The sequence below is a fragment of the Desmodus rotundus genome, chromosome 12 (assembly GCF_022682495.2).
Source record: "Desmodus rotundus isolate HL8 chromosome 12, HLdesRot8A.1, whole genome shotgun sequence".
NCBI lineage: Eukaryota > Metazoa > Chordata > Mammalia > Chiroptera > Phyllostomidae > Desmodus > Desmodus rotundus.
Window position 1 is genome coordinate 75,313,025 of NC_071398.1, and position 137,583 is coordinate 75,450,607.

At 44.6% G+C, this 137,583-nt stretch overlaps 5 protein-coding genes and 1 pseudogene across 19 annotated transcripts; all 6 read left to right on the forward strand.

The window, feature by feature from the left end:
- The first annotated feature begins 6,126 nt into the window (after nt 1–6,126).
- Nucleotides 6,127–39,590, forward strand: KCNJ10 (potassium inwardly rectifying channel subfamily J member 10). The gene is made up of 2 exons (XM_024571311.3): nt 6,127–6,341; nt 35,350–39,590. The coding sequence occupies exon 2, from the start codon at nt 35,350–35,352 to the stop codon at nt 36,487–36,489; it is 1,140 nt and encodes a 379-aa protein (XP_024427079.1). The 5' UTR covers nt 6,127–6,341; the 3' UTR covers nt 36,490–39,590.
- A 6,618-nt stretch (nt 39,591–46,208) lies between these two features.
- Nucleotides 46,209–92,923, forward strand: PIGM (phosphatidylinositol glycan anchor biosynthesis class M). Of its 5 annotated transcripts, none has more exons than XM_071220006.1 (3): nt 46,209–49,589; nt 81,902–81,978; nt 92,804–92,923. In XM_071220006.1, the coding sequence occupies exon 1, from the start codon at nt 46,357–46,359 to the stop codon at nt 47,623–47,625; it is 1,269 nt and encodes a 422-aa protein (XP_071076107.1). In that variant the 5' UTR covers nt 46,209–46,356; the 3' UTR covers nt 47,626–49,589; nt 81,902–81,978; nt 92,804–92,923. The 5 variants fall into 5 exon arrangements, with proteins under 5 accessions (XP_071076107.1, XP_071076108.1, XP_071076109.1 ...); XM_071220007.1 differs by lacking the exon at nt 92,804–92,923 and adding an exon at nt 92,276–92,292; XM_071220008.1 differs by lacking the exons at nt 81,902–81,978; nt 92,804–92,923 and adding exons at nt 51,632–51,723; nt 55,997–58,372.
- Nucleotides 54,251–56,002, forward strand: LOC112317693 (nucleosome assembly protein 1-like 1; annotated as a pseudogene).
- Nucleotides 92,675–100,707, forward strand: SLAMF9 (SLAM family member 9). The gene is given in 6 exon segments (XM_024572528.3): nt 92,675–92,693; nt 92,804–93,145; nt 93,932–94,080; nt 94,113–94,233; nt 94,599–95,271; nt 100,497–100,707. Coding segments are annotated over 5 exon segments (837 nt in total). The 3' UTR covers nt 94,805–95,271; nt 100,497–100,707.
- Nucleotides 100,708–100,880: 173 nt separating this feature from the next.
- On the forward strand, nt 100,881–117,960 carry IGSF9 (immunoglobulin superfamily member 9). 9 transcript variants are annotated; one of them, XM_024571297.3, is made up of 21 exons: nt 100,881–101,218; nt 103,119–103,416; nt 103,619–103,807; nt 108,176–108,328; nt 108,598–108,752; nt 108,970–109,087; nt 110,452–110,593; nt 110,694–110,839; nt 110,927–111,069; nt 112,383–112,523; nt 113,004–113,120; nt 113,331–113,481; nt 113,688–113,811; nt 114,040–114,215; nt 114,475–114,725; nt 114,936–115,020; nt 115,117–115,296; nt 115,476–115,518; nt 115,822–116,682; nt 116,957–117,084; nt 117,297–117,960. In XM_024571297.3, the coding sequence occupies exons 2-21, from the start codon at nt 103,359–103,361 to the stop codon at nt 117,476–117,478; spliced, it is 3,543 nt and encodes a 1,180-aa protein (XP_024427065.2). In that variant the 5' UTR covers nt 100,881–101,218; nt 103,119–103,358; the 3' UTR covers nt 117,479–117,960. The 9 variants fall into 9 exon arrangements, with proteins under 9 accessions (XP_024427065.2, XP_045037900.2, XP_045037922.2 ...); XM_045181965.2 differs by having other exon boundaries at nt 103,167–103,416; XM_045181987.2 differs by having other exon boundaries at nt 103,167–103,416; nt 108,976–109,087.
- Nucleotides 117,961–119,403: 1,443 nt separating this feature from the next.
- TAGLN2 (transgelin 2) lies at nt 119,404–126,817 on the forward strand. 3 transcript variants are annotated; one of them, XM_024574763.3, is made up of 5 exons: nt 119,404–119,548; nt 124,513–124,710; nt 125,150–125,324; nt 125,631–125,733; nt 126,034–126,817. In XM_024574763.3, exons 2-5 carry the CDS (start codon nt 124,531–124,533, stop codon nt 126,173–126,175), a joined length of 600 nt encoding a protein of 199 aa, XP_024430531.1. In that variant the 5' UTR covers nt 119,404–119,548; nt 124,513–124,530; the 3' UTR covers nt 126,176–126,817. The 3 variants fall into 3 exon arrangements, with proteins under 3 accessions (XP_024430531.1, XP_053771812.1, XP_053771813.1); XM_053915837.1 differs by lacking the exon at nt 119,404–119,548 and adding an exon at nt 120,451–120,656; XM_053915838.2 differs by lacking the exon at nt 119,404–119,548 and adding an exon at nt 120,861–121,002.
- Nucleotides 126,818–137,583: the final 10,766 nt, after the last annotated feature.

Consider the following 137,583-nt stretch of genomic DNA (forward strand, 5'->3'; position numbering starts at 1 on the left):
TATCCACCCAGCTTGTGCTTCCTTCCCCTGTTCTGGTGCCACCCAGTGAGACCTGCAGGGGGCACTCCGGGTACATGACCTTCCTCTACCCAGCTTCCTGCTGGTGTTTCTTGTTTGAAGTGGAAATATCAAGTTTTCAGCTGAGATTGGCATCAGGAGGGCTGTTAAAGCCCCAGTCAACATCCCCATCCCCTGGGCCTGGCCCTGTCACCTGAGCTTTGGGACTGCTAGCCTGCCCCTCTCTGTCCTGCCAAATGACTGCTCACGTTGGTTCCACTGTGCCAGGAGCTCTGAGAGAAGAAACTAAACTCCTGGGCAAGAACGCATTTGCATAGAACTGGCCCCGTTTCCTGGAGGGGGACATCACAGGGCTGGCTGGCAGGGCCTTCAGGAAGGAGGATCAGCCAGCCCCCTGCCTCAGTCCCTGCTGCCGAGTCTAGCCTCACTACCATCCCTTCCTTTGATTTACTGATCCTGGACTTTACCTGATATCTAACCTCAATTGCTGTTTATCATTGAGCTTGAACAGAGTGAGGGGGAAATTTTTTTTCTTAGGTACCAGGACACAGACAAATGGGCAAGATCCCAGCTTTCAGATATTATGAGATTTTTTAAAAAGCAACTTTACAAGGAATCAATAAAATATGTCAGTACAGTTGTGATGATGGGAAATAGCTTTTGGAACTGGAGAATACTGAGGGCAGCAGGGGCACAGCTGGGGCCACATTGATGATCTAAAAAGAACTTTGGTACAAACCTCTCCTGGCAGATGAATTCCTTATGTATGGCATGCAGCTTGGAGAGCAGGTGGTACTAATAATGAGGGGATCCCTCCAGTAGACACAGCTCTGAGCTGTGGTGCAAGAATTGGTAAGCTAAATGCAGTTCAGTTCTCAACTTGTCCCCTTAGCAGTGCTTTTGTGCAGTCCACAAACTGTATAACTGTATGTGGCAGTCCTGATATCAATCAATCTGGGAAAGTTTCTTTGAGCAAGATCATGAGACTTCTTGGGTAAAAGCTCAGAGGTTGGGGAGAAAGCATGACAGGGAAAACAGGAGATGGTTGAGGATATGAGTTGAATGGAGCAGGGAGGCTGACATGGTAGATTATAAAAATTTCTTTAAGTTCACAGGAGATGAGACCCTAGAAAACTCTGAGCAGATGGAGGATATGGTTGAAACACTGAATGTGGCTGGGGTTAGAGTGATATGGGAGAAGCACAGGACAACCCCAGGATAGGTAGAGAGAGCCCCACTGGGCTCCTAAGGCTGAGGTGCTTGATAGCTTTTTGGCTGTTTTCAGCAGAACTAGAGGATGAGAAGACTTCTCATACATGAGACTATCTTGCTTTGTACGATTGGGTGGAGGTAGATCAGGATTTAAAAGTCATGGCATTGGAGGTGGTCTAAAATAAGTCCTTACTTTACAGGTAAAGGATGGGTTCTAAGAGAATAGACAGAGCTCAGACTCAGGCCTCTCAGGTCCTATTCCTTCATTTCTTTATTTCTTGTTGCCTTCTTCTTACCTTTGTGCATTGGGTGTTAATGGAATTTTATATATTGGACTTAATTGGAAAGTTACTAGAGGAACCACATAGTTGAAGAAATTCTGGAAAGAATCCTTTAGTAAAATGATTAAGTATGCTTTAATTTATGTCTTATAAATGTGAGTTTGTATAGATTGCATTTACTGAAAGAAGGTGGTATACTGAAATAATGATCTTTAGTGACTATGGGGATGTAGCTCACTCAGCCCCTCTTAGATTTCTCCTCAGTGGTATGAATCATCCAGCTATAAGGTGCCCCACTACCCATAGGAATTGTTCAGCTTTATGGGGCCTGAACACTAAAATGTCCCTTGGAATTCTGTAGTGAACATGGTCACTCTTTTCAGCCAACTCTTCTGACTGTGAACTATTGCCTATTCTGAGCCTCATCATACCTCCTGATCCAAAGCTTCCATCATCCCTTCTGTCCCTCCCTGCTTTTCCCAGCAGAAGTCCTTCATACTGCTGCCCACTCATAGATTCTCCTTTGAGAACAGATTACTGACCCCTGTCTCATCATGAATCAGGTGAAAGAATAGATAAGGCCAAAGTTGGAAGGAGTAAATCTAATAGGAGCAATCTTAAAAGTAAGAAAGACACAACTTGCTAAACTGAAAGAAGGAGGTCCTCAAAGAAAGGTGGTTCCCTGTCATTTTGTATGGTGAACGCTGGGCATCACAATCCTGGTAAATTTTTCATACCAACATGTACTCATGGTTACAATGAAGATTATATTTAAAACATGTAGATTCACTCTATATTACCAAGACAAACACATGTGGATTCAAGTTCCACATTTCACACTTTCTAGCTATGTTACCATAGACAAGCCAGTTATGCTCTGAACCTCAGTTTTCCCATCTCAAGTAATATATGTATCTTACATAATAAACACAAATACAAATTTTCTAAACCCTTTATCATTGATTTTTCTATTGGGATTCCAGTGACTATTCTAGGATTTCTTTTTTGTGGAAAGATTTAATAACTGGCATTGGATATGTACAAAGGAATATACATGATAGATATATGTACATATGTTAAAAATATAATTTAAGAACAAAACCTCTATTTTTAAAGATATTTTATTTATTAATTTTTAGAAAGTGGGGAAGGGAAGGAGAAGAAGAGGGAGAGAAACATCAATGTGTGTTTGCCTCTTGCATGCCTCCCACTAGAGACCTGGCCTGCAACCCAGGCATGTGCCCTAGAGAGGGAATCGAACTGGAGTCCCTTGGTTTGCAGACTGGCACTCAATCCACTGAGTCACACCAGCCCGGGGCAAAAACCCAATTTATATCACTCTTTTTAAATTAAAACCATGGTACCATTCAAACTTATCTGTGTACTTTTATGCAATCTTGTACCCCTTCTGTTGTAGAATATCTAAACTCTTTTTAAAAATATATTTTATTTATTTATATTTAGAGAGAGAGGGGAAGCGAGAGAAACATTGATTGGTTGCCTCTCATACGTGCCCTGCCTGGGACCAAACCTGTAATGCAGGCAACCCAGGCATTGACTGGGAACCAAACATGCAGTCTTTTGCTTTGAGGGAAAATGCTCAATTAACTGAGCCACACTGGTCACGACCATCTAAACTCTTTCTAATTGCCTGGTCTCATGCTAACCCTGAGTTTTAGCAAATTACATTTCTGCCCTACAGAAAAAGTAAAGGCTACTTGAAATTAATTTCTCCAGAGAATTCTCTTTCACCTCAAATTATCTCTTTCTGGAAGACAAACAACCCAATTAGAAAATGGGCAAAGGACCTGAAAAAACACTTCTCCAAGGAGGACATACAGAGGGCCCAGAGACATATGAAAAGATGCTCAGCATCACTAGCCATCAGAGAGATGCAAATTCAAACCACAGTGAGATACCACTTTACACTGATCAGAATGGCCATCATAACCAAATCAACAAACAACAAGTGCTGGAGAGGTTGTGGAGAAAAGGGAACCCTAGTGCACCACTGGTGGGAATGCAGACTGGTGCAACCACTGAGGAAAATAGTATGGAATTTCCTCAAAAAACAAAATGGAACTGCCTTTTGACCCAGCAATTCCACTGCTGGGATTAAACCCCAAGAATCCTGAAACACTAATTCAAAAGAATGTATGCACCCCAATGTTCATAGCAGCACAGTTTGCAATAGCCAAGTGCTGGAAGCAGCCTAGGTGCCCATGAGTAAATGAGTGGATCAAAAACTGTAGTGCATTTTCACAATGGAATACTACGCAGCAGAAAGAAGAAGCTCCTAACCCCTCGCAACAACATGGATGGAACTGGAGAGCATTATGTTAAGTGAAGCAAGCCAGGTGGTGAGGGACAAATACCATATGATCTGACCTATAAGTAGAACCTAATCAACAAAATAAAATCAAGTAAGCAAAATATAACCAGAGACATTGAAATTAAGAACAAATTGACAGTAGTCAGTGGGGGGGGGATAATGGGAGAAAGAAAGGAAAGGGTCATCAAAGAACATGTATAAAGGAGTCATGGACAAACCAAAGGGGGGTAGGATTGAAGGTGGGGGTGGGTGTGGTGGGGGAAAGTGGTGGTGGGAAAATGGAGACAACTGTATTCAAACACTAATTTAAAAATGATAAAGAATAATCTCTTTCTGCTCCTACCCTTTGATTCTTTCTTCCCTCCCTGCTCAGAGGAGTACCCTACATTGAGCTAAGGAGTTTGGACTGTGACCACAAAACAAGGGGCATTTGGGATTTCGATATAAAGGTACAGGGACCGATATGGTGAATACAAATTGCCTCTTCTTCTGAGACTTCCTTCGTGAAGGTGGGTCAGGGTCCTGGGCTACTAGTCATCTTCCAGATGCTGGTAGTAATCTTCGTGAGAGGTGATGGTGTCCTGGACCACAGCCATGATGATAGATAGAAGGGAGCAGGATTTAGGTGTTTTACAAAGTAGATGTGTTAATTACATAAGGTAAATAAGGTGAGGGAGAATGGAGGATCTAGGATTGCTGCCATGTTTCCCCTTGATTCAAACTATCTTGCTTGCCTCCTGGCTAATTTTTCTATAATTCATCTATGGCTTCCCCCACTCCACCACCCCCACCAAGACCCTGCGATTGCTCTCTGTTGCTTTCAGAAGCTCAGAGGTGACCATGAACTGGCACAACTCTGTATTTACTTCAGGTCTTTCCCCAACACACTCTGCCTATGTTGCCTGACCTGTATAGCCCAGGATCCCCTCCCCCAGCCTTAGGCTCTATTTGAAATGTACATTTATCCATCATATGGCTTTTTGAGGTTGCACTAAGCTAAAATTTGAAGTTTCTTTGTTTTTTTTTCAAGATTTATACCAACTCAGTGTGGTAATACTGATTACTGATTAGTAGTTAAATATTCATTATGAATAGAAATGGGGCAATAATTATTTTCTTTCTTAATAAACACCAAGGGCGGAGGTAGATTGGCAATAAAAACCTCTTAAAACATGAATTCGGGGAGGGGGGTTGGGTGAAAAGGTGGAAACAAATAATGAAACTGATAGACACGGACAACAGTATAGTGATTACCAGAAGGAAACGGGGATGAGGGCAGACACAAGAGGGTAGAGGGGATAAATGGTGATGGAAAGAGACTTGACTTTGGGTGGTGAACACACAATACAATTTATAGATGATGTACCATAGAATTGTACACTTAAAACCTATATAATTTGATTAACCAATGTCACCCCAGTAAATTAAATAAGAATTTTTTAAAAAACATGAATTCAGATAATGAGAGAAGTCGTTGGTGATGTAAAGGCTGAGAACCACCACCCTGTCCTCTCATCCAATGGACCAGTTGCTGCATTATCCCAAGCAGACTTGTATTTTCATGTCCCCTCTGGATTTGAATGAGGTTCCCTCTGCCTCAAGTACCCTCCCCATCATCTCCCAGTACCTGAGACTTCTGCATTCTTTAGATGTCACTTGGGTCCTCCCACATCTGCTAGGACCCCCCCTATAAGTAGAGCGATCTTTCACTTTCTGACGCCTCCAGCGCCCTCTCCTTCCAGACCTAGATGCTGCAGGTGGAGATGGTGTTTTGCGCATCTCGCATCCAGGACTTCACCCAGTGCTTAGGGAACAGTGAACACACGGAAACTGTGCTGAAAGATAGAATCCTGTAGCCCCAGTTGCGCAGCCCCTGTTCACCCAATTGGGATACCCTGAATTCATTTCCACCTCATTAACTCGGTCCAGGCCCGTCCCCGTCGGTCCCCGCTCGGTTCCCAACTCTGTCAAGACCGCCTCCTTCCTTCTCTCTTCCCTGTCATCTTGCCAGCGCAGCTGCTATCGCTTCGTGGATCGTCTCTTCTCTCTTTCCCCCGAGCCTGTCTAGTTCTCAGTCTTCGGGTGTTGAGCTCTGCCTTGCGTCTCCCTGGGTCTGGGCTCCACTCCTTCGCTCCTTTAACCCCGCCCTCTGCCCAAGGCCCTCCAATTCCCGCGGCGCGGGCCTGGCGCTCCACGCTCTTATTGGCTGGTCCCGAGCCTCCCGCCCCGCCCTCCCGGCCCCACTCCGAGCCCTCCATTCACACAAAGTTTGGCTCCGGAGCTGTGAAGGGAGGGGGCGGCCCGGCCCGGCCCGGCCCAGCTCTGCCCCCAGCCGGCCCGACCCCGGCCCTGGCCCTCGGACCAGCCCTTATCTGATCCCAGCTCCGGTTTAAGAGTCCCGGCCCTGCACATCGCACAGCTCCTTCCTCACTCCTGTCCTCCCCGTCCATCTGTCAGTCCTGCTGCCTATCTGAAGGGCCACTCCACAAGGACCCAAGGTAAGCCCTGGCCCTAATGAGGGAGGGAGTGCTGACGCCCGGCCGGGGTCCTGTCTTCCTTACACTTCAGGGAGATCGGGGCCCCAAGTCCCTCCGTCTCTACCCCGGCTGGTCTCAGCAGAATGGCTCTGTTCCACAGCCTCCCACGTTAGGCGGCCCCACACTGACCCTCCTGGGAAGGGCTCCCAGAAGGTAAGCCAAGTTGGTTACCTCAGCCCTTTAGGCTAAGGAAGGGCCTTTCCTGATGCTCCTTCCCACTGCGTGGCCCTGCAGTTGCATCACAGCTCCTCCAACAAATGCTGGGACCACCACCTGTAACCATGCATCCCCACACTGGCACTCCAGACAGCGCCCCCGCTTCCCAGGATCATCAGGTTACTCCCATTCCCATGCCCAGCACTTGCCCCCTCCTTATACAGTGACACTCACATAGCGACACCCACTTACCACTAGTTCACACATGGAAAGAAAAAAAACAACTTGGACTAGGGATCCTCAATAACCTGGTGTGCTTGGGACCCCTGCCCACCCAGTCTTTTCCCTCCATTCCTACTCCACTTCAAGACACTCCTCCTAATTTCTACTCCCCTCCCCCAGCTGTTTCACACTAAGATCCTTAGGAGGAAAGCAGCAGGGCCACTCCAGCTAGAGGAAGAGCAGATTGCACCCAAACATTCACCTTCAGATGGAGATGACCTTCCTTTCCCATCCCTTCTGCCCATCAGGAACTAACCAAGGGCACCTGTGTAAGGAAAGAAATGAGAGAACTTCCTGATTTGGGGGAGGGGGAGGAGAGCTGAACTCTGGGATGGATAGAAGGACAAAGATGGGCAAAAGTGGGATTAGGGCCTCTCTTATCTTGAGATTTCATTCTTGTTAATGAAGTACCCCAGGCAGACTGACGGAGATGGTGAACTGGGATTGCTGAAGAAGCCAGTATGAATTTGGACCCAAAGAAGGCCAAGGCTTAAAGCCTGATTATGTTGCTCATCAATACAAATTCTGGCTAAAGATTTTTGGATGGTCTGCTTTGGTTGTGGGGTTTGAATTCCCCCCCACTCCCTGGACTGTTTTTAGGCAGTTCTGGATGGGAGGGAGATGATGATGGGAGATTTGGTGCCTTTCTGTGAGGAATGCCCCTTGCTTAAGTGTGCTGAGGAGGGCCTGGAGTGGGTGTCAAGACCAGCCTGAGGAGGGACCAGCAGCCACCACTGAATTCCCTTTAGTTTCATCCCCAAACCCTTTTTCTGATCTCCAGAGATTTCTAAACATGTTCCTGGCATGATGGAGGCCACCATCCTGTGATGAGGAGTAGGACTTTTTAATTCCTAAGAGTATAGGCAGGGTATGAGGGACCAAGTGTAGAAGGAAGCAAGTGTCCTGGCTCATAGCTAGTTTTTCATGGAGGAGGAAATGAAGAAGGAGGGGGAGGGAAGGCGCTACCCCAGGGAGAAGGGCCAGGGCTGGTCTGTAGAGGCAACAGGCATGGCCCAGGCTGTGCCAACTCCTCCCTGCGCTCCACCCCCCGCCCCCAGTCCTTTGGTGGTGGTGGTGAGGGAGGGAGAGAGGGGATGTGGGGGGTGGTGATCTGGGCCAGTCCAGCCTCCCAAAGCTCTTGCCAACCTGGGTCCTGAAAGGAGCTGCTGTTTTCTGAGCCATCCCCCAGCCCCCACCCAGAGTCTGAGCAGCCAACTTGTCTCAGTGGATATCAAATGGCAATGACTACTGAGTGGAGGGGGGAGGCAGGGTTATGGTTCCATTCCTTCTGTGGTTCTAATGCACAATCCCACTGCTGCCCCTACCCTGAGGAAAAACTCCATCTCCTCAACTTCACCCCCACATCCAGTCTATTGACACATGTGATTTGTTGTCTGCCCTTTGGCATCCTCCATCTTGTCCCTGTGCCCCAGTGAATAGCACCTGCTACCTTCTGTACAGGAGTTCATTTATAGCTCCAGCCTGGTTGGATTGGGCTACAAGGAAAAAGCCTGGCAGAAGACCCAGAGGCCTCCTTCCCTTGCTGTCCCCAAGGACCAGAGTAGCTGGGACATGGATCTGAGTGGGCTCAGATGAAGTCCCCTGTGATCATCCTGGGAGTGGTGGGATAAGGGATTTAGGACTCTGGGGGGTGAGTCATGCCGGAACTCCCACTTCCTCAGAGGAAAAAGGCTTTCTGGGTCTCCTAGCAAAATGTGCACAAGATGGAAGATAGGCTGAGCCCCCTGGTGGGGAGGGAAAGAGACATTGGGCAATGGTACTCCTCAACTCTCCTGCCAAGGGTTATTTAGGACAGAAGAAAAAACCTCCACTCTCCCTCCCTTCCCTGGCCTAGATTCTTCTCTTGCCTGACTGGTCAGTGTTACTGTCCAGTCTGAGGCCAAGCTGTCCAGGACAGTGGTGAGGCCCTGGAAGGGGGTAGTGAGAAGGGATCATACAAGGCACACCACTGAGATGAAACAGCAGGAAGATTGGAATCCAAGTGTTTCAAAAACACCCAATGAAGGGTGGCTGGCTTGGGCAGCTGCTAAGAATCAGAGCTTTTTGAGTTTAACATATCACCCCACTCTACCACAGGCCAATATTTATTCATCTGAGTTTAATATATGTGTTGCCACCATTCTTCATGGAGACAGTGCATCTAAGTGTCCCCTCTTCATCCCCTCCCCCCATCAGAACCTTGAAAGGGCAAAGAGAAAGGGATTGTGGGAAAAACTCTCCCGTGGGTGTCTGCCAGCTTGGAGCTGGATTTGAGGTGGTGGGGAGGTGGGAGGGGCTGGCTCTGGAATGCAGGAGACAAGTAAGAACTGAACTGTGTGGTTTGCAGAAAGAGATTCAAGAAGATGGACCCTGAGAGACCTGAATTAACACTTCAGGCCTCTAAAAAGGTGAAACATAGAAAGGATGTATAATGGCCATCTGCTCCTCTTCCAATGGCAGAGGACCTGGTAAAGGAGTGAGGCTGCAGTTGGAGGAACTTAGGTTAGATTTCAGGAAGCACTTCTCATAAAAGGAGAGAAATCTAAAATAAGGATTGGGAAAGAAAGGGAGACCACCTTCTGGACAAAAATGAAAACTAAAATCCCAGAACAAAAAAGCCCACCATGTAGATTTCTGAGGGGAGCTGTGAAGCTCAGATAAGTGCAGGGATTATTGTGGCAGCTGTCAAGAGACCTCTCCGGAATGGCTGTCCCCATTCCACAATGTTCTCCCTGAGTCCTTTCTGCTCTAGCATTGCCTGAGAAGCAGTAGACATAGTGGTTAAGAGCATAGCTTTGGAGTCAGACTTCCTGGGTTTAAATTCTGGTTTCACCACTTAGCTACACAAGTCTCCTCATCCTTACAATGGAGCTAATAATAGTTGTGGACTGAAAGAGCCAATATTTGTAAAGGGCTTGGAATGGTGCTTAACCTGGAGAAAGTGCTCTGACTCTTTCTACTCTGTCATCTTTCCTGGCTCCTATGCCTTGCCCCAGCCCTTCACTGTGGTTTTTCTGAGGTCCTAGATCACCATCCCCACACCGTTATAGAGTTTGGGAAGATGGGAGAATTATCATGTAGTTTAAGATGAGTTTCCTCTCTTTATTCCAACAGGCTGACCAGCACCAGGGCCTGGGTCTCCACACTCATAGCCCCTTCCTCCCAAAGTTTTCACCAAGAAGATATGTTATCTCAACTTGAATTCAATAACTGAGCTGTTGAACTTCTTCCCTTAGATCACAGGTGGCAAACACAAGGGCCAAAGGTCAAATCTAGCGCTCCACCTTGTTTTATCCGGCCTGGTACCTTGTTTCTACCTGGTAGCAGCGCTGAGCTCCTTGCCCCTAGTGAAGGAGTAGTTACATTTATACAATCCTAAAATTGCATTTGGCCCTTTGAAGGCAACTGCAAGGCTGATGTGGCCCACCAGTGAAAATTAGTTTGACACCTCTGCAGCTTAGATAGTCTCTTTCCCCATTCTGCACAACTTCTCTCTTTCAGCTTCTCTCTATCCTACCTTTCACCCCTTTCCCCGAACGACCCTGCCTGTTCCTCTCCCTGCCTAGGTTCCCCCCACCCCTCACACTTTCTCTCAGGTGTATGTGCCCTCCCCAGATTCTTCTGTTAGTTTGTCCATCTCGTCAGCTGGGATGCCCAAATAACGACCTCCCTAACTTTAGCCTGTCCCTTTCCTTGATTCCCTTTCTACCACAAAATTCTCCCTGAATTGTCACCATGAAGAATCAGTTTTATCTTGCTCCTTTCCTACCTATTGTATCCCTGTTGGTTTTCAGATGAAAACTCCCAATCATAGTCTTCAAGATACTTTTCGTAAGCCTTCCCCCTGTCCCCTCCAGCACCCCCATTTTTGGGGACTGCCCTATTCAGATCTTGTTCCAGGGGAATATATTCAATGGCAATTCTGAGTCACACTCTTTCTCCCACTCTGGGCCTTCACACAGGCTATTCCAAGTCTTACCCCTCCTGCCAATCTCCATTCCTCTGTTTCCCTATCTGCTCTGTCATCTTGTATCCCCTTCTCCTCAGCATCCTTGTCCCTTGTGTCTGTAACTTTGCCCAGGATGCTCAATGGAGTGGTGATGTTGGAGGGGACATCTTGTCTGCCTCATTACATAGGGGCTCCTCCAGGGTTAGGCTTCTACCCGTATCAGATTGCAGACTCCCTGAAGCAAAGTCATCTTTTTCTGCATTAGACCTTTGGTTCCAGAGTTCCTGCTGACCAGTCTGGTTCTTCCTAGGAAATCTTTCTGATTGTTGATTCTGGGGGAGGTGGGCGGGGGGGACCTTGCTTTAGATGCTATGAGTGTCCTGGTACAGGGTATATGTAAGACCTCATTATCCAACTCTTAAGGGACTCAAGAGAAATCCCTCTCCTAGCAATCACCCCATCCTGTGGAGACAAAATCACCCGAAGATTAAAAGCTGCAGACCCTAGAACCCCTAATTTCTATCTCTACCCCTGATGCTATTCCGAACCACAAGACCACAGCACATACCTCCTTCCCATGTCTAAACCTCCCCATGTCTAAACCTCCCCATTTGACCCTGTGATAAAAAAAAGACATGGGCAACTGGCAAGAAGAGAAGGCAAGTATATTGGGCCTAGGGTGGTTGCTCTCAAACTTTTTGATCTTAGGACCCCTTTACATTTTTAAAAATTATTGAAGATACCAAAGAGCTTTTGCTTATATGGGTTATAACTATTGATATGTTAGAAATAAGGACTGAGGCCATGACCAGTGTGGCTTGGTTGGTTGGGCATTGTTCTGCAAATCAAAAGGGCCCCAGTTTAATTCCCAGTCAGGGCATGTGCCTGAGTTGTGGGTTCGGTTCCTGGTTGTGGTGCATACAAGAGGCAACCAGTTGATGTTTCTCTCTCACACTGATGTTTCTCTCCCTCTTTTTTAAAAGAAACCCAAATCTTTAAAAAAAGAAATAAGAACTAGGAGTCTTAACTAGTTATTAATTCATTTAAAAATAACAACAACCCTGGTCAGTGTAGCTCGGTTGGTTGGAATATTGTCCTGTGAACCAAAGGGTCATGGGTTTGATTTCTGGGTAGGGCACATGCCTGGGTTGCATGTTTGCTCCCTGGTCGGGGTGCATATGAGAGGGTGACAAGAGGTAACTGATCAATGTCTCTCTCTCACATCAATGTTTCTCTCCCTTTTCCTTCCTTCCCCTCTCTCTAAAATCAATGAGCAAGTCCTCAGGTAAGGATTAAAAAACAACAACAACAAAACCATTGCATGTCAATATAAGTTACACTTTAAATGAAAAATAGCTATATTTTAAAAACAAACAAAAACTTTAGTAAGAAGAGTGTCATTGTCTTGCATTTTCACAACTCTTTTAATGGCTGGCTTAATAGAAGACAGTTGATTTCTTGTGTCTGTGTCTGCATTCAACGATATTATAGCTTCTGGAAAACTCTGAATACTCATGAGAGAATAAGTTAAAAAAGCAAACAACATATTAGCATTATTATAAAGATGGGTTTGACCTGAAAGAGCCTCTGAAAGGGTCTCAGGAACCTCCAGGGGCCCCAGACCATACTTTGGGAATTACTAGTCTAGAGGAACCTCAGGAAACAGTTGGAAAAAGTCTTGGCCAATCCGGATATTCTGGCTGATCTTTCTCCATTGCCCATGGGTTTTTTAATGTTTTCACTAGGGATGAATTTTGGGGCCATGGTTAATCATGGGCTCTGGAGACAGACTACCTACTAAAATTGAGCTTGAATTTCAATTTTACCACTCACTAGCTGTGTGACCTTGGACAGATTATTAACATCTCTGTCTTTCAGTTTCCTCATTTATAAATAGGGCTTAAAATGTCTACTTTTTTAGAGTTGCTGAGAACTAAATAACATAATACTAGAAAAGGTCTTAGCATGGTGCTGAATAAAGTAAGCTCTTATTAAATTCCAGAGCCTTACTCTCTGAGTTCACTGCCCATTGGCCCAGAAAGCAGGGAGCTACAGAGGTAATCCTTCCCATTCCCATTCCCATCTGTAATGTAATACTTCACATTACAGATAGGGCTTCTTGACCCAGACAGGGAAAGTACTTGTACCAGCTCCCAGGAAAAGTTAACAGGGTTGTTGGACCCTAAACACAGGAGTTCATCTCCTAGCCCTGTGCTCTCCCCACCAGACCTTTCCAGTGGGGGAAATAAACCCAAGCAGATCTTACCTTTCCCCCAGCAATCCAGGTGAGCCATCCAGAGCTCCAAAGTTCATGGGAGTAAATCAGGAAGCCTTGAGGGCAGATAGCCTGGAGGACTTCCTGACATCCCAGGAAGAGGAGAAAGCCAGAAGACCTGCTTAAGCCCAGAGGATCTTTCTGTCTTGTCTTATGGGGAACAGTTCTGTAAAGTGGCCCCAGCACTTTCTCCTGAGGGTTCCTGGACCTAGGGCAGAGGAAGTCTGTGATAGGGCAACAGTGCTTCTCATGTGGTGCCTGTAGCCTCTTCCCAGAGCATTGTCTACTCTCAGTGGTCCCACCACTCCAGGGCGCACTCACTTTCCCAGGCTCTCCTGACCTGCCTTCTGTGCTGAGGGCAGGACACTGCATCTTGGGAAAGTCAGCTGGCAGTGTTGAGGGTGATAATGGAGGTTGGGGAAGGGCTGGGGGTCTCCTGGGCAGGAGAAGAGAAGCCTCTCCCCACAGCATGGGGAGACAGACAGACACACACTGAGGAAGAGGTAGTCCTGGCTCTTGGGCCCTTCAGCCAAATTTCCTTAACCTGGGCTGCAGGCACCACCTTCATTAGAAGCTCAGATCCTCCAGGCCTGAGTGCACACCCATTCTGCATTCTGGAGGTTCAGCTCCTACCCACAACCCCCATACTTGACAACTCTGAGATATGGTGGGCTTAGGTTTGAGATCTTGCTGTCTGTTGCTCTGTTTTTCTTCTCCTGCCCACATAATTCCCTTGAATAAAGGGTAAAACTGAGGCAAAAAAGTAGGTGGGCTCAGACTGCCCACTACTTCTTTCTAGAGCCTGCCTGGAAGCAAGGAGCCTGGCCTCCCACAGTCCCTCCTCTCCTATCGCTACCAGTCCCTGTGGCTTTTTCCACTTGCAAAGTCCTTTCTGGCAAGTTTGGGGGCTCTGCTCTAGTCTCCTTGCCCTGTCTCCTGGGTAGTACCCCCCAGGGAGCCCTTGTGGGCTAAGATCAATTCAGTCTCAGCCCTGCCCCACCCCCTGCCTCCACTGGCATTGCCAGCAGCCCCCTACCTCCTGCCCCTGGGCTGGAGGACCGGAGAGGGCTGAGGGGCTGGCTCTGCATACTAATGTCCTGCCCATTGTCAAAGACGCTTTGTGCCAGAGAGCTCCATTGAGGTGGCTCTGGGGCGGGCACAATGGGGGCTCTGTCCCCAAGTTCCCCCAAACAGTCACCTGCTTTCAGAGCCTGCCCCCACCACCAACCCCCACACGCCCCAGTGTTCAGAGGGCTCAGAGAGCATGGGGGAGTGGGCCCAGAGCTGGGGTGGGGAACGGGGAGGGCAGGAAGCATCCTCCCTTCTCTTAGGCAGGCTGGGGAAATGGGCACATGGAGGGTAGAGGCCCCAGCTGGCAGGGCAGGGGCAGCTTGTGAACAAAGTTGGAGAAGAGAAGGGACACAGCCTGCCCCCTCCTCTGCTCAACTTACCCAGCTGGGCCTGGCTGCCACCTCTCCTCCCCCAACAACTGCAGGACTCATATATGCAGAGGCACACAGGCACACACTCATCTATGCAGCCCCACACATGGCATGGGGAGCAGATATGCCCAGACACAGAGGCTGCCCCAGGTCCACAGACCTGCGTGTCTGCCACCATCCACTAGCAGATGTCCCTGCGTACCCACCCTCCACCCAACCCCCTTTTCCCCTCTTGTACCCCCTCTACCAGCCTCAGCCAGCTCAGCACCATTCCACCCCCCTCCCCATGCCCTCGCTGCCCCCTGCTGCTCCAACACAGGTTATAACAAGTTTGCACTTGTTGTGACCTCAAGAATGTGGCCCTGGGGCAGGGAATGTCCGGCTGCCCCAAACCCACCTGTTTATACGTTAACCACAGACATGGCCTCTGCTGAACTCTGAGCATGGTGCCCCCGACCTGACCGTGAAGGAGTTGGGTGGGCTAAAGTCCCTGTGCCCAGCTCCCTCCCATCCCCACCTGAGCAGAGCCAAACATGCTGGAGGAGCTCTGTGCGCATGACCAAACCCTGGCCTGCTACAGCACAGGCCCAGGGGAACCATCCTTGCATTTGCCCGGTGCATGTAGATAAGTCACAGCCCCTCATGGCCTTGTGAAGTAGATGGAACACTTATCATTTCCCTTGTGAGAGGTAAAATGATGTGTCCAGGTGACAAGGCTGGAATGAGAATGGAAGTTTCTTGCCTATAGGTGGGTTTTTTTTGTGATTTTTGAGGGTCATTATCTGCCTTGTGGCTTCATTCAGATGACCCTATATGGAATTTTCACAGAGTTCTTTTACCCACCTTCCTTGGGAAGGAGTGGGAGCATGGTGGGGTGGTAGGTAGGGCGAACAACACGTACAGGAAACTTAAATAGGATTCTGGGTCTAGAAAGAACTTCAAAAGGTCACCTTGACCCTTCCACTGCCTCTAGGCAGAGTGAGCCTAGATCTTTTCATTCCCTCCCATCCCCTTAGCCCTGTTCTCCTCCTGACTTTGGATGGCTAGAGAGAGAGAAGCCCTACTGCCTTCTTGCTAGGGTTTAGAATCTGAGACTCTATTGATTACAAGTCCTTCATGATGCATGGCTATGATCCTCCCTGCTAATAACCTATGTCTGTATAAGGATCTGTAGAGGGTGTCTATTCCTCTCCTACTATTCTGGTCTGAGGCATCTTCTGGAAGCCCATAGCAGGTGCCCTGAAAAGGGAGTTAGATGGAGGGCTCACCAGAGCCCCAAGAATTTGAGGTCTACCTTCACAATGCTTTGTTGGGACCTTGGGTGGTAGATGGGGTCACAGTGGCAGAAATTCCATCAGATGGAGAGCTAAGATAATATTGGTTTGATTACTTGCTAATGTTATCAAACACTGATGACATGATGTTTCCCTTACATCAGAATGGCTCACACACTTGCAGGACCCTTCTATTCCTTAACTCTACTCCTCACTTAGAATTCTCTCTGTGGCTACAGGATTTTGCTTACGCCATCTCATCCACAACACACCTTCCCTACCCTTATACCCTGGGATGGTTCTTCTGCCTCCAAATGCCCCTTCTAATGTCCGCTGTTGGAGAAAGAGGCCCGCCTTAAGTATAACTTCAACTCTTCCAGCTGCACTCAGGCGGTTAGCTACTGAAAGAGGGAGGACAGGGATATAGTAACCTCTGAATCTAGTTCTGCATCTAGTCAGTGTCCTCATGCTACCCCTACCCCATCCCTCTCTTAAAACAAGGAAAGTGAATAAAAAATAAGTAGAAAGTTGGAAAGGGGGTAGAGATATTCCTCCCCAGGTGGTCCCCTTAGAATTCTGTGAGTGAAGGTCAGGTTGCTCTCCGTACATGAACCAGGAGCCCTGCGAAGGAAAGAAAGTTGAAACAACCCCTCTCAGGGAAGGTGACTCCATTTCCTGGATATGCATCCTAAGTACAGTGTACCTATGTGTCTCTATCTTCACCGAGGGTAAAAATAGGGATAAACTGCTTATGCAACAGCTGGTAAATTTTGACATAATAGGAAAGCACGTCCTGGATATAAGGTATTTCTAGGCAAAGGGGAAGGATAGAAAGAGGTAGAAAACTCACACCCCCTGATGAAAAAGAGAGGTCTCCTATTGAACAAAGGCTGGTGGCACAGAGCCCCTGTGGGCCATGGGATTTCCAGCTATCTCAAAGAATGCTCTTACCCATTGTCATACCCTGAGCAGAAAACATCATTGAATCTGCCCCCTCCCTCTGGGCCAGCTATTTGCTGTTGTTTATGATCTTGATGGTGTATTTCTGGGCCAGCTGCTAAAGGGGTGAGGAGGATTTCTGATACCTGGTGATGGGCCGGGCACATTGAACACCTCCTGGGCTGTGGCTGTGGTTGGACAGGGGAAGAGTCAATGGACAATGTTCCAAGGTTGGCTCCCCACCACTTGGCCCTTCAGAACCCCAAGGTCAAAAAAGGATCTTGTAGGAAGAGAGGGGTTGGGATGAGAAAGAAGTTCAGGGTTATTGCTCTAGTTTTGATTAAAATCATGTGTGCTACTAGCCAGCTGTGTGGTCATGGGAAAGTTACTCAGCTTTTCTAGACCTGGGCTGCTTTTTCAGTAAAATGAGGGAATTGAATGGGATGACCATGAGTGCCTCCCAGCATGGATGTTCTATGACCGTATGGTGGTAGCAAGGTGAAAAGCAAGGACTTCTGTTTAAGCAGGCCTGGGTTCAGCTTCCTAGTGGGCCTCCTGGACAAGTCAGCCACTCTTTCAGAGTCTGGTTTCTGCATCATATGAGGTAATGGCACTACCCACCTCACAGGCAGGATAGGATGATGTGGTGCCCAGTCTCCACACACAAGGCTGATTCATCGAAGGAGCGGAAGTGGGAAAGTCCATGGTACTATGGGAGCACAGAGTATGGGTTGCAAATCCTACTGGGGGTGTGGGCATTCAGAAGGGCTTCCCAGAGAAAGTGACATCTAAGATGAGGCCAGATTGGGTGTAGAAATTAAGCAAAGTGAGAAGAAGAAGAGTGCTCCACAGTGAAGGCCCTGTTATTTGCCAAGAACTGTTGTTGGTAAGAGAAAGTAGAGCACAGTTCAGGTTATTATGGTCTCTGTCCCACTTATAATTCAAGGGGCTTAACAGCTGGTGCCCCTCTGCTTCCCCTCTATCTTCCTTTTCCTACTCTTTCTCCTTTACTCACAAGTCTCAGTTCTCTTGTCCTTGGTCACTGGGTACAAAGAACCACTGGGTTCCTCATAAGGGCCTTGTTGGTCCAGGGAGAAGCTCAAGTCCAAAGTTGTCCAACTCTGGAGCAGTTTTTGGTCTGGGTCTGAAGTTTTCTGCCTCTCTGCACTGTGGAAGAGGAATTTACCGCCCCAAAGAAGACTGGATTTCTGGCATTGAGGCCCTACTGTTGAGTATTTTGCACTCTATTTGGGCCTTCATTTCCCCCATGTGGCCCCCTTACTACAGAGAGTTGGGAGAGGGCAATGTGGAGTGAGGACTGAGGGAAACTAGGGAAAAGACAGCTTTTCAGCCTGTCATAAAGGATGTTGGGGAGACCAAATTAGTGCCCCTAAATGTCGGGAGGTTGAAATTTCAATAGGAAGCTTGGAGAGAGAACTTCCCAAGAAGGAAGCATGTTACACATCAAAAAGGGGCCTGAGGGAAGAAAAAGAAACGTAGAAGACCAATCTTACAGACTCTTTTAAGCAAAGCTCTATTAGGCACTGAGGAGGACACAAAGATAAACAAAACATAGGTTAAGAATTAGTTCAGAGAAGATTCTCCTGTTTGGGAAGATGGGCATGGTTCTTCCTGGAAGGAGTGGTAAGATGAAATTACTCCAATGGGAGCAGCTCCTGAGGGTGCTTCCATACTGGAGAGTGACTCTCCTGCCTCCTCCTACACTGCCTCTTGGAGCCCCCACCAACTAGGCCCACGTCCTCCCTCATCACTGGCCAATGCAACCTATAAGATCACAGAGAAGAAAGTGTATATAGAAGGGGCCTTTAGCTAGGATTTAGTTGACCTGCCTTTCTTCTCTCGGGTAGGGAACCTCTGGTTCTGGGACCCTAAGGAACAGGTCCCATCAACTTGGCCCTTCTTTGGTTTCTCAGACTCTAGTAGCATATCTGGTGACAGCTCAGTGGCTCACTGGCCTTCACCCCAAATACCTTATCTTCTGAGGCCTGGCCATACTGGGCTTTGAGAAGCCTGCCAGCTATCTGGAGCCACCAAGACTGGGGACAAGCAGGAGGGCAAGGGGCCAAAGGGCAGTAGCTGAGGAACTTAGCTCCATGCAGTATCCCTCATAGCACACCCCTTACCTCTCAGCAGGTGGGGAGGCTTTTGGAGGGACTCTCCTCTCAGGAATTAAGGGGAGGTGGGATAAAGCATAGTGTTTGGAAGGCTCCTCCAATTCTGGGGGTATGGTACATCCTACCCCACAAATCACTGCTCCCCTAGAGAAAGGAGAAATAAGGCAGGGGTTAACCTTGAGCATCATCAATCCCACTGGGGTGTGGAGAAACAATGTGACAAATTCCATAAGACTGGAGGCAGAGGTTTTGGCTCAGCTGTTAAATAACTGTCAGCAAGTTATTGTATTTTACCTGTCTGAGCCCTTGTTTTCCTAATTTAGTAGATACTTTTCTTCATCTGCAAAGTAGGCTAATAATATTTTATATTTGACTAAGACCCTTAAAGATTTCACATACTTTATCTCATGTAACCCTGACCACACAATGGAAGGTTTTATTGCCTCCTTAGGTGAGGAAACTGAGCCCTAGAGAGATTAAGAGATTGACTGAAGTTTCCATTAGCTAGTAAATGACACAGACCAGGATGGCAAACAGTGGGAAAGAAGAACAGATAGAGACCTTTGGCCGTGACCCAGACATGCCAGGATAACAAATAGGTTTCATTTGCTAGGCCACTCCATTTGATTGAAAATGGCTGTCTGTATCACCATGTTGAGAAAATTCTGAGGTTCAGTGAGAAATAAAGTACTGTGATAAATTAGTGATATCTGTTAAAGGTGAGGGGCAGTGTAAGTGGTGGCCTACATGCTTTATGGTTGACATTTCTAGCTCAGAATCAGAGCAGGGATTTCAAGTCCAAGTCATTTTTTATACTAATCAATTCAGCTAAATGAAAAGGTACCAGCTTCAAAAAGAAAACTAATAGTCTCTTTCAAAGAGCTCACAATTTTTTGAGAAGGACAAAGATGCACTATATCGATAAGGTGGCAAAATGTCCTAACAACATAGAGGGAGTGTAAGTCCTTGCAGAGGGCATTCTGGCAGAGGGAACTGCATAAGGAAAGGCATGGCACATGCAAATAGAGTGCAGCCATGTTTTGAAGAGTGAATGGAAATATCAAAGGAGACACTGAAAATTAGGGTGGAATCAGATGGTGAAGTGTTCTGAATGCTATGTCAGGAGTTTGGGTTTTATTACAATAGCTGTGGGGCTCATTAAATGATTTAAAGCAGGAGCAATGGAAAAGGTCCTATGGCAGGTGGGGTAGGTGGAAGTGAGGAAAGTGAGTCTGGGACAGGAAAAGCAGGGGATCCTCGCAACATTTTAGGTGAAAGAGAATATGAGGCTCTAAGGAGATGGAGAGGCGCCCACCCACAGAGGCAGAATTGATAAGACCTAGTTACCAATTGGATGAGGGGCAAGGAGAAACGCAGGGTACTGAATGGGTGGTAATGCTGTGAACAAGAGGGAAAACAGAAGAGAGTCCCTTTTGAGCATAGAGGACATGAGTCTGGACACATTAAAACTGGAATGCTTCACATAGGGGGAGCCTGTTGGTACTCAGACAGATAGGCAGAAGTGAAGTGGAATCCATGGGAAGGGTTGAAACAGCTGAGGGAGGGAGAGTGGAGTGGTTAGAGATGACAGCCAAGGGTGGATCCCTGAGACACACCAACAGGTAAGGGGCAGAGGAGAGACCACAGTCAGAAAGATGGATGAAAATTAAATGGAAAAGGAACCTTGGAGAACACTGTCAGAAAGTAACAATGAGACTCTCCTCACATTTAGTGCTTTTACAATGCTCTTACATATTCGCTCTCAATTCATTCTCCCAATACCATATATACCATAGAGGTATTATTATGTCCTTTTTACATATAAAGGAAATGGAAGCTCAGAGAGTTTAAGTGATTTACCCCAAATCACGAAGTCTAGAAGCTGCAGGGACACTTAATGGCTATTCAAGGTCTACAAAATCAGTAGATTCCAATCACAGGAAGAACCAAATGAAAAAGTGTGAAGAGCAGACCAGTTCATCATCAGTTTCAAATGTTGTAGAGATATTGCTGAGATCAAGGACTGAGAAAACATCCTTGGATTTAATGATTGGTCAGCTGTGATCTTAAAGAGAGCTCAGTTCTGCTCAGATGCCACCCAACCTGGCTGTGTGGGTCAAGTGGAATTATTTCTAATGTGTTTTGTAGACTGCAGAGCCTCATGATCTGCAGGTGGCTGATACTCTTATTTTATCATTATTAAATATTAGTAGATTAAACCATTTGATATTGCTGATGTGGGACCCAATTTTTCAAATTGGCAATTTGATATGGTTTGACCTGATAGTAAAAGGAGTGGGCTTGGGTGGGAAGAGGCTATGAGCAAAGGCAAACTACAGAGCCAAGGGACTTTCCATGGGGCTGGAAAGCCCTGTCCCCTGGTGGTAAGAAGGTAAATCTTCAGTGCTGGGCAGACAGAGAGGGGCAGATAACTGGAGAAGCTTAAAGTTTGGAGGAGTTCCCCCTCACCTTCTGGCTCCCCCTACCCCCATGTGTAATATTACCAGCCTCCTCTGCTGTAAGTGCAGCTGGGGGGGGGGGAGGTGAAATCTCCAGAGAGGACTCTGTCCAGAAGAATATTTCTAACCTCTGAACTGGTATGAGCCCCTGGACCAGTATATTTGGGGATCAGTTGGGTATAGATTCCCTCTGTGGGAGGTCTCAGGAACCAAGGCCAGATGGTGATTATCTCAGTGATGGTGATGGCTCTCTAAAAAGTGATTAGAGAGCCAGGGAAGGCCATCACATGAACAAAAGATTCTGAACAGACATTGTGATCATTGCCTTATTTCCACCTAACTCAGCCCAGACCCTTGGAGATCTCCCCCAGTGTTCTTGAAAACCTCTTCAGTGTCTCATGTCTTACAGATAACAATAGAATAACAATGAAAATAGAAGTTATTACTATTAATTGCTTCCAGTTATAGCTTAGCACTGATGCTGATTTTCTGGCTCTTTAGTGGAGGTGACAAAGGATGGGTTAACATCTTTGAGTAGATGTTCTTCTGAGGTCAGGGCCCAGATGGGGCCAGGACAGAAGGCTCTTGGGATTGCTGGAGCTGGGGATAGGGAGGCTGTGGTGAATCCTTTGTCCTCAACAGAACTCTGCTCAGTGCCAAGCTCCTCAACAGAACCAGGATGTGCAGCCTGCTGCTCTAGACAGTGGGTAGCAGGAGACACTGTGGCCCGGTGATGACTCGGGGTGAAGGTTGCTGTGAGAGGGGTGGAGGGGGTGGGCAGGTACATCAAAGAGCGAGTGCTCATTTGCTGTACATGCCAAGAAGTCATCCTCCCTTTCCAGCTGGGGACAGAGGGTGTCCCTGAGATGCCCCTCTCTGGGCAGTTCTCTGCAGCAACACTGTACTGTTCCTGCAGGGGCAAAAGGCACTGCCTGGGATTGGGGCAGAGGAAGGGGCAGTGGTCCTGATCAGCCCACATTGGCAGGTAGGCGTGGTTTCTGGACAGAGGAGAACATCTGACATGGCCTCATCTCTGTGTCCCTCCCTCGCTTGACCAGAAAATACACAGCGGGGTCAGAAGGGCCAGACAGAGGTCACAGCCTCCCAGGAAATGCTCTGAAAGCTTTTATCCTTTCTTTTGATCAGACTATGAGAACTTTCCAAATGTTGACATAAGGAAAGAAAAGCCTATTCTTCCCTGGGCCAGGGCCTTGGTGTCAGGCTGAGGCTAGAGGATAGGAAGGAAGGGGATGGAGGCCTGAGGGTGGGGGTCAGAGGCAACAGTGACTCAGCTGGCAAGGCAGGCCTTGGGCACACTCACTGCCCACTTTTTCCCCAACTCAAGATTTGTGTGCATCTGGCTTAATTTCTATTTGTTTATTTCTCTTTGGGGCAGGACAGGAGGGAGATTAATGAATAAAGACGTCAAGTTTAGAAAGAACCCCAAATCCAACTTCTTCCAACCTTGTGGGCTTACATAATCCTTCAGTGCTTTTCTTACTGGCCTTCCTCTTACACCCCCCAACATTTCTTCCACTTTCTCTCTCATTAAGAACATTTGAAAACCCAGAGATGCTTCTTTTCAGCTTCCAATGCAAGCTGATCTTCTGGAGTCTTCCAAGGAGCCCGCTCTTCAAATTGGGCTCCATATCTGAAAAAAGAGATACATGGTTGGTAAGAGGAGGCTGAGTAGTTGTTTCCTATCTCCACTGAAGCCAGTGGTAGGGATGGGACCAAACTGCAGTGGGAGGGACTCAGGCTAGACATAGAGTTTTAAGGCTGGAAGTGACCTTGATAATTCCCAAACACAGCTTCTCCCAAACTGACCTAGCACCTCTGAAAGGAAGAGGAAAGGGAATTATATCCCAAAGGATACAGAGGTGAGTCAAGCATTGGGCATCTTTGAAATCCATTTTGTCTTTTAAATTATGCATTTTTATTCTACCCCATCATACATCACTTGTTTAATATTAAAATAAGATTTTACTTCAAAATCTTTAAGTCAAATGGGTATCTCAGGGAAGTACATGAAATTTAATCCTGTGGCTTTGAGTACCTCCTGGCACACTGGTTTGAGACAAGTGAAACCATGCCCTTATTCCACAGGTAAAGAAATAAAGGCCTGAGAGGTTTAGAGATTTGCCCAAGGTCACAGCTAGTCATTGGCAGAGTTGAGACTGGCTCCTATGTCTCTTGCTTCCCATTCCAGCCCACCTTCCAGCAGGCAATTCTGCCTCCTAGTTCCTGGCAGGGGCTTCAATTACCCTTGTGCCTGATTCTTTCACTCCATCTCAGAATGCTATGTTGGACATGTACCTTACTTAGTTTTCTGAGATGAATGCAGGCTTAGAGACCAGCCTACCCTCAGCTTCTGAGACTGATAGTGCTTCATACTCCTTTGTTTGTGTATAGGGCTCTCTCAACACACAGCATTTGAGTTTGATTAGCAGATACTGGGACAGAGAGTGAGCTGGTACTACTGCTTCCTGTTTCTATCTACCTATTCATTTATCTGTACCCCACAGTGATTGGTTCAGGAATACCTTCAAACCTAAAACAATGGATTAGTTAGTAGTTAGAGTTAAAACTGCCTATCGGAGCCTATTTCCAAATTCCTAAATTGAGAGGCTGTTTCTAGAGGGAAGAAGTAGGGAGAACAGGAGACTGCAGGGCTTAGAATATCTCCATTCATAAGGACATGTGGATGGTGATATAGCATGGTACAAAATTTTAAGGCAGAGTTGTGATTAGATGAATAGCATACTATTCCTCCATATTACCATCTTCAAAAATCAGCTCTCCGGGATGTGATATAGGAGGCTGAAGAAACTATGAAGAGAAAGGACAGTCCAGACAGATATGTAGGGAATAAAAAGACAAAGAGGAAGGCGAAAAAGAGGACAAAGTGGGGAAACACTTTAGTAAGAGTCAGCAAGAAGTGTCAGAGGGGCATGCAGGGCAGCACAGATGACAGAAGATATGGGAAGAGAGCTGGGAGCAGAGCCCTAGGGAAGGAAATGAGGGAATAAAGACATGCCATGCAAACCCAGGAGAAGGAATTCTGGATCAAGTAGTGACAGAAAGAGCCTCACCACAAACCATCAGACACATCTTGGGCATCATTGCTGGTGAGTTTTTGCACCACAATGGTTTCTGCTCACTGCTAGCATGCTCCAGGTGTCATCTTCTGTGGTTATTGTGTTGAATTTGCTTAGTGAAGGCAAATTCACTATAGGATTCACCTGAAGTCATAGTGTAAAGGACTTTGAAATGTAGCCAGAACTATGTACTAGTCTGAGCCCTGCTACTTGTAAGTTGTGTCACCTGGTCTCCCTGGCCCTGAGTTTCATCAGTAATTAAATGAAGAGAAAAACTCTTTTACAGAGTTGTTGCAGAAATGAAATATGAAGTGCTGGTTGCATTTTTAGTAAATGGCAGTTTCCTCCTTCTCTCTCATTTTATTTCCCTGAACCAAAATTAGGAAGAGGAAGGACTCCACAGTAAAGAAAGAGAAGTCACCTGGTGGCTCCAAGAAAGGATGTCCAGCAGGCCAGAGCACCATGGGGAAGAAGCCACAGGTTTCTACTCCCAAGCAGTGTGGCTATTGCCCCTCATTTGAGCAAAATGACCTTCAAACACATGGGACAGGAGAGTGTTAGGGGTCAGAGTACATCACTGTTTTCCCAATTTGGCTTATTAAATCTCTCATGTGCTTCAAAAACTACAACCAAAACAAATGGCTTCTGCTGCCTGGCTGACCCTGGATTTCCTCAGTTATACCTTTTACTCACACTGTGCCCTTCCCTGGAAGGGCCTTTTCTTTGACCCCCAAACCCCAAACTCCAAGGTTCAAGTCTTGCCTATCCTTCAGGCCCAGCCCAATGTCACCTTTCTCTATAAAGTCTTCCCTGAGTGAGACAGTCAGACAGGTAGGAATAACTCAACTTCTGGTTGTTACTTAGTTATCACGTTTCCTGGTATAAGTGGTGCATTGTTTGGGGAATTATGTGAGTTAGCATAAAAAAATTACCAACAGCCTTGCCCAGTTCCTAGCACATAATAGGTGTTCAATGAATGCTTGTTAATTTCTTTCCCAGCCCTACTTCCTTAAGCTAGATGTTACCTTTCCCTTTGCAAACTCCCCTACCACTTCATAGATACCTCTTCTATAGCACTTATCACTTCATGCCTATTTTATGGTTGCCTCCCTTTTTAGATTATAGGGTCCTCAAGGTCAGGATATATATCTAATTAATCTCCATATTCTAATGTCTTATTTAGAATCTGGCACCCAGTTGATGCTAAAAAAAAATGTTTATGAATGCATGAAAACACAGCTGAAACTGCACAAGTCTTCCTGTGTGGTAGGCAACATCATTACAGATGAGAACATTTGGCTCACCTGCATATCTATTAGTGTTGATAATTAGTTATTGGGTTTCCATGTATACATCATAAGAAACATCAAGAGAAGACATAAACAAGAAGGGGGAATGAGAAGGCCCCAAAGTGAGAGAGGCCCTGGACCAGAGGGAAGTTCAGCCCATCCTACCCTGGACAAGAGCTTCCACACTTCCCTGCCCTACTATGAGGTTGGGGTCCATTATCAGTTCTCTTAGATTGATAGCTGGAATCTTTTGAAAGTCCTCTTCACTTTCCAGATTGATAGCCTCTTGAGAGTCCTGTTCATTCATTCACTCATAAAATACTTCTTGAGCATCTTCTTATGTGTCATACATTATGCTAATCATTCATCAGGCTAATCAAAACATACACATGAATCCTTATTTCAGTAAGCTTATTTGTAGTAGAAGACACATGATGTGCCAAATAGATGGGCCATAAATGATACAGCTGGATATACAGTTGAGCCTTGAACTATGTGGGGTTAGGGACAGCTTAAAAATCTGTGTATGACTTGATTCCCTAAAAACTACTAATAGCCTGCTATTGACTGGAAGCCTTACTGATAACATGAACAGTCAATTAACACATATTTTGTGTATGTATTATATATTGTATTCTTACAATAAAGTTAGAGCTAGAAAAAAGAAAATGTTATTAAACATCATAAGAGAAAATACATTTATAGTATTTGCTAAAAAATTTACATATAAGTGGACCCATGCAATTCAAACCCTCCTTGTTCAAGGGTCAACTGCATTTTGATCCACCGTTGGGAGTCTGTGTATGTGAAAGACTGACTTAAGTTTTTGACTGCACAGTGGTCAGCACCACTAACCTCTGTGCAGTTCAAGGCTTAACTGTTTGTGTGTGTGCATATAGACATATATCTGGGAGATAGTAAGCCTGTGGGGATGAAAGAAGGCTTTATGACAACTGGGCCATTTGAACTGGCCTTTGAAAAAGATCTTGGATGTGTAGAGATAAGGAGAAAGGGGAGGCTAGGAAGAGAGAAGAGCATGGGTATGTACAACAGGAAACAGGGAACCATAGTCGGTATACCTGAAGCTTGCCATAGGAGAGAAGAGGTAGAAAATAAGGCTGGAAAGAAGGTTTAGAAGCAGATCAAGGAAGGCCATATATGCCAGACTGAGTTTGGCCTCTCTTTGGCATCTTTGGTTCAACGCAGAGACATTAAACTCTTTTGGCCTGGGGAAGGAGCTGAGGCATTTATAGCATAATGAAAAGTGGATGGGTTTGGGAGACAGAGGACCTGAGCATGAGTCCAGTTCCACAATTTACGAAGTCATATTATCTCTCTGAGCCTTAGTTTCCTCATTCATAAAATAAGGATTATAATCTTAATACTTTATAGGAATGCCATGAGAATGAAATGTGGAAGTACTTTGCAAAGTATTGGATACATGCTCATTGATTTGTGATCAGGGTTATAACTGAGGAAGAGTAATCCAATAGAAGCATAGTGTGGATTTACAGAGAGAAAGAATGGGGACAGAAGAGGAGTAGGAGGCTGATGCAGTTATTTAACCAGAAGGCATTAAGACAACGAACTGAAGAGGAAGTGGCACAAGTTACAAATCTGCAGCATGTGGCATCAGATGAATGTTGAGTTGTGGAAAGAAAGTTCGAGATGATCCCGATTCTCAATGTGGTAACTCAGAGGATGATGGCACCATTAATTATTTAGAAAACTGAAAAGGAGAAGCAGGTAGGAGAGGAAAGAGAATTCACTCACATTTGAAAATGAATGCATTTAGTATTGGTACCTAAAGCTCCTTTTAGTGAAGTTGCTCTTGCCACAGAGGAAGCACAAAGTTCTTTGCTCAGGGTCATGTCCCTGCCCCTCCAACATGATGGGTTTCAGGAGAAGGTACACAACTCTTCCTGCTACCTCCACCATTGCCCATGGAAGGGGGCTGAAGCATCTTTTCTTGTCACTTAATTTGACAAAGCTCACTCTAATGCTCACAACTATTTATAAGGCTAATTCTCCCTGTCCATATGCCTGCAAAGGGAGCAGCTGACCCAGAGGACAGCTGGTCCTGATACCTTGGGGCTTGCTTTCTCTCACCTTCTGAAAAAAGGATTTGTAAACATCTGCACCATTAGTGGAGCCTGTATATACTTGGGCCCCTGCCACTCTGCCGTGTTTCACCTGAAGATCTCCATAAACTCGGCATCTCCCACAATATAGACCAAGGCTGCTCTCACTTGGGCCTGTCTCGATCAGGCTTTCATTCATTCTTTCATTCAGTTTTTCTTAACCAACTGTACTTGGTACTGGGGAAACAGTCTGTGGCTTTAAATTAAGAACTCACAGATGGCAAACAATGTCAACAAACCATTGCAAAACACTATGATGTTTATTTATTTTTATTTTTATTGAATTTATTGGGGTGACATTGGTTAATAAAATTATATAGGTTTCAGGTGTACAATTTTATAATATATCATCTGCATATTATATTGTGTGTTCATAAACCCAAGTGAAGTCTCCTTCCATCACCATTTATCCTCCCATACCCTCTTCCACCTACCCTACCCCCTTTCCCTCTTGTAACCACCATACTGTTGTCTGTGTCTATGAGGCTATGAGGTTTTTTCTTTTCTTCTCTTCTTCTCTTCTCTTCTCTTTTATTTCTTTTTTTTACTTAATCTAGTCATCATTTTTACCCAGCCCTGCAACCCACCACTCCTTTGACAGCTGTCTGTCTAGTCTGTATCTGTGACTCTGTTCTATTTTGTTTGTTTATTTTGTTCATTAGAGTCTACATATGAGTGAAATCATATGGTATTTGTCTTTCCCTGACTGGCTTATTTCACTTAGCATAATGTTCTCCAGGTCCATCCATGCTGTCTCAAAGGGTAAGAGTCCCTGCTTTTTCACAGCTGAATAATATTCCATTGTGTAAATGTACTTCCGTTTATTTATCCACTCATCCACTGATGGACACTTGGGTTGCTTCCAAATCTTGGATATTGTAAGTAATGCTGCAATGAACATAGGGTTTCAAATTACTGTTTCAGGTTTCTTTGGATATATTCCCAGAAGTGGAATAGCTAGGTCCATTACGATGTTTTAAAATAGGAATGTGTACAAGACCTGTTTAATAAACCCATGCTGGGGTGGAGGTGAGGAGATGGAGAAGAAAAACTATTTTTTTGTTGGTCAGGGAAAACTTCAAAGGGGTGGCTAAAACTTGAGTTTTGAAAGATGAGTAGGAGGTCATCAGATAGGCATGAAATTGGGCAATGTGAAAGAAGCTGCAAAGGCAGAAAGGATGAAAGTGATGCTCTTTACAGGGCTGGAGTCTGGGGTCCATGTAGAACAGTGGTAGAGATCAAATCAACAAGGTCTTGAATGCTGTGCTCAGGAGCTTGCAGCTTATCCAAAAACAATGGAGAGCCATGGATCACTTGTAGTCACAAGATACACCAGAGTAGTGTTCTTGCTCTACAGCAGTTCTGTACTCCAGAAAGGTTCTGACAAATCCATTCATTCTGGAGAATAAATGACCCATGAGCTCTCAGGTAAAGAAAGCAAGCTCTGGGTTGTTCTACAGGCACGAAGCACTAGATGGGAATGGTATTTGCTGCAGGAACATGCTGGATGTCACTGTAGGTATGTCTGGCCTTCGTTTCATGGAAAGAATCATTAATTTAATTTTTAGCAGGGAAAGAACTAATGTCTCTATTTTTGTCCCTTTCCACTACTTGGAGTCTGGTCTTCAGAATTCTTCAGATCCTGTCCCATCTGGCAGGGACTGTTTTGGGGGAAACAGCACCCTCTAGAGGAAAGAGTATGTATATTTCAGGTGGGACAGTAACCACCATTTCCAGAACATTGGTGGGCTCCCCTCCCAGGGGCTTAGCCAACTGGGAGTGAAGTGCAACTGATTGTTTATCTGCTTCTGACTCTTTTTTAAAAAAAATATTTTATTGATTATGCTATTACAGTTGTCCCATTTTCCTCTCTTTATGCCCCTCCACCCTGCACCCCCCTCCCACCCATATTCCCCCCTTAGTTCATGTCCATGGGTTGTACATATAAGTTCTTTGCCTTCTATATTTCCTATACTATTCTCAACCTCCCCCTATTTTGTAGCTACCATTTGTGCTTCTTATTCCCTGTACATTTTCATCCCCCTCTTTCCCCTTCTCCTTCCGCACTGATAACCTTCCATGTGATCTCCATTTCTGTGCTTGTGTTCCCCTTCTAGTTGTTTGCTTAGTTTGTTTTTGTTTTTTTTAGGTTCGGTGGTTCATAGTTGTGAGTTTGTTGTCATTGTACTGTTCATATTTTTGATCGTCTTCTTTTCTTAGATAAGTCCCTTTAACATTTCATATAATAAAGGCTTGGTGATGATGAACTCCTTTAACTTGACCTTATCTGGAAGCACTCTATCTGCCCTTCCACTCTAAACAATAGCTTTGCTGGATAGAGTACTCTTGGATGTGGGCCCTTGCCTTTCATGACTTCAAATAGTTCTTTCCAGCCCCTTCCTGCCAGTAAGGTTTATTTTGAGAAATCAGCTGATAGTCTTATGGGAACACCTTTGTAGGTAACTGTCTCCTTTCCTCTTGCTGTTTTAAGAATCTCTCCTTACCTTTAATCTTGGGTAATGTAATTATGCTGTGCCTTGGTGTGTGCTTCTTTGGGTCCAACTTCTTTGGGACTCTCTGAGCTTCCTGGACTTCCTGGAAGTCTATTTCCTTTGCCAGATTGGGGAAGTTCTCCTTCATTATTTGTTCAAATAACTTTTCAATTTCTTGCTCTTCCTCTTCTCCTTCTGGCACCCCTATGATTTGGATGTTGGAACATTTAAAGTTGTCCTGGAGGTTCCTAAGCCTCTCCTCATATTTTTGAATTCTTGTTTTTTCATTCTGTTCTGGTTGAATGTTTATTTCTTCCTTCTGCTCCAAACCATTGGTTTGAGTCCTGGTTTCCTTCCCATCACTGTTGGTTCCCTGTGCATTTTCCTTTATTTCACTTTTTATAGCCTTCACTTTTCCTCTATTTTGCGACCATACTCAACCAATTCTGTGATCATCCTGATTACCAGTGTTTTGAACTGTGCATCTGTTAGGTTGGCTATCTCCTCATCACTTCATTGTATTTTTCTGGAGGCTTTGATCTGTTCTTTCATTTGGGCCTTTTTTTTTTTTTGGTCTCAGCATACCTGTTATGTAGTAAGGTGTGGAGCCTTATGTATTTGCCAGGGTAGGGCAACCCACGTGGCTGCGTTGTGATGCTGTATGTAGGGGAGGGGTTCCAGAGGGAACAATGCCACTTGTTTGGCTCTTGGCCAGCTTTCAGTCACTTCTGCTACCCACAAGCAAATTGGACCCTTCCGGTGCTGATTCCCAGGTAGGTGGGTTTGTGTACATTCTAGGGGTCTGTTGGCCTCTCCAATGAACTCTCTTGTGATGCTAGGAGTTTCTCCTGCTGCCACAACACACACAGGTTTTTTCAGTCAGAGGCTTTGAGGCTTTATTTTCCCACACTGGAGCCCTAGGTTGTGCAATCTGTCTTGCTCCCCAGTTGTTCCTCCTGGTTTATCTGCACACGAATGTGTATCTGCTCCACCATCCGCTGCCCACCCTGGTCCTCCAGCTGCTACCTTGCTGCGAGTCCTCTCCACCCCAGCTGCCTGTCTCCACCCCTCCTACCAGTCTGGATGAATGTTTCTTCTTTAACTCCTTGGTTGTCAGGCTTCCATACAGTTCAATTATCTGTCAGTTCTGGTTATTTTTTTGTTTTTAAATTTGTTGTTGTCCTTCTTTTGGTTGTGTGAGGAAGTACAGTGTATCTACCTATGCCTCCGTCTTGGCTGGAAGTTCTCCTTCTGGCTCTTATCACCAGTGAGAACAACGCTACTTGGCTGTGGGTGGTGGCGTAACAGCTAGGAGCAGCAGATAACAGATGGAGGAGGCAGGTCTAAAGGCTGGCAACAGCAGGTACACAGCTGGAGGTGGCAATCACAACAGAGTTTTAACCAGTAGCCCAAATATCCAGTGCCCACAAGTCCATGGCCTTAACACTGGGCTCTAGAAGCTCCAGGTTCTGTCTTCTCTGTCTCAGCTGTGATTCTCCATACAGGGTTCCACAGAGGCACCTCCTGAAAACATGAGATCCATGAGAATGAACCTGGGAAACACAGAAGCAGTTGCTACAATCACAAAATTCTGGTCCAGAAGCCAGAACACCAACTCTACCATTAATCTTCTTGGAGCAAATCTCTCTGAGCCTTAGTTTCTAATGATGCCTTTCCTATTTACCTCATGGTGTGGGGTAAAATTACATATTTAAAAACTGTAAAGTGATCTATAATCAGAGACTATTATTTTGGGAATGATAAGCAAGATTTCCCTTAAGTCCTAGGAGCTTCCATTCCTCCAGATCTGCTCAGCACAAACAAAGCTGGACTTGGATGAATGATCCCTGAATGTCACCATAAGAAGTGCTGGGGGTAGAGATGGGGGGGAGGACAGAGACATCCTGATTCTCCATGAGTGGAAGCTTAAAGGCAGTCTTTCAATCTTCCATCAAAAGCTTTAATCTCCTCTAGAGAATCCTTGAACACTTCCAGGAATAGGGTACTCACTACCTTTTGAGAAGCTCTTTCCACATTTGGATATCAATCTAGAATCTTTCCCTCTGTGGCTTGAACTCACTGGTCCTGTTGCTTCTCTTGGAGCTCAAAGAAAAGTCCAAACCTGTTCACTTGACAGTTCTTAAAACAAAATATTTTCCCACAGCTATCATATCCCTCAGATAATTTCTTTTCCTGATTTGACTTCCATGTCCTCAACTCTTTCTTTCTTTCTTTCCCTTTTTTTATCCTCACCCAAGAATATGTTTTACTGATTTTAGAGAGAGAGGAAGGGAGAGTGAAGAGAAACATTGATGTGAAACATCAATTGGTTGCCTCTCATATGCACCCTGACCAGGGATTAAACCTATAACCTAGGTATGTGCCCTGACTGGGAATCAAATCTGCAGATTTTTGGTGTATGGGATGATACTCCAACCAACTGTGCCACCTGGCCAGGACTCTTCAACCACTTCTTATATTATATGGTTCTGAATCCTCTCATAACCTGATTTTTCCTGGATACACAGTACTGCAGATATGGGATAAACAAAGCAGAGCAGAATCATCTACTTCCTTATTCTAGATACTTTAATTCAAATAAAGTAGGCTGAGATTGCATTGCTTTTTTTGGCAAGCAAAGGTAATTCATACATGATTATTTTCTGCCCAAATTTATTTTCATGCCTTTGCTTTCCAATCCAGAACTTGCTCAGGTAATTTTTGGACACAAATATGTAATTCAACATTTATCCTTTTTGTTAGATTTGGCCAACTCGTCTGTCTCCTTTGGATCCTAATTCTGCCCCTGACTTTGCATTTGAGATCTGCCTCAGCTTTGTGTCATCCACATAATTCATGACCATGTGTTCTATATTTTGAATAAAATTAGTATTAAGAACATTGAGTGGGACAATCCCAAAGATAAAGCTTTCTGGTACATCACTAGAAAACTGATTCCAGGCTATCATGATCCACTCACCAATACCACTGATCTTTTATTTTTAACTCACTGAGTTACAGTATTCCATTCATTTTTCTCTATTGTATCCCCAAGGACATAATGAGAGATCTTGTTAAAAATCTTGCTTAGATATGCTTTATCCAATGCATTTCTCTGATTTGCCAATTTAGTAACCTTGTCATGGAAGGAAATTAGGTTAGTTTAATGTGAATTGTTCTTAGTTACCCATGGTGGGTCCAACCAATAACTGCCTTTCCTACATCCCACCCAAGTACTCACAATCTTAATGTTCCAGTCTAGAACCTTGTCTAGGATCAATATCTCATCTGTTCATAGTTTGTGAAATGTACCTCATTCTTCTTATTGAAAATTTAAATTATGTTTATTCATCCACAGCTTTCCAGTACTTTCTTTGTTCTATAAGAGGTCTTCAAAATCTCTTATAGAGGTTTCACATCTTTCCAAGAGTTTGAGGATCAAATGAGAAGGCATACAAATGTGTAAAGTTTAAAATAGTATATAGATGCAGGCAGTAGGGTGGTTGTTTCTTAATATTACTACTATTACTGAATACTGAATGAGGCCTTACTAGGGCTCTAAATAAGAATTCCTCAAACTTCAGAATTACAGAGCTTCCATTTTGCTCCAGTTAGCTAAGGATATTAAGAAGTGGATGGCATCCAGGTCTGGCTGAGTAGTCTCACTTGTGAAAAAGTTCCAAGTGGGCATGGGCTTATAAAATGGGCTACTGGTTGCCTCTGAACATTCTGGGATTTTCATCCACTGGTGATCTCCAATTTAGTGCCTACTTAGGTGGGTATATGAATAGACCCAAATAATTTAGAGTTCCTAAGGTATAAGGCCATGAAGAAAAGTAGGAGGCAGTGTGAAGGAGTAACAAAATGCAATGGCTCAGACTTCTCAGAAAGAAGAATGTGATGAGCCTTTCTGTTCTCCAAGAAGGGCCAAACTCCTCAGAGATTACCCTGCTCCTTACCAGAAGATCTGGCCATCAGATCCAGAGTCAAAGGGCTCAAGTGATTACAATTATTTTTCTGCTGGAAAAGTACAAGCTTCTCCTTGGGCAGGGGTGCCAGACACCTTGAATTAAGTAAGCTGTCTCCTGTTTCAGAGCCTTGTCCCACTTTCTACTATCAGAACAAATAGTAATCCTGAATTTAAGCTTGTGCAGATAGCCACGATCATATACTCTTAATCTTCCTACTTCCCTCAGTCAAGACAATTTTGCCAACTCCAATCTGGCATTTCTCCAAGTCCTTGAGAAAACTGATTGTTGCTCCTCTTCCACCATTGATTATTTCTTAAATAAACTTCTTTTTGTCCTGTCTGTGTTCTTCCTAATACTACCCCAAACCCTAACCTAGACCAAAGTTCCGCAAATGATAAAAATAGATGATGATCGTGGTGATCATACTAATACTAATACATAGTGAAATGGGCTGGGTGCTTAGAGAACATCTTGAAAGGTAGAAGAATGGGCTACTTTCCGAGCCAGATGAATATCTTAGTATCAAATTGAGTATTGACTTAGGGGTAGGGGAAAGAATAAGAAATTAAGGGTATGTGTGTTGTAAGGTGAATTGGCTTGCAAGGATCTCAACCAGATAGTTTTTATTGCTGATGTCATTCATGAGGGTGGTGAGGGGTTTCAGAATTAGAGATCTTCACAGAATTGGTTTTGTGATGAATGGAGACCAGTAGAGCCCCTCTTTACTCTGGCCCCACCTTCAAGGAACTGTGAACTTATTACTCTTTCCTCTATGCCTCTCCTAAGAATTACAAATATTAGATTTTATTGCAATTATTTGCTTACTGTACACATGTCTTTCTCACTAGGCTGTGAGTTCTTGGAGAGCAAGGATGATGTCATTTTCATCTTTGACTTACCAATATCTTGCACAGTACCTGCATATAGCAAGTGCTAAAAATATTTGCTAATAAAAGAAAAAATGAGTGGTATCAAAATGAATGTTATTTCTTTCTTTCCATGGGGTGGTGGCAAGGAATTGGCTGGATTTTGCAATAACCTCCATTATGCTGTCTTGCTCCCTCCAGATGACATCAGTTGCCAAGGTATATTACAGTCAGACCACTCAGACAGAAAGTCGGCCCCTAATGGGCCCAGGGATACGACGGCGGAGAGTTCTGACAAAAGATGGTCGCAGCAATGTGAGAATGGAGCACATTGCTGACAAGCGCTTCCTCTACCTCAAGGACCTGTGGACAACCTTCATCGACATGCAGTGGCGCTACAAGCTTCTGCTCTTCTCTGCGACTTTTGCAGGCACCTGGTTCCTCTTTGGCGTGGTGTGGTATCTGGTAGCTGTGGCCCATGGGGACTTGCTGGAGCTGGGCCCCCCAGCTAATCATACCCCCTGTGTGGTACAGGTCCACACACTCACTGGGGCCTTTCTCTTCTCCCTGGAATCCCAGACCACCATTGGCTATGGCTTCCGTTATATCAGTGAGGAGTGTCCACTGGCCATTGTACTTCTGATTGCCCAGTTGGTGCTCACCACCATCCTGGAAATTTTCATCACAGGTACCTTCCTGGCGAAGATTGCTCGGCCCAAGAAGCGGGCTGAGACTATCCGTTTCAGCCAGCATGCGGTCGTAGCTGCCCACAATGGGAAGCCCTGCCTTATGATTCGAGTTGCTAATATGCGTAAGAGCCTCCTCATTGGCTGCCAGGTGACAGGCAAATTGCTTCAGACCCACCAGACCAAAGAGGGTGAGAACATCCGGCTCAACCAGGTCAATGTGACTTTCCAAGTAGACACGGCCTCTGACAGCCCCTTCCTCATTCTACCCCTTACCTTCTACCATGTGGTAGATGAGACCAGTCCATTAAAAGACCTCCCCCTTCGCAGTGGTGAGGGTGACTTCGAGCTGGTGCTGATCCTAAGTGGGACAGTGGAATCCACCAGTGCCACCTGCCAAGTGCGCACATCCTACCTGCCAGAGGAGATCCTTTGGGGCTATGAGTTCACACCTGCCATCTCACTGTCAGCCAGTGGCAAATACATAGCTGACTTCAGCCTTTTTGACCAAGTTGTGAAAGTGGCCCCTCCTAGTGGTCTACATGACAGCACTGTACGCTATGGAGACCCCGAAAAGCTCAAGCTGGAGGAATCATTCAGGGAACAAGCTGAGAAGGAGGGCAGTGCCCTTAGTGTGCGCATCAGCAATGTCTGATCGCTTGGTTTCCCAATTCCCTATCCCTCTGGTCTTGCTTTCTTTATTGGCACTCTGGGATATTACCCAAGCTTACTGGAGAATTCCAGAAGCACCCATTCCTACTCCCTCTCCTTTAACCCAGTGGCCTGTGGGAAGTATAGACCAACTGGAGTCCAACTTTTTCTCCCATCCTCCCTTTTCACCTTACCCCACTTCCACCATATTATACAACACCCCCATCCTCAAGCCAGGATGGGGGAAAGAGAGGGAAGATTAGGCTGAAAGGCTTGGAGGCCTCAGCCATGGTTGGGGGCTCACACTAGGAGGACCATGCAGTTGGATGGATTGACTCCCCTCCCCACCTCCCACCACCACCAGAAAGTTTGGTGATTTGAGGCTGGAATCCCTTCCCTCTCTAACTTTCTGCCTAGGAAGTTACCCAAGGCAATACTCTGTGAGGATCCCCTTAGGGTGTGTCCTCAGAAATATAGGAATCTGGAATCAATTCATACTGAAGTCTCTACCAACCTGTTGAAAGAAGTCATGGTTTTTCATGGTGAATTTCTATTGGTAACTCCTGACTTAACTTAGGACCTTGGTCACCACTATTTTCCACTTTATAGTTTCTAAAGTGGACCATCAGGATACTCAGTTCTCTCATTGATGCCTCTGCTCCCAGAGAATTGGGATGACCCAGGAAACAGAAAACCTAGTCACAACCATCACACCTGTACCCACCCTGGATTCTGAACTCTTCATTGTGGAATGACCACTGCAGAGCTACTGTCCAAATCCTTGAACCTGTCCTCCAGGTTGATCTGGGAGGATTGTTTTCCCCGTGTCCTGTGAATGGAATGCCCCTCACCAATATGTTCCCCTGGAAAAAAAGTTCAGTGCTTAGACCCCATGGAAAGGTCTGGAAATGGTGTTCCAGATTACACTGCCCTTGGCTTCTCTTCTCTGCTGCCTAGCCCACTCTTCCCTTAACCCCAACACTTCAGAGGAAGTGGGGGTGGGGGGTGGGGTGGGAATGCAAGGGCCTCCCTCTCTTAATACTGATGTTTGACTAAAACTAGACTCACAGAGCACAGAGTTCCCAGGAAAGTTAAACCAACAAGACCAAGTGGGATGAGTAAATTCTCAGATTTCCAGACTGTTATATAGAGCCTCTGGGAATTGGGGATGCTTTGTTAAGGTTTGGGCAGAGGCACAACTCTGTGGCTGGCAGACACTATTCTCCCTGTTACCCCTCCCAGTGTCCTTCTGAAGAGTGCCAGCTCTTTCATTAGGCAATGCTGGGAGGGAAGGAAACTATACCTCCTGATCAAATAACCATGGTCTCCCTCAGCCATTCCTGACACTTGGTATAAAATGAGTATCAGTCTCATTTCTACTTTCCTTTGCCATGAGGCCAGTTTCAGGCAAGTTAAAAGGCATACTTTAAGAGATCAGACTCAGGCCATTCCTTGTTCCCTGGTGGGGACTGTGGTAGGGGTCAAGAAGGGCGTAGGGGCACCAGAACTTTTTTAAATACCTGAAATCCCAAGAGTACTTCCTGGTCTTATTTAGGTACCAAGGGACCCCCACCCCCACCCCCACCCCAAAGTGCTTTGGTATAGAGTCCCTATATGAATCAAGTGGCAGTTTGTTTAAGGTGGACTCAGCCAATTGTTACAAGCTACACACTTGTACAGAATATGTATATGTACCTGTGTGCAGAGCATTGCAGAGAAACTCACAGAATTTTGAGGCTGGTCTCATGGTCACCACTTACTACAATTGCACGAGATCCTCTTATATTGATCTCTCCTTGAACTCTAATTATATCTTGAAGACCTTTTGTTCTCTATTTATGGTAAACCCCACCATTACTCCTTTGCTCTTAAGAAAGTGAGAACCAGAAAACTTGAAAATCTGAAACAGAATAGAAGGCAAAGAGCCAGGTTCTGGGCTCTCAACTTTATTCAACGTTAGACCTACCTGATTTCTTTCAATGTGTAAAGGCAAAAAGTACTGCTGTGTGTGTGTGTGTGTGTGTGTTCTTATCTATTAGCAAGTTATCCTCCATCTAGTTTCTTCAGCACACAGCTGTTTCCCTTCTGAGAGAATTACTCTCTTTCCTACCCCCTGATGTCTATTCTAAGCCCCCATATTCTCACATTTTTGGATAACAAAATGAGAACATTTTCTGACTTTGATTCTCCAACATGATCCCAGACTTTGCTCTAAATTGCATTTTAAATCATACTAACTTTTTAATACAACCTGGCTTATTATCCCATAATTCCCCTTCTTCCACCCTACAGAACAACACCCCACAGTGTCAACCCTAAACAGCTCTTTAGACTATAGCCTCTGTTTCCTCTGTGCTGAAATCCTCTTTCAGGCTATCAGATAGGCTTTAGAAGCAGCCAGGTCTGATGAGAAATGAGGCCCCTGACCACACCAACCACAGACTTGGCAAGTCAGGAGAACACTAGGCACAGATGTTAAAGGGGGGGATTTCGGAGGATGGGCAAAACAACTGATGACGGCAATACAAAAGATGAGAAAGTGTGCTACTGAGGGACTTAGTGAAATCAATAAAACCCTTGAGTTTTACGTGAGCTAGCAAACAAAAGGTAAGTGGAGGCTTGGGAAATTAGGATATGTTATATATTAAAGATTTATGTAGAAAAACAGGAATTATATATATATATAGAGAGAGAGAGAGAGAGAGAGATGTATATAAAACCAGATATACTGAATGTACAGAAAGGAAGTGTTCAGAGATCTTAGCACAGGGGCAGATATCTTGCTCTGGTTTTGAGGTAGGACTCCCCAGATTTCCAAATTTAACAACCAGTAATCGTAGTTTCAATATGAAAGTGAGATACCTGATTATGGGAAAGTGAGTGGTGGAAGCTTCTGTTCAGAAATAAAAGATTCATCCATTGAGGTTTCTGATAAAGCCTTTGTTGCTGATAGGACCAGGGAGACAGGAGAAAAAAGGAGACACTCCATCCATAGAAATCTAGGAGGATTCCTACCTGTTGTTCTCCCATCCCCAGAAGTGTCCTGTCACTGTAGCACTGTTTAAAATTACTAAATAAAAGCATCCTCTGTTTCCCTCTCTCGAAGTACACTGAATTTCCTCTTCTTCCACAAGGGTGGGGGCAACTGCAGCACCAGTGCCTGGAGGCAATGGCCATTTAACTGAGAAGATGGACACTTGGTGTGCAGAGGCACTAAAGAGGAGCCTAGACCCTAGAACCCAAAGGCCAGGATGAAAGAAATATTGGGCCCAAGATACTCCCAAGGCAGAGGCTCAGCCCTCTATGTGGCTATAAGCAGCCCAAAGAGAATGCTGTCTATGCTAGAGGTGTCCTGAGTCTCAATCCTGGCGAGTTAAAAGGTATAATTTTATGTATTTGGGGCATGGGGGCGTGGTGCTTTAACATTGATGCTTCTGTATAAAAATGAGTGGGGCTACCAGCTGCCTTAGAGGATCATGCAGTTTCATGAGATGCTTCTGAAATTCCTACTCTGTGCTTCATATCACTATTCCCTCAACCTCTGTCAGCTAATAAGACCATCCAGAGATTTCCCTATAAGGCCTTAGTAGAGAGAGGAAGCTAGTTTTACTATTGCTACAAGCCAGGAACACTGCTCCCTCCTCAAGGCTGCTACCCTGGTCCTTTACCCCTGCTATTTAACCTAATTTATTTGTAAAACAACACACTATGTTTGCTATAAAGTTAGCACAAGCCTCCAGGCTCAGCAATGGCCAACTCTACTGAAGCAAAAGTATCTAGGGATAGTTTTCCCATCCATTGCTTTCAAGTAGGTCAAATTTACCTAGGAAAAAGATGTGTGAGATTTTTTTGGTTTATTTTATTTTTGTCTGTTCAGAAAAGCTACTAAATAAAATGGATGAATCTCTGTTCTTCACTCTAGCTTCTTTTAGAATTCCAAACCCAATCCTAATATTAAGGTCTGAACTCACAGGTCTACCTGGAAAGGAGGTTGAATTTGGCTGTGCTGCAAAAACTTCTTATCATGTGACCACCCTTTTTCCCTTCATTGCTATTATCCATTCCCTCTATACCTTTCCTACACCTCCCCTCATTAACTTTAGGATCCTTCATTGGGCACCTTTCAAACTCAGTTTTTAAAGAACAAGGTTTTAGTTTAGTTTTTATTTTTTAAGTTAAGACCCACAAATCTGAAATTTGGTTCAACCTAATCCAAGAAAGTCAAGTTGCCTTGGATCCTGGGCACTGTGCCTTTTGCCAGTGATCACATGCACAATTTCCCTTCCATGTTACCATGTAGATATTCCTTATGTATACTCAAGGCTCTATAAGCCTATTCAATTAATTGCTGGGCATTTCTTCCCCCAAATTGCAAAGAAATGGATTTCTCTTCTATTGTTATCTCTCATGAGCCTGAAAAAGTCCTGGTTCAGTATTTAACCCTAAATTCTCTTTGAGAGGAGATGCAACAGATCCCATAGTCACTGACTCTTGTTCCTCAGAGATGGGAGGACCAAAGAAGGATGGAGAAAAAAAATTGGACTCTTAATCATCATCAATAAATACTTATCTACATTTGGAAAACACTAGTTTAGTCATGAGTCATATCACATATATCATATATAAGATATATGAAATATGGTCCCTTTGAAGAAACTTAACAAACTTGTGAGGAAAACAAGCTAAAATAACAAGAAGCATACACTAAGGGCCAGGTATGTCATTAACAATAAGTTCCAAACAGTGAGATCTCTGTGGAAAACATTTCACAGGGACAGGCACTAGGCAAGGGACGGTATCAATCTAAGAGTTCTGGTTAGAACACATTTGACACAAGATTCAAGAAAAAAAAAATCAACAAATATCAAGTCCCTATTAGGTGGAAGGTACCATTTAAGTAACAAAAAAAAAAAAAAAGGAAGACATGATATACTCCATAAAGGGACATACAATCATATTAGGATTTGCACCTGCTTCTGTGGAACAATCTCTACTGCTTGCCAACCCCTAACCTTGTTAAATTTTACTATGCTTGTCTTAGATAGGACCCTGTTAAAAGCTATGATTGCACCCTGTATTTCTCTTTCATAGTTTTTACCACAGCTACAATTTTATATTACTTTTAAATTTATTTGACTAATGTCATCTCACTCAGACAGTTAAGTGCCATGTGACTGGAATTCATGTCAATGTGTGGTCACCAGGGACCTAGTGACCAAGGTGATCATGTTTGGCACTTAGCATAGCACCTGGCATGTATGATGCTCAATAAATTCAGCAAAAGAAGAGAATGGAGAGGAAAGGATCTAGCCTAAAGTTCACACAGCTAGTTTTTTGTACAGTTGGTACATTTGTTAGATAACCATAAAAGATTTATTTATATAATATATTTCATAAGGCATGGCATAATTAACTATTAAAAAATAGAACAGATCATTTCTACTTATTAAGGTCTGGGAAGAGATTAGAGAGAAGAGAAATACAATTCCCTGCAGGTGGTACAGCATGAGCAAAAGTATTGTAGGAAGAAAGCACAGGCATATTTAAGGGATGGTTAATAAACCTAGAATTAAGGGCCTTATAGGTAAATAGATTAAAAAGGTAGAGTAATGAAGGGATTAAATGTCAGGCTAAATAGTTTATTATTTTTTTATAGGCAGTTGGGAAATACTGAAGATGTTTGAGGAAGGACAGAATCTAATTAAAGTAATTATGAATGTCAATCTGGCAGTGGACTTCAGAGACAGGAGACACTAAACCAGTTAAGAGACTTACAAAAGCTTGTAGGAAAGGTAATTGTCACAGATCCTAGCATAACATAGGTCAGTGGTCCCCAACCCTTTGGCAATTTTTGGCAAAAGTGATAATTTTTCCATGGACTGGGGTGAGAAGAATGGCTTAACAGCCTGCCACCAGATGCAGCTGAATTGTCACTTGCCACTAACTGATAGGTTTCAATATGAGTCTGCAAGCAATTGATTTATTATGGTCTCTGGGTAGTCAAACCTCTCTGCTAATGATAATCTGTATTTGCAGCTACTCCCCAGCACAAGCCTCACTGCCTCAACTCCACCTCAGATCTTCAGGCATTAGATTCTCATAAGGAGCACGCATCCTAGGTCCCTCGCATGTGTGGTTCACAGCAGGGTTCCAGCTCCTATGAGAATCTAATGCTGCCACTGATCTGACAGGAGGCTGAGCTTAGGTGGTAATGTGAGTGATGGGAAGTGGCTGTAAATACACATGAAGCTTTGCTTGTTGCCCACTGTTCACCTCCTGCTGCACAGCCCAATTCCTAACAGGCCACGGATAGGTACTGGGTACTGGTCCATGGCCTGGGGGTTGGAGACTCTTGGTATAGGTGTTCAATAATATTAAATTGAGTTGTTGAAGGTCTGGACTAAGGATTCTGAGCATGAAAATTAGAAATAGATTAAAAAATAGATTTAAAAATTACAAAGTAGGAAATATAAGCAAGATCTACCAAAAAAAGAAAGCAACTGAATTAGGGTTCCAGCAGGAAATGGATGACACACTCAAAGGGCTAACTGGACATGGTTTAATGAAGGGATTATTTACAAAGGTGTGACTGGGGTTAATAAACCAACAAAGGAATAGTGAAACATCCTGGGACTCGCAACAGTAGGAAGCCTTTACCATTTTTAAACTTAAAGGGACAGTAATTGGAACCTGGTGAGAGTGGTAGCCAAGGGAGGGGGCTATAACTTCAGTGGAAGCCATGGCCTTAGGTAGAGGAACTCAGCCACTAACAAGGATCTGCTTGTGCCGCCCATTGACCTGTTCTAATAGGAATCCAGAGGGCAAAGAAGCCTATGTGATGCTGTCCATAGAGATTAACCACATAGAGCACAGATGGCAAAAAGCTGAAGAGTGGATCTGGGAAGGTAATGAGAGCATATTGAGTATAATGAACAAGGTCTAGGTCCTGGCTAAGGATGCTAGGGATGAGCTATACATGTCTGTGCTTTCCCTAGTCATTGGCTCTAAATGGATGGAAACCTAGAGGCAGACAGTGAAAGCGGGGATTAGGAAGAACTGTAATAGTTCAAGTGGTAATGAACAGTTGAGCATATGAAAAAATGTAGCTCTTTCAGGGAGAAGTGAGAAGATAGAATCCCTAAGCCCAATGTAAAAAGCTCCATATAGGTTACCAGTCCCTTTTTTATTACCACAACTACTATTTATATCTCACTCCTTTGACTTCAGTGATCCAGACTTAGTTTCTTTTGATTAGTTGTTTCCTTATGTGCCCAAATTAGGTGCCTCCCAATTCTTTATTAGGTCTCTATAGAGACAAATGGGCTGAGACCTCTCTGTCATACCACCTAAAACAGCCCAGCTAGGGGAACCCATACTTAGTTAATCCTCAGACATCTACTTGCCATATCCTCTACTTTCTGGGACTAAGTTTCACTTATCTGACAGAGGAAAAGAATAAATCAGAGAAGAATCACAGAGAGACTATAAAAACATTATACAAGAGATTAGTGAGCTGAGGCAGAGGAGAAAATCAGAATTCATCATTAACATTTAATTTTGGGTTAGCTGCATAGTGTTAAGAATATTTTGGATCAGACAGACTGCTTTTGAGTTCTAATTCTGTCACTAGTTCACTATGTCACTTAGAAGCATTATTTAATATCCATAAGCCTTGATTTCTTTTTTAAAATTATTTTTAAATGATTTTTTAAAGATTTTATTTATTTTTAGAGAGAGGGGAAGGGAGGGATAAAGAGAGAGAAAGAAACGTCAATGTGCAGTGCTTCTCGGATACCCCAACTGGGGACCTGGCTGGCAACCCTTTGTTTTGCAGGTCGGCATTCAATCCACTGAGCCACACCAGTTAGGGCCATAAACCTTGATTTTTTTCATTTGCAAAAATCAGAATATCTTCCATTCATGGTAAACATTTAGCACAATGCCTGGCACATTGCAAATACTTCTACAAAGCTGGCTATTAGAAATCATCATCGGCATTATTATTCTTTATATGCTCTCCTTGTATGTATGGCTACTAAAATGCAGAAAATGGTTAAAAGTAATTATCAATATAAAGCATATAATTATGCCAATGCATATAAAAGGGCAGAGATATCAGAATATGAATATGGAATGTAAAAGAGCAACATGTTCCTCCAAAGGAAAATTTTAAGTTGTATGATGGATGAATGGAGGAGGGTAGTCCTAGGAGCTCCATGCTCAGACTAGATAATATCTTTTACTCTCCTTATGCTAGTCTAGAAGACTGCCGGTAGGAAATAGGATCAATCTGTAAAATCAAGTAAATCAGTATTTACTGAACATTTACCATGTGCCTAGGACTGTAAAAAATATGAGTAGTTGAAAAAAATTAAGGATAAGATATAATCTCTAACCTCAAAACCCCTATCTCATTGATAGGGTTATAAATACAATATAAGTAAATTATGAAATTCCATAATGCACGCTGTAAGTGCAGTAAGTGCCAGCAGAAGGGAAACAGGTAATGGGCTGAACTCCTTGGTGAGAAATTCATGGAAGTAAGGTCGAAGTAAGGTAGTGAAGGTGGAAGAACTTGAGATAGGCAAAGGCTATTTGAAAGAGAAAAGGACTGGGAATTGGGAGCACTCCAGGAATGCCACTCCAGAGGTATTTTCGTAATAGGAACAACTAAAATCAATTCAAGTGTTATTGAATCTCTACTATAGGTCTGGTAATGTGTCAGATGTGGGGATACAGAAAAGGACAAAATAATCTCTGTTCTCAAAGAACTCAAAGTGTCCTGATGGAAAACTAGGAAAGAGAAACACAAAAAATCAGTTATCACAAAGCCATGTGACACATACTATAATAAAAAGATGGTCATTCCAAAAGGGAGTTTTGGAGCACTGGGACAACAGGTATAGGAGCAGGCCAGGGTCTTTGTGTGCAAATGATTTTCTGGAGCTTAGAGCCTCTCTACCCTCAGTTAGCAGAGATGTCTGGCATCTAAACCGTACCGCCTGGTGAAAAATGACCTGAAGGACGTCATATGCCTTTAGGAGTTAACATTTAAGCTGAGGCCTGAACGGTTAAGTGGTGACTGGGGAGGGGAAGACAACCTTGACAGAAGCAATAGCAAATACAGTGGCTGCATAAAGGGCCTGCAGAGCCATGCAGGGACGCTAGGAAGCTTCCCTGTCCTTCCCATTCTTCCATCTAGGATTGCCTAAATTCGAATTTAGTAAACTGATGATTTCAAAATACATGTTTATACATGTATAAACATGTCCAAATACTGCAGAGGACGTATACGCTCTGGGCTCTCTTCAACTCATCCTAGCCTGTCCTGGGGCCCACAAACCGCTGGGATAAACCGCAAGCTGGCGGAGTAAACCCGAGAAACTAAAACAGGTTTGGTTTCCCTTCACTCCATTTTTCTCGCCTTGGTTTTCTGCCTAGGCCTAAGGAATATAGTTCGCAGATCGCTCCGTTTCGGCGTCTAACTCCGCCGACTGAAATTAGGGCGGGGAAACGGGTTCACACGCAAGAAACGCCAGCTCCGCTCGGTAATAAGACTGCCCGGCAAGCGGAAGTCGCTTTCGGCAATGACTAGGAATTCCGCCCCCGCCGGAGAAAGACCGAAAGCGAGACAGCCAATTAGCAGAAAGCTAACTCTCTGCTCCTGTGACTGAGAACACCGCACTGGGCTCGCGAACGGAAACAGCATGGGGGCGGGCTTCATGCCGGAAGTGCTAGCCGGCAGTTGTTTCGGTTGGCCACCTAGCTTGTGGGAGATGGGCGAGCAATCGGAGGCGAGGAACCGGACGGAAGGTTAGCGATTCGAAGGCAGTTCGGCGAAGGGACTGAGCGGCTATCGCCCAGTAAAATCATGGGTCCGACCAGGCACTGGGGAGAATGGTTCCTGAGCCATCGGGTACCCCCCGCCGGGGTGTTTGGTGTGGCCTCTCTTGCCCGAGTCGCCCTGGTTTTCTACGGGGTCTTCCAGGACCGGACGTTGCGCGTAAGGTACACAGACATTGACTACCACGTTTTCACGGACGCCGCGCGTTTCGTCACGGAGGGACGCTCGCCGTATCTGAGGGCGACCTACCGTTACACGCCACTGCTGGCTTGGCTCCTCATTCCCAACATCTACCTCAGCGACCTCTTTGGAAAGTTTCTCTTCATCAGCTGCGACCTCCTCACGGCTTTCCTCTTATACCGCCTGCTGCTGCTTAAGGGGTTGGGCCGCCGCCACGCTTGCCGTTACTGTGTCTTTTGGCTTCTTAATCCCTTGCCTATGGCGGTGTCCAGCCGAGGCAATGCGGACTCGATCGTCGCCTCCCTGGTGCTTATGGCCCTGCTCCTAATAGAAAAAAGACTCATCGCGTGTGCCGCTGTATTGTATGGTTTTGCAGTGCATATGAAGATGTATCCGGTGACATATATCCTTCCCATAGCCCTCCACTTGCTTCCCGAACGCGACGACAGAAGCCTCTGCCAATCCCGGCATTCCTTCCAGGCTCGTTTTCACGAATTCCTGAAGAGATTGTGTGGTGGGGCTGTGCTGGTCTTTGTAGTAGTTGCTGGATTCACATTTTTTGCTCTGAGTTTCGGTTTTTACTATAAATATGGTTGGGAATTTTTGGAGCACACCTACCTTTATCACCTGACTAGGAGAGATATACGCCACAACTTTTCTCCATACTTCTACATGCTGTATTTGACTGCAGAGAGCAAGTGGAGTTTTCCCCTGGGAATTGCTGCATTCCTACCACAGTTCATCTTGCTTTCAGCAGTGTCTTTCTCATATTACAGAGACCTTGTCTTTTGTTGTTTTCTTCATACCTCCATTTTTGTGACTTTTAACAAAGTCTGCACCTCCCAGTACTTTCTTTGGTACCTCTGCCTACTGCCCCTTGTGATGCCACTAGTGAGAATGCCTTGGAAAAGAGCTGTAGTTCTCCTAATGCTGTGGTTCATAGGGCAGGCCTTATGGCTGGCTCCTGCATATCTTCTTGAGTTTCAAGGAAAGAACACCTTTTTGCTTATATGGTTAGCTGGTTTGTTCTTCCTTCTTATCAACTGTTGCATCCTAATTCAAATTATTTCCCATTACAAGGAGAAACCCCTGACAGAGAGACTCAAATATGACTAATATTTGCTCCAGTTCTGCCATTTCTAGTACATTATGATTGTTCTGAATAGAGCAGGAGAGAGCTTTGGAAAATTTTTGAACATCCTAAGCACTGAGGTGAATGTTTAGTTTGGAGCATAATACCCTGATCCCACAAATTAAAATGAATGTCTGCCTTATGTATAAAGGGGACTCAGTATTAAGGTCCACCCTTTAGAAATGGAAGGGATGTTTGAAAATGGAAGGGCTGATGAAACTATTGGATATTAAATTTTTTTGTAGAAAAATACAGAAATACTGTTAGAGACATATGGTCTGAGTATTTGATCTGGTTATACTACGTTACTGTCTGAAGCAGTCTTATCTTTAAACCCCCACTTTTTCTTTCTAAAGGTTTCCTGATAGCTGTGGAAACTCACAAAATGTTACTAAAGCACAACTTTTAGATGGAAAATGTTAAGTGATACGACTGTATGTATTTAGTTGGGGAAAATTAGTTCTGTATTAAAAGTGGGGGCTTAGAAGATAAAGAATTCAGAGCATTTAAATTGTAATCATATTTTATGTATTTGTTTTATAACTTAGTTTTTCAGCACTTGGTCCCAGTGGTATTAGATTACCATTTGGTCTTATACAAAAGGGATTAAATTTAAATTTATCCATTTTTAAACTTGAGTTATTACATATTTTAAAATAGCATCTTGCTTTTGATGTTTGAGGTCTGCAAACTTACGATATTTTAGTGTTCTCATATTTGTTTTTAATTCTCTGATTTTTAAAAAAATATCATCTAGAATTTAAGTTAATCAAGTGTTATCTGTTGTAAAAATGAATATTAATATATTTTAGGTAATAAAAATTCAAATTGTTAGTATGGCATTTCCCAGCTTAGAAGTACCCCACTTGTGAAAATACCATCATAGAAATAGAGACCTGCATGAGAGACTGCTGGAAAGCATATGAAGCATCCTAAGTATCCATTAGTCTTTTAGACCAGGAATACAGGGAAAGATTGTGAAAATGAGGCTTTGCAGGTCCATTTCCCTTATTACTATAATATTTCTGGGAAAAAATGCTTTCTGAGTTTCATCCAAGTACCCTAAAAATTTTTTTTTAACATAGCCCATTAAGGCTGGGGATTTCCTAACACTAACCTACAATAGTAATATATGAATTTGATTTTATGATTGTGATTTTAAAAGATGAATAATTTAACAACATTGTTCTTCCATGATAAAACAAATGAACAAACACCCTCCAAAGAAGTAGTATATTTCATGTCAGGTCAGGCTTAAAAAAGCCTTTGAGAACAAGTTGTGTCTATGTGGTCATAATTAAGAATGCTGTTACTGGCAGCATTTTGATGAACATCTTCTTGGGACCTGCCATTAGAAAAAAGGGAAGAATAGATGACTTTACATGGGTTGCTGTTTTTGTGAAAATAGCAGAGACAATCTAATCTTATATCCTGCATTAAGTATTATCTCTTGGGCTCTTAGTTTAAAACTGTTCACTAGTGGCCTTCCAGCCATGCCATTTTTCTCTTTCATTTTTTTTTTTTTTAATAATAGAAATTAAAAATCTTTTTGGTAGAACTGGCAGGAAAATGGGTGGGTAACATAGAGTTCTTACATCCCTATATAATTGCCCTTTTGGTATTCTTCCTGACTATTTTTTAAAATATGTTTACTTATTAATTTTTTTTTACTTGAACATTTTTTATTGTGGCTTACTCTTCATACTTATATTGAAATTACAAGGAAGTTTACCTTGTAAGTGCATCATACTTCTGTTAGATCTTTAAGACTGCTTTTAATTTTTAATATTCTAAATAAGATTTGAAACATTTTTTCATGTTTTAGGTCATTCTCTTGACATTCTTAGAAGTCAGTGGAGTTCTGTTGGGGTCTTTGGAGGGAACTTCAGTTCCAGATCCTGCCCTGCAAGAAATTCTCTACCAAAGAACTATAGGTGTTTCTTAAAAGGTACAAAGTTTATATGCTGCAAAGCTTATATGGTGCAAAAAATGTAGTAAATTAACTTGAGATTATTTTATTTGGTTTCTTGGGTCTTTAAATTTTTTTAATTTTCTGGTTCTGTAAAATCTTTTTTTTTTGGTCTTTTATTTGCAATTTTTTTGTTTCTTTATTGGTCTTCAATCACACCTAAAATTATATAGCACTTTGGTTTTTTTCCTACATAATTCTTTTTGTTTTTATACTACCCCTGAAGATAAGTGTACCCATTTACAGATAAACATTAATTACTATCATACGAGGATTGATTCTCAAGATAGTCTGTGTTCAAAGCAGAGGTAACTATGTAACTTATTCCATAGTTGCCTTAATGTCTTCCAGATGTGATCCCTCAATATACCTAGATAAATTCCTTGGATTAGGTCTATTGGAAAGGCTAATACTACTCCCTATCCCCACACAAATAAATTTCTTTCTTAAAATCATAGGTTTTAGTTAATGATTTCTTACCATCTGGCTGAATGACTATAAGTGACATAACATTGTTTTAAAAGTCTTGTAGGACTTGTATTTTAGTTAATTGACTTTAGCTTAGTATGGGATATATTGTTATTTCCTCATCAGCTTTTTCTGCACTACCACCCACATTTCAACCATCTGTATGATGAGTGAAAAAAGGAAAAGATGGAAAATTTCACCTGGGACAATACCTAAATGCAATTATTCCCTGCCCCCCATACATTTTTATGAACAATTTTTTTTAGATTTTATTTATTTATTTTTAGATAAGGGAAGGGAGGGAGAAAGAGAAGAAGAGAAACATCAATGTGTGGTTGCCTTTCAAGTACGCCCTACTGGAGATGTGGCCTGCAATCTAAGCACGTACCCTGACTGGGAATCAAACTATCAACTTGATTCACAGGCCAGCACTCAGTCCACTGAGCCACACCAGCCAGGGCAGTTATGAACAGTTTTAAACATTACTTATATACCTACCACCTAAGTTCAACAATTAACTTTTTGCCATATTTCCTTTATGTACCTATTTTATTCATATTTTTCTGAATTGTGAAGTTGCAAACATCACTGAACTTCACCGCTAAATACATTAGCGTGCATTTAGGCACTGTCCCAGATGAAATTTTCCATGAAGGAGTAGAAATATTTTCTTACAAATCTTTAGTATTACTTAGTATAATTTAACATCCTGTCCATTTTCAAATTTCTCCAATTTTGTGTTTAACCTTAACATATTCTTGGACCTCAAAGATTCCCTGAGAGAAAGCATGGCAGATAATACATAATTAAGAAGTTTGGATCTTTTCTTGGCCTTTAAAACAATGAAAGGGATTTACCTTCCATCAAAGGTGAACAAATAATTCCTTTGTGCAAGTCTTTCTGTCTCCTTCCTAAGAAAACATAGGGTAGTAATCATCTCTAAGAAGTTCTCCAAATAAAAGATTATGTGTTTTGGATTCCTGATATCTGCCTTCACGCCCACCCCCTGCCAATAACAGATTAACTGATTTTATATCTTGATGGTAATTTCTGGCTTTTCATAATTAACTGATTTGGGGTACCTATTCTGCCATATGTGGTTTCTTGTAAGTTTCACAGCAACACCTTAGAGTTGGTCTTCACACTCCCCATTTTATAGAAAAACAAAGGCTCAAAGATTAAATGACTTACTAAGTGACAGGGCTAGAATTTGAAGTGAATTTTCACTGACTAAATGTCATACTCCACTACATTATGTTTTGGATTTTTCCAAAGTGCCCAGACAAGATTGCTGCAAAATAAATGGAACTCAACATACCCTAATAAATGTCTTGCCAATCAATTTGTCCTTCCTAATCTTTTAGGTATTTGCTTAGGAGAATGTTCTTTTGCAGTTGTGCAAAAGTTTCTGTTGTTCTGAAACTTTTTAGTAATTCCACACCCTTTAATAACCTCTTCTCTTTTCAAATCCAAATCTTCATATCCAAATCCTCTCACAAAATTATATAATTTCTTCGTTTCTGCTGACTCCATAATGCCCTTTCTCTCCATAGCCTGGTTTAGTAAGTTGATATGCTGAACCGTACGTTAACCTGGGTGTTTGTAAATCAAACTATGGAAATAATTTGGCCATAATTTCCAAAAGGTAAGCGACCATTGTTAAATTTCTTCTGCTCTGCAGTGTGTATTCATAGAAATAAAATTTCATGACTTAGACTAATGGCATGGCATAAGAGAGCTCAGATTCAGATAGCTTAAACTCAAATCCCAGTGTGTGACTTTGGGCACGATTCTTTTCACTAGATAAATTAGTTTTTCTGTCTGTGTAATGGAGATTGTTTGTAAGGATTAAATATGGTAATATATCCAAAGTGCTTATGCTGATACAGAACAAGCTATTCCCCATTACCTTCCCAGTTTTAACATTTGTTTACAGGTCTTTAAAGAAGGAGCACCTTTTTTAGTCTAGACTTAAGCCTTTCCCCCCAGCCTAATAGCAAAAACCTGGGTTTATACTAAATAACTTTTAACTTCCTGTTACTATAATCTTTATTCCTTCTAATCTTTTTTTTAAAGATTTTATTTACTTTTAGAGAGAGGGGAAGGGAAGGAGAAAGAGGGAGAGAAACATCAATGTGTGGTTTCCTCTCACGTGGCCCCCTCCGGGGACTTGGCCTGCAACCCAAGCATGTGCCATGACTGGGAATCGAACCAGCGACCCTCTGGTTCATAGCCCGTGCTCAGCCCACTGAGCTACACCAGCCAGGGCTATTCCTTTTAAACTTGATCTAGTTCATTGAAAAGATAGTTATACATGAAAATGTATGTACAGCAAATGTCTGGTTCTGGGTTGATAATTTTGTATTTGTGTGTTCCTGTCATACATTAGCTTATTCTAATGAATGGAGGCTTGGCTCAAGTCCCTAAATTACACAGCGTTTCTTTTCTCCTTTGTATTGAGCGGTCATTTAAGGATTGATGCTCTGTTGATAAAAGCATGTGTCTTCTGCCTGGATCAAAATTATCAGAGTAGCAGAAGCATTTATTCAGCGCTGACCCAGGAGAACCATTCATTTAGTCAAAACAAGCATTCATATTCATTATCCTGAACAAAAGCCACACTAAATAGGAATATTTCTAGCTGCTCACTTTGCTAATTTTGGGTTGGCTGAAAAGTCCTATGATTTTTTCCATAAAACTAAAGGCACATTTTTCATTTTCACTAACAACTTCAGTGATAATGAATATTTTGAGTATGTTGGCTATCTCCCACGTGGTACAATGTTGATTGTTCTCAATGTCTCAATTTGATCGCTATGAACTTCAGCTGTTCTGCCCAACCATGGAACATCATCCAGCAAGAAATTTTCAGCACAAAACTTCGCAAACCACTTTTGACATGTTCCATCAGTCACAGCAACCTTCTCCGTACTTCCACAAATCTTTTTTTGCGTTTCAGTCACATTTTTACCTTTCTTGAAATAATAAAGTGTATTATGCCAAAAATGTTGCATATTTTCTTCCATCTTCAATATTAAAGTGGCTACACAAAAATTCAATTTTGATGTTTTTTAAAAATGCATGCTGATATGACAGCTCTCACTGTATGGTCTAACAAAATTGTTTTGAATGAGGTAAACGACAACTAAACGCTACTAGTAGAGCCATCTTAAGGAAAAAATGAACTTTTTGGCCAACCCAATATGTATGCTATATAAAATGAAATGACACTTACAGTGACTATTTAAGAGTATGAATATTTGAAGCCCAGTTCATTTCACAAAGGAAAGTTTCAGCTTTTGCTGTCCATTCTTTTGGCAATAGTTTATAGATCCAGGACCCATGTCAGGTCTTGTAATAGATGAGTAAGACAATGTCTGTGCTCTTGAATTAACACTAAGAAACATACCTTATGAGTAAAATGCTATATGAGACCCTATTCCACAACATTTCTGTGATTTGTAAAATGGGGAAGTAGAGAATAATACTCTTCCTAATTTACAGGTTAGAAAATTGAGGCTCAAATAAGTGACTTTCCAAGGGCAAACACCTTGTTAATGGCAAGACTAGGTCTTCTAATACTACTGTGTTTTGCAAGTCCTTAATTCCATATGATGACAGGTGATTTCAGTGACAAACATTTATTTACCAAATGCCATTTAGGCAACTACTTAGCAAAAGGCTGTGTCTTCTATGTGCCAGGCATTGTTCTAGGTATTGTGGATACAGCTATGAGGTACTCTTCATGGAGCTTACATTTTTATGGGAGGCAAAGGATAAGCAAATACACGATTGTGATGATTGTCATAAGGAAAAAGTAAGGCAAACTGAGGAAGTAGAAAGTGATGGCAGTGAGGAGAGGAGCGGGTACTGTTTTAGATAAAGTACTTAGAGAAGGCATCTTAAGGTGGCATTTGATCAGAGACCTGAAAGAAGTGAAGATAATATTCATGCAGGTACCTGGGAAAAGTGTACCTTGCTGAGTAAATAGTGCAAAGGCACAGAGAGAAGAATGAACTTGGCATATTTAAAGTGCAGTAAGAAGCTTTTTTAGCGCCATCTGCTTGAGGCCCCGCCTCCTGCTCCTCTCACTGCCACCCTGAGTCACTCACTATGCAGCTCTGGCTGTCTGGGTACCTGTACTAGTCATCGATATTTGGAGTTCTTACAACATGGCAGACATTGACGACAAAGAACAGTCTGAACTTGATCAAGATTTGGATGATGATGAAGAAGTAGAGGAAGAAGAAACTGGCAAAGAAACAAAAATCAAAGCGTGTCAGCTGACTCTTCAGATAATGCAAAATCCTCAGATTCTTGCAGCCCTCTAAGAAAGACTTGATGGTCTGGTGGAAACACCAACAGGATACATTGAAAGCTTGCCTAAGGTAGTTAAAAGATGAGTGAATGAATGCTCTCAAAAACCTTTGAGTTAAATGTGCACAGGTAAAAGCCAAGTTCTATGAGGAAGTTCATGATCTTGAAAGAAAGTATGCTGTTCTCTATTAGCCTTTGTTTGATAAGCGATTTGAGATCATTAATGCAATTTATGAACCTACGGAAGAAGACTGAATGGAAACCAGATGAGGAAGATGAAATTTCGGAGGAGCTGAAAGAAAAGGCCAAGATTGAAGATGAGAAAAAGGATGAAGAAAAACAAGACCCCAAGGGAATCCCTGAATTTTGGTTGACTGTTTTTAAGAATGTTGACTTGCTCAGTGATATGGTTCAGGAAAATGATGAGCCTATTCTGAAGCACTTGAAAGATATTAAAGTGAAGTTCTCAGATGCTGGCCAGCATATGGTAAAAACTTTGAAATACTTTTAATTTTGTAACATTAGGTGTATACAGATAAATAAATGGATTTTTTAAAAAGGATGTGACATTCGTGGGAATGAGAAGAAATTAAAAATGATACTTGGTATACTTAATTGCTGGTAAAAAATAAATGTTTGGATGTTGAAAATGTGAAAAAAAAATACAGTAAGAAGGTGAGTATATCTGAGTGGAGTGAGCGAGGACCAAACAATGTAATTCACAGCATCTAGTGAAACAACATGAATGCTCATTGAAAAATACAATTTACATTAGCATTTTACCAGCCTATAATAATAGTAACTTGGCTCAACCTATTTTCTTCTTGATTTTTGATGTTAGTTTGTAAGGAAGATGAAATATATATAAACATACTTGAACAGTGCTACAAAATACTTTCACATACTATTTTCAGACATGAGAATTGTTTTTAATTCTGTTTTTATAGATGAGAACCCTAAGGCTGAGAATATATGCATTTTGTCCAAGGTCAGATTTTACTAACTCTGACATGAGACCGTACCAGAATCCAGATCTTCCAGAGCCAAATTTACCACTCTGTTTCTCTGTACTGCCCTTATCATTTACATACAATGAGAAAATGATGCTATGGACCATAGAAGGCAAGATATTCAGGAAAAATTTTTTCACCAGACAGATCATTTAGTAAACATTTATTAAGAGCCTAATTTGTGCCAGACACTAAGACTGGGGTTATAAGGATGATCGTGACAACAGTCCTGGCTTCAAGAAACTCACAATATCTAATAGAGGACACCAATGGAAAGATGACAACGTGACAATGGCTAGAGCAAAGTGCATATGAAATAGTTGGGAGAACTTCACTAATCCATCAACTAGCCGAGGCTAGCACAGAATTTGGTACATATTAGTATTAATGAAGGAAACATATTATACGAAGGTGGATCTAATGTCTCAGTAATCTATATAAGCAAACCCAAGCCTGTAAATGCCTCAAGGTTAAGAAATCAAAACCTAAAGAAAATCATTCACCAACAGCCAAGTTGGCTTTCCCAAATAATACAACAGCTTAATTTACAGCAAATAAATTTCTTGCTTTGCTTCCTCCTCTTCTCTATAGGAGACTTTCCCCTAGTTCCTGTGGTTGGAGCACACCTAAACACTTCCAGTTTCACTTTCTCAAATAAAATTTTGTTCAAATAAACTCTTAAAAAATTAAATATGCCTCACTACATACTGAGATGTTTGTCATCTGTTTTTCTTTCTTACTAAGTTTTGGGGGCTTTCTTTGAAAATTATACTTTTGCTAATCCTTAGCTCACAAGACATTTTATGATCTGCCTCTACATCTCTGGCTTTACTTTTTACCTCACCCACCCTACAGTCACATCAAATTATATTACCTCTTTATGCCTTTTCATCTGCTGTTCCTTTGGCTAAAACATTCTTTTCATTCTCAGGTTTCTCTGAACAGCTCCTATTCAGTTTAAGGATGACCTTCACAAAACATTCTCTGAATCAGTACCTCTATTATGTAGTGCAGATCACATTGTACTGTAATTTCCCATTTGTGTGTCTTACACACAGAAATGGCCAACAGTGATTATTTCTTATTCATTGGTACTATTTTCCTGGGACTTTCCCAGAACCAAGCAAAGATGAACAGGCATAACTGATGTCTCCAACCTTCTGGGTGTGCCCCATATTCTCCTAGGTTTGTTGAATTGAGTTGTACATAAATCTGTCAAATGAAAGCTGGAGTAGTGGGATCCTTTGCACAATTAATGGCAGCAGCTGTGAAAAAGAAGAGCAGTTTCTGGGTGCTTGTCATCTCTAAATGCCATTAGTATCCACCAAATTTTCTAAAATAGAATCTTATAATCGCCTTTTATTCCTTCTTCTTCACTTGCTATCTTCCTCCTCATCTAATCAGTCACTAAATCCTGTCAGTTCTATGTTTTAATGTCCCTGGAGCCTACTGGCATCTTGCTATTGTCATTGTTGAGTCCTATTCAGGCCCTCATTATCTCTCATCTGTAATGAGTAGCTTCTGAATGGTTGTCTTGCTTCCCATTTCTTCTGCCCTTCATTTCACCTCTCATTTATCCTCCCCACTGCTGCCAGAGTGTTTCCAAAGCAGATCTGATCCTGTCACTATCCTGATGAAAGCACCCTGGAGGTCTTTGTGACTTGTAAGAAAAAGTCCAAATTACTTAGCGTCCTTCATCTTGCACTGAATTTGTAACAGGGTGCAACCAAGGCGGGGCCCCAAATAGGGATTTGTAATGGGGTTCAGAACTCAGGGTGTTCAAGAAATATTAGAGAAAAAAATATATATATGATGTCCTCGCCCCCCACCAGTCTGAGCTGGGGGATGGGACACATGGAGCAGGGCCATTGAGAGCTGTTTTGTATAGCAACAGCTCTGCAGTTAACCTCTGGCATGGTTACTTAACATATCTATAACCTTTAACTGGTTTCATAGATATGTTAAATAGCTGTGCCCATGCTCTTTGAGCCAGGGGGATGGGAGTGACTTCAACCCAGGATGTAACTGGGAAGCAACTCCTCCTGGTTACAGTGCGTGCATGAGAGCTTGGAGATGATTGGCTCCATGCCATAGGGCCATGCCTGCCCGGATTTATTATGGCAGCCCAGTAAATCTGGAAGAATACAGGAATGTTGGCAGGTGTAACTGATTGTAGGAGGAGTCGGAAATGGGGCTGCAGAGGAAGATCGACACAGGGATTTAAAACCTGGGCGCGGCAGCCATACCAGAGAGAGGATCATACGGCTTTGGAGGAGTAAGGGTGCACCACACGGCTTTGGTGGAGTGGGGACCCTGTGGCTTGGGCAAGAGTCAGGACGATGTGGCTTTGGGTTGCTCCTTTTTGCCACATGGCTTAGGAAGCAGGAGAGACTTTGCCTGGAAGAAAAGGGGTGAAATGACTCTTGCTGGTGGGCCATGAGAAGGTGCCACATGGCTTTGGATTAACTGGAGATCACGGCGGTGACACAGCGGATGGTGCCGGAACCACAGACTTCTGCTTTTCCTGGGATATGGTACCCTGGACTGGGCAAAGGGGAGAAGGAAGGACTGTGTGTTTGTGGTAAAGAACTTTAGTATTTTAATGAAGACATTAAGTCATTACTCTTAAGTCTGTATAACTTTTAAATAAATAATTCCTTTTCACCAATCTCTGCCATTGAGAGACGTCTTTCCTCTGGCGGCTGGCAAAGCGAACCTAGTAGGTGGGGGGGAACCCCAGAGAAAAAGGGGGGGTCCTTTTGGTAATAGCATATTGTTCACCCCATCCCAGGTTTGTTCTGTAACAAATTCTCCTCCTTAGCCTCACTGTAGCCCTCTGGATAACACAGTTTCCTGAAATTACTACACTATTAAGCCTTTGCTCATTCTGTTTCTCTGCCTAGTGTACTTCTGTTTTTCTGATGAACTTCTACTCATTTTTCAAGACCCTACTCATAGGCCCCTTCCTCTATTGGGAGACATGTAAGGTGAACTTATGAAGAGAGATTAACTATTAAAAACAAAAATAGAGCCAGAATTGTGTAAGGTTTGGTAAATAATCTTTATTAATGCACATTGTCTATTATAGTTTCTTATTTGTCTCTTTCCAGGTTGGTTAGTGATGTGGATCCTGGCCTGCAGGATCCTGTGTTGTGGCAGCAATATACAAATACACATGGACTACAGAAATCCTGTGGAGAAAAAGGGATGGCATGGGCACTCTCTAAGTGAGAGAGGGTGAGAGGGCTAGAAAGACTCCAAGAGAGTGCCAACCCTTGTCTAGACAGGCTTTTATTGCTTTTCTGGGCACATTACATTGAGGATGGTCCTCATTTACTATGCACAGGTTCACTGTAGGTGATTACCTTTTACGGACAACAAAGGACAGAATACTGCTAATTACTTCAAAGAGAAGGATGTTACAGCTCAAGGGGGAAAATGGTCACACTCCATACTTGGGTGGTTTAGCACAGACTTTAGGAAGTTAAAGATACTCAGTAAACATTTGCTGCCTCAATTCAGGGTGAGGAAGAGTTTTAGCAAGAGCAAGTCTCATGGCAGTCTAGGTACAATGCAGGCCTGGTTACCCATGGGAGAACCTATGTGCGGGCATGGGTCCTGCCCGCCAGCCTCGCTCCCCACTGGCTTTTCCGAGTGGGGGCTGGGCCGCATTTCCCATGCGTGGAACTGTTCCCCATAGGTTAGCTCTTGGAGGACAAAAATTGTTTTGTGTTTATATCCTTAGCATCCAACATATATGACATCCAATAAATGTTTGTTCAATAAATGAGGCTGGAATGGGGAGGGAAGAAATGTTTACTAAGCACCTGTTGGGAACCTTTTCACATACTTCATTTCACTTCATTCTCAAAACGACTTGAGAAAAGTATTATTTTCTGACAAGAAAACAGGCTCAGATAAATAGTACTTTTTCAAGGTCATAGGCCTATAAGGAATGGAGCTAGGGTTAGAACCTAAATTTGTCTGACTGTGGACCTTTTCTCTATTTGGTGATTCTCAGTTGGGGGCAATTTTGCCCCTTACTTTGGCAAAATTTTTGGTTGTCACAACTGGAAAATGTTACTGGTATCTAGTGAGTACAGACCAGGATTACTGTTAAACATCCTACAATGGACAGGACAACCCATACAAGGAATTATCTGGCCCTAAATGCCATCCCTGACAAGGTTGAGAAACCCTGCTCTAGACCATGCTGACTCTATTGAAAAGTAAATAATCAAAATAAATGCATTCACCAGGAAGCTGACTGGGCTGAAAAGAAGCCTTAGGGCCTTGAGGCCAATTGTGACCCACTGGCATTGTGAGGAAAAAAAGACTTTTCTGTTCAATCTCTGATCTGCCTCCAATCTTAGGATTCTTTACTGCATCCACCCTGCCTTTCTTTTTTCCATCTTTCTTCTCCACTTTTCATTTTCCTCAGTTAATTCAAATTTAACTTGGAGAATGCAACCCAAAAATCTCCAACATTTTTGGACCTCTTTTCTAATTAGAAGGTAGAATTAGTACATAAGAAACTGCAGGTTTCAAATTAACAACATCTTTAGAACCTGGGAACTGGGCTGAAAATGTTACCTTCTAAAATTAACAAGTAATGAATGAGATTAATCACTGTGATAATCTTGCCAGGAAATAAACCACCTAATAAATTCTTGATAAGTGTGCTACTAATAAGACTTGGCTGTTCCCTAATCTCAGCCAGGTCCAAGAATAATACCTCCCCATGAAGGAAAGCATTTAAAATGGAACTTATGTGACATTAACTGTTATCTAGGACAATGTAAAATGTCTTGGGCAAGTATTCTAATGGAGGAAGCTATTAATGATTCATAATTCTAAGAGTTAGAGAAATTTTCTTTTTCTTTTGTTTTTTTGTCAGCACGGTAAACTCAAAGAGGGAGGAGCCAGGTTTATTTTATTAGTATCTCTGGCAGCAGAGGTGTTAGAGAAGGGTAGGAATTAATGGTGGTGTGTGTATAGTGATAGAAGGATGCCACAGAAATACTATTCCTAGCAAAGTGATTCTGAGAACTTTTGTTGCATGCAGATGTGTCCACACGTGTATGAATTTTTTTGTGTGAATGTCTGTAGCTTTTGTCAAAGGAGTCCTGACCTCTAAAAATTGAAGCCCACTACCCTGCAGATTGAAACATAGGTAATGAGGGCATTGAAATAAAAATAAGATAACCCAGGAAAGGAAAAGGAGTGAGTTTCTTCTAGGAGAGAGAGGTTTCCCTTTCAGAGTTAGATTTATTGATGTGCATTAGCAAACACCAAAACAGAATAGAATCTATCCTCAAGGGTGCTGGAGAAAAGTTGAAAAGGGTGATGAGAGGATCTGGAGAGAATGCAAGAGAGTGTGCATGTGTGTGTGAGGGAAGAGGATGCATATTAAATGGTTATACATATACCAACATTAATGCTGGTTTCGAATTCCACAGATACCCTGAAGTAGCCAATAGTCCCCAGTACAAGAAGGATTCTGTGAGGCTGAGTTGTAGGAAGCACACCAGGTAATTAAGATAGGATTCTTCATTGTTTTAGTCAAAGATCATTTCAGTTGTAAGTTACAGGAACCAACTTTAGATAAAAGATTTACTAAAGAATACCAGGCAGTTCATAAACTCCAAAGGGAGAGCTGAATAAGGAAATCTGGCAGAAATTGGACAGTTTGGGGATTTGCACAGCAGGTGACCAGTTCCAGTGACCTCAGATCTGGATCTCAATGTCTAGGCTCTAAATTTTCAAGAGAGAAGTTAATTGTTGGGACTTGTTTCATAGAAGAAGAAATAAGCCAAGGAAACACTTCAGTTGCTGTTGACAGCAGTTATGATCATTAGTAGTCGAGAGTAAGTATAAATCTTGAAAAGAGTGGGAGACATGTACCCAAGTCTTCTGATGGCCAGTTACATACTGTATGCCCTCAATTATTTAATTCTTTACTGTTTCAGAAACTAACTAATGTGGATGGGGTGGGAGTGGGATGGGGGAACTTTCAGAGGAAGCAAACAAAAAGAGCAGCAGCCCTCTGTAGGATGAACTTGGGATCCCAGAAATAAAAAGAAGGCCCTTGAAGCTTGAGAACAGTTTGTAAGGAGTAGGGAGCAGAGGACAGGCATTCAAAGACCTTGTGGACTATATAAGGTGAGAAGTTCAGGGTTTTTTTCTACGTTGAATAGAAAGTCACTAGAGGGCCGTAAAAAGGAAGGAAATGTTACCTTTTGCAACAGCATGGATGGACCTGGAGAGTATTATCCTAAGTGAAATAAGTCAGTCAGAGAAAGACAAATACCAAAAGATCTCACTTGTGTGTGGAATCGAATGAACAAAATAAGCTGGTAAGCAAAACAGAAACAGAGGCGTAGACACATGGAACAGACTGACAGCTGTTAGAGGGGAGGGGGAGGGGGACTGGATGAAAGAAGGTGAAGGGATTAGCCAAAGAACATATATGCATAACCCATAGACACAGACAACAGTGTGGTGATGGCCAGAGGGAAGGGGAGGGCAGGGGCTAAATGGAGGTGAACAAAAGGAGGGAAAACAGGACATCTGTGATAGTGTCAACAATAAAAATAAAAATAAACTCATACAAATTAAAATTTTAAAAAGAATTGGTGGGTTTTTTTTTAAAGATTGTATTTATTTTTAGAGAGAGAGAAAGGGAGGGAAAGAAAATCGATCAATCAGTTGCCTCTTGCATGCCCCCAACCCAGGCATGTGTCCTGACCTGGAATTGAACCAGTGACCTTTCAGTTTGTGGGATGATGCCCAACCCACCGACCCATACCAGTCAGGGCTACAAATTAAAATTTTAAATATCACTGGCACCTCAGTGGGAAATGGGTTCTAGAAAGAGCAATTGGGAGGTTATTGAAATAATCCAGATGAGAGAGGATGTGGTGAGCAGGGGGTGGATTTGACATGTATTTTTGTATTTTGGGGAGAGAATTGACAGGACTTCCTGAAGACTTGATGTTGGGAAGATGAAAAGGGAAATCCAAAATGAATCCTAGGCTTTTGGCATGGGCAGCTAGGACGATAGTAATGCCCTTTATTGAACTGTGAAAACTGAGAGGAGGAGTAGATTTAGGGAGGAAGACAGAGTTTAGGATAGACCTGTCAAGCTTGAGATGTCAGGTGTCTTAGTTGGGAAGTCACAGGGGCAGACACATATGTGTCTGGGAGTCAGTCACCAGATTACAGACGTTACTTAAAACAAAGGGCAGGGTGAAGTCCGTTTGGAGGGTACCTAAGATTGAATCCTGGGCAATCCCACAGTAGGAAGTCCAGCTGCCAGCAATGGGCAAAGGAAAAAGGGAGTGGTTAGGTGAGAGAAGTGCCTTTTTGTGTTTAAAGCACTGGCTCTTAAATTTGTAGGTTTTACATGTACCACTTAGTTTATTTTGGACACTTGCGTTATTGTTTATGAATACACCCTCAGACTCATCTAGTAAATAGCACAAACTTCACAGCTCCACATTTTTCCTTGCCTAAACCATTGGCAAAATCTTTCTAGCACCTCTTTCTGTGTGTTGTAGGGGCTGGCAGGAATTCACTATTCACATTCTGCAAGGAAGGCCAAGTCTGCCAATAAATCTCTCTCTGGGCCTGTAAATATTTATATAAGGTTCATTAACTGTATTAAGTTGCCTTGGATAAACCAGGTACTTGTAGGTAACTCTAAAAACCACATGTAGGAAATCCATTTTGTGGCTTATTTACAATAAAATTTTAATTTTTCAGAGTGTTAAATTAAAGCCTGCCAAAGCTCTTTTCTGGTATTTTGCGTAATTCGGGGTGGGGGGGGGGGCTCTCTTTGCCATCGTTTAGCATATTACTTTATTTTAAAGCAGTCCAAGCAAAACATAAGTAGAAAGGTAAGACTACTTATTATATATATTATATATATTTTTACATACACACACACTTAGAGCAAACTAAACCATATAAACTACATTTAACTTCTTTAAAAAGATTTTTATTTATTTATTCTTAGAGAGACAGGAAGGGAGAGAGAAAGAGAGGGAGAGAGACATCAATTTGTGGTTGCTCCTGAAGTAACCTGAACTGAGGACCTGGCCTGCAACCCAGGCATGTACCCTGACTGGGAACCTAACTGACAGCTCTTTGGTTCACAGTCTGGCACTCATTCCACTGAGCCACATCAGCCAGGGCCATTTAATTCTTTGTAATACAGCTAAATAACTATAATAATCAATGAATCTACCTGAGGACCCCAGTTTTATTTTTTTAACTAAAAATGATTTTTTCCTCCTTGTTATCTAAATAATATTTTCATTAGAGAAAAATAAAAACAAAATGGTAAAAAGGGAAATTTGGAATACAATAATTATAACTCCACAATCCAGAGATACCTACTTGGGGTGTATTCTTTCCGATTTCTACATATACTGTGTAATTTGGAGTAACACTAATTTAAAATTAAAATTAATGTTGTTTAAGTTTTAATTTAAAATAAAAAATGTTAAAAAATCCTTAGCAATGTATGTAAAAATCTTTCAATAATAATAAATATTTTTCAAGACTTTCCTATTTTAATGACTGCCAAGAATTTCATAATGAATGTACTAATGTAGGTGTTTTTCAATCAGTTTTTGCATTGTCTTTTTTTTTCATTTTTGTGGTCTGCTATTATATTAATAATGACATCCTTACAACTAAATCCTTGTATATATTCTTTTTTCTTTTGACTAAACTTATAGAAATAGAATGCTCAATTAAAGGGTTCTGGCAAATTGTTCCAAAAGTTGTATGTTGTACTTCTACCAACATAAATGCCTTTGTCATTTATGACACTGGACCTCAAAAACAATTTTTAAAAAATTTTGTAAAGTCAATAGGGAAAAATGGCACTGTGTCATTGGTTTCATTGTCTTTCTTTGATCACTAGTGAAGTTGAACAGTCATCATTTATTCACTGGCTATTGTCATTTCTTATTTTGTGACTTGTTTTTTCACATTCTGTGCTTGATATTTTCTGGAGATGCTTGTTACTGATTTGTAAGACCAGTCTCTCAATATAAGGGATATTCATCCTAAATGTTTTAAATATTTTTCTTACTTTACCATTGGCCTTTTATTTTTTGACCTTAAATGATTAAAAAGGATATGTAGTAAATCTCAGTTTTTTCCTTTTATAATTTATGTATTTGTTGTTATTTATAAAAAGCACTACCCAGTCCAACATTATGTATATCTACATCTCTCTCTATATATCCTTACTGCTTGTTTAGTTACATTTTTTACATTTAAATCTTTATCCAGTGGTCTTTATTTGGTGTGCTATAAAAGGTGGAAATTTAATTTTATTACAAATAGTTAGTTATTTCTTTAAAGATTAATCAATTTTTGTCCCATTTCACATTTCCCCCATCATATTTGCATATTGGTGATACTGGAAAGCACTGATCAAAAGTTGCACATTGGAGGCCCATGGTCATATCTAGCCTATGGAAATATTTAGCTCAGATAATTTTTGCATTAGTTATCTACAAATAAAAATCAGAAAGTTTCATACAAAAATCTGGCTTTACAAATTCTCTTGAAAAACCAGAATATCTAGCAGCTCTGGTCTCACTTGCCCACTTGACAAAAATATTCAGGAGCTGGGAATCTGTTGCTTCCTATAGTCACAGAATGTCCTTACCAGTCTGCTTCATTCATTTTTTTTGTCCACCTGAGAGCATTTAAGTTATGATCACTACTCTTAAGCTTTGTATATTAATTTTACAACTGGGCACATTATAAGAACTCTCTAGTAAGTACTTTATTTTCAGTTAATTTCCTTGACTTTCAGGTAATTGTACCATGCAAAAATTTTAATTTTGTATTTTTTCCTGTATGTATACTTTCTAATTTTTCCCTCAACTTATTACACTTGCCTAAAACTTCCTAATAATTTTGAATAATGGTCATGATAGTCAACATCTTTATCTTTATATTATATTAGATTTTAATGGGAATGCTTCTATTGTTTGACTTTTATGTATGAAGTAAACATTTTTTATTCTGTCAGATATACTTTTATAGGTCACAGATGTTTTGATTTTTAATTAATATCAGAAAAATGTGTTGAATTTGATCAAATAACTTTTGAGCATCTACTAATATCCTGGGACTTTTCTCTGAATTAATAAATTATAATAAAAGATTTTATAATGTTTGAGCCCTGTACATATTTTTATTATAAAGTCTAACAATACCTAACAATACCTGGTAAGCCTAAATAATACACCTCTTAGTGTAATTTTCTGTTTTTAAATTCTAATTTATTGATTATGCTGTCATAGTTGTCCCAGTTTTTCCCCATTTGCTCCCCTCCACCCGGTACCCCTCATTCCCTCAGGCAATTCTCAAACCATTGTTCATGTCCATGGGTCTGTGTATAAGTTCTTGGCTACTCCATTTCCTATACTACACTTTACATCCCCATGGTTATTCTATAACCACATATTTGTAATCCTTAATAACCTCACCTCTTCACCCATTCACCCACACCCCCTCCCATCCAGCAACTATCAAAACCTGCTCTGTATCCACGATTCTGTCTCTGTTCTTTTTACTTAGTTTGTTTTTTAGATTCAACTGTTGATAGATATGTATTTATTGCCATTTTATTGTTCATAGTTTTGATCTTTTTCTTAAATAAGTCCCTTTCACATTTCATATAATAATGGTTTGGTGATGATGAACTCCTTCAGTTTTTTTCATCTGGGAAGCTCTTTATCTGTCCTTTGATTCTAAAGTCACTGTTAACAGTTTTGCTGGGTAGAGCAACCTTGGCTGTAGGTCCCAGCTTTTCATGACTTTGAATATTTCTTGCCAATCTCTTCTAGCCTGCAAAATTTCTTTTAAGAAATCAGCTGACAGTCTTATGGAAACTCCCATGTAGGGAAGTAACTTCTTTTCTCTTGCTGCTTTTAAGATTCTCTCTTTATCTTTAACCTTTGGCATTTTATTTTATTTTTTATTTTTTTAACCTTTGACATTTTAATTATATTGTGTCTTGGAGTGGGCCTCTTTGCATTCATCTTGTTTGGGACTCTTTGTGCTTCCTGGACTTGCATGTCTATATCTTTTACCAAATTAGGAAAATTTTCTTTCATTATTTTTTGAAACATTTCCAATTTCTTGCTCTTTCTCTTCTTCTGGCACCCCTATGATGCAAATGTTAGAACACATGAAGTTTTCCCAGAGGCTGCTTACACTATCCTCATTTTTTTGGATTCGTTTTTCTTCTTGTTCTGATTGGTTAATTTTTGCTTCCTTATGTTCCAAATCATTGATTTGAATCTCAGCTTCATTCACTCTACTGTTGTTTCCCTGTAAATTGTTCTTTATTTTAGTGTGTCCTTTGTTTCTGACTGAATCTTTTTTATATTGTTGAGGTCCTCACTAAGTTCTTTGAGCATCCTTATGTTTTGAACTCTGCATCTGATAGATTTTTTATCTCCATTTTGTTTAGTTCTTTTCCTAGAGTTTTGATCTGTTCTTTCATTTGGGCCATGTTTCTTTGCCTCCTTATTCTGGCAGTGTCCCTGTGTTTGTTTCTCTGTCTTATGTAGAGCTGCTATGACTCCGTGTCTTGGTAGCATGGCCTAATGTAGCAGGTATCCTACAGGTCCCACAGCATCTGCTATGACCTAAGCTGGGTACTCGAGGTGTACCCTTCATGTGGGCTGAGTACACCCTCCTCTTGTAGTTGAGCCTTGATTGCTGTTGCCAGGTCAATGGGAGGGATTTACCTGGGCCAGTCAACTGTAAGGACTGTCTGTGACCACTGTCCACCAACATCTGCCCTCCATGGAGGATCAGCTGTGCAGGGGCAGGGTAGTGGTGCTCCAACATGGTCTGTAGCTGTCCACTCGGTGTGCAGGCCCTGGGATTTCCTGGGTGGCACAGGCCAAAGTCATCCCCAAACTGTGTTCTGCTCAGGGCCACCCTGCATGAGTTATAAAGCAATCTGAGATGGCTGCTACTTGTGCTGGGCTTGAAGATTCCCATGCAAAACCAAGCTAATCAGGCTGCTGGTAGTGATAGGTCTGGGGCCACTTAATAAGAGGTATGGGGGCTGGTGGGCTCATTGAGGCTGGCTGTTGCTTGTTTGAGAGGATTTAGGAAGTTGTGAAGCATGAACCAAGAGCAGCCATTCATATGGAAAAGTCACTGTTAACAGCGTGGGTGGGCCCATAAGTTGAGTGGTACAGTCTCACAGCATCTCCAGGATGGGGCAAACAGTGTTAGCCAAGTTGATGGAGTCTCAGCTATGGCACCCACCTGCTGACTCTGTGGCACTGTGGGGGAAGAGTTCTGCCTGCCTTTCTGTCAAGGAGAAAGCTGTCCTCCTGCTCTCACCTTGATGCCAGACACTTCAGTTCCTCCCAGTGTGCGCCACTGGTGCCTTTTAAGCTGTTACCTCTGTGCTGGATGTCAGAGGGGGTGAGTCTGAATAAGTCCATGTGTGAGTTTCTTTAAGAGAAACCTCTTGGGACTCTAGTAGTGTCTTCCATGGATTCAATACCTGCTGGCTTTGCAGCTAGAAGTTATGGGGACTTCTCTTCCTGCACCTGGAACCCTGGGCTGGGCAGCCTGGTATGGGGCTGGGACTCCTTGCTCTTGGGATATCCCTCTTGAGTTTTTATCCACCAAATGTGGATGTGGGACCAGCCCGTCCACATCTCCAACCCTCCCAGTCTGGATGGATGTGGTTTCTTTAATTCTGTGGTTGTCAGTCTTCCATTCAACTTGATTTTTGATGGTTCTGAGTGATGGTTGTTCTATAGTTTAGTTGTAGTTTTGATGTGGTTCTGTGAGGAGGTGAGCCGTGTTTACATACACTGCCATCTTGATTGGAAGTTCCACTTAGTGTAATTTTCCGTTTTTAAACAATCACTTAGGAATTTTGCTTCTGCTTTCAGAAATGAGATTCATTCATTATAAGCTTCCTGTCTTTCTCTTTTTGGTGTTTTGTCAAATTATTTCCTTAAGTATACTTCATATAATATTGCTACTGCTGCCTGTGCTTAATTTTTTTACTGCATTAACTGGTATATTCTGTAGTATATGTGCTGCTGAAGTGAGCAAGAGAATAGATTAGTGGTTGCAATGGGTTAGGGACAAGGTGGGTGATGGAGGGAAGAAGATAGGTGTGGTTATAAATAGGACAATCCCAGAGTTTCATGTTTTGATGGAATTACATAAATTTTTAAAAAGTTAGTATTTATATATATATTATTTATTTTCTAATTGAGTTTTTACAATTTTTATGTGAAACAATTTTTATGTAAATAATTACACAGAATAGAGTATAACATGTATTTCTGCAATTTAAAGAATAATAAAACAAACACCCACATAGCCATTACTGGCCTAAGAAACAGAGCCTCACCAACCCCAGAAGTTATTTCCAAGGACATCTTTTACTTCATCCGCTCAAAACCACTATCCTGAATTCTGAGGTAATGTACCCTTAATTTTTTCTTGTAGTTTTATCTCCTAGGCATGTATCCTTAAACAACATGTCGCTTAGTTTGGCTGTTTGATCTTTCCATATATAGAATTACACTGTATTTTTATGATACTCCTTTACCCAATACTATGTGTATAATTCATCCATACTGAAGTGTGTAGCTGTAGCATACTCATCTTTGCTGCTGTAACATTTTCCATTACACAAATTTAGTATCTGCCCTGACATTGAGTGACACTTTTGCATTTAAGTTTGCAAAGAAGAAATCTGTGATTTCTGAGAACAAATAGTCTATTTATTTTGTTTTCTACCTGGACAGCTATCAGCCTTTTTTCTTTATCTTTGACATTCAATCTTTGCTTGCATATATCCAGATGAATCTTATTTTTTCAAATTTGAATGGCACTTTTCAGATTTGTCCTTTTATTTCTAAATCTGGTAGTTTTCTCCATGTTCTCCTCCTTGCAGAGGAGGCTCATTCTCATCCAGCATAGGAAGTAATAGATGTTCTGTTAGAGTTGATGTGTTCCTCTTAAGTCTTTCAGTCTTAGCATAGGAAATATTTTACATTTTCTTGATTTTAATCACCTTAGAAATATTGTGATGTGTGAGGGGTAAAAAGAGAGTGGCCAAGTGCAGGCAGTCTCACATTTAGCAGAAGGATTTCTTTTGTGACTGCTGTGGCAACTGAAGCCCACAGGGCTGCTGTACCCCTCCAACTGCCATGGTGGCCTACACCAAGAGCAAACCTCATAGCTCTTATGCTCCATTCTCATGCCTTTCTACACTGTGAACAAGCCTTGAGCATACCTTTGGCCACCTTCCCCTCCTTGAGAACTTCAGCACCTGTCCCCTTCTAAAGGTGGTGACAGGGTTCAAATTTGGTTCCACCCTCCACAAAATGAGTCTTTCAAGCCTCACTCTTTTCTGCTCTGTGTCACACTGATACACAGTGTTTGTCCTCTTCTGTTCCAAAGGTCATTTCATCTGGGAATTACGAAGGGAGAGTGTTAAATGCATTGATTCAGATTGTCATTTTGGACTGGAAACACTACTTATTTCACTTGTATCGACTTCCAAATTGAAAAGTGAGCCTCTTGTGCATCTGTGAGGTCTCTCAGAGCTTGGTGTGAAGGCAGAGAGGGATAGACATCTTCCATTTTCCAATCCTTACCTTGAGAAGATCGCAGCCTATTCACAGGTCACAAGGGAAACCACCAAAAGGCTGCCTGGAATTAATAGTCACTTGGAAGATATGCATTTATTTCTAATGTTGAATTAGATAGTTTTTTTCTCCTTAGCTTCTGGACAACAGAAAGGGAGGCTGGCAAGGATATTGTGGAAGGGAAAAATACATGCAAAGGGAAGTTGGAAGATGTCCTTAATATTCTTTCTTCCTAGAATCCTGTGCCTAGTGTTTTCTTTAGCTGTTAAGGGGAATCCTTCTCCCTAGCCCTTGAATACTGACATATGTGCCTTCTTGTTCAATGTCTCCTAAGGCTTTTTAGTCAGTGTTTGAAGAATGGGGCTGTCTTGTGATCACATAGATACTTTGACTGTCTTAAGAGCCCAACAAATCAGAGATGTCTTCTCTTTTAGGAAATTTCTCGTTTATCATCCCCTATGGGCCTGAAGTCCCTTAACACTAATCACTAAGATTTTCCCCTTTTTCCTGAGAAATGAATGGGAGTAGTGAACTGGGACTTTGTTTATTGTTCTTATATGCACCTTCCCAAGAGAAGATAAAGAAAACACAGTGATTATGACATTCCTGCGAGAAGGGTCTTTTTGTTCTTTGCTGCATATGTATACATCAGAGTAGACCTGTCCATTCAGCAAGTCAAAGATGTCAGTGAATTAGGATTGAGAATCTCCAGTTTATCATAATGCTATTGGGAAGATCATTAAATGGTGAAAACACATTCTTTTGAGAGTTATCCTGTGGGGCATGGCTATGGGCTGGGTGTCTTCTTCCTTGTGAGGACAAGGTTAGGGGAGGTGAGGAAAGATGGTCTGAGAGTCTTTGGATGTTTGAAAAGAAAACATCTTCAACCAAGATCTGAAAACTGCATATATTACAATCAAGTGTTTCTTGGATAGAGAAAAAGACAGTAAAATAACTCATTGATTCTTTTATGCCTGTTGTAGTCTTGAGATTCTCATTTCTTTGCCTTTTAATACCATTCAAGTGGGTCCAATGTGAGAATTAGATAATTCTCTAATCTAAAGGAGGATTAGATTAGATGAATGTAATTTTAGCAAATTTAGGTTTGTAAAGGATGCTAAGAGACAGAAACAAGCCAAAAAGGTTTGAAACTCCCTTTTTAAATTTTTAAATTACTCTCCATGGTTACCATGGAGAGTAACCATGGGCTGTGGATGGAGTGGAGCTAGTCTGACCTTCTTTTATAACTTTCTCAATGGCAGAAATTCTGAATAAGTGGTGTCAACCAATCATAACTTCCTTAGTTATTTATTAACTCTGTGCCTCAGTTTCCTCCCCTGTAAAATGGTGATAAAATTAGAATATACTTTCTAGGGATGTTGTGAGGATTATGAGTTAATGCTCTTAGAACCATTTCTGGGTCAGAGTAAGTACTTAAATCAATACTAATTATTCATGATATTATTACCTTATTTGAATCACTTAGGAGTAAATTTCTCCCTATTCTTTAATAGAAGTGTTTAAATATCAAACAACTTGATTTCTAAATGAAGATTAATTTTTAATAGGAAGTTGATATATCTTACATGTTTTCCCTTGTTGCAGCTGTATAGCCTGTTTACTGGATTGGGTTACCCAGAGCCTTATATACTTTGCTTCAGAACAATAGATAATACTCATGAAGTTTCTTAATCCCATCCACTTCCCATGGGAAGGAACAGATGACAGTGGATCTCAACTCCATCATGGGTTCTTTCCAAGAGACTCTTCAAACCCTTGTTTTATAGCAAAGATGCCTTCCAGCAAGACTGACTATAAAAAGAATTCTCTCTCCCATGGAATTGTATTATAAAATCAGAGATATAATCACATGGGAAAATATCCCAATTGATTTGACAAACATGCTTAGTTTTGGCAGGAATAATTATGTTTGTTTTATTCCACAACCAAATTTTAAATTTTTTAGAAGGTACTGGGACTCCTACTTCGTAGCTCATAGTTAGTACAGCACATGAGGATTCCCTTTTTTCCACATCCTCTCCAGCATTTGTTACTTGTTGATTTATTGACAGTAGCTTTGTACTTTGCTGGTGGGATTGTAAATTGGTGCACGCATTATAGAAGACAGTATGGAGGTTCCTCAAAAAATTAGAAATAGAGCTACCATATGATCCAGTAATCCAATCCTTTTTCTAGAAATTTATCTGGAAGAAAACAGAAACACCAATTTGAAAACATATATGTACTCCTGTGTTCATTGCAACATCATTTACAGTAGCCAAGATATGAAAGCAATCCAAGTGCCCATCAATAAATGAGTGGAGAGCCCTGACCAGTGTGGCTCAGTTGGTTGGGTATCATCCCTTAAACCGAAGGGTCACTGGTTTAATCCCCACTTGGGGCACATGCCTCAATTGTGGTTCCCAATCAAGGTGCGTGCAAGAGGCCACTAATTCATGTTTCTCTCTAACATCGATGTCTCCCTCCCTCCCCTCTCTCTAAAAATAAATATATAAAATCTTTTAAAAATGAGTGGAGAAAGAAGCTGTGATACATATATACCACAGGTGGCAAACACAAGGCCCTCAGGCTGAATCTGGCCCTCTACCTTGTTTTATCCGGCCTGGCATCTTGTTTCTACCCTTATTTCTACTACAAGGCAATATAGATACCTTATATATATATATTATATACAATGGAATATTACTCAGCTATAAAAAAGAACAAAATCTTGCCATTTTTGACAACATAGATGGACCTATATGCTAAGTGAAAGAAAAATAAATACTGTAAGATTTCACTTATATGTGAAATCTAAACAAAACAAAATAGAAATAGACCCATAATTATAAAGAACAAGTTGATGGTTGCCAAAGAGGAGGAGTGGGGATAAAATAAAAACAGTGTTAGTGCAGGAACTTCAAATGTGGTAAGCACAGTAAATGCTGACATGGATTGACCAAGTTTTTTATAGTAAAATAAAAAATTTTAGAAACCTTTAAAACAAAATGTGGAATTCTATTTGAAACCAATATTATTCAAAACATTAGTATATGAAGAGATAAAAAGAGAAGTGCATAGATTAGAGGGGAGGAGAGAAGCCTCATTCTCCTGGCCCTGCTTCTCTGACAATGACCTGAGGGTTCCCTTAGTACTTTTGGGGCACAGTGATAAAGATTTTTAGATGGCATGATCATATGTCGATTCAAAATGAAGCTTCTGGGGCTAGGACACCAAGTGATGTAACCAAGTCTGTACAGCTAATGATGGCAAAAGCAGGATCAGAATTCCGGCCTTGAACTGTGTGGGACATTCCAAGGTCTCTCTGCTCAGTCTGTGTAAGAGGAATTTCTCCTATTCTGATTTACACTGGAATATTAGTACAATTTAGCTTCAACCAACTTTTAAAATTTCCTATAAAAGGAACTTGAATATAATACCACAATTTACCAGTAGATGTCACCATATGCCATTTTTATTGTGCATATATTCTCACATCTGAATTGTACATGAATTGTTTTAAAGAGTATCTCACATTTATTTATTTTTTGTAATTTTTAAAGATTTTAAATTTATTTTTAGAGAGAGGGGAAGGGAAGGAGAAAGAGAGGGAGAGAAACATCAATGTGTGGTTGCCTCTAGAGTGCCCCCCACCTGGGACCTGGCCTATAAGCCAGGCATGTGCCCTGACTGAGAGTCAAATCTGCGACCCTTTGGTTCACAGGCTCGTGCTCAATCCACTGAACTATACCAGCCAAGGCTGAGATTCATTTTTATAAAAAAAAAAATGTATGGGTGCTTCTTAAACTCAATTCCGAGGATAAGAAATAACGTTAGTGAGGCATTAGGGAGTCCAGACTTTTCAGTCAGCAAAGTCCCCTTCTTTGCTTCACAGAGAGGGCTTTAAATGGTTAAAGTGCATGGGATTTGAAGTCAGACAGAACATTTGAATTGTGGCTCTCTGGTCAGCTGTGTGATCTTGAATACATTACTTCAACTCTTCTAGCCTTGGTTTCTTCAACTGCATTATAATGACATGGATCATATGTTGTGAGAATGAAATGGGAAGATATGTGAAAACACAAAGATTAATTGTGGTTATTAGCTATGATTATTTGACTTTATAAAGGTGTTTTTTATAGCTAAAATTGTTTGAAGATTACTGAATAGTCCAAGCTGTCATCTCAAAGATATGAGAACTGGGACTTAAGAGCTTAAGTGATTTGGTCTTCTGATTATGTTTCACAATCTCGTAACACAGTACAATTATTATGTGAAATAAGACATTCTCATGCTAATCTTTTCCAGGTGTGTCCCTCCCCGCTTGGGGAAAATGATATGTCAAAATTTGAACTATGAAACTGATGAAATGCAAAACAATACTTCACCTAATGATTTAATATGTCCAAAAATTCAGTTTTTTTAATTTAAATTTTATCTTTATTTCTTCTGTTTACTAAAGTAATTCAGAAAAAGTTTGTAAATTTTCAACAAATGTGCTTAAGTAATGATTTGGTTAATGTAGGCAAATATTTTTAAGTATATTTTATTGATTATGCTATACAGTAGTCCCCTTTTCTTGCCCCTTTATCCTTTGATGAAGGATGAAGTCCCTCCCACCAGCATTCCCCCCACTTAGTTCATGTCCATGGGTCAAGTTCTTTGGCTTCTATATTTCCTGTATTATTGTTAACCTTCCCCTATCTATTTTGTACCTACCAATTATGCTTCTTGTTCCCTGTACCTTTTCCCCCATTCTACGCCTCTCCCTCCCAGCAGATAACCCTCCATGTGATCTCCATTTCTGTGGTTCTGTTCCCGTTCTAGTTGTTTGCTTAGTTTGTCTTTGTTGTTTTTCATGTTTACTTGTTAATAGTTGTGAATTTGTTGTCATTTTACTGTTCATAGTTTTGGTCTTCTTCTTTTTCTTTTTTAAAATTTTTTTAAATATATATTTATTGATTATGCTATTACAGTTGTCCCATTTCCCCCCCTTACTCCACTCCATCCTGCCCACCCCCTCCCTCCCACATTCCCCCCCTATAGTTCATGCCCATGGGTCATACTTATAAGTTCTTTGGCTTCTACATTTCCTACACTATTGTTACTCTCCCCTGTCTATTTTCCACCTATCATTTATGCTACTTATTCTCTCTACCTTTCCCCCTTCTCTCCCCCTCCTACTCCCCTGTTGATAACCCTCCATGTGATCTCCATTTCTGTGGTTCTGTTCCTGCTCTAGTTGTTGGCTTAGTTTGCTTTTGTTTCTCTTTTAGGTGTGGTTGTTAATAACTGCGAGTTTGCTGTCATTTTTACTGTTCTTATTTTTTATCTTCTCTTTCTTAGGTAAGTCCCTTTAACATTTCATATAATAAGGGCTTGGTGATGATGAACTCCTTTAACTTGACCTTATCTGAGAAGCACTTTATCTTCCCTTCCATTCTAAATGATAGCTTTGCTGGATACAGTAATCTTGGATGTAGGTCCTTGGCTTTCATAACTTGGAATACTTCTTGCCAGCCCCTTCTTGCCTGTAAGGTCTCTTTGGAGAAATCAGCTGACAGTCTTATGGGAACTCCTTTGTAGGTAATTGTCTCCTTTTCTCTTGCTGCTTCTAAGATTCTCTCCTTCTCTTTAATCTTAGGTAATGTAATTATGATGTGCCTTGGTGTGTTCCTCCTTGGGTCCAGCTTCTTTGGGACTCTCTGAGCTTCCTGGACTTCCTAGAAGTCTATTTCCTTTGCCAGATTAGGGAAGTTCTCCTTCATTATTTGTTCAAATAAGTTTTCAATTTTTTGTTCTTCCTCTTCTCCTTCTGGCATCCCTATAATTCAGATGTTGGAATGTTTCAAGATGTCCTGGAGGTTCCTAAGCCTCTCCTCCTTTTTCCTAATTCTTGTTTCTTCATTCTTTTCTGGTTGGATGTTTCTTTCTTCCCTCTGGTCCACACCGTTGATTTGAGTCCCAGTTTCCTTCACATCACTATTGGTTCCCTGTACATTTTCCTTTGTTTCTCTTAGCATAGGCTTCGAACAAATTCGACCAATTCTGTGAGCGTCTTAATAACCAATGTTTTGAACTGTGCATCCGATAGGTTGGCTATCTCTTCCTCGCTTAGTTGTATTTTTTCTGGAGCTTTGAAGTGTTCTGTCATTTGGGCCATTTTTTTTTTTTTTTTTTTGTCTTGGCGCATCTGTTACTTTAAGGGGCGGAGCCTTAGGTGTTCACCCAGAGGGGGTCTCGCTGCTTGCTGCACTGTAACGCTGTACGTGGGGGAGGGGACGAGAAGGAGCAATGGCGCCCGCTCCACTCTCCACCGGATTTCAATCTTTCACTGCGCTACCCACAATCAAACTGGGCCCCTCTGGTGCTGGTTCCTGAGTGGGTGGGCTTGTGCACACTCTAGGTCCCTGTGGGTCTCTCCAACGACCTCTCCTGTGAGGCTGGGAATCTCTCCTGCTGCTGCCCCAACCCCCATGGGTGCTTTCAATCAGAGGTTTGAGGCTTTATTTCCCCGCACCAGAGCCCTGGGTTACGAGGTCTGCTTCGCTCCCCGCCGTTCGTCCCGGTTATCTGTGCATAAATGTGGGGCCGCGGGGTGCTACCCATCGCTCTGCCTGCCCCGTTCTCCACCACTCTGAGTCCAGCCCTCTCAGTTTCTCTGTGTGCGAATGTAGGGCTGCAGGGTCTGCTAGTGGTCCGACTGCCTGCCCCGTTCATCCCACACTCTGCCAGTCTTGGTCCCGCTGTGGCCACGCGAGTCCTCTCCGCCCTGGTGCCCGTCTCCGCCCCTCCTACCAGTCTGGATGAATGTTTATTTTTTATTTCCTTGGTGTCGGACTTCCTTGCTGTTAGATTTTCCGTCAGTTCTAGTTGTGCGAGGAGGCACAGTGTGTCTACCTACGCCGCCATCTTAGTTCTGGTCTTCTTCTTTTTCTTAGATAAGTACCTTCAACATTTCCTATAATAAGGGCTTGGTGATGATGAACTCATTTAACTTGACCTTTTCTGGGAAGCACTTTATCTGCCCTTCCATTCTAAATGATAGTTTTGCTGGATACAGTAATCTTGGATGTAGGACCTTGCCTTTCATGATTTTGAATACTTCTTTCCAGCCCCTTCTTGCCTGTTAGGTTTCTTTCAAGAAATCAGCTGACGGTCTTATGGGCACTCCTTTGTAGGTGACTGTCTCCTTTTCTCTTGAGGTTTTTAAGATTCTCACCTTATCTTTAATCTTGGGTAATGTAATTATGATGTGCCTTTGGAAGATTGTATGTCTCCAGGAATTTGTCTGTTTTGCCTAGGTTGTTAAATTTGTTGGCATATAGTTGTTCATAGCATTTAAAAAAAATTCTTGTATTTTTGTGATGTCAGTGTCTCCTCTTCCATTATTGATTTTATTTATTTGGGTCCTCTGTATTTTTTTCTTCATAAGTCTGGTAAAAGATTTGTCAATCTTGTTTACCTTTTCAAGAACCAGCTCTTGGTTTCATTGATCCTTTGTATTTCTTTTTGTCTCTGTGCAATTTATTTCCAGTATGATCTTTATTATTTCCTTCCTTCTATTTACTCTGGGGTTTGTTTGTTGTTCTTTTAGGTGTAGAGCTAAATTGTTTACTTGAGATTTTTCTTGCATGTTATGGTATGCTTATAATGCTATGAACTTCCCTCTCAGGATTGCTTTTGCCGTGTCCCATAGATTTAGGGTTGTTATGTGTTTATTTTCATTTGTTTACAGGTAATTTTTTATTTCTTCCTTGATCTCATTGTTAATCCATTCATTGTTTAACAACATGTTATTTAACCACCATGTGTTTGAATGTTTTTGAGGGTTTTTTTTACTGTAGTTGATTTCTAGTTTCATGTCATTGTGCTCCTTGAAGGTGCTTGATATGATTTCAATCTTCTTGAATTTCTTAAGACTTATTTTGTGTCCTAGTATGTGGTCTATCTTTGAGAATGTTCCATGTGCACTTGAGAAGAATGTATATTCTGTTGCTTTGGGATGAAATATTCTGTAATTATCAACTAAAGCCATATGATCTAATGTGTCATTTAAGGTAATTGTTCCCTTGTTGATTCTTTGTTTGGAAGATCTATCCATTAATGACTGTGCATTGTTAAAATCTCCTACTATGACTGTATTGCTGTTGATCTCTTCTTTAAAAGTCCACCAAGATTTTCTTTATATATTCAGGTGCTTTTATGTTGGGTACATATATATTTACCAGGGTTATATTCTTTTGTTGGATTGATCCCTTTAGTATTATGTGACTGCTTTGTCTCTTTTTATGGCCTTTGTTTTGAAGTCTATTTTGTCAGGTATAAGTTTTGTTACTCTAGCTTTTTAAAAAATTTCTTCTAGCATGGAGTATTTTTTCCATCCTTTAACTTTCAGCCTGTGTGAATCTTTTGTTATAAGGTGGGTCTCTTGTAGACAGCATATATATGGGTCATGTTCTCTCACCAATTCAGCTACCCTATATCTTTTGATTGGAGCATATAACCCTTTACATTTAAGGTTATTATTAATAGTTACTTATTGTCTTTTTAAATATCTATGCTCCTCTCTGTCTTTGCTTCTTCTTCTTAAAGCAGTCTCTTTAACATTTCTTGCAATACTGATTTGGTGGTGATGAACTCCTCTAGTTTTTTGGTTTGGGGTTTTTTTTTGGTCTGGGAAGATCTTTATTTTGCCTTTAATTTTAAATGATAGCCTTGCTGGATAGGGTAGTCTTGATTGCAGGTACTTGCTTTTCATCACTTTGAGTATTTCATGCCAATTTCTTCTGGCCTGAAGTGTTCTGTTGATAAATCGGCCGACAGCCTTATGGGGGCTCCCTTGTAGGTAACTAACTGTCTCTCTCTTGCTACCTTTAAGAGTCTCTCTTTGTCTTTAAATATTGAAATTGTAATTATTATGTGTTGTTTTGTGGGCCTGTTTGGGTTCATCTTGATTGATATTCTCTGTGCTTCCTAAGCTTGTGTGACTTTTTCCAGGTTAGGGAAGTTTTCTGCCATTATTCTTCAAACCTCTGGTGTGGTCTGAGGTTTTCTATCCTTTGCTCACTCTCTTCTCCTTCTGGCTCCCTTATGATGCAGATGTTGTTATGCTTGATGTTGTCCCAGAGGTTTTTTAGGCTTTTCTCATTTCTTTTGATGCTCTTTTCTTTTTGATGCTCTGCTTGTATGCTTACTGTTATCTTGTCCTCTAATTTGCAGATTTGATCCACTGTTTCACCTAATTTTCTGTTGATTCCTTTTATTGTATTCTTCCATTTCAGATATTGTATTCTTCATTTCTGACTGGTTCTTTTTTATGGTTTCTATTTTATTTTAAACACTATCTTTAAGTTTTCACTGAGATCACCTACTTTTTCCTCTCAGGTCCTCGAGCATACTTATAACAATTATTTAAAACTCTGCATCTGCCATTGGACAACAGCTTCTGCCACATACACCCTCTATGACTCATTTATCAATTATGCTCTTTCCTTGGTTTCTAATTAATTTCAACCTTTTAGCTTTATTAATTTATTTCTTCTGATTTTAAGCCTTCATTTAATATTCCTCTTTTTATTTTCTCAAATTTTGTTCTTACTTTCTTATTTGATAATAAAAGTATTTCAGATTGGTTATGAGTAATAGTTGAGAAACTACTTGTGAAAGTGCTTAGCTCAGTTCCTGTCACATGGTAAGTACCAAACTAATGTTAATTATTATTTTTATTGAACACTTCGAAGCTGCTTCAGATCACTGTTTGGCTGTCTCCTCTGGATTTGATAATTATTGTTGCATTTATCGTTATTTCCCAAGGGTTCTATAAATTGAAGTTTTGGTTCCCTTTTTGATCCATGTATTATTTTGAAGAGTGTTTTCATACCAAATTGTTGGGATATATTTTGTTTACATATTTTTCCAATTTCTAGTTTTATTATATTATGGTATAGATGTAGTCATGTGTAATTTGTGGGTTTGGAATTTAGTTAGGGTTTTATTGTGGTCTAATATGTAATCAAATTTAAAAATTATTCCATAGGCACTAAAAAAGATAGTGTGTTCTTTTTTATTGTTTTCATATTTGATAAATGTATCCCAGCAATGACTTTTGTCAGAGGATCTACATGTTTTGTTTCCTTACTTGATCAGTTAAGAACTAACAAAGTCTCTAAAGCAATGGTGTTTCAGTCACTTCCCCTTATTCAGAAATTAAAGGTTTATGACAAACATATTTTTGTTGCAGATCTTGGTTTTTATTAATTATTCTTTATTTTGTTTAATAGTTTAGGACTAATTCTCCTTTACTTAATGAATTTTTTTCTATATTTTTATTTCTAAACATACTGAGTTTAACACTGCTTTTTAGGTTTTCCTCTTGTAGACAATATATGGTTGGATAAAATATAAATATCTTTGTTGCTTAAAAGGGAAATATAATTTATTTAGATATATCACGTCACAACTACAATGTTTGGCTTTCTAATGAATTTGTCTGGATTCCTTGGTATGGTATAATAAGAAAAAAAAATTGATCTTCATCTCTGCATCCTGACACAGAGCCCCTAACCAGCCCCTTTCAACCATATCTGAGATTATGCTAATGAGGTGACTCTTGGTGGGCCTCTAGATAACTTCATGATGTGGGCTAGAGCCAGAAAGACTAAGGCATGATTAGAATCTTGGAACTTCCAGCCTCACTGCTTATGGAATGAAACCTCCATGAAATCCTGAAGGATAGGGTTCAGGGACCTTCTAAGTTGGCAAACACAATCATAAGTCAAAAGGAGACCAGACCCCAAACCCATGGGGCAGAGCCTCCTTCACTTGGAACTCTTGAATCTTGTCTATGTACCTCCTGATCTGACTGGTCATCTCTGTGCTTTATAATGTGAAAAGACAAACTGAGGTATATTATAAATATTTGAGCGAAATTCATTTGAAATTGGGCAGTGCCAAACCAGAAGTGGTAAGGAGTGCTCTACTTATAGAAAGCTGGGAAAAATGACCTGTATAGAGTGGGCACAGAAGCAAAGAAAGGAAATTATTTGATTGGCTATCTTTTAAAGCCTAACTGCTGTTGGGACTGGCTCTCCTTAGCTTTTGATTTTATAACCGAGGCATTTACAGGTTTAGATTTGGGCTTGCTTGCATTAAAGCCACCTCAGTCTAATGATGTCCTTGTTTAATTAATTTAACGATAATAAATGGTAAGAATAACTGTAAAAATTTCCTGAGTTCTGTGAGTTCTAGCAAATTATGGAACCTGACTGAGAGGCAGGGGTGTGGGAACCAAGATGGATAGAAGTGGGAGGAACCTGGACACTGCATAGTTGAGACTGGCATCGACATGAGGTCAGTCATATGGTACTGATCCTGAAACTGTGGAGTCTGATGCTAATCTCATTTGTTTAGTATCAGAATTCAATTGAATTAATTTATAAGGCATCCAGTTAGTATCAGAAAATCAAATCATTGCTTAGGGTGAAAAAAAACCCCTCACTCTTGGCAAAGATAGAAATCTAATTTCAGTGTATGTGTTTGCTAATGTTTTCTAAATATTTTCTATTTGGATTGTAGGGATTGGACCAGACCTGTCTCTACACAGCCTGTTGATGGTGGTGCCACATAGAAATAAGACATGACTCATGTTGCTTTGAAATAAGGTTCTTCATTGCTGCTGCTGCTTTTTGTTTGTACAGGTTGCTCATGCCTGGGCCTGACTACCTGGCTTCTCACTATGTTGCAATGCCTACAGGGCCTGGCTTTGTTTCCAACCTTCTTTGTCTTGCAAATCTCAAGATGTTCTCTTCTGTTGTTGCAGAGCTATGGGAAGATGGAAGATCATGCTTCTTCAAGGAGGAGAGGTGGAAATTATTCTGAAGTCTTACTTCATCTAGTGTGAGCACATTAAAGTCTGGCGTGTGGTTGGCCACTCTTCTTTGGACACTAATTAATGTATAATTTTTAAAAAGATAAAAGCCTAACACTCCCACAAATATAAAATAAACCATGTTAAATTTTTATTCAACTAATTCAAGAATTAATGTGGAAACCATGAGTCGTTAAAGCTAGTTCAAGAACATTTGAGAAATTGAATATATACATGTATATATATATATATATATATATATATATATACACACACACACACATATATGCAATTTAATAAATGTTAGGTTAAACTTTCTGGATTAGATACAAAACAGATTAAGTGTTACAGGGCAATAAACTGTGATACTTGGGGTTATGTGTTCCAATCAACAATAAATTATTTACATTTTTATTGAACAAAAAGCTAGAAGTAAATTTTTTAAAAAAGTTGGAGCATTTAATGCTATGCTCAAATTTTATTCAAAAATGTTTCTCAAATGTTCTGAATATATTTATTTTTTTCTTTTTAAATGATTTTTTATTTTTAATTTTATTGTTATTCAATTATAGTTGTCTGCATTTTCTCCCCATCCCTCCACTCCATCCCAGCCAATCCCACCTCCCTCCCCCACCTCTACCCTCCCCCTTGATTTTGTCCACGTGTCCTTTATAGTATCTTCCATAATCCCCTCTCCCCACTATCCCCTCCCCACTCCCCTCTGGCTATTGTTACATTGTTCTTTTTTTTTATTCAGTTACAATTGTCTGCATTTTCTCCCCATCCCTCCACCCCACCCCAGCCAGTCCCACCTCCCTCCCCCACCTCTACCCTCCCCCTCGATTTTGTCCCTGTGTCCTTTATAGTAGCTCCTAAAGACCCCTCTCCCCACTATACCAACCCCACTCCCCTCTGGCTATTGTTACATTGTTCTTAATTTCAATGTCTCTAGTTATATTTTGTTTACTTTTTTCTTTTGTTGATTATGTTCCAGTTAAAGGTGAGATCATTTGGTATTTGTCCCTCACTGGCTGACTTATTTCTCTTAGCATAGTGCTCTCCAGTTCCATCCATACTGTTGCAAAGGGTATAAGCTCCTTCTTTCTCTCTGCTGCGTAGAATTCCATTGTGTAAATGTACCATAGTTTTTCGATCCACTCATTTGCTGATGGGAACTTAGGTTGCTTCCAGTACTTGGCTATTGTAAATTGTGCTTCTATGAACTTTGGGGTGCATAGGTTCTTTTACCACTACTTTTTTATCCACTCATCTATTGATGTATATTTAGTTTACTTCCATATCTTGGCTCCATTACAAATAATACTGTAATGAACACAGAAGTGCATATATTCTTTCAAATTAATGTTTTGGGTTTTTTGGACGTATACCCAGAAGTGGAACAACTGGGTAATAAAGCAGTTCTATTTTTAATTTTTTGGGGTAACCCCATATTGTTCTCTACTGTGGCTGTACCAATTTGCATTTGCACTAATAGTGCATGAAGTTTCCCTTTTCTCCACATCCTCACCAGCACTTGTTTGTAGATTTATTGCTGATAGTCATTCTGACAGATATGAGGTGCTATCTCATTGTGGTTTGAATTTCCATTTCTGTAGTGATTAGTGACAAAAGTAAACTTCATAATAGAATGTGACATTAATTCAGGGCTCTGGTGAGCTGGCTCCAGTGCATCTTTTTGGTCTTGTTTCAGCTTCTCTTTACCTCACTCTGTTGGCCCCACCTGGTTGGGATTCTGTCTGTGTTTCATGTGCTCTGCTCTGTGCCACCTCAGGGAATCCTGCATAGTCTGGTCTGCTGCAACGGACACTCCTCTCTCTTTTGTCTCATAATGGCTCTTTCTGGTGCACTTCAACAATTTTCAGTCTGTTCCAATTCTCTCTGGCCACCTTCATGTTTAAGCTGAATAATCACTCTTTTAACGCTGACACTTAAAAAAGGAAAAGAAAAGAAGACACCCCATGTGTCAAGTGCATAGCAGATCCTTTGATAGAAAGGTGACTTATTTGAAACTTACTGCTGATGGCTCCTTTTAGACTATGGCACTGCTACGTGGTTCCACAGCTTTCCTTCTCAGAGAGAAGCTGAGGGGAAAGTTTGACCTTTATTATTACCCCATCCTCTCCATCAGAACAGGACAAGTTCTTCACTGGCCCCTGTTTCCCAAGGCTGTTATATCAGAAGAATTGAGGAGACTTCTTTTTCATTGACTGTTTGCTACTAGTCAATAGAGAGAGGGGAATCTAAATTTTACTGTTCAACTACTTTATCATTTGTAATAGTCCATTAGTCTGCATTTCTCCCAAAGAAGGTCTCTTTGGCAAGAATTTGTGTAGAGGACGTTCTTCTGGGACATAATCCAGGAAACCTGAAATACTGAAGAGCATGAGACAGAAAAAGGAGAAAAGCCATTAAATGGTGTGTTGATGGCTGGTTACTGTGAGCAACTGGGGTTGAAGTCCCAAGGAAGGGTAGGGAGACTGGGACATTTATCCACCAACTCAGCACTCCCGTGGCTGGGGTTGCCTCTGGGGTCTGTACAGTCTCCTCCCACATCCTGGTTGCACTGCACCTGGCCTGGGGATATTCCAAAGCTACAGAGAAAGTCCTAAAGCAGAAAAACAGAGCTGAATACTTTGGGATAGAAGACAGAACCATGAAACTCTCCACCAGAGCAGGGCAGAGGTGCTGGGTCAAAGGCTATGGTAAGGGAACCCTAAGTGTGTGCTACAAGCCAGATGTCAGCTGAGATTCTTTCTGCCGTGGTTACACTAAAGTGTTCATGTGATTTTATCAGAAGGACAAAGGCAGAGTGAGGGAGACTTCTCCCTTGTGGATTCACAATGGGAATGAAGAAGAACCCATGTCACCAGTCTTGGAACCCCCTCACTCATGGATGGAGAATTGAGAGAAAGAGATTGGAAAGAGATATTTTTGGAAGCACAGTAAGTCCTTAAGTTGTTAGAGATTCTGCAATTTTAAGTGAAATGATATAAACATATAACAAAACCAATGTTATCATAAGTTAATGGATATAAACAAGACTTGTTTCTTTTTTAAATTATATTTTATTGATTATGCTATTCCAGTTGTCCCAATTTCCTCCTTTGCCCCCCACCCCAGCTTTTCCACTCCCTCAGGCAATCCCCATACCATCATTCATGTCCATGAGTCATGCATGTAAGTTCCTTGGCTACTCCATTTCCTATACTGCACTTTACACCCCCATGGTGATTCTGTAACTACCTATTTGTACTCCTTAATAACCTCACCTCTTCACCCATTCACCCACCCCACACCCCCCAATCTGGCAACCATTGAAACCCTCTCTGTATCCATGATTCTGACCCTGTTCCTCTTGTTTGCTTAGTTTGTTTTTTGGATCCATTATTGATAGATATGTTTTTATTGCCATTTATTTGTTTATAATTTTGATCTTCTTTTTCTTAAATAAGTTCCTTTAACATTTCATATAATAATGGTTTGGTGATGATGAACTCCTCCAGTTTTTTCTTATCTGGGAAGCTCTTTATCTGCCCTTTGAGCCTAAATGATAGCTTTGTGGGTAGAGCAATCTTGACAGTAGGTCCCTGCTTTTCATGACTGAATATTTCTTTCCAGCCCCTTCTTGCCTGCAAAGTTTCTTTTAAGAAATCAGCTGATTGTCTTATGGGAACTTCCATGTAGGTAACTAACTGTTTTTCTCTTGTTGCTTTTAAGATTCCCTCTTTACCTTTAACCTTTGACATTTTAATTATGATGTGTCAAGATCACTGTCTCTTTGCACTGATCTTGTTTAGGACCCTCTGTGCTTCCTGGACTTGCATGTTTATTTCCTTCACCAAACTAGGGAAGTTTTCTTTCATTATTTTTTCAAATAGATTTCCAATTTCTTGCTCTCCTCTTCTCCTTCTGGCACCCCTATGATGTGAATGTTGGACCTCTTGAAGTTGTCCTGGAGACCACTTACACTATCCTCCTTTTGGGGGGTTCATTTTTCTTTTTGTTATTCTGATTGGTTGTTTCTTTCTTCCTTATGTTCCAAGTCAATGATTTGATTCTCAGCTTCGTCCTCTCTACTGTTGTTTCCTTTAATTGTTCTTTATTTCAATTAGTGTGTCCTTCATTTCTGACTAGATCATTTTTATGCTGTCATGGTCCTCACTCAATTCCTTGAGCATCCTTATAACCAGTGTTTTGAACTCTGCATCTGATAGATGGCTTGTCTCCATTTGGTTTATGTGGGGAACTGTTCCAAGCATGGGAAATGTGGCTCAGCCCCCACTCGGAAAAGCCAGTGGGGAGCGAGGTTGGTGGGCAGGACCCACGTCCATGGATATGTTCTCCAGTGGAAAATCAGGCCTGCATTGTACCTAGGCTGCTATGAGACTTGCTCTTGCTAAAACTCTCTCACCCTGAGGCAAGCAAGTGTTTACTGAATATCTTTATCTTCCCAAAATCTGGGCTAGACCTTCCAGGTATGGAACATAGTCTGTTTCTACCATTTCTCCTTTTACATTGCAAATATCCTCCTTTGATGTATCCAGTGACACCCTCTCCTTTGTCTGCAAAAGATAACCACCCAAAACAAACCTTTGCGTAGGAAAGGAGGACCTACTTTGATGTAAGGGGTCTAGAAAAACAATAAAAGCCTGTCAAGGCAAGGGTCAGGGTGCTCTCCTCTTGAGGCAGTGGTCAAGGCGCTCAGGGGCACTCTCCTCTTGAGAGAGTGGCCGCACCGTCCCTTTTCCTCCACAGGACTTCCGTAGTCTGTGTGTATGTGTATACTGCAACGACAACGGATCGTGTGGGCCAGGATTCACGTCAGGTTTAGTTCTTTTTCTGGAGTTTTGATGTTTTTTTATTTGGGCCATATTTCTTTGTGTCCTCATTTTGGCAGCTTCCCTGTGTTTGTTTCTATGTATTAGGTAGAGCTGCTTTGACTATGCATCTGAGTAGTGTGGCCTAATGTAATAATGTCCTGTAGGGTCTAGGGCACAATGTCCCCTATCACCCAAGCTGGGTACTTGAGACGAGCTCTTTGTGTGGCTGACCACACTCTCCTCTTGTAGTTGAGACTTGATTACTGTTGGCAGGTCAATGGGAGGGATTTACCCAGGCCAGTCAGCAGGAAGGACTGACCGTGACTACTGACCACCAACCTCTGCCCTCTGTGGAGAATCAGCTGTGCAGTGGCAGGGTTGTGGTGCTCCAACATGGTCTGTACCTATCCATGGTTCATGCAGGCTCTGGGGTTTCCCAGGTGGTTCAGGCCAAGGTCAGCCTCAACCTGTGTTCTGCCAAGGGTTACTTACTGTTCATGAGCTATAAAGCAATCTGAGATGGCTGCCCCATGTGCTTGGCTTGGAGGTTCCCAGGCAAAGCTAAGCTGTAGATCTAGGCTGGCTACTGATAGTGCTGGGCCTGCGGCCACTTAGCAAGAGGTACAGAGACTGGGGACTCACTGAGACCTGCAGTTGCTTGTTTGAGAGGATTTAGGATGTTAGGGATCATTAGCCAAGACCAGCCATTCATGTGGAAAACTCACCAATAACAGCTTGGTTGGGCTGGTAAGTTGGGTGGGACAGAGTCTTTGAGGATCTCCAGGGTGAGGCAAACAGTGTTAGCCAAGTTGATGGAGTCTCATATAAGACACCTACCTGCCAGCTGTGTTTGGGGGAAGGTTCAGAAAAGGGACAATGGCCTCTACCTGCTTTACTGTCTGGGAGAAAGCTGTCCCCCAGCTCTTGCCTTGATGCCAGACACTTTAGCTCCTCCCTCTATGCCACTGGTGCCTTTCAAGCTGCTACTCTGGTGCTGGAGCTTAGAGGGACTGAGTCTGAGTAAATCCTAAACAAGACTTAAGTTTCTACCCTCATCAATGTTATAACAAAATTATGTTGAACAAAACATCATTATTTAAGGACCTGCTGTATTAGTTTATTGTGAATCCTCATTTCTTCCCTAAAGGATAGATGATGTTTTGTCTCTGATCAGGAACTAGATGAGGGAATTTCAAGGGAAGGATTTGGAGAACTTTGAAATGTGTGCCCTGTAGGTAAGGGTCTAAGGAGACAGGATCCTAAGTCTGGCCTGGGAGAGCTAAAACCATTGTGGACTGAGATCTGACTCCTGTGACGCAGCCATAAGTGTGGTGCTGTGTTATAGATACTGGAATCTGTCAGGGTGAGAAATGTACACAGTGGGCATCTGAGGGCCACCCATGTGGCACAGCCTGCTTGGTTGACCTCGGTGCTCTACATTGATGACAGATAAAGGGCAAGGGGAGGAGATGAGATGTAGGCCTAAGGAAGATGTTTCAAAGGACCACCCAGAATAGAGATGCATCCACTTGAGTCAAGTCTAGGAGTGAGGGAACCAGGGGAAACTCTTAAGAACCTGTAGAACTGCCCTTCTGGAGAAAAGATTCCATCTTAACCATCTGCCAGACCTGCAGGGAGCAAAGTCATTAGGCGAGGTAAGAAAAATTTTGTCACCTACCCTGCCTGCCCACCATCCTGGAGGAGGGGACATGAATTAGGGGAGATGAGTTGAGGGGAGGGAGGTGTTGGGGCCAGCTGAGAGCAATCAGACAGCTTTCCAACCTCTCATCCCCCCACCCCACCCTCTGTGGAGGCTCCAGCAGGAAACAGAACAAAGCTGGGGCCAGGGGAGTTGGATTATAATTCAAGCTTGGAATTTTGTACATTACATGGGATAGAAGGTTCTCATTTCTGAACCGAGACATGAAAACAAGGCCAGAGTTTTCATCAGGGGCAGAGGAAGACTACTTCACTGAGTAAGATTAATGGGGCAGTGAGAGACAGAAATGGGGTTGCATTGGAATCACAATCTGTGAGAAAGAATGAAAATCAGATTTTCAAAGCACTTGAAGACCTTGCTCTGAGGAGTATGTTCTCCACATTGGATTGGGAAGGCTCATTATAAATGGGGGTAGGGAGGATGAAATTACCTTTTAGGCTCAATAAGCATAATGTACTATCTATAGATAGGGTTAATCCATCTGAAGACAGTTACCATATTTTTCAGACTATAAGACGACCCCCCCCCCCATTTGGGAGGAAAATGAGGGTGTGTCTTATAGTCCAAATGTAGCTCACCTGGCTCACTAGGGGGTGGGGTAGGTGGCTGTGGAGCGGGGTCACAGGAGGCAGGAGCAGGGTTGCCACTGCAGGAAGCTGGCAACGGCAGGAGTGGGGTGATGCTGTGGGCCCTGGGCTGGGAGGAGGGGTTGTCCCAGCAGTGCAAATCAAGGTAGGCAGGAGCGGAGTCCCCACTGCGGCATACTGTAGTGCTAGGGAGGAGGGTACAGGTGGTACAGGCCCATTAGGAGAAGAAAGCCTGCGGCGCCCCAGCGTGCCTCCATCACATGACTGGTGTGTCCCCCATTAACATTAATATAGGCAAATTCCACTGCAAGGTCACCTGTCAATGTGGCACTGCAGTTGTTACAAAACTACAACTCCCATCATGCTTGGACAGATTGGGATGATGGGAACTGTAATTTGGCAACAGCTGCAGAGCCACACAGGTTGTGCAAAACTGCTGTCCCCATACAAGAGTGTTGCACAACCTGTGGCCCTCCAGCAGCAGATCTCCCCCATAACAGTGTCAGCAGCATATCTCCCCATAACAGTGTGTCATCCACTGATGTTCTCAGCTACAGTGCCCCCATAACTATGAAGGACACAGTGCTGATAGTTCTGTCATTACTGTATTTTGTTGTAGAAAGACACGATAGTGTACTGTAGTCCCCTGCTGAATCTACCATAATTGTGGAAAGATGTCAAAGCAGAAGAGGATTCCTGCTTTAAAGGACGTTATTAAATATTTTACCACATTTTTTGCTTCAGATTATTTTTTCCTATTTTCCTCCTCTAAAACCTAGGTGCATATTATGGTCTGGTGGTGCGTCTTATAGTCTGAAAAATATGGTACCTTTTCTATGACCGGCACATTCACTGTAGCAGCCATGAAGGTATCACTGGACTTCCTTTCAAGAAAGACCTTGTTTGTCTTCAGCTACAAGAGGTGCAGTTAACTGACAGCCTCCAGCTGCTGTGCCTGCAAGGTCTGTGTTCCTCCTGAACACGCATTGGCTGTGCACAGTGAGGGTGCTAGCTTGTAGCTCAGAGCTCCCTGCAGAGTTAGCAGACACTGCTCTGCATCTTGGTCCCAGGCTCTCCTTGCTCAGTTCTGCTTCCTTCCTCAACTTTGGACGTGTTTGATCAGTCAGAACACCTTCTTCATACATTGCACAAATCTTTTTTTTGCATTTCAATTGTGTCTTTACCTTTTTAAATAATAAAGCATAATATGGCAAAAATGCTGCATATTTTCTTCCATCTTCAATATTAAGATGACTGCACAAAAGTTCACCAATTTTGAAATGCACGCTGATATGACAGCTGTCACAATACAATCTAACAAAATTGTTTTGAATGAAGTTAAAGACCACTAAGCACTACTAGAGCCATCTTACAGAAAAAGCCAAATTAACTTTTTGGCCAACCCAATATTTTTTTGATTGTCATGCCATTCTAGTTGTTACTAACAAAAAATATTTGGGGCTACATTTTAAGGAATATAGATGATTATCAACTAGAGAGCTTTAATATGCTTGTTTAGGACAAGTAAGGTTAGTCAAACATTACAGCATGAAAACTCTGGGATACAAAGATGAAGTTGGTTCTCTTCACATCTACATCTGTATACCATCTAATGCCAGAGGTGTTTCAAAATATCCAAGCAAGTGGTTGTCCAGTCTTAGCTTGATTACCAGGGGCAGAAACTACCTCACAAGGTCATCCAGTGTGTTCTAGACAGCTCTGACCATTAGAAAGATTTTTGATTCCTTGTACTCACCCTCAATCTGATTTGATCCACATTATATCCTCACAAAATAATTTAAAGTCTTTCTGTTAGGTATGATAGATAGTAAACCAAGGTAGGGAGGAAGAGGGAGACATGTCTCACCCATTAACTCAGCAGTCCTGAGCCTGGACTGATAATATTGCTATGTGTTCCAACATTACAAGAAACATCATGCTAGCAAAGGAGGAGGGGAGCCCTTGAAATTCTGTGTTTATCATTTCCACTATCTGGGAAAGAAAGCTTTTGAAACTGTATATTCATCCCAAAGCCTGGAAGGGGGAAGAGGTGGGGATCTACAGTACCCAAAGTAGAAACCCATAAAATGACTTTCGTTACCTGCCTACCTCTGGATGCTATCTGTTTTACAAGGTGGTCTCTAGTACTTACTGAAAGAGCCCATAAATAACTTTGGGTAACTGCCTCAACTTCAACTAACTGCCTCCTGTCACATATCTGTTTTACAAGATGAACGAATATGGTCTGGAGCAAGATGAGAATTCAGGGAAACAGACCCCCACACATATCTACATTTGGGTAGTCACATTCTCTTGGGGAAGCTGGCACCATCTGTACCCACCAATGAATATGTAACTCCCTCACCCCATCTTGCCAACTATATAAGTCCTCAGGACAAAGGACCTGGTGCTCTTGCCTCCCTTGTTTTTGCTACCCAAGCTTACACCTTTCAATCCCACCTTGGCAAGGCCCATTCTCTTCCATGAGAATGTATCACTAGTAAACTTTGCTTACACACTAATAGGCTTGCTGACCTGTAATTCTTTAATGTGTAGGCAAGAACTGAGTTTCCCTGTTACTCAAGAACTGAGTAACATTTCCATTTTGCTTTTTTAAAGAGGGTCAGATTTTTCTTCCTCTGAATAAGTCTCTCATTTGGCAACATAACTAGCTTGAAATGCAATAGAAAGATTTCATTCATTCATTTCAAAAATATCAGTTGAGTTACATGTGTCTAGCCTGGGAGCCAGAAACAGTGGGACATACAGAGATGTTCCAAAAGATGGAGTCTGTCTAGGGGGATAAAGATGTTTATACGATCAAATGATCACAGCTATACAGGAGATGCCAAGCCTGGATAGAAAGTGTTCTAAGTTTGAGAGAGGTGGTGGCATGTCTGGAGGGTATGGAAACATAGAGGGTGGGGACTCTATGAAGGCTTCACTTAGGAAGAGTGATCTGAGCTGAGCTGATGGACAGAAAATCTGAGTCAGTGGGTAAACTCTCTTGACAATGAGGCTCAGAGACAGAAATCTTTCCAACATGGAGGGGGAGGGGCTTTGTGAGAAAGGAGGAAGTTAGAGGGCTGGAGATAGGGAGAGGATTATTTCCCTGTCCTCAGGATAGTCAATCAGTCACTGTCTTTAGTAGCTTCCTGACAGCTTGTCTTCTTCACAGCCTTGTGTGCTGACCAAGTCACGTCTCCTAGGGCACAGGGCTGCTGACATGTGGACCCTTCCTCAGCTGCTCCTGCTCTTGCTGTTCAGGAAGGTGAGAGGGACTGCAGCTCCAGGACAAAAGTGTGTACTTCCACCTCTGTTCTATTCTGCTGGGCCTTGGGCTAGCAAGGCACTTGCTTTGGGGCTGAATGCTTCCACTGTTCTGGAGTGAAAAGGAATAGGGTATGGCTTCAGGGCAGGACCAAGTGATGGGGAAACCTGAGGATATAGAAGGGAGAGTAGCTCCATGATGGCAAACAGAGAGGGTAAAATTTGGAGGGTGAGGTCACAGATGGAAGCCAACTCCTGGTAGGTGTTCAAGGCAGTTGTAGCAGAAAGCTAAAGCCAGAAGAGGCAGATGGAGGACAAGATTGAGTGTGGGACCATAGAATTTGCTCAATTGAGATTGAGACCACAGCCCTGCTGCCAGTCCCAGAAGCCCAGATACACCAGCTGCCTTTCTATCCCTTTTCTTCCTTATCTGAAGCCAAAGGAGATTCTGGAGATGGTGTGGATCCCAAGGAAATGATTGCAGTCTTTCAGGAGTCCATCAATCTACCCCTGGAAATGCCATTTGATGAAGAGGTCGAGAACATCATCTGGTCCTCCCACGTAAGGCTTGATACTGTGGTGCCAAGGAAAGAGAGACATTCAGCTACCATCATGGTGACCAACACTTGATACCAGGGTCAAGTAAGCTTCCTGAATCCCAGCTACTCTCTGCACATCAGCAATCTGAGTTTGGAGGACTAAGGGCCTTACCAGGCTCAAGTCAACCTGAAGACATCCCAGATCTCCACCATGCAGCATTACAATCTACGTATATACCGTGAGTTTAGTTTGGGAACTGCAAATCTGCTTTCTCTGGCTTTCCTGAGCTTCCCATGGAAAGGAGGAGGGCTCTGAGGATTTGGGATTATGACTTGAAAGGTTGTAACTGAAAGATAGACTGTCCCCAGTGTACCTAACCCAGAACCTGGGCTTTCCTCCACAGGTAGAGTGACCTGAAGCAGCAAAGCACTGGGGCATGGAGGCTGTTCCTGTGGAGGTACCCAATATAGAGAGGTCAGAGGCTTTGTCTGTAGATCTCTAGACTTTTCTCTCCTAGTGAGATTTTACATGGGGGTTGGGGAGGGTGAATACCACTTCCATTTTTGAGCCTGTTTTACTCTTTTGTGTGATTTGAGGGTTACTAATCAGTGACTCCTCTCTATTTGAATGCAAGTTTCTTTTTAGTGCCGGTGACATTGACTGATATTCTAGCTTGAATCTTGCTGAGACACTGATTAAATTATAAATGTCCCCAAGAAGGGAACAATACATGTTGGGATCAAGGAGGTAGAATGTGTTTGGAGGAAGGTGGGGTGCCAAAGTAAGAAAGAAAGGCAAGGTATAAAGGGGAGGTAGAAGATGCCACAGGCAGCTCTGTCTGCCTCAGCAGCTGCCTGGGGGACCCTGGGTTGTATGCTGACTGAATTTTGTTAGTTTTTGCTTATTTGTTGTTTGGGTGGAGGAGCTCTCAGAGCACAGCACCCATACCACAATGTTGAAGAATTTAGGAAAACAGACCCAACCCCAGATTACCTAGAGGGCTTTTGTGTTGTTCCTTATCTAGGATGGCTCTCACAGCCTCGCATCACTGTGAACTTTGAGATCTCTGGCAAAGGTCCCTGTAATATGTCTCTGACATGCTCTGTTGAGAAAGCAGGCCTGGACATGACCTACAGCTGGATATCCTTGGAGGATGTTCATGACACAGCTCATGTCCTCCATGAGCTCTGTCCTCCATGAGGACAGAAGGCTCTGTCCTCCACACATCCTGGAGCCCTGGGGACAATATCTTCTACACTTGCAGGGCCAGCAACCCCATCAGCAACACCAGTTCCCATCTCATCCCTGCTGGATCCTTTTGTGCAGGTACCAGGACCCCAGACAACCCTGAGCTAGTGCAGGGACTCACTCTCCCTCAGTTCTTCCCAAGAGAATACATGGAATCTAGAACTTAACTCTCTCCCATAGAGACTTGATGTCTGGATTGGGGAGGGCGCCCTCCCTTTTCTTAGAGCTCTGAACTTCCAAAGTCTCTTCTCTTGCTCAGCTTGACATTGTTCCCTCGATCTCAGTTCCTGAGCTTCTGTGAATATAATTAGTATTTCCAGGACACTTGCACAGAAACTTCAACTGACTGTGAACTTGAGACCGCTTGGTGGGATTTGGAGTAGGTTTCTGCACATCAACTCTCCATCTGGTGAGCCCCTCCCTCCTTTCTTCTCCTGTTCCAGATCCTGGCTACCCTTTAGGGAAGGCCTCAGCTTCCTGCTGCCTCTTGGCCAAGGTATCTCTCCTATTCCTGCTCCTGGTAACTCTGGCCATGGGGTTGTGGCTCATTTGAGGCCAGAAAAGATGTAAGATACCAAGAATGAGAAAATTCAGGAGAAACAGAATGAGACTGAGAAAGAAAGAGAAGCCTGGTTCTAGCCTGGCCTGATTGCCTCTTGGGGACCCCTGTCTTGACCATTGTTTCCTACCAGCTCCCAGGAAATCCTCTCTCCTCCCCAGGTTTTCTTTGTCCCAGGGGCTGAGGGTGGGTGTACAAAGGGTCTTACTCTCACAGAGAAGATTGTGTGGCAATAAAGTTGAATTAGGTGACTGCCATGCTGGAAAAGCTGTGTTTGGTCCCTCCCTGGATGACTCTGGCAAGCCTGTATCTCTGCTCTCCTTCCAATCAAGGTGCCCCTTCCAAATCTACTTTCTTTCCACTCCAGATGCCCCCTCGAAGCCCCCATTTCTTTCACTCCAGGTGCTCCCTGTATTCCCCTTTCCTTCCACTCCAAGTGTTCCCTTCAAGCTGCTTTTCTTTCCACTACAGGTTCCCCCTCCAGCCCCCTTTCCTTCCACTCCAGATGCTTCCTTTCAAGCCTACATTCTTTCTGGAGCCTGGCTTTGGAAATAGAAGTGAGTCTTCACAATGTGGTGTTGGTGTATTATTATTCATCGCCTATCATTCCTCATTAACATACAGAACATTTACACTTTATATGAGTAAAGTGAGAGATTTCTTCTAACCTAACTAATCTGTGACTCTTTAATGAGAGCACACTGCAGGCTCTGAAAACGCTACAGGAGTGCTTGTTGTTCCTGCTAAGATCTGCTTTCACAGCCCTACTTGCACCTTGGCTGACAAGTTCACTTAAAACTACTCCCACATACCCAACCCAGTCTAGAGGCTGTGCTGTTGGGGAGACAGGAACCTCCTTAGTGCCATTCTATCCTGGGTCTGAGTGAGCCTAGAAATGTTCTGTCATCTCTCTGATGCCAGCTGCTCTAGGCCTCCGGTGCCTACTGTGGGGGGGCTCTGCCCACAGGGCCCCTCCATCCGCCACGGATGAGAATAAGTCTACCAAGACATGATCTGCTTGGGGAGGAAAGGTGGCTGAGCTCTCAAAAGAGAAGGGCCAGGAGCCTTTTCCTCAATGGGCTTTTATTGGGTTCAATTTGCACAGGAATATAGGTAAAGCCCATCAATCATTGTCAGGCAGTAAGGATCAAACAATAGATAACATACAAGGAACTATGAGGGCTTATTCTGAGCCAGGATTAGTTAGCTGAAGAGCTATAAACTTTGGGAAACAAACTCATTTCATGCTTGGACCCTTATCAGAAAATCGAGGACATTCTTAGCAAAGCAGGTTTCACAGGGTTTTGTATATTCTTTCTTAGGCCTGATTGCCCCAGGGAACCCGCCCTTTCCAGTACAGGGCTGCACCCACCTCCAGCATTGTTTCAGGCTTAAGTCAGGCATGGGAAGTAAGGCAGCCAAGAGATTAGGAGACTTCTTGTAGACAGAATGACGACTCAGGCTATGCCAAAGCCGAGGGGCGAGGGTCCTTTATCCCATTTTTCTATAGCCCCTTAAGTCCTTCCCTGAGAGCCCCTTCGTGACCATGCCTGTCTTAGGTCGTCCCTCCTTTGAGGAATCTTACCGTCATTAGCTAACCGGTCATCTGCTAGGGGCCAGGCAGCGTGAAGTAAAGGGGGCAGAGGTGGCACCCCTGCCAGGGAGATAAGCTTTGTCTCCTTAGTGGCTTATGGTCCCAAGGTCTCTGACTCAGCCTTAGCCATGAGGGGTTACAGCTTCTGAAACCAGGCAGTGAGATTCCCAACAGCCTGCCTCATAGCTGGATCAATAGCTGAGGTCTGGATCCTTAACGTTTTTTTGTGGTTGGTGTTACTGTTCTGCCTGTCCTTTCTTTATAGATTTCCATGACTCAGAGCTCTCTGGATTCTTGGCCTGGGTTAATGCCTACCTCTTACACACATACCACCCCTGTTGGGCAAGGGCCTTTAAGTTTATGTTCCTGTTTGTTCCTGAGCCCAATGACAGCCTGAATTCCTCAACCAGGCTTGATCAGCCACTACTTATAGGGGTGTGCAACCTGCAGCCCATGGGCTGCATGCATCCCAGGATTGCTATGAATGCAGACCAACACAAAATCACAAATTTACTTAAAACATTATGAGATATTTTTGTGATTACATGTCACAATATATTTAATGTGTGGCCCAACACGACAATTCTTCTTCCAGTGTGGCTCAGGTTGGACACATCTGGCTTAAGCTGTGGTCATCCTCCCAAGATCAGATCTTGTGAAGCTGCCATGGGTGGGGGAATTGGGCAGAGACTTGGAAGTCACCCAACTGACAGGACATGTGTAGATAATATGTGAATTGGAGTGGGTGGTATAGAATTCAGTGGAGAGAGCGCTGAGTGAGATCTCAGGAGATCTGGGCTCTCTTCTGCCACCCACCTCTAGCTTAGGACACTTTATTCAGGAAACATCCATTGGGGTATAGTCCCATTTCACAAGGAACACACACTTTGAAGAAGAGGCAAGCATTAGTACACCTGATTGGAGCTCTTAGAGAGATACGGCTAATAGAGTACCTTGGGTCCCACAGACACAGGAGGAGCTGGTGCCCCTTGGGAGGTTCAGAAGAGGAGTGTGAGGGGTTGGGAGATGGCCATGTGGCAGAAGCCATAGCTGACATTTCTCTGGACCTAGCCTTCCCCTCTCAGTGAGGAAAAGGATGTTGATCTCCAAGGTGTCTTCCAAGACAAGAAATATTAGGCTGTGAGGAGGCTTTGAGATGCAATGGGAAATGGCAGAGACCAAGGACACTGCTTTTGGGAAAAGAAGACACCTGGGCCAGGCACTAAACACCCAGGACAAGGGCTCTGAGCAGCATAGGCCATGGGCAGAAGCTAAGAGCCAGGCTTCCTGGACTAGAAAGGCAGCAGGGCCAGGAGGTTAGCAGGGCCTTCCTGCCTATGTTTATGTACAGGAGAGGGAACCCCTTGGGGCTTGGGAAGGAGGTGATGAGGGTGAGAAACCAGTTCCCAGTGAGCTCCTATTACTGGCAACAGATCCACTCTATTCTCTGACCGCAGGAGTCTTGGTTCTGCTGGAAGGCAGTCCATGGCCTGAGGCTGATTTTCTGTGCCTGTTGCCTGGCCTGAGCAGTCCCACTTTCAAAAAGGCCTGAGTTCTAGGGTCAAGCCTGCCACCCCCATTTTCTTCAGCTACTTTCTCAAGAGTGGAAGAAAACAACTGGAGTCTGTCTTCATTCTCATGTATCTCAGAGTCAGGCACATAAACAGTAAATAAAGGACTGAATGGTCCCTGCACACCTGGCCCAGGGCTCTCCCTGGAATTTGACAAAGCCCCTCTTCTCCCATGCAGTCTCTGAACAGAGAAAGGAAAGGATGCTTGGAGGAGGAAGGCTGAGACCTTTAAAGAAGATATAAGCTCAGAGAGTCCCAGGTGTCTTCCTCTGCAGGAGGCCAGGATATAATCACCTGATAGCACTTTGTTGTTTGCAAAGTTTGCTCACTCTTTGAAACAGGTAAAAGCAAACATTTAAGAACTTACAAGTGTCAGACACTGGGCTAGCACTGGAGAGGAAGAAAAGACACTGTTTGCCCTCAAGGAACTTTGTGGGGTATGTACAAATAATTACAGTAAAGTGGGTCAAGGGTTTTGGGTGAAGGTGAGGGAGGGTGTGGTGGGATGTCCTGGAGAGAAGAGCTAAACATAATTTGACCGGTGAGTAGCAGAGTCCAGGGATGGGAGAAAACGGACATCATAGTCAGACAGCAGATAAAGGGGAAAACACTATATGAAACAGCATAGTGAATCCTAGGGACTGCAAGACTACATGTTGATAAAGGAGTGGGTGACAAATGAGTTTAGAGAGGTGGGCTGGGCCCCTCTGAGAGACTAATGGCTAAGGGGAAATTCAAGGAAGAACAAGACAGGCTCCCCATGCTCTTGGAGCCAGATTCTCAATGGGACAGAGAAGACAGGCACACCAAGTTACATGACAATCTGGGAGAAACAATAGTTCTTTTCTCATCAGGCCCCAGGACCAGTGTTCATGGGCACGTGGTCATCAAATTTCCTGGAATTGACAACCTTCTCTGATCTTTTTGTCAATAGCTAAGAATACGTGGGCTACCTGTTACTTCGGTTAGGTAGAATTCTACTTGGTTAGATAAACTTTACCAGAGAGTAATGATTATGGGTTGAGGACAACCTGAGGAAAATCTTTAGTTTTGAGCTTCAGGGACTAGGGTTTTGTTTTTTTGGTTTTTCTTCACCTTTTACAATATTTCTGGCATGGTGAGGGAATGAGTTATAGAGCTAGGCTCCTTTTCCTACCAAAAAACCAATAGGACACACAGCAAAATGCAATAATAATCACAGCAAAATGCAATAATAATAAAATATAAAATAAGTTTCCAGAAAAATGACAATACCATAAATTTTTAAAGATTGAAAATCATTTAAATCCCAAGTTTACAAAAAGTTATTTTACTGTTTAAGTGAGATTAGCTTATTCTCAAGAAAACACTGGAGATAGAAAATATGAAGCCTTGGCTCTGACTGGTGTGGCTCAGTTGGTTGAGGACACTCACTCAACCAACTACGTACAATGATAGGTCAGAAGGTCCCCAGTTCAATGCTCAGTCAGGGCACATGGCTGGGTCCCAGGTTGGGCGCATACAAGAGATAACTGATCAATGTTTCTCTCTCACATTAATGTTTCCCTCCCTCTCTCCTTCCTTTCCCCTCTATCTAAAAATAAATAAATAAAATCTAAAGAAAAGAAGAAAGAAATTAAATAAAACCTTTGGACCAGAGGTGTCGCCCATTACACTGTGGGGAAGGGAGCTCTTCCCCTGCTGGTTGATGAGGATCCAAGAAGAAAAGATCCTTCAGCCGTCTTTCCTAGGCATTCTGCCTAGCCTTGCTCTCTTGTGTGTACACTTAACATGTTTCATTAGTCTTATCATTGTTAGCTCAATCTGTTACACTGTTAAGTAAAGCTGAAAGCTGCCACTTTGGGAGAATTTGCGGGAGAGATGATGGGAGAGACCATGCCACTGCTCTTGCCTTCCCTCATCCTCGGGTTCCCCCTCCACATTTCCATCTCAGGCAACTAGATGTTTATACCTGGGAGAACTTTCCAGTAGTGAGTCCCCTTACAGATGGAATGGTGGTGGGTGATTAGCTTCCTGGCTCAGAATGTGGTCAGATGGGGCTGGCTGATCACCTGGAGGGTGAGGCAGGGACACTGATAAGAACAGTGGTTAGACCCATTCTGTAAGATCTCACCTGACCTTGAGGCCACGATTCCATGAACAGATGCCTGGTCCACTAAGTTTGAGTGGTAGGAGTTCAGACTGGGGTGTGATCAGTGTGCTGATTTCAGGAAAGTCTTCCTGAAGGAAGACACAACTGCTCAAACCTGGTGGGGAATGCCTGACAGCGCTGCATCTATCTGTAAGGCAGCACCAAGGTAGGGAAGTAGAAAGCTCAGAGGGACAGACATGCAAAGATATCTTTGTGCCTGTGGTTGAAATGTCCCAAGGGGTGGGTTGATAAGGTCCCGGTTGGGTCTGAATGGGGCTCTGGCTCTGCCATATCCTAAATGGGAAATCTTAGGCAAGTTACTTACTTCACCTTGTTCGCTGAGCCTATGTTTTCTCATTAGTCACCTGAACCAAACCTTCTTCACAAGGTTTCTGTGCAGATTCCACAAGTTACAAAGCATGGAGTCCAGAGTCTGGCACTTGCAAGGGTTCAGTTAATGATCACATTGCATTTCTCCTCTTTCAGTTTCTCTGGATGGTTGGTGCTGGGCGTTGCGGCGGAGCGAACTTGGCAACCTCAGCTGGGGCGCATCCTTTTCCTCCCCTCCACCCTTTCCCCCTGCGCACAGCGGGAAGTGCCTGGGCAGGATCTGGGAGCTAGCCAGTTGCAGACAGGTATTTCCAGTCCGGCTAGAGAAGAAATTGGAGGAGGTAGGGATGGGGATGAGGAAGGAGAACGGAGGAATCTGGGAGCTAGGTGGATCTCCTGGGAGGAGGGAGGGGAGTCCTGCTCCCTGCGGGGTACTCTTGCCCCAGGATCAGATTTCAACACTGGCTGCAGCTTCTGCAGCTCTCTAAACCGTTTAGGGCAAGGGGCGGGGTGGGGGTGGGGTGAAAGGGAGAACACACTCGAAGGAGGGCGAGCAATGAGCCAGAGGAGGGCTAGCTCCAGCGACTCCCGGAGCTAGGGCCCTGACCCACCGCCCCTCCAGCCTTTCCGCTGCTGGTCGCACCCCTCTCCACTAGAGGGCGACCTGCCCACTAGCAGGCGAGTCCTGCTCGCGGAGAACTACAAGTCCCAAGCCACCGGGGGTCGCCCGCCTCCCCACCCTCCTAGTCTCCATTGGCCGCCGCAGGCGAGGATTGGCGGTCTCCAGGGCGACCGGAGGTGCTGCGGGTGTCCGAGGCAGGAGGCGGTCCGCCCCCTATTGTGTAGCGAGTGGAGGGGAGCGAAGAGGCTACCAGCAGGTGAGGGCGTGGGCGTGTTAGAGGGGTTGGAATGAGAGTGCAGTCTGGGGGATAAAGGTGTGGGAGTCAGGCGGCCAGGAGAACGCAGAAGACTTTTGCAGAGAAGTGGAATTCTCTGGGGCGCAAAACTAGGGGAGTTCTGGGTAGCAAAGTGGAATTCTTGGTGGGTGGGTGCTCCTTGGGAACTAGAGGAGTTCTGGAGGTAATGCGCGCGGATGTGTGTGTGTGTGTGTGTGGCGGGGGGGTGGGGGAGGACTGGCTGGCTCTTGGTGGGTTCTGAAAGCAAGGAGTTCAGGGGTCTGGGGAAGGCGAGGGCGAAGGAAATTGGGGGTGGGGCAACAGAAGTGTATTGTGGGCTGAGGCAGGAGAATTATAGGGAGGGAAATTCCGGGGAGGAGTGGATGGGAGAAGTGGGTGGGTGGAGATTCTGGTGGAGACGGGGAGTTCGTTGAAGCGCAGAAAACCAGGTACAATTGGAGATCAGGTTAGAAAAATGGGAATTTGGGGAGTGGGACTTTGAGAAGTAGAGAGAACTGGAATGGGGATACTGGGAGAATGAAGGAGTGCTGGGTGATGAAACCAGACAGGTGAGGACATGCTGGGGGGCAGAGGAGTTGGAAAATATTTAGGAAAAGCAGAGGAATTCTGGGGAAACCTGTGTTGCTGAGGTTCTCAGAAAAGTGAGCCAGAAGGGAACTAGGGGTTCCTATACACTTGGGAAGAAATTTGTTGGGGAAGTATGGGAGAGCTGGCTAGGGGTGGGGGGGGGCGGGGAGCGGAGTGCAAGGGGAATATTTTCCCATGAGTTGTCGGGAGGCACAGGGCCATTAAGTAGAGGCAGGGGTCAGGCTGAGATACTTGGGAATAGCCAGTTGGGAACTGTGAGGCCAAGAGTGGGGTGGAGACCCAGAGCAGAGTCCAGTCGGATTTGCCAGGCCCAAGGCAGCACTCCACCCACTACCCTCCATTCCCAGGCCTTACCCTATGGACTCATGGCTCTTTTGGGATTTCAAGGGCCGTGCCCCTAGGGCTGGTGAGGTGAGATCCTGCAAATCCTGGGCCCTGAGGATATTGGAGGGGAGCAAGTGGCAGAAGTTGGGGTGAAGTGCTTGGGTCAGGGTGTCTAGTGGAAGGAGGCTGCCTGTCAGCATCATGAAGAAGTGGCACCAGCTGCCAGCCCAGGGACCTGCCCAGACCTGGAAGGTGCTGCTGCCTGGGCCCCTAAGGGTGAGGGAGGCAGCTCACCCTTTCCCATTGGCTGACTCACTGCTAAAGCAGTATTCGGAGGCTGAATAGAGAAAGAGGTACTGGTCCCTAGCTTTCAGGGTTCAGAGGTCAGGGAAATGGAGCAAGGAATTGTGTGGGAGTCCCCTGGGTACTACTTTCAGGGGGTTCTAATCCATGCTTTGCCCCTGACTGGCTCTGTGCTCTTGAGTGAGGCTCTCTGAGAGTTTCAAAGTCCTTATTTGCCACCATGGTGGTGGAGACAATACTGTTTCTACCTCCTACCTGCCACCTTTTTATTAGAATCACAATTAAGGAAAAAGAAGGAAGAGGAGGCTGGGCTGTGAGGGCTCTTCCATCTTCCATACTTCCCTGAAAATTTTTCCTGAGTGTGTAGGAACCCCCAGTTCCCTCCTGCTTCAGTTTTTTGAGAACCTTAGTAAACTGACTTTCCCCAGAATTCCTCTGTGTTTCCTAAGATCTGACCCCTATCATGTCCTGACCTGTCTAGCACTTCCTCAGTCTCCTGTTGCTCTCATTCCAGGCCTTATTCGCCAAGGGGCAGGTGTCAAGATCTCTGGTCTCCTGTGACCCTTCTTCCTACCTATCTGCTTCATCACCTTTCTCTTCCTTTGCGCTCCTCCTAGCTTTTCACTAACTGTGGGATTTCTCCTAGTTTCCAATATTGGCCAACTCTGCATATCACCTTGCCTTTGGCATTTAGATCTGGCGGTGCTCCTGAGAACAGCTTCATCAGGTGTTTTGTGAGCCAAGCCCTAACTGTCCAGAAGAGTACAAGCTGAAACGTGTCAGCTGATCAGAAGGATTGGCCAGGCTTGCTGGGCTGTGGACATCCCAGGCCCCTCCACCTTGCCCCCTGTGAATAGGGGGGGCTGGGTGAGCAGGCAGCTGGGCTATGGTTTGGTGCCTCAATCTGGCCATCCTCAGCCTGATCATCAGCCAAGGGGCTGACGGTGAGCTGGACTCAAGAACTCCCTCTTAGCTTGGGGTGGGGGTGTTCCACAGGGGTTTTCTGTGAGCATGTGAGGATTCTGGAGAAGTTGAGGGTTCCCTCAGTTATTCAGAGTCCTAGGGAGCCCCCTGAGATGCTGATGAGACCTCCCCTCCCAGCCCTGACATGGGCCCCTGCTGTCCCTCATGCCACCCACCATGCAGGTCGAGGGAATTCTGAGGTGGTACCAGTGGTGGGCCGGGCTGGGGAGAGTGCTGTGCTGGGCTGTGACCTGCTGCCCCCAGCTGGCCGGCCCCCCCTGCATGTCATCGAGTGGCTGCGCTTTGGGTTCCTGCTTCCCATCTTCATCCAGTTCGGCCTCTACTCTCCCCGAGTGGACCCTGATTACGTGGGTAAGAGCTACAGGTCAGAGGGATGACCAACAAAGAATGGGTGGGGTTGGGGTTCCTCTTTAACTGTCTGTCCCTGCCTTGATGTCACCTCTAGTTCCACTGCTTCAATTCTGCTTAATAAACATGACTTTGCTTCCAAGCTACATTTATACATTCATTCTCACACACACTAACATATGTGCTGTTTAGAACACCATGTGGTCTTTCTGAGGGTGATCCTGCAGCCCTGTTTCAAGTATCCAACTTAATTCTCTAATTGCTTTTCTAGATCTCATCATGAAGCTTCTCAGACTCCATCCTGATCTTTCCTGGTCTCTCTCCGTGGCCTTGTCCTGGTCCCTGGCTCTGCTATCAGCTCACTCCCCTGCCCTCTCCCTCCTCCACTATCTTTAATGCTAGTCTGGGGGTTCTGGGCTGATGGGGCAGCAGGGTGGGTGGGTCTGTGACCTGTCTGCTTCTCCAGGGGGGCTCAGCCTGAGTTTTAGTACAGAGCATATGCACAGACATCAGCTGGGGAGGACCAGGTTCCCAAAAGATCAGCAAATGGAAGGAGCTGGGCTGGGTTGCTGCTTCAGGCGGCTCTTGTATGGACTTTAAAATTGTGTATAGGCCTCCCTGGGCCCCAGCTAGCTCCCTCAAAAGGCTCAGCTTCCTCTTAATCCTGGCTGGACCCTTCATCTGAGAGGTTTAGTGCAGGTCTCAAGGCAGTGTGGGAGGGCCTAAGGTTGGGTCCTTTAGGAGCTTAGGAGGGGAAGCCCAAGAAAGGCCACCTGGGGAGGTCATTGATGGTGGGAGGGGGGCTTTCCTGTTTCCACTTTTAGTTTGAATCTGGAAGAAGCCGTAGGATTGGTTGAGCGCTGAGGGGAGGCTGAGCCTTGGCCCATAGGCTGGCTGAGGAAGGGGAGGAGGTTGCCCAAGGGCAGAGTTTACTTTCCAACTGGGTGCAGTTGTTGGCAAACAGCCTAGTGGGAACATATATGTCTCCCCCTGAGAACTGATGACAGTGGGCTTTGCTTAAGACAGGTGGAGTGAAAGTGGCCCTGCCTACCAGCCCTGCCTTCCTACTTCTGCCGGCAGTCTGGAAGGGGTGTGGGCTGACTGAGGCTGGGCAGTTGCAGAAGATGCCTGACTAAAGCAAGGGAGCACAGGAGGGAGAAGGGCTTTTCCTGGGACTCAACCAGACAGATGTGCAGCTCTTCTCCTTCCCTCTGTCCCCTGCCCTGTATTGAGGTCTGGCCAGAAACTTTGCTACCTGTGGGATTTCTTTTCTGTCTGCCAGGGCTGCGAGCAGTAACCTCTTTATTTCTACCCTTGGTGTCCACCCTGCCCCCAGTCTGGAGCTCCTGGTTGGGCCAGGACTAGTCTGCAGAGTCATGTCCCTGGGGGTGGGATTGAGGAGGGAAACCCCTGTGTCTATTAACTTTACTGCCTCCCAGTGTGGAAGGGGCCTCTCATCCTTTGTGTAGGGGACTGGGAACTGCTGTTGCTAGGCAACGGGAGGTAGAGGTTACTAAGGACAATGCTCTCCTGTCATAAACTCTCTGGGCAAATGAAGGGGATGGCCTGGGACTGTGTGTGAGGCTGACGCCTAGAATGTAGGAGAAACCACAAAAGTGACTGGAGCTTTAGGGACTGTACCAAAGGGAAAGCTTCCAACCACTGAAGATTCTAGAATCAGTCTAGTTGAGGAGACTGGATTTATAGACTCGTATGAAAGCAGTAAAAAGCAGTATAAAACCAGCTAGGACTGAATGCTAAGATAAAGTTAGCTATTATGTGTGAAGTGCCAGCATGGATAGTGTCTGTGTGGTATGAAATGTGACCAGGCATCAGAGGAAAGAGAGGCATGCCTTATTCTACTTTACCTTTCCTGGGGTGGGTCTTAGGCCAGTGGTTCTATTCTATGGGACCTGCTTTTGGTTTTTGACTTTTGTGCTATATTTCTTGAGTGTTTCAAGGCGCCCCAAACAGCAGAAGGGACATGAGTTTTTCTCTGTCCTGAGTTGTCTGATACAAATCAGCTATCTCATTCTGCTTTAGAACACCCCTGCTCCATCTAGTCATCTTCCCTTACTGCCTTTTGTCTTCCAAAATCCTCTGCATGGCCACAGCTTCCTGGAAGCCTTCTGTACAGTTAGCACCATTTTTTGAACTGTGTGTATGTGAGCTTGCACATGAATGTGAGTGTGGGTTCCCTGCCTTCTGAGAGCTTGTAAGAGCCAAGATATATCTCCTGCTTCCTTTATACATCCCTGCATGCTGGGAGGTCTCAGGTCCATCAGTCTTTGGACCCGTGGGTGGAGAGTAGGCCTCCAGGAGGTAGACCTAGGACTCAGTGGACTCGGGACTGCCCGCCCTGGCCATGTTGTTCTTCTGTAATGGGTCTAGTAGTCCATAGCGCACAGAAAAGTTATGACATGCAGTATGCTCTACTGGATGTTCTGGTCAACACACAACACACATAGGGGAGTATTACTCCCTGGCTACCAGTATCGCAGAGTGAGAGCACACTGAGTATGCTCAGTGCTGAACACCTTGAGCATGACGCGACTGTAATACCACTGTGCAATGGAAACTATGACCACCTGGAGAGAGAAGGCCTGGCTTTGTCATGTGATTTTGGAAAGAAGCTTAACATTAGTTCCTTCCTCTATAATGGAATTTTGGGGCGATTAAATAGGTTAACAGTGCGTAATATTGCACAGCCCATTTTCAACACTCAATTTCCCTTCCTCCTCCTGCCTTCTTATAGAGCTCGAAGATCATCACAATGAAAAGTTACTATCACATGGCAGTTAGAGGAGAATGCAGTCTATGGCAAGGTAGATTAGGGTTACTGAAGAATCTCACTGGTGGGTGGAAGGGTGTGATTATGTTAAATATTTACCCTCAAGGCCTAGGCTTAATCTACTAGGTGGGGATTTAAACACCAAGCCCTTTAAGCAGGTCCACCCTTCCTAGAGAATCTACGCCCCTGTACTTCATATTTGGAAGAAAAAAGTCCCTGCCTGTTATCACACAGCTGGCCTCCACTTGATCATTATTCTCAGAAGGCATTAGGGGCACTGTAGGTTTATAGTTCAGAAAGACCACCTACAGGTAAAATGGAAGCAGATCGGAGGGGGGTGAGTACACAGACAGCTTTCTAGTATTAGGAAGGGTTAATTTGGGGCACAGTCTGGTTTGTTAAGAGTGGGCAAAATGCTAAGGGACTTGTGTCTTATCCTATGAAAGATCAAGGTAGGGTGAGCAGCTGATGAGGTGAGAGACCTCAGTAGGCTATTGGAGTAATACAGGTGAGAGATACCTAGGACTAAGGTGAAGGTGGTAGAAAAGGGACAAATATTTAGGAGGTAGAATTTGGCAGATTTACTGATCAAGCAGAGGAATCAGCAGTGGAGAGGAGAATATGTGATGCCAGGTTTCTGGTTGGGTGACTTGGTGCATGGTGATGCTGTTTGCTGACAAAAAGAAAAAGGAGATGATGTGTTATCAGGTGTGGGACAGGGCCAGGATTGAATGCAGGCTTCCAATTTAAATTCTTGAGCTCCTATACTTGTTCACCAATTTTTTGTGTTATGTTGCCTGCCTCCTCTACATGATCTCTCCCCTCCACCCCACCTACATTTCTCTCATTTTATAGATGAATACACTGGAGTTTGGATTAGTAACTTGTCCAGAAGATTATATAGCAGAGCTGCTGTTTTTTCTAGGTTGCATTGCCAGGGACTTATGAAGCTGTTTGGGGTGTAGGGCTGTCGGGAAGTGCTGAGAGATTTGGGGGCACCCTCTGTCTCAGCCTGGTGATGTAGTGTGAATGCTGACTGAGGTTTGCTGGACTGTAGTCAGCTGAGGCCTGGGTGCCCTGGGGTGTGAGGGTATGTGTGAGGAAGCTGCTGACCTTGCTGCCTGGCGGGGCTGGACTCTGGCATTTAGGCCACTGATAATAGCCCAGAGGGATGAGGTACTTTGATAGGGTAGGTCTGGGCATCTGCTCAGGCCCCAGACACTGCTGAGGCTTCTGTGGACAGAGTCCTCTGGCAGGAGGTGTACTCATGGGATTCATACCTTCTTGCCCTACAGAAAGCCGAGGGATGGGCAGATCCTTAAAGAATCCAAAGATACTAAGTGTTGGTTCTTCAGTCTGCTCCCCACAACAGTACTGAGCTGTCTACCTATTTAGCTCTGGGTTTCTCTGTCTAGACTGGGTTTCTGCTGCTGAAAGGCAGGAGTGATCAGAGGGGCTCCCCTCACTGACCCTCTGTGCCTCTCTGGACCCCACTCTATCAGAGTAACCGGGAGAGACTTGTCCTGTTTTTGACCTCAGAAAATGACCAGTGTGACCCTGATTCAGGACTCTTCCTCCAGGGAGAGTCCGGCTGCAAAAGGGAGCATCTCTCCAGATCGAGGGACTCCGGGTGGAAGACCAGGGCTGGTACGAGTGCCGTGTGCTCTTCCTGGACCAGCACAGCCCCAAAGATGATTCTGCTAATGGCTCCTGGGTGTTCCTCACAGTCAATTGTACGAAGCTGGGAGCCGGATGATGGGACCCCTGGCCGGCAATGGGAGGAGAGGAGGGTGGTTCAACTACCCCACCCTTGCTGACACCCTTGTTTGTTCTCTCACTGTTTGCATTCTGCCCCTCCCATCCCCTGAGTGCAGCAGACAGGGTGGCTGTGGGCTGGACGTTCGTCTGAAGCTGGGTGGGCTGAGGGCTGCAGCTCTAATCTGTCTCTCTGCCTTCAGGCTGATACCCCCTCTAGCAGCCCCTGATGGCTCTCTCTTTACAGCACCCCCCCAGTTCCTGGAGACACCTCCCCAGGTGCTGGAAGTTCAGGAACTGGAGCCCGTGACTTTGCGTTGTGTGGCCCGTGGCAGCCCCCAGCCTCATGTGACTTGGAAGCTCCAAGGACAGGACCTTGGCCAGGGCCATGGCCAGATGCAGGTGAAGCGTGTTGCTGGGCAGGGTGCGCCAGATAGAGAGTATGAGTAGTTGGTGAAGGTCTGGGAGAGGGGATGAAGGACAGAGCTGGCAAAGGCCTGAGGAAGCGCTTTGCCTCTGTATCCTGAGCCTGGGGTGCTGCCCCCTCTGCTGGCCAGCCTTGGAAGTGCAGGGTCTGAGGCCTGCTGGAGTGGTTTTGCCCCCTCAATTCCCACCCTAGGTGCAGAACGGGACGCTGTGGATTCGGCAGGTGGAGCGAGGCAGCTCTGGGATCTACACCTGTCAAGCCTCCAGTACTGAGGGCAGCACCATCCACACCACCCAGCTGCTTGTGCTAGGTGCTGTCTAGGGGAAGGGCCGGGAACTGGGATACCTTTGTGTGAGGCCTGACTTGTGGCTGGGGGTGCACATGGCTGGAGTTTGGAGGAGACTTATGCCTGAGGACAGGGGCCCGAGGAGAGTGAGGAAACTCCCAATGCAGGCTGTTCCTCTAAAATTAGCATCTTAAATTTTGAAAGGGTTGGTAAACAGATAGATAGACATTTAGTACAAAGTGATGTGGTATAGTGGAAAGAGCATGGCTGCTGGTGTTAGATCATATGACCCCCTTGACCCTTGGTTTCCCCATTATATAAAAAGATTCGTATCTGCTACCACAAATTCTGGGACTGTGGTAAGAATTTAATTAGCAGCACATAGTAATTCTTGGCCAAGACCTTCCCTTTAGAAAGAAAGCTGAGAAACAGGCCTGGACTCTGCCTTTATAGAGTCTCTCCTCTGTGTGGGAAAGTAAGACCATTTAGGAACTGTGGTTCTCTGGGAAATGCAGTGCCGGGTAATGGTTAAGGGCAAAGTCTCTGGTGGTGGCAAAACCTGAAGGTGAATCTTACCTTCTCTGCTGACCTTGGGCTACACCTCACAACCTCTCTGCCTCTGAGCCTTCATTTCTTCATGTATCAAGTGGAGACAGTAATTCCTACCACAAAGGCTCTTCTCAGGGTTAAATGAGATGATGCATTGCAGTGCTTAGCAGAGCTCCTGGCCTGCCTGTTATTGACTACTCATGTGGTAGGAGCCCACAGTGCAGCAGAAGTCAGAGCAGGGGCTCTGTGATTCAGCCAGGGTCTTAGGAAGAGCATTCCATTCTGGGGGTTCAGAGAGCTAAGGCCCAGAGACAGCAGTGAGCCTGGCATAGGGCATAGTGAGCTGCCCACACTGACCTGACACGAGTTGTTCCTAAGATTTGACATACGAAAAGATGGTTGGCCAGGCAGGGAGTTGTTGGATCAGGAGGGCTGGACCTAGAAGTTTTGAGCTTCAAATGGTAAGAGACAGCAGCTGTTGTCTCTTACCATTTGAAATTGCTGTAGCCAAAGAATAAATGGCCATTCAGTGCATGGATGGCCATCAGTGGGAGAGGTTGGGGAGCCTGGGGTAAGGTACTGGGTACCTACATTAGGGGAGAAAACATACAGGTGGTTTGAGATGTGGCAGATGAGGAGTATAGAGGGTAAATGAGTGGAAACTTGAACCTGGTACCCCTCTCCAAGACACACATACATGCACAGAAAGAGTTTCTGGGCAGGAGAAACTCACTGAATGAGTGTTCCAGAGGGCAGGTACAGGAAGAACAGTGCAGGTGAACTCAGGTTTCTGAGAAGACTGTGGGCTGAGACGCCTCCTCCCCTTGTGCTCCCCACAGGACCCCCAGTCATCGTGGTGCCTCCCAACAACAGCACGGTCAATGCCTCCCAGGATATTTCATTGTCTTGCCGGGCTGAGGCGTACCCTGCTAACCTCACCTACAGCTGGTTCCAGGACAGCGTCAATGTCTTCCATATTAGGTGGGGCTCTGGAGGGTGAAGGGAGGGCACTTGTGGGCAGTCTTTGAAGCCTCTTGGCTGAGCAAGGCCTGGATGTTTCCCCACACATACCATATTGCAGTCGCCTGCAGTCACGAGTGCGGATCCTGGTGGATGGGAGCCTGTGGCTACACGCTGTCCAGCCTGATGATGCTGGCCTCTACACCTGTGTGCCCAGCAATGGCCTCCTACACCCACCCTCAGCCTCTGCCTACCTCACCGTGCTCTGTAAGACTGACCCCAGCTCCCTTCAAAGCCTGCTCCCCTCCTCTGGGCCAGACCAAGCTCCTGCATAATTTGCCACTTTCCCCCTAGATCCAGCCCAGGCAACAGCGATGCCTCCTGAGACACCCCTGCCCATAGGCATGTGTGGGGTGATCCGCTGCCCAGTTCGTGCCAACCCCCCACTGCTCTTTGTCAGTTGGACCAAGGATGGGCAGGCCCTTCAGCTGGACAAGGTACAGGCTTATAGGCTTAGGGCAAGGGAATGAAGGTCTCAGCTTGTTGTTGTTTTTTTTTCTGTCATGACAGCTGGGGTGGAGTTAGTTCAGTTTAATTCATTTCACTTACTAGAACATACACTTAATACCAGGTGCTGTGCAATGTGTTGCATGTGGAGCAAGAACAGTGAGATTCCATGCTTAAGGAGGGCACAACTTAGAAAGGGGAAGGACAGCAATAGAGACACTTTGCTGGAAGGCGAGGGATGTAGTCCCTTCCTGTAGGGACTGGTTTAGGATAGATCAACTATAGTCTGGGACTTTCGTGATGGGCCTTGAAGGGTGGCCCTACATACAGAAACCAGTTTTGGTTTTTATGCAGAAACCAGACCCCAGAAGCAAAAAACAGTATAGTGTGTCTATGATGTAATGAATCATCCAGCTTGGTGGGAGTACCTATGTGGATGTGAACAATGCAGAGAAAGCTGGAAAGACAGCTGGTGCCAAAAGGAAGAACTCTGGATGGCAAGTTAATACTACCTCATTCCAGGAGTTTGGGATCTTTTATTTGTCTGCAAAGACTATAAATTCCTTGTGGGCTAGTATTGCATCTTGTAATCCTAGTGTCTCCAGGGCTTCTTCAATAATAGTACTCAATAAGTTTTTGTTGAATGTTAAAAAAAAATCTAAAGGCAGATGGAGGCAGTGAAGTTGCTTGAGCAATGGTGTGATAGCATCATAGCTGTGTTAAGTTTGTTGGATGGAATGGAGGGGCAAGGGGACAGTGGGCAAGGGAGAGGGGTTCTTGGGCTGTTGAAGTGGTCCAGATGAGAGATCCTGAGTTAGAGAGGAGGACATGAAGGTGGATGGGCTTCACATCTAGCCAGTAGGCCTTCCTTAGGAGAATAGACCTGGTGAGTATGTAGACGGAGGAGTGAGGGAGAAGGAGGAGTTAGATGTTAGTAAGGACAGTGGGGCCTTCAATGGAGAAATAGGGAAGCCAGGAAAAGGATCTGATTTGGGGTGGAAGATGCTGAGTTTAGTCATGGAGTGCTGGAAACACAAATAGATGATGTCCCAGCAGACAGGGAGCCCCCATACAGCTCAGCTGCAGGGGTGCTGTTCACACTGTATTCCCTGGAGTTGTGTAGTCCTAGGCTTCATAGCCATTGCAAGTGGCCCCTCTCTAGGAAAGATAGAGGATTGGCATGCAGAGAGGCCAGGCCTAGAAAGTGGAGCTGTGCTGTTCTCTTTATAGTTGTGGGCTTCTTGTACCTGCCCTCACTGCTCTTGCCTCTGCTGACTCTGTCATTATCATGTCTTCCCTACAGTTCCCCGGCTGGTCCCAGGGCCCAGAAGGGTCACTTGTCATTGCCCTGGGGAATGAGGACGTTCTGGGAGAATACTCCTGTACCCCGTACAACAGTCTTGGCACTGCAGGGCCCTCCCCAGTGACCCGTGTGCTGCTCAAGGTGAGGCTCAGGGTGAGCCAGCAGCAGTGGGTCATGTGCTGAAGATGCACCCTGTGTGGAGGACTGACTGGTAGAGGGCTGTGTTGGGGGGCTTCCAAGTTTGTGTCACCTGTGGTAATCACAGCAGCAGCTGTCAGATGCCATCCCCAATTTTATTTATTTATTTATTTATTTATTTGCCGAGATGGTACTAGGGAATTGGGACATAAGTCACACAGTACATCCACAGCCAGATACTCTTTCCACCCCTACTCACTAACCTTGACCACACCACCTCCCTCTCAGGGGGTGTTCTGTAGGGGCCTGGACACCTCCAGAGAGACCTTCCAGCCCCTCAGTCTTCTCTCTCCCATCAGGGAATAGAGATATGGAACTAGAGAGATAGTGAGAGATGAGGCTGAGATGTGGTGGTACTGGGAGCCCCGGAAAGGGTACAGCAGTATGAGAGAGGCCCTTCCCAATGCCAGCTCTGGCTTGCAGGCCCCCCCAGCTTTTCTAGAACGGCCCAAAGAAGAATATTTCCAAGAAGTAGGGCGGGAGCTACTCATCCCCTGCTCTGCTCAAGGAGACCCTCCTCCTATTGTCTCTTGGGCCAAGGTAAGGCTCTTGAGCCTGCTTTGCCTGTACTCTGGCCAGTATACCCCTTCCTCTTTGTGTCCCTGTTCATTTTGTGGAAAGGAGGATGTGGGAAGGGAAAGATTCTCAGAGGCAGGGTGGGGAGGAAGCTGGAGCTGCCCAGAGAGACAAGTGGCGCCCTTGGTGAGGGGTGGCTGCGTGTGTCCTCAGGGCTGACCAGTGGTTCTGTAGGTGGGCCGGGGGCTGAAGGGCCAGGCCCAGGTGGACAGCAACAGTAGCCTCATCCTACGACCATTGACCAAGGAGGCCCATGGGCGCTGGGAGTGCATCGCCAGCAATGCTGTAGCCCAAGTGGCTACCTCCACGTATGTCTACGTGCTGGGTTAGTGTCTGCATAGTCGGCTGTGGGCTGCAGGAAGCCACATGGGATAGGAGATAGGGAATCAGTTTTGGAGGCTCAGTTTTGGGAATGGTGGGTGGGGGATCCCTGGAATGGTGGGTGGAGAGCAGAGGCTCTGGGCTCCTCTTAGTTCTTTATATTCCCTCATGGCCCTGATTATTATCCCTCCTTCTATTCCCCCTACCCAGGCACCAGCCCCCACGTTGTTACCAATGTGTCTGTGGTGCCTTTGCCCAAGGGTGCCAATGTCTCCTGGGAGCCTGGCTTTGATGGTGGCTATCTGCAGAAATTCAGCGTCTGGTATACCCCATTGTGAGTGACCTGCAGGCCACTCCTCTCTTCCCAGCCCTGATTCTCTCTGGCCTTCTGCCCTTTCTCTCACCCTCTATCCCAGCTGTGCCCCAGCTCTGCTGCCTGATTTACTGAGAATCTTTAGGTAACCCTGGATAGTTGAGGGGAGGGAAGAGGCCAGCTTTCTGGACTCCAAGCTTCCTGGTCTTCCTAGTTGATGAGGTACCTCCATTTCCTCATGTCCTCCAGGGCCAAGCGTCCAGACCGAGCCCACCATGATTGGGTGTCCCTGGCGGTGCCCATGGGGGCTGCTCACCTCCTTGTGCCAGGGCTGCAGCCCCACTCCCAGTACCAGTTCAGTGTCCTAGCTCAGAACAAGCTGGGAAGTGGGCCCTTCAGTGAGATCGTCCTGTCTGCCCCTGAAGGTAAGACACCTCTCACCCCAGAGCAGCAGGTAAGAATGGGGAAGGGCTGGCAGGAAAAGCCCTGATATGTTAAGATCTGGGTGGGAGGGGTCAGAGGTACTGAGCAGCTTGGGGCCCAGAGGAATTTGTGGAAGATGATCCAGGCTTGTCTTTAGGGGATCTGGGAGAATGGCTGGACACTGGGGATTGTGGAAAGCCAGGGAAAGTGGGGAAGGGCACTGGAAATCCTATTTCTACCATGCCTGTCTACCCCATTCAGGGCTTTCTACCACACCAGCTGCCCCCAGGCTTCCTGTGACAGAGATGGCACCTCCCTTGTCCCCTCCCAGAGGTCTGGTGGCAGTGAGGACACCCAGGGGGGTACTACTGCATTGGGATCCCCCAGAACTGGTCCCTCAGACACTGGATGGCTACATCCTAGAGGGCCGACAAGGCTCCCAGGGCTGGGAGGTGCTGGACCGGGCCGTGGCAGGCACGGAAATGCAGTTGCTGGTGCCTGGCCTTATTAAGGTTAGTATGGGAGGTTGGCACGGGAGGTTCTCCTGTGGCTCTCTGGGCCCCAGCTCCATTCCCCACATCTGATTGTCTCACCAAGATTTGACTACCTTTCCCTGTTTCCTTCTTCGCCCTAACCTTTCAACTGCTGTGTCTTTCCAAATGGGGGTGGGGTGGGTGGTCAGGCTAGGCCCTGACCTCCTTCCTGGACACCTCCACTCCCAGGATGTTCTCTACGAGTTTCGCCTTGTGGCCTTGGCTGGTGGCTACATCAGCAATCCCAGCAACTTGGCCAATGTCTCCACTTCCGGTGAGAACCTGAAGGGGGGAGGGCTGAGGCTGGGGCCTAGGGGCTGTGAGCCCACTGAGACTGGACACTGACCCTCCCTCCTGACCCCTTCTGCAGGCCTGGAGGTCTACCCATCACGCACCCAGTTGCCAGGCCTCCTGCCACAGCCTGTACTGGCTGGCGTTCTGGGTGGTCTCTGCTTCCTAGGGGTGGCTGTCCTTGTGAGCATCCTGGCCGCTTGCCTAACCAGCCAACGCAGGGCCATCCGCCACCGCTACCGCAAGCACCTCCGCCAAGGTAGGGCCAACTCCCATCAGTGCCTCCTACTTGGAGGAAAGCCCTCCCTCTTCCATCCTGCACCCTGCCTTGCCTACTCTATCCCAGCTGGGCGCCTGCTGTTGGGTGAGGGTCTACGTCTGGGCCCCTGGAAGGCCCTGGGGTTGCCTGTGTCACCTCTGGTTCTCCTGCCCTTACAGATCTACCTCTTATCTTCTCTCCACCTCGGCTGTCAGCTCCACTGTAAGTCCTTCCTCCTGCCTCCCCACAGTGTACCCCTATTTGTAGTTTCTGTTTCCATACCTCAGGGTGGAAGTCCTGGGAGGTGGAACAGAAGTGAGAAGGAAGTGATGATGGGTTTGCAGAGCCCCAGCTTGGGGGTGGTCCAGTGTTGTTTGTGCCTCCCTCCACCTCTCCATGTGGGTCCTTTTTCACTTGCTTTCCTAGCTTTGCTCTGTTGTGTACCAAGCCTAACCAGGCCTGAGGTTGGTTCCTGGGAGAAGAGCTGGCTATTACCAAACACCCTGATCTTTTGTCCTTCCTTAGGTCTGCTCCAGGTTCAGGCAGTCCTGACAGTGTGGCCAAGCTGAAGCTCCAGGCTTCCCCAGTCCCCAGCATGTGCCAGAGTCTGCTCTGTGGGGAGCCCACTAGACACCCCCGTTCCCCTCCAGATCCTTCACCTAGCTGGCAACCCTTGCCCCTGGAGCCCATTTGCCGGGGACCAGATGGGCGCTTTGTGATGGGACCCAATGTGGGGACCCTCCATGAAAGGTCAGGTCCTGAGCAGATCGAACCTCCGACTCTGACCCCGTGTCAGACCAGGTCCTATGACTGCAGCAGCAGCAGCCCCACTGGGCTGCCCCAGCCCCTCTGCATTGCAGACATCAGCCCTGTGGGGCCCTCTCCGGCATCCTCGCCCAGTCCCCTGCCAGGTGCAGGACCCCTGCTCCAGTACCTGAGCCTGCCCTTCTTCCGGGAGATGAATGTGGATGGGGACTGGCCCCCTTTTGAGGAGCCTGGTTCTGCTGTACCCTCAGATTACACGGACATTCAACCTTGCCAGACCTCACCTCTCCTGCAACCCCTGGACTCCCCTCTAGGATCCCCCAGGGCAGTACTTCCTGGAGCTCTAGTCCGAACTGGGGCTGCCACAGAGCCTGCATACACAGCACTGGCTGACTGGACACTGAGGGAACGGCTGCTTTCAAGCCTTGTCCCTGCCGCCCCTCGGGGCAGCCTCACCAGCCAGAGCAGTGGGCGGGGCAGTGCCTCTTTCTGTCGGCCCCCTTCCACCGCCCCCTCAGCAGGAGGCAGCTACCTCAGCCCCACTCCAGGAGACACCAGCAGCTGGGCCAGTGGCCCAGAGAGGTGGCCCCGAAGGGAGCATGTGGTGACAGTCAGCAAGAGGTAAGGGCAATCCCTGCCCGTCCCTGCCCTGGCCTTAGTGCTGCCTGTTGTCTCAGACTTTGTCCCCACCCCTCTCCTGGTATCTTCTGCCTTCTGTGTTCCACTCCCACCTTGGAGCCAAGAGATCTTGTCTCCTTTTAGAAGCTTTGGCCTGAAGTCTAGGGATCCTTGGGGGAAACTCATGGCCCTATCTGAATTTGGGAAGTCTAGGTTTCAGCTTCTCTGGCCACCCTCTATTCCTCCACCCACCCCACACATTTGTCCCTTTTTATAGGAGGAACACATCTGTGGATGAGAACTATGAATGGGATTCAGAATTCCCTGGGGACATGGAATTGCTGGAGACTCTATACCTGGGCTTGGCTGGCCCTCGACCCCGACTTGAAGCTGAGTCAGAGCTAGGTGTGTGAGTTCTCCAGAAAGGCAGGCACTCCTGGCCTTGCTGTTCCATGTTCCCTCACAGCCTTAGGACCAAGTCTGTTCCCCGTTGGGCCTGGGGCCCCAGGTTCTTTCCTCTTGCTCCCTTGGTTCATCTGACCTGTAGGCCCTGGGGAGCTTTATGGCACCAGTGAACCTCAAGACATTTTTCCTCTTGTTCTGCCCTCCTGTTGTAGGTGTCAAGACTCCAGAGGTGGGCTGTCTCCTGAACACTGCCCATACTCCTGGGCCTGAGGCCCGCTGTGCTGCACTTCGGGAGGAATTCCTGGCCTTCCGCCGCCGCCGAGATGCTGCTAGGGCCCGGCTACCAGCCTATCAGCAGCCAGTCCCTCATTCTGAACAGGCCACTCTGCTGTGAACACCCTAATGTGAGTCAGGGTGAAGGTACATGGACCCTGCAAAGGAGGCCCCAACAAGACCTAGCTCTGGCCTAGGAAACTGCCCATGCCCCTTTGAGACCTAGGCATAGATGCTGACTGTGGGCTTGAGTGGGCATAGTGTAGGATGTATGTGCTGAGCCCCTAGAGCCTGGGGACTAGACCACGGATCCTAGGCCTACCAGAGGGTGTGTGTGTGTGTGTGTGTTCGTGGTCTGGGTGAAGTTTTATACGGGTGAATAAAGAAAATCTGGGCCCTGGCTGGTGTAGCTCAGTGGATTGAGTGCGGGCCTGTGAACCAAAGTGTCACTGGCTCGATTCCCAGTCAGGGCACATGCCTGGGTTGCAGGCCAGGTCCTCAGTAGAGGGTGCGCAAGAGGCAACCACACATTGATATTTCACTTCCCTTCTTTCTCCCCTCACTTCCCTTCTCTTTAAAAATAAATAAAATCTTAAAAAATAATAAAAACCTGGAAAATGTTTCTATGTTGTCTGGCTTTGAATCTGAGAGGGAGGTGGGAAAATCTTGAGCCCTTAAAATGAGGGAACTCTTCCTAAATGAATGGAGGGGTATGCAATATCCATTCAAAAAACATTTATTGCTTGTCCACTGAAGTACTAAAGTACTACTGAAGTAGTACTGAGTCTACTCAGCTACTAAAGACCAGCCATTGAGCTAGATGTTGAGAAAATACAAAGTTTACTAAGTCATGCCTTTTCCCTTGGGGACTTCCTTGTCAGTGAGGCAGACAAGTAAAATAGTTATAGTATGATGCAGTAAGTTCTGTGATAAAGCAATGTGTTGGTTATTGTGGTAGCACAAAGGGAGTCAACACGGTGAATGCTTACAGCATGGCTGGGACAAATGCTCGTAGGGGATCTTCAGAGTTTTTACAGAGTGAGAACAATGACAGCTAATAGCGGAGCACTCCCCATGTGCCAGCACTGCTCTAAGATCCTTACATGTATCGGTTAGTTCTCTACAACTGAGTTAGGTAGTATTATTAGACTAGGGAACTGAGGGTTCCAGTGCTTTAGTACTTTGTCCACAAATCAAGAAATGGGTGAGGTGCAGAGCAGGTGAGAATCTGTCAAGGGAGGGAAAGCACTCCAGGCCGAGGAAGAGCCTGTGTGAAGGAGGAGTAAAAACCTGGAGGCACTGGAATGTAGGGTGGTAGGATTGGGGAAGAGAATGGAAAGGTGGGAGGACACTGGTTGATGTCGTTAAAAACCAGGTGCAATAGGCTTCTACCATACATAAAGAACTCCACTAACTGATGTAAGCAGGGACTCAGCCCCAGGGGACTTCTCACTGGAGCACTCCAGCCCCGCAAGGAGTGCTCTCTTCTACTCTCAGGCTGAACTGTCAGCCTCCACTGGAACCTCCAGTTTTGAGCTCTCCGGGATTAAGGAGAAATGCCAAATCATAGAAGACGAAGAGGAGAGTAGTCAAGGTCTGAGCCCTGGGTCCCAGCACTGATCACACCTCTCAGGCACCAGGCAGAAATGACCTCATTGAGTGTTCCTGCCTAGGCTTGAAGTAGGCGCCAGTGCTGTCCTGGCCTGCAAGCCCCAGTCCTGTCACCCTAGTCAGTTTTGAGCCGGGGTGGGGGGTGAGGGTGTGTTTTCTTGTGCCTCTGTTTACCTACCCACCCTTTTTGAACCAAGAGGATTCTTCCCAACGTATATGCCCACAGTCTTGAGCTAACCTTAGGTAGAAAGTTTCCCACTGGTATTGGTGCACCAATCTATGGGCCCTGAGGTGGGGAGGTAGAGATTGTCCTGCGTGAAGACACTGCTGCTTTTGGAGGCCCCGACTCCCCAGATCCTTTAGCCCAGCTCTCATCCGTAGCCTCTCTCTTCTAAGCACAGTCCAGTGCTTGCGCCACAGCGCCTTTAAACCCTCCCAGCCCTCGCCCCGCCCCTAGTCCGCCCCCAGTCCGCCAGGGGTCCGCCCTGTCCAAGGGAGCGGCTGAAAACCCCCAGCCCAGCCTAGGCGTTCCACACGCCCCACAGCCCGCCTGGAGTGCGCGCTCATTACTTGCCAGACGGTAAGGAGTTTTATTTGGGGGGTGGGGGGGGGTTCTCTAGAAAGCGAGAAGCAAGCCCTGCTGGAGACCTGTTCCACTGAGCTTGGGGATCAAAGGTCCTGGGAGACAAGGGTCCGGTAGCCGCTTCGGCCGCACTGTCAGATCCTGCCCCAAGCCCCGACCCTCATTGCTGGGCGATGAGGTCAGGCCGTGCTGTGGGTGCACAGACGGGGCATCCGCCCAGAGCAGTGCCTCAGGGACTGTGCCCCACGCGTCGGCTTCAGCCCTGGGTCCTCTCCGGTGAGGAAGGAGGGAGTCGGGGAATGGCTAGTTGGCCCCAAGCGCCGGAGTGCCCCGGGGTCTCTGGCTCAGCACCTCGCGACCCTGCACTTCCTGGTTCTCGGAGCACGTGCGGGCACTGCCTTCCCTCTGCACCCTGGGGCTGTCTTTTCTGTTATTTCTTCTGCCAGCTCGTTTCCTGGGGACTCGGGGTCACGGGCTTGCACTGGGGTCCCACGGTGGCTTCTCCTTCCCCGTTCGGGAGGGAGTTGAAGCCGCAGTCTACTCTAGGAGATTCCCCGTAGCGCAGGCATTTGGGGACTGCAGCCGACCCGGGCGCCCAGCCTGAGTGAGGTGGTGGTGGTGGGGATGACTGCTTGCCAGGCCCTCCAGGCCCGACGTGAGCCGAGGTCCCCACCCCGTGCTTCCCACTGCTGAGAAAGCCGGCGGTTGCCGCGGGCGGGCTGGCCGGAGGGCAGCAGAGACCACTGCGTCACCCTAGCGGCAGGCTGTGTGACTCATCTGGCAATAACCGCCCAGGGTGTGGCTAGGAGGGGGCTGGACCTGTAGGACCGGAAGTGGCCTGCCCGCTTTCCCACCCCGCAGGCCTGCTGGAGTCCACACCAGGAAAGTTCTGGGGGAATTTATTATCAGGGGGCGGAAGGCAGCGGGTGGAAGTGAGAGTGAGGAAGGACTTCTGTGGAGATCCCGTGCAGGAGGAGACTTGGATGGGCTCTCCCTAGTTCTTTCTCTGAATTCGGTGCACAAGACAGAGGGACATCTTCCTAGCTCAACCCCCATCCCAATTTCTCCGAGTCCACAGGGATGACCTAAAACTGCAGAGCCTAAGGTAGGGTGGGGCCAACAGGGCCTCACTATTCCAGAATGTAGTAGTCTTTGTCCAACTGCAGTCCCCTCTGTCATTCCTAGTGCCTCTTCTGCCCCCTGGGGATTGGCCTCTAATCCTTTCTTTACCCCACCCCTTCTCCCAACAGAATTTTCAGGTATGAGGCTCTGGCTCATAATATATCTTATATTCCCAGGGCATTTCTTCTCCTGAACTATTTCCTTGAGTCTACTTCTCTGCCCCCAAAACTCAGAACTTCTTGTCTCCTTCAAATGCACTCCGTACCCTACACGGCTGCCTCCTGAGGAACACCTTGTATGCATGCACCTGGCTGTTCTTGAGAACTGCAGTGAGTTGGCCCCTTTCCCAAGGACCCACCTCTGCCCCTGTGCTTGGAGCTGCCTCTTCACTCCTCTGTGTTGAGTGCATGTTTCTGCCTGGTGCCCCCACCCTGCCTGGGGCCTGTTTGGTACACAGAAGCTATGGCAACACCCCCCTCACCCCTCCTCCTGCAGGCCCTGTGGCTTCCTGTTTGTGTAGCTTCAGCTTTCTTTCCTGTTCACTGACTCTTGGTGGTGAGGGGGCTACCCATTGGTAGGTCTCCCACCATCCTTGCTTCTGCCTGTTCCATGTGGCACTTTGCTTTGGGGACAGGTACCACCATTTTGCCCTTTTACAATAGTCTTAATCCTAAATCTGAGTTGGCAATGTCCCCTGTGTTATCTGCACAATGAATGAAGAGTCCCTTTTTCTTCCCAATTAAACCTCCTCCAGGAACTCTCAAACCTCCCATCCCCACCCTGGATCCATCCACCTTTTCCTTGGCATTGGTTTGGGAGGTGAGGTAAGCTTCCAGCTCAGAGTCTGGGCAGGGCTTAGAGCCCCAGTGCCTTTTGTTGTCTGTGTTCCTTTCCCAACTATTGTACCCTTCTGCTTGGGGTGTGGGGCTGTTCCACAGATGCAGGCAGATCTCCAGTTTAGGTTACTTACAGCCAACCTACCCCCCAGTTGGTCAGCTGTTGTCTTCCCAGTGAATTGTCTGCTATAGACATCTCCGACACAGCTTCTTCCCACCCCGGCAGGCAACTGGCTGTCTTCCCCTTCCTTTGAGGGAGAGCAGGAGTAGGTCCTAGGGTGGGCCACTTCTGCTCCAGCAGCTGAAGTCCATCAGCCCTTGCCTGCTGGTGTGGAGGTAGGAAGGAGAACCAGCTGCCGTAGACTGGGCCTGGGCTAGGTCTGCCCCTACCGGGAGCTCTGCCCTATGACTCTAGCACTTCAGGGCTCTGGAGTAATGGCTGTCCAGAGTGGAGCCTGGACACTGCAGCTGGAGGCTGTGCTGCTGCCAGCTGTGTCCAAGCACCAGAGTGGGGGAGGAGCCCTCAGAATCCAACCCGTGTCCAGAGTGGGTCTGTCCTGCCTGTGGGGGACACTGGAAGGGTCAGGTTTCAGGCCTGCTTTCCCCTCCTAACCATGGTATCTGGGTAACTCATTCTCTTGCCCTTTCTTTCCCTGGGCCACTATGATCCGTGGGCTTGAGACCACTTGGGTCCATGGATACACAGCCCTGAGGCCCAAGTGACCATAGTGAAGCTGCTCCCAGAAGAGAAGTGTGGAAATTGAACTGGGAAAGGGTGGCCTACTGGGAAAAGGCAGTAGCCCCCAGCCCCTGCCCCTTCCTCCCAAGCTGCCTGCCATGGCCTTGTGTGGCAGAGGTCATAGGTCATAGACTGGCTGAGCAGTTGGGGCTGGCCTGGGGGAAATCTAGTCTCTTTTCCACAGGCCTCAGCTGCTGTACTGCCTACCATCCCCCAACTGAGTGTGTGTGGCTGGTGGTGTGGGTCAAGGCTCAGACCAACATTTATCTGGCCCGGCCTCCAGCCTGGGGGAAGTGGGACGGGGTGGGTTGCTTTTAATGAGGTTTAAAAATAACTGATTTATGGGGAGGATCTTTGCAGGAAATGTGTAGCTGGATAAGCTGGAGTGGAAAGGAGCAGCCATGTTGGATATGGGGGAGGGGACTGGCCTGAGACAGGACCAGCCTGACAGGGTTGGGGGGCAGCTGCTGCCCCTGTGGCCTATGATATGTATTGAGACTGAGCCTTAAGGTCCATTGAGAGGGTGGCAGGATTGTTTAATCTGGAGTGCATGGGAGAAAGGGAGGCAGACTGACTTCATCCCTTAAATCTAACCTGGCCTGGAGCCAGATGTGGGAAGAAGGAGTGGCTCTTTTTCCTCTCTTTGAGCACAGGTGCCTAGTCCTGGGGGATTCCCCTTTTATAGGCAACCAGACAGCTAGCTCTATTTTAAGCAGCAAGTTGCCTATCCAGGAAGGGGATGGGGTCCTGGCTACCCCTTGGCATACATAGCATTGCTGACAGGCCCCTGGGTGTGGGACCTAGACCTCTGGTTAGTGGTGGGTGGGGACACATTGCCCACAATGAGATGCTGCCAACTCAGGTCATCGGTCTGGAAACCACCCAGTTCTTCCTAACTATGGTCCTCAAACTAAATTAAAGAAATCTTCCTGTGTGTTTCCCCATCCCTCCCTCTCCTCCCAGGTTTCCCTAAAAATACCATCCAGGGCCCCTGTATTCTTTTCCTAGTCCTGCTGGAACAAATTACTACAAACTTAGTGACTTAAAGCAACGCACATTTAATATCTCACAGTTCTAAAGATCCCAACAAAGGTCTCATTGGCTAAAATCAAGGTGTGGGCAGGGCTGCATTCCTCATGGGATGTTCAAGGGAGAATCCATTTCCTTTCCTTTTCCACCTTCTAGAGGTCACCTCCATTTCTTGGCTCATGTTCCTACATCATTCTACCCTCTGCTTCCTTCTCACTTTCCCCACTCTGACTCTCCTGCCTCCCTATTTTGCTTATGAGGACATTTGTGAGTATACTGGGCCCACCTGAATAATTCAGGGCACTCTCTCTATCTCAAGATTCTTAATTCAGTCACATCTGCAAAGTCCTTTTTTTTGTCATGTAAAGTAACGTTCACAGGTTCTGGCAATTAAGATATAGGCATCTTGGCGGGGGGTGGACCATTATTTTGCCTACCACAGCTTCCATAAAGGAAAGTAGAATTTGTTCTTATTGCCTAGTTTCTCATAGGAAGTAACTTTTGCCTGCTGAAATCTGTGAAGGGTCTTCTCAGACCTACCTCTTCCAGAAAGCCCGACAAGCTGCTTCTGCCCATACTCTGCTGAATTTCTACAACACATAGTCTGGCCGAGCAGTTTGGTATTTGTGGTGTACAACTGTTACCCTTTCATATGCATTCACTTTGTCTCTCTAATGGCACTGTAGGGAACTTTAGTCTCTTTAGTCTCTTCTACAATTCTTAGAACAAATCTTGGGTGTTGAGTTAAAACCCAGTGGCTGACTAAGGGTTGATCCCGCCATTCCTCTTTGTAGCTTCTGGCACAGGTTTCCCAAGCCACTCCATATTCTTTTACCTTTCCTCAAATCATTCTCCTTCCCAGGGCTGAAAAAATCAGAATTGGGGTTAGAATGACCAGTTTGCCTTTGCTAAAGCTTACCACCCCCAAATGAGGGGCTAAACCCCCAATCTTGGCCTCATTTAACCCATATTCTATTTCAGTGGGCTTTGTACTCCATTTTAGTAGTGGAACCATTCAAATGAAATCTAGTGGGAAGCCTGGCCTGTGGGGCCAGAGTTCTGAGCAGTACGATTCTCCCCATGTTCTGGGGTCAAGATGAGATTTCCCTCACATGGCAGTTGTTGTCTCCTCTAGGGTCCTCCCTGGGGATATGGTGTGTGTCTTTGTATGTAGAACCTCCCACCCCACAGCCAGCAGAATCCTGACTAAAGGCTTGGATGTGTCCCCTTTCCAGCTACCACCGCCCTTCAGAATGGCCAACAGGGGACCTGCCTATGGCCTGAGCCGGGAAGTGCAGCAGAAGATTGAGAAACAGTACGATGCAGACTTGGAGCAGATCCTGATCCAGTGGATCTCCACTCAGTGCCGCAAGGATGTGGGCCGGCCCCAGCCTGGGCGTGAGAATTTCCAGAACTGGCTCAAGGATGGCACAGTGAGAGCTGGGCCCTTCTGATTGGAAGTGCTGGGAGAACAGGGTTGGGTCTAGGGGTCTGGGGATTATTTCACTTGAAGAACTGAGGACATACCTGATCAGCTTCTTTCTGAGCAAGGAGGGAACTCATGCTTTCCGTCCTCCCACTGAGTGAAAGGGAGGGTGAATAGGCCTTCCTGCAGTGGAGGACCCTAGATGATACATGGAATACTCTAAGGAAAGAACTGTTCGGGGGGTTACTCTAGTCAGTTACATTAGAATATTGAGGTTTTCACTCTGGCCTCGGAGGCAGAGGCTGGTCAGGAAGAGCCTGAGGCTTATTCCAGGTGTGTTCAGGTAGAGAAACCTCTGTGGTTCATGCTTTCTGGAGCTGAGGGTGGTGCATTCTGATTTTCAGTAGGCATAGCCTCACCTCTGCACAACTGCTGTCCTCACCCAGGTGCTGTGTGAGCTCATTAATGGACTGTACCCTGAGGGGCAGGCCCCAGTGAAGAAGATTCAGGCCTCCACCATGGCCTTCAAGCAGATGGAGCAGATCTCTCAGTTTCTGCAAGCAGCCGAACGCTATGGCATCAACACCACTGATATCTTCCAGACTGTGGACCTCTGGGAAGGTGAGCCAGGGCCATGGTGCTGTCATCCCGAAGACCAGAGATTGGGTTGGGCCATCTTGACCAGGGAGAAGGGGCAGGTTTCTGGCTCTGTGAGAAAACATAAGGTTGTGTGCAGTGTATGTGTGTGCACGTGCTTGTGTGTTTTGTGGAGGAGTTGGCCATGCTGGGGCTGGGATGGAAAAGGGTATGGTAATAAAGAGGAAAAGAATTTGGAAACTGGGCCTACTGACTTAGTGATAGAGATGGAACCCTGGCATCCAGGACCCCAGCTCTGCTGAGACCAACACATACCCTTCTCCTTCCCAGGAAAGAACATGGCCTGTGTACAGCGAACACTGATGAACCTGGGTGGGCTGGCAGTGGCCCGAGATGATGGGCTTTTCTCTGGAGATCCCAACTGGTTTCCTAAGTGAGTATGCTGGGGCTGCCCAGGCTGTGGGCAGGCTTGCCCATTTCTGTCCCTAGGAAACAACCGATCTGCTAAAGCAGCTGGCCATTTACAACGTACCTTTACATTCTTTATTTCATTTAATCCTCTGGCATGGGACTGTCCCATTTGAGCGATGAGGAGGTGGCTTCAGAGAGCTCAAGGCTCAAGGATAGAGCTGGCTCAAGTACTTAAGTCACAGCAAAGCCCGTGCTCTATCCAGGGAAGACGTTACTGGGGCAGCCTCAACCTCCTCCTAACTGACACTCCATCTCCACCTAGGAAGTCCAAGGAGAACCCTCGGAACTTCTCGGACAACCAGCTGCAAGAGGGCAAGAACGTGATTGGGTTACAGATGGGCACCAACCGAGGGGCGTCTCAGGCAGGCATGACCGGCTATGGGATGCCCCGCCAGATCCTCTGATCCACCCCCAGCCTTGCTCCTGCCCTCCCTTGGATGGTTTATATATATATATACATATATATATATATTTTTTAGCAGTGACATTCCCTAAGAGTCCCCTGGAGCTCTCAGGCTCCTGTGTGCCAGGGAGGGGGCCTGGCCTGGTGTGTCTCCTCTGGGGGTGCCCAATAATGGCCTCTCTCCCCGTGCTTACTAATACATTCCCTTCTCCGAACCTATAAAAACTGGACCAACTGACCCCCTTTTTTTGCCCTGGGACCAAAATGTAGGGCCTCCTCCTCTCCCTTCATACCTCTTCTCCCATGACCTCTGCCCTCAATCCATTCCTTGGCTGGGGGTCAGCAATGCTGCCTTCGGGCCTTCCACAAATAATGCCTTGCCCATAGCTATGGCTGCAGGGACTTAATTTACAGGGAGAAATCTGTGGCAGCTTCCACCCTGCCACAGCTGGGCTGGGCTCACCACACATTAGAGGCAGCCTGCCCTGGTAGAGGCCCTCTCTGCTTCTCATTTTCCATTCCCCTTGCTGTGGCTAAGGGGTGGGGTGGGGTGAGGTGAGAGGGAAGGGAGGGCTGCCCTCCATGGGCTGGGGCTTGAAGAATCTGAGTTTGCTGATTTAAATAAAGGATCTCTTTTCTTTTGGATGGACTCTGGCTGTGTCTGGGGCCACTGAGCCCACCGTTGGAGAGAGAAGAATATGAAGAAAGTGCAGTGATTGAAGAATATAGGGGAGGTTTTTGAGATGAAAGTTTGCAGTCCTCACCCCATCCCTTGGTTGGTTTCCTTTTCCATCTTTCTCCTTTTGTTTAGGTGAGGGTAGGTTTGGGTTGAAAAGGGACAGGCCCTCTCAACTCCTCTTGGGTTAGAAATCATAATGCAGGATATGTGTCCACAGGGAGTGGGGCCTTCACCTACCCAAGGAATTGGGCAATCCTGCCAGGTACTTCTGGCTAGGCTCCTTCCCCCAGCCGGAATACTTCTCAGCCACTGCAGGAGGGTGGGGCTGGCTGTTGGTACAACCCTGAGTACTGGTAAGTCTCTAGGGTGGAGGCCACTCAGGCGGGCATGGGACATGGTAGCCAGACTAGCTTAGGACCTCAGGCAGGGGTTGCTATGGTGAGGAAGAACTGGGAGGCAGTTGGTAATGACTAGAAGGAAGAAGTCTTATTGGTTGATGTCATGAATTTGTGAACTGCATGCTGGGGAGAGCCTAGCAGCAAGCTTCCCTTCTGGATGGGTAGCCTAGGCGAAGATAATCAATTTTGGGGTCAGGTTGTCCCGAGCTCCTAGCTTTCACCCAGGCATGAATGTTTCACCCATATTTCCAACCCTGGGTGTCTCACCTTTACTCAGTGGACTTCTCATGAAATTTTGTGTTGGGGGAGAACTTGTGACACCCTAGGCCAGCCTCCCATGTCAGGTTCCACCCCAATCAGCCAGCCCAGGGGCCTGGCCTCCTCCATTGTCCCTCCCCCCTTTTTACTTCCAGGCATCTGTTTCCTTGGGAGAGGAAAGCCTTAACATTGTGCCTGATGGTGACAGGTTATGCAGATTTGGTAACCAGTGAGCTTTCATCTTTTCTCCCATATTCCCCTCCCCTACTGTGGCTCCCTCTGCCAAGAAGCACCTGCTGTGTGCCAAGCCCCCGCCAGGGCCATATAGGAGAGGTCTGCCCAGTTCCTCAGCCTGATCTCACACACCAGCAAGAGATAGTATTTGCTGACTGCACTCCTGGGGCTGGGGAGAGAGAAGATAGGCTGCAGTCTATGTTCAAATTCCCACTCAGGAAGGCTTTATGGGATGCTACAGAGAACATTGAGTTCATGGGTATTTATACTCAAAAGGCAAACTATTTGCACGCTTCCTTGATTTAACTATAGCTACAAATTATTGGCCACATGCCTCACAAGTTCCTGAGACACACACAATGTTACAGAGCAAAAAGAGAGAAACACTGCCTTTTCCCAGGAGATTCCCACAATAATCCATGAGGTGGATATTACTGTATATCTCCATTATGTTTCCAGGTGAGCACACTGTGTCTTGGGGTAAGAAACTTGCCCAAGGACACTTAAAGAGTAAGTGGAGGGTCAGGGATTTGAGCCTGGCTAAATCTGTGCTGTTCCAGCAGAAACAAGAGGGCCTGCAGGGAGATGAAGAGGAAAAAAGGTGTTGAATGAATGAATATCACACTACTTTCATGTGCCTGAATTCCCTGGGCTGGTGACATACTGCCCTGGCAGCCCAGGGTCTCATCAACCCTCCTGTCATTGGCTCTGACTGTCAGTTTCCAGTGCTTCCTCATTGTTCGTTTCCAAAAGTTAAACCCCCCAAAACCGGTGCTCCCTGTAGCCAGAGGGATGGAGGTTGGGAAGGGGATAGAGAGCAGGGTATTGCTCTGGGCAAATGGAAGGTACACTGAGGATTTGGGAGAAAATAGGAGGAGGGCAGAAGGAAGAGAGAGGAACCAACTTTGGTTTACTTAATCCTTGTATTCCTTGAAGTGGAAAATCATTGTGGAGGTAGAGAGAAAGTGCCCTTTGTGGCCAATGGAAAGGAGAACTGGTGGGGGAGGAGGGGAAGGAGGAGTAATTGGTGATGGGAATGCTTCAGATGCTTCACCTAGTTTGGCTTACCTGTGTAGGGAAAAAGCATCAGTCTGTGTCGTTTTTTCCTGCATGTGTGTGTGTTCAGGTGTGTGAGAATTCACAAGACTAGGGCTCAGGTGGAGGAGATGAATCTATGACTGTGTATAGAGGTGTCTATGAGCATGTGTTTATCTAGTACTGGGGATTATGGGTGCAGAGAGGTGTATGTCCTGTGACTGCAGGTGGGCATGTAAGCATCTGTGGGCTTGCACACGGCTCTGTGAAGAACAGTATGTCCTAATCTTACCTCTACAGCTGAGGGAGGCCTTTGAGAGCTTGGCAAACAGCCCAAGGAACAGTGTAACAAGGGAAGGGCTGGCTCCAGGGAGGCAACAATCAAGGGCCTGTGCAAAAGGGTAAATTAGTAATTGTGTCCTCACAAAGAAATAAGTTTTAGTCTCAGTGGCTGTGGGGGTAGATGAAAAGAAAATGCATTAGAAGTTGCATCTAGAGAAATTTAGATTAGATAAAGAAAAATGATCCTCTTGACTCTGAAGGTTATTCACCTCTGGAATTTCTTAAGGATCAAGAGGCAGGTCTTCAATAATAGGACAAATGTCATCTTTATAAGGTAGAAAATAGAAAATTCTGCCTAGGAGTGCTCATATATACCCATTTATTCATTCATGCATTCATTCATTCAGCAGTTATTGAGATTCTACTCTGTCAGGCCTTATGGGGAGCATGAAGATTAATATGTGATCTCTGCTCAAAGAGTGCACAGTGTTAGGGATGAAACACAGCAGTCATGTTAACTCAGTAAGCCAGTGATATGCACCTCTGGAGAAACACAAACGGAGCTCTTTTCAAAGGATCAGCTGCTAACCTCCCTGTCCTCTTCATTTCTAGAGTGGAGGCAGGTGATGACGTCATGGCAAGCTGAGCCTACCTATCTATGGGATCCTTTACCCTGATCTGCCCAGGGCAGTGAGTGGGGCTGCAGGTTAGGGGAACTCCTCCAGACAAAGGATTAATCACTGGCTCTGTGGCTAAAGATTAAGTTTCAGTGGGCGGGGTAAGGGGGTATTCCTTTCCTGCCTGCATTGGGGGTGGGCAAAGAGGCCTGAGTGAGGATGAAGACCAGGCATTGGGTAGGGACAGATCAATATCACTGGGGAGGAGGGAAAGGAGTATCATACAAACATCTCCACACTAGGGCTGTCACACCATTTCCCTCACTGTTGGCAGGACCTGAATTTTGAATTGGGTTTCCACTGGAGAGATGTGGCTCAGTGTGGGACTGAACCATGATGATGCTGATGGTATTCATTACCATTTTTCTGCTAGTCATTGTGCTAGGAAATTTACCTGTATTTTTTCTTTCATTATTTCAAAAAATGTTCCTTGAGCACCTTTTCAGGGCAAGGCATATATGCTGGACGGTGGGGGGTATGGCAGTAAACAAGACAAATATGGTCTCTGCCCTCCTGGGAGGAGCTAGAAAAGCAAAGAGCCAATTGAGATATACATGTGTGGTACGTGGTATGATAAGGGGAGTCGAGGAACTGTGAACTCAGAGGAAGAGGCCTAGCACGGGAGGGGTGTCAGTGAAGATTTCTAGAAGATGATGATGAACTGAGGATTTAGTACAATTAGAAGCATGAAGAAGAGGCCAGTGGTGGAGAGGAGAGTGTTCTAGGCAAGTATATGGCATGTGCACAAGTTGGCGGTGAGAATGTGTAGCACTGGACTGTAGAATGTATGTGTTTAGAGGTATGTGGGATGAGGTGCTGAGAAATGCAGTTGGAAAGGAGTGTCAGGGCCAGATCATCCAAGGAGCTGCAAAGACAAATGAATAATTTTGGACATTGTATTAAGGGCATGGGGAACCACTGAAGGATTTTATGCACAGGAATGAAGAGATGAGAGTTGTACTCTATTTAGAAAGTTCCCTTCGACTACAGGGTAGAGAACAGCCAAGGGTTGGGGAGGAATACTGAGGCAGGCAGGCTAGGGGAGGTTACTGCAGTATCCCAGGCTGAAGTGAAAGTGGCCTGGGATAAGGGGCCCATGGTCATGGATTTCAAAATTGTTTGGTGTTTTATGGTTGACTGTTGACTGTGAAGAAGGGGGAGAGAGGTCCATAAAGACAGGCTTCTGGCTTCAGCGACTGAGCAAACTGTATTGTCTGTTGCTGGGATGAGAAATCCAGGCGAAGGGCTTGAGATCACCACAAAATACAGGGTGGGGCTAAAGTGGGTCAAGAGTAGGCTTACAGTTGTCTCTATGGAAATCATGTAGTAATTAATAAATAATAATACAAAAAAACCTGTTTCATTACTCACAACTGTGAACCTACTTTTGCCCTACCTGTCTTATTCTCTGCCATTTTACAGATGAGAAAACAGATTAAGAAAGCAAAAGTAACTTGTAGAACCCGGCTAGTGCTGACCTGGGATTTAAACTTAAGATAAAACAAGTCCAAGCTAATTGCTCTTTCTATCATGGGGCTTCTCTGTGAAGTGGCTGACCATGGGGCCATAGTGAGGAAGGGAGAGGTCAAGCCTGGGAAGAGGTGCACAAAGGTCAGCTTTGCAGCTGCTTCCCCTTTAAAGCAAATGAAGATCTGGCAGCTTCAGAAAGGAACTAATGGAGAGATCCTGAGGCTCAGCCCCTGGATCCCACAACTTAGGATTCCTGTCCTCAAGGCTCCCTTTTGGAGTCCCATAACAGCCCAATTTTTACCTCCAGCAATAAAAGCCACCACAACCACCAGGACAATATCAGAGTTTCACCTTCAGGGCACTTCCATAGGTAATAATTCCAGGGAGGCTCATTACCTCCTGGGAATGTTTTAGTATTTTTATGCCTTTTGGAGAGAAGAAAGAAACAGAAACATAGAGGCTGTAAGTAATGTGCCAGGTCTCAGGGTTCTTGAGAGTAGAAAGCATACTTTGTGTATGTGCTTTCATATGGCTCATGGTTCTCAGAAGAGTAGCACCTGGCCTGGAAGGAGCTCCACCGAAGCTGTGGTTTTGAATTGATTCTGCGTGTACTAGAATCCAGGTATCTCACTACTGGTTACTCACTGGAAGTTGAAAAGACCCAAAGTCAAGCACTTCTGGGGATGGGGCTGGCTATAGTTTCTACTGGCCACAGGATGGTTGGGATGCCTCAGGCTCTACTCTATACTGTATCTTCCCCCAACCCTGCCATAAGGAGTCCCAACTTCATGAAACTTATTCTTCTCTCTAAGTGATGTCCTCAGATCATCAGCATTGGAATCATCTGGGGTGCTGGTTAGAAATGCAGATTCAGTTGGTCCTAGTCTGTGAATCTTCACTGGAGGCCATGGGGGTGGTACCTCAAATCTGCATTTTAACCCTCCTGCCTCCATAATTCTTAGGCACTGTCCTAGGAGATGGGAGAGAAATTTCTCTAACATGAAAGTTGAGGGCCCTGGCTTGAAAACTTGAATGGGAGTTGTCCCTACCCCTTACCCTGCACTGTTTGGTGACTATGGCTGGGTTGCCAGGGGAACCAGGCTGTGTAACTTTCTGGCATTGGCAAATTCCCCTTCCTTGGCCTTATCTCAGCATCTGACACCCAGTCCAGCACCCAGGCTGGTTGGTCGTGCATGTAGGCGGGGAAGCTGGTGCCAGTCATGTGGAGGTGAGTCCAGGGCACAAGGGCAATGCTGGCCCAAGAACCAGGGATGGGCTAGAGGGTGGAAATGAAGTTTTGAAGGGGGTGGGGGAAGGCAGCAGATTCCTTAATGTCTTTTTTCTTGACCTGAGAAGTATCTGCCCAGTGGGAATGTGGCCAGGTTGGGGGAGGGTTGGTAAGAGTGGAAGGGTGGGGGTGTATGTGACCAGCAATGGAGCTCTCCCTGTCACTTCTCTGGAGATTTAGCTCCTCATTCATTGGGTGGAGAGCACCACTATCAGAAGGTGATATTGCCCTTTTGGCCTGTGTCCTCTCTTTCTCTCCTTCTTCACCATGGATCCAGGGTCTCCAGTCACAGGCATCCCGCAGTAGTCCCCACTTCTGCTTTCACCCTAACCATCTCCCTTCCCCAGCTTCACTGTACCCCTACTCTGTTCCTGGTGCCCACAGTCTTTCTCCTTGGTCTTGAATTTCTTCTTGTTCCTCAAACTCTCTCCCTGCTCCTGTCCCGTGCCTGGTATCTCAGGCTGTAACTGGAAGGCCCTACAGTTTTTGAGAATGAGAGTTTTGAAGAAAGAGGGAAGGCAGCAAATACTTTGGAGTAAAATAATTCATACATTTAAGTATTTATTTATGTTTTAAGTCCTCCTTTGTTTTAGAAAGGCTTGAAAGTAGTGTTTGAGAGTTTAAGTGTTCCAGGAAGAAGGTGGTAGTGAAATAGCCTTTTAGACACCCTTGCAACTGAGGATTTATGGTTTGATTCCTGTTCTGTTTATAGTACACAGAGGACAAAGACATCCCGCCTTCCCAGAACCCCCCACCCTGCATTATACCCTGCTCTAGAGGAAGGAAAAGGGAAGAAAACCACCAGGCACTGTGTAAATTGATTTTGAGCCTGGTCTTCTCTTCACAGCTCCTCTCTTTTGTGCTAGTACCCCATCTTGCAGATAAGGAAACAAGACCCAAGTAGGTGGGAAGGTTGCCCGAGGTCTCTCAGCCATAAGTGTCTAAACCAGGGTTCAAACCCTGTTAGTCTGGCTCCAGAATTAGTCATTGCTTTCCTTCCTCATTGTGCTGTCCCAGGCAGTGAAGCTCACTGGGGAGCTTCTTCTAGGCTGTCCTAGGTGGAATTGTTGGCTATGAATCAGCCTAGAAGAAATGGTGCTTTACTGAGAACTGAGTGGGTACCCCAGAATTCCCTTCGCAGGCAGTTGGTCACCCCTAAAGTGGGAGCAGAAGCTGCACAGGGCAAAGGGGGCAGGTCTAGAGGAAGGAGGTGCGGCCCCTATCCCGGAGAACTCCCAGGATCTGTGTAGCATGGAGTTCAGGAATAACAAGAGCAAAATAGACCACCACCAACAAAGAACTATTATACATATACTTATACAAACTCTTCTACAACAATATGGCAGCCCCATCTCTTTTGTCCACTCTACACATGTGGCTCCCCCACCCTCATCCCACACTCACCCTCAACATCTCTGATCCCTGTGCTGAGAAGGGCAGGTTCCTAAATGCACTTAAAGGAAGGAGGGAGGAAGGGAAAGAGAGAGCCAGGTATCAGTCTTTCTTTTCACTGCTCTTAGACAGCAGACATGCTCAAATGAGAGTCCATACTTTTCCTTTTAACCAAATGGCTCCTCTGGGTCCTGTCTCCCAGGTTCCTCCCATTTTAATGTGTTTATTCATCAGAGTCATCCCTCTTGCCTCGGCTAGTGTGTGGAGCACCTCAGGAGGAGAGCAGAGTGGGGCCTGTGTGGCCATCCCCTAGGAAGGCTCCTAGGCCCAGTGGGGTGAGGAAGAGCTGTGGGACCCAGCCCAGTCCAGGGTTGCTGGGCTCTCTGGTCCCAGCTCTTGTCTCCAGGCTCTGAGCTCCTAGCCCCTGGCCAGCAGTCAGGGTTCTTTCTGAGACTTCTCTGGAAGTGGCAACCTGATAGGAAGAGTAATGCAGCCAGAGGTAGGTTAGGGTTGGTCTGAGAATGTAGACATGCTTTAATCTTCAGGTGCCTTCAGCTTCTTGAAACTTCTCCATCGTTCTCACCTGTGGGGCAGTGAGACGAAGCAGAGGAGAAGAGTGAAATGAGAGCTTGAAGATGATATAGAAGGAAGCCCCCAAAGATGGCAACAAGTAGAAATGAAATAACAGGAAGAGCTCATGGGAGAAGGTGGAAGAAGGCAGTGAGGGAAGGATTGGGCACCTTCCCCACCCCCACCAGATATGGCTGCACTTTTGAGTCAAGATTTGCTGAAAAGGGAAAGGCTGCCTCCCCACTTATTTATGCAATTTTGGAAGCTCCATTTAAGAAAAATAAAATTTATTACAAGATTGATACAAAATTGATTACAAGAGTGAACATTTATTTAGAATAATAAGTCACAACAAATAAAAAAATAAATTTTAAAAATAAATTTTATAAATTTTTAAAAATCAGGCAAATACTATAAACATAACATCTAAAAGTAATATAGATTTGTATGAACTAGCTGCCTGAAACAACTCTCAAATAGTTCACCCTTACCTTTTTTGGCTTCTTCTTTTTTTTTATTTTTAAATTTTACTTATTGATTTTAGAGAGAGAGGAAGAGAGAGAGAAACACTGATTTATTGTCCCACCCATCCATGAATTCACTGATGCTTCTTGTATGTATGCGCCCTGACTGGAAGATTAAACCCACAACCTTTTGGTGTACGAGATGATGTTCCAATCGGCTGAGCCACCCGGCCAGGGCTGCTTATTCTTTGTCTCTCCAAATGACAGTGACTTCAAAATATTACTTTATATAGAAAGAACAGAATGATAACTCAGTCTTCCTCTGACATGAATTCATGAACAGCTTTATTATTATGATACGTTAGAATATTTCATTTCACAGTTTCTTGTTGGTAAAATGATATTAATTTCTATAATGTCAAAATGGGAACATCTGTGCCAAATTTCTTATATTAGTTGTAGGATTTCAAGATATTGTTCAGTAACTAGTCTTAAATGTTCTTTGAATTGATGGTACTCATTAACCAGATTGTCCTCACTTTAGTGTACTAATATGAGTTTTATGCAATCTCCATCAATGTCAATGTTTTATGTCAATCAAGAAATTTAATATTTTCCCAATGTGTTCATATGATTTTCTTCTCCCTGTTAACTGGATTATCAAACAATCCAAGTGCCTGTTTATATTTAAAATTTGTTTATTCCTCTTACTACATTACCTTTTTTGGTATAATCTGAAAATTGTTTTTTACAATTTGCTTCTCAGTTTCAAAATAATTTCTACTGATTTCATGGCTCATTTTTATCACTTGTTTCACAAATCCATTATTTTTTAAATTGAGATTATAATTAACATGTGAGTTTAGGTGTACAACATAATGATTGATATTTTTATTTATATCTTAAAGTAATCAACATACATAGTTATAATTTTTTTTCTCATGGTGAGAACTTTTAAGATCTATTTTCAGCAATTTTCAGATATATACTACAGTGTTGTTAACTATAGTCACCATGCTGTACATTACATCCCCACGGCTTATATTATAAATAGACGTTTGTACTTTTTGACCACCTTCACCTATTTTGCCCCTGCCCCCTCAATCATCAATTTGTTCTCCATATCTGAGTTCATTTTGTTTGTTTTTAAAGCTTCTACATATAAGTGAGATCATACAGCATTTTTCTTTCTCTATCTTATTTCACTTAGCATAATGCCCTTAAAGGTCCATTCATGTTGTCGCAATGGCAAGGTTTCCTTCTTTTTATGGCTGAATAATATTCCAGTGTATATATACTACAGCTTTTTTAATCCATTCATCCACTGATGGACATTTTGGTTGCTTCCATATGTTGGCTATTATGAATAATGCTGCAATAAACATGAGGTTGCAGGTATCACCCAGAAATGGAATTAGTGGATTTTTATAGTAGTTCTAGTTTAGTTTTTTGGAGGAGATTCCATGCTGTTTTTCACTGTGGCTGCACCAATTTACAGTCCCACCAACAATGCACAAATTTCCTTCTTCTCCACATCCTAACTCTTATCTTTTGTCTTTTTTATAATAGTCATTCTAACTGGTATGAGGTGGTTTAGATTTGCATTTCCCTGATGATTAGTGATGTTTTCCATCTTTTCATGTATCTGTTGGCTAGTTGTTTTTGTTCTTTTCTTTAAAAGACTTTATTTATTTATTTTTAGAGAGGGGAAGGTAAGGAGAATGAGAGGGAGAGAAACATCAATGTGTGGTTGCCTCTCAGGCACCCTCCACTGGGGACCTGGCCTGAAACCCATACATGTGTCCTAGACTGAGAATCAAACCAGCGATGCTTTGGTTTGCAGGCCAGCAGTCAATCCACTGAGCCACACCAGCCAGGGCTGTCTGTTGGCTGTTTGAATATCATCTTTGGAAAAATGTCTACTCAGTTCCTCTGCTCATTTTAAAATCGGATTGCTATTTTTCTGTTGAGTTGTACGAATCCTATTTTAGATATTAACCCCCTATTAGATATACGATTTACAAATATTTTCTCCCATCTAGTAAGTTGCCTTTTCATTTTGTTGATGGTTTCCTTTGCTGTGTAGACTAAACTCATTAATTTTTAAGTAAAATTTCTGTTCTTTAATACATACATTTAAAGTTGAAAAAAGAGAAAATATACTCTTGATATATGTCCAAATCTGTTAAATCTCACTTGTATTATCTGAATCTTCATGGAGGCTTTCCAAAATGTAGTTTAGAATAGCATATTCAAGTTGCATCAACTTCTCAAATACATTTTTTTTCATTTTGTTTGTGTTTCTCTTCCAAGCTCTGAAAATACTACATATCCTTCAACTATTGTTGTTTCATAGCAAGGTGAGGTACACAGAATAATGCACCTCCCATCCTCTAAATATACACCTCTTAATTCCCAGAGCTTGTGAATATTTACCATATATGACAAAAGGGACTTAGCCAATATGATTAAATTAAGGACACTGAGATAAGGAGATTATCTTGTATTATCTGAGTGGGGCCAACCTCATCATGAGAACTTTCCCAGTAGGGGGAGACGTGACTACTGCAGAGCAGAGCGCTCAGAGGGATGTAATGTTAGACTTTAATGCTGGCTTTAAAGATGGAGGAAGGGGACCATGAGTCAAGGCATATGGGTGGCC

Excerpts from the sequence above, each read along its gene's own strand:
- KCNJ10 (XM_024571311.3), top strand. The coding sequence starts at position 35,350 with ATGACATCAGTTGCCAAGGTATATTACAGTCAGACCACTCAGACAGAA.
- PIGM (XM_071220006.1), top strand. The coding sequence starts at position 46,357 with ATGGGTCCGACCAGGCACTGGGGAGAATGGTTCCTGAGCCATCGGGTA.
- TAGLN2 (XM_024574763.3), top strand. The coding sequence starts at position 124,531 with ATGGCCAACAGGGGACCTGCCTATGGCCTGAGCCGGGAAGTGCAGCAG. Across the intron at positions 124,711-125,149 it reads ACTGGCTCAAGGATGGCACA|GTGCTGTGTGAGCTCATTAA; the intron begins GTGAGAGCTGGG and ends GTCCTCACCCAG. Across the intron at positions 125,734-126,033 it reads GATCCCAACTGGTTTCCTAA|GAAGTCCAAGGAGAACCCTC; the intron begins GTGAGTATGCTG and ends ATCTCCACCTAG.
- IGSF9 (XM_024571293.4), top strand. The coding sequence starts at position 103,549 with ATGCTGATGAGACCTCCCCTCCCAGCCCTGACATGGGCCCCTGCTGTC. Across the intron at positions 103,808-108,175 it reads AGTGGACCCTGATTACGTGG|GGAGAGTCCGGCTGCAAAAG; the intron begins GTAAGAGCTACA and ends CTCTTCCTCCAG. Across the intron at positions 108,753-108,969 it reads AGGGCCATGGCCAGATGCAG|GTGCAGAACGGGACGCTGTG; the intron begins GTGAAGCGTGTT and ends TTCCCACCCTAG.